The following is a 142,354-nucleotide window of genomic DNA, read 5'->3' as shown; positions in this document are numbered from 1 at the left end:
TGAAGCTCATGTGGTTCCTGTATGAAGCGGGAAACCATGCCAAATGCAAATGAAATATCAGGGCATGTATGAGTCAAGTAGACGAGACTTCCCACAAGTTGACGATACAATGTGGCATCAAATGGTGGAGAAGAACATTGAGCCTCAAGCTTGACTCCTGAAAGAAAGGGAGTTGGGGCAGGCTTACAATTGGCCATATGAAAGCGTGCAAGTAGATCAAGAGTATACTTGGGCTGCGATAGTGTAATCCTGAAAGGTGACTATGAAATCTCTATCCTGAGAAAGTACTGCAAAAGACCCAAGTTAGTCATAAAAAATCTGTCATGCAAAGTAGATTTGACCCTGCTAATGATGGATGCGGTGCTCTTTGTAATGATCAAATCATCAACATAGAGCACAAGTATCAAGTGTGAGTCATCCTGTCGCAAAATGTAGACATTCAGATCAGAATGACACCTGGTGAACCCTGTTGAGAGAAGAAAGGAATCCATCTTGGCGTACCAAGACCTGGGGGCCTGCTTGAGACCATAGAGAGATTTTCTTAGTCTGCAAACCAAGGAAGTATCCTGGATGAAACCCTGTGGCTGCTCCATATAAATATCCTCATCAAGATCACCATGAAGAAAAACACTCTTCACATCCATCTGATGTACAACCCAACCATGAGCTGCAACAATAGCAAGTGTCAAGCGAATGGAGTTCATCTTGGCTATGGGTGCAAAGGTTTCAGTATAGTCAACACTTGGAACCTGAGAGAAACCTTTCGCAATAAGTCGAGACTTATACTTATGTACACTACCATCCACTGCAAACTTGGTCCGATAGATCCACTTACATCGAACCATCTTTCTCCCCTTAGGGAGATGGACTAAATCCCATGTGTTGTTCCTCATCAAGGAACTATACTCTTCCTCCATAGCTTGGTCCCACTCAGGAACCCCTGATGCTTCTCGAAATGTTTGTAGATTGGAAGTGGTAGCAATGAATGAATGTGGAAGGTCCTGATGCTATGATCGAGTCCTCCGTGTATCTGAAGGATCCCCAACAAGAGAACCCACAAAATCAAGTGTCTGTCGAGCCCATCGAGGTCTAGGTGGAGGTGGAGAACGAGGCTCCTCAGCTGCATGTGGACCCTACGGAGGTGTAATCTTGCGAGTCAGAGTTGAAGGAGTCTCATCATCTGAATCACTAACATCACTATCCACAATGGAGGAAGGTGGAGGAGGTAGAGAGGCTAAGCTAGGAGAGATTTCCTCAAAGTGAACACTCCTCTCAATGAACACCTCATGTGTCTTAGGATCCATCAATCTATATGCCTTAACACCCTCAGGATATCCAACAAATATGCAAGGCCAACTCTGAGGTTCCAATGCCTTGTGTTTCTGCGGAGGTATGCGAGCCCATGCTGGACACCCAAAGACTCTGGAATATCTCACAATCAGTTTCCTACCAGCCCAAGCTTCAAAGGGAGTAATACCTTGCAAATCTTTGTGAGGAACCCAACTCTGGATGTGTGTGGCACAACTGATAGCCTCTGCCCAAAAGGCGAGATCAAGAGAATGCGCATGCATCATACAACTAGCCATTTCTTTGAGAGTTCTATTCTGGTGCTCTGCAACACTGTTCAGCTATGGAGTGTATGCAACATAATGCTGAAGATCAATCCCCTCAAATGTACAAAAATCCTCATGTCTTTTGTTCACATATTCGCTTCCATTATCTGTACGAAGAATCTTGACCACTTTCTCGGATTGCTTCTCCACACGAGTCTTCAAGTCCTGAAATATGTCAAATACTTCACTCTTATGAATGAGAAAGTAGACCCAAGTGAAGCAGGAGTAGTCATCAATGAAGGTGAGGACATAGCGGGCCTTGCTAAATGAAGGTGTTGGAAATGGACCTGCTACATCGCTGTGAACAAGTTGAAGAACTTCCAAAGATCTCCAAGCTTCCCCCTTATCAAACTTCTCCTCAAGATGCTTGCCCATGGAACAACCTGAATATACACCCTCTAAAAAACTGATTCGAGGTAGACCCATGACCATGTCTTTAGTGCTGAGCTACTGAAGATAGCGGTAGTTGAGGTGACCAAACCACTCATGCCATAGATTACTTTCTGAATTTGAATGAGTAAGCAAGGCCCTAAAAGGAGAACTTGGTACAAAGTGGGAGAATGAATAAAGCCTTGAGTTGTCATTGACTTGTCCCATTGCTACCAAGGCATCATCATCAAGTTCCTTTACCACAACTGAATCAGGTGTAGACTCAACCTTTTTCCCATTCCCATAGTGAGTGATTTGGTAGATAGAGAGAAGGTTGGTATACAAGTTAGGAACATAAAGAACATTCTCAAATGTTCCATCACCATGTCAAATGATCCTTTCCCTTCAACCTCAACTTGTGTAGCATCACCTATGTAAATGTGAGGTACCTTAGATGGCTCCAATGAAGAAAACTACTCCTTTATAGAACCCATGTGATAAGAGGCACCCGAGTCAAGTATCCACTGTTGTGAAGAACCTGTTGTAGCCACAAATGCTTGCCCTTTTCCCTTAGACTGTGAGGAAGAGGAAGGAGATGAATCCTTCTTTGTTTAGGCGGATGGCAAGTTGATGTTGTCTTTCTTAAGAAGATTTGTCAACTCATCAACTTGCTTGGTGTGGCATCGATGCTCATCATGACCATACTTCTTGCAATATGCACAAGTTGGTATATCCTTCTTAGGTGGAGTCCCGTTCTTGGAAGAGGATGAAAAATCGCCTTGTGATGGAGAGGATGATTTCCCTTTTTCCTGTTGTGGCTTTGACTTAGATTGCTTCTTCTTCTTGTTGGAATATTTGCCTTGACCTCCTTGATTCCCTTGATTAGCCACCAAAGCCTTGGACTTTGAAGACTTGAGAATCCCCATGTTCAACAACTTAGATTGTTCCAATATCAACATTTCTGTGAAAGCATCAAATGAAGGCATAATGTAGGAACTCTCCATTGTCAAACGATGAGTTTGGAAGCTAGACACTAATGTTGCATATTCTGGTGCAAGCTTGTCCAACAAGTTGAATATCAACTGAGCATCCTTTTTGTCAATTCCACAATCCTTAAGCTTTGCTCTTAGCTCATTTGCTTTAGTGACATAATCTTGGACTGTATCAAAACTCTCGAGATGCAAGTTGGTGAGCTCATTGTCAATCTTGTAACCTCTAATTTCATCAACTTGACCATACAATTTCTGATACATATCCCAAGCCTCTTTGATTGTTGTACACTTCTCAATGTGAAAAATGAGGTCATTTGATACATACTTACACAAAGTTCCAAGAGCCATGCAATTCTTAGTGAGCCAATCTAATTGAGCATTTGGATCAACCTTAGGATTAGGTGGTGCTGCTATTGTTCCATCTATGTAATGCGTGAGACCTTTTTCCATTAATTTGCTACATACTTTAATTTTCCATGATGCATAATTATGTGGAGTTAAAGGTGGAAATTTATGAGGACTCATTGCAACAAAAATGAAAGAGCACAAGGAAACAGAGGCACAATCACACAAGACACCCTCCCAAATTCACTCAATCAAAGAACCCCCCCAAAAAAGATGATTTGACACTTTATACTTAGTGCATGTACAATGGGCCACTTGCAAAAAATGGCAAAGTGGACTTTTGATTTCAACTTTACAATTGCCTCAACAAGGCAAAAGGAGACTTAAACTAAAAATGCAAGAGATCTAAACTAAGATCCAAGCAATTTACAAGTACCAAATAGGCCAAATAAGACCAATATTTGAAAGTACAATTTCCACTCAAAATATTTGAAATCTAATCATAGATTATGAAAGTAGACAAAAAATTTGCAATTTAAAAAAAAAGGCCCCTGAAAAGGAGGTCGTATGAGCTCAAACAAAGCCTTTGAAGTTGCAAAATTGAGGATTGGACAGGTACAGCTGAGAGAATCCAAAAATTATGAAAAATTGTGCACCAAAATCAAAAAATAACCACACCACTACGAAGAGCACGAAAAATTAGCCCAAATGAAAAAAATTTGCACCCAAAAAGGAGAAAAATTGAACAAGTTATGGGCCTCCAAAGTTGACCCAAAAATCCAAATTGCTCAATGGAGAGGGGTCTATTTTTTTCCAAAAAAATGCTGACTGGGCGCTGATTGAGCGGCTCACTGTGCACTGCTGACTGGGTGCTGACTGTGCGCTGCTGACTGGGCAAAAGGTACGGACCTGCAATTTTTTTTTTTTTTTTTCAAAAAAAAATTAATATTTTTTTGAGATCTGAAAATTCCGTACCGTCCGCCCGAATTGAGGAAAAAATTCCTCCAACACCCAAAATTTGATTTTCGCCAAAATAGGTCGAGTTTATACTCGATTTTTATGGAAACGGCCTCCCGGACGCAATGGTGAGGTCGAAAATACTCTAAGATGCCTCCAAAAAATGCCGTCCCCTTAGATCCGAAAATAGAAGCCTTCCAAGATGTCTCCAAAAACCAATCAATGAAGCCCCAATATCTCTGATACCATGTGATATTTTGCCAAGATGAAGGACACAATGAAAAGTATAAAAGAGAGACAAAAAAATGACAATAACAAACTGTATTCTCATCAATATGCAAAATGATCAAATGGATTAACCAATACAATGAATATGAGCCTGCTTATATAGGCAAGTCCATATGGATGTATGAGCACACAATCATGACATGTGGCTCAATGAGAAACAAGGGTAGGTAAGAAATACTAGGGAGAGGTAGGAGAAATAATATAATATTCCACAAGAGGTGGATGACCCACTGAATGTGGAGTGTAACAACAAAATAAGACCACAAAAGGTGAAATTTCTCCTACAAGCTATATCCCTATGTGCACACTTCCCTAAGTGTCTCAAATCCAAACTACGAAGAGATGCATTATCCTAAGTTAACTTAAGTAAAGTGTAATAATATCCATAATGCATATTTATTTACACCAATAGGGGGTAATAAATGGGAAGCTTTTGTCTTTCATATTTCATACACAAAGGTAAGCATCTAAGATTTTAGTTCACTAATAATTTTATAATTTGTTTTAATTCTTTCATGATATCATGATTAATGTTCACATTTACTTTCCATTCTTATGTTATCTTTCTATGCACACTTTCATGTTATCATGCTTTATTTTTATCCAATCTTTTGTCCTCTCCTTTCTCAGTGTGTACACCTTAAGGGGCACACATCTAATTAATTGGGGTTGGGTGGATTGCTACAAATCAATTTACAAGTGCATGTGTAGTTCATATATAATTTTTTTTTATATTATTTTAGCTATTTGAGTTTCTATTGTGTCTATATTTATGCTTTGGTATGCTTGATGTACATTCACATGGAGATAAAAGTTAGGGAGAAATATAATGGATAAAATACATACCATATGACTTTTATCATTACTTTTATGCCATTTTGTGTAGATATCTTGATTTAGAGCATGATTTTGACCAATTTAGACCCCATTTATGCAAACTCTAGATAACCATTAGAGTCAAAATCAAATCATCTCTTTCATAATTTTTAGCTCTTAGATTACATGTTCCTCTTCTTGGTTCTTTTGCATGCTATCGAATTTCATGTGTAGGGTAGTTAGATAATTCACACATTTGATTTGGATGTTTTAAAATTCAAAATTAATTTTGGGCCCAATTGACTTGTTCCTAAATAGTTATCTTATAGATCAACTCACGCCAAGTTCCTAAATAGTTATCTAATAGATCAACTCACACCAAAACTCACAAATTATGTCTAGGTAAAACTTAAAAATATATCTCCTAATTGACCTTTTGTATCCATCCCTCATATTATCAACATTTGTTTCTTTCTATCTCACATCTATCAATTTTTATTTTATTTTAGTAACATTCTAGCATTTTAACTGTCATGACAATCTTATAAAGGGATTCACATCTAAATTTAGTATCTTTCTAAATCATTCTCAATTTCACCACCTCTACATGCTTCAAAACCCTAGTTACATGTTAGGTCTTTTACATGGCCTTTTACATCAAATTCTAAACTCTAAGTATCACATTCCAAATTCGTAGTTTTTAGACCACCTCTCATTTATTATAGTCCTTCCATTCGTTGCATGTTGTTGACCATTGCTTCTATCAAGTAGTTAACTCAATATCCTTGAGGATTTTTACAAGGAGAAGATCTTCAATTAGCAAGCTCTTCAAAGGTGTTCATAACCATTGTGAGGTTGTTAATGTAGGTGTAGACATCTAGACACATTTTTATTTTTAGGTATAGAAAGTGTGATAAATTGACATAAGATCTATAGTTTACTTAAGTCACTTTCGTAATCATGAAGTGTCTTAGAACAACAAATAACTAATTTTCTGGACTAAAAAAACAACATATAATTAGTCTTGATTTTTCTACATCTCAAAAATTCACCTTTAGATCTCTATGATAAATATCTATAATGAATTCCCAACTAAATATTAGTTATTTGTTCTCTTTATGTTTTCTAATACATTACTCTAAATAATTTTCATCTCACAACTCATTTATCTTTATTGATTATTTTATTTATGTGATTAACCTAAATATTTTAAAATTCCACTCTTGATATAAATGCCATTTAGCTTGCTCAATTTGTAACTTACAAAAAATTTAAAATAAATCAATAGTTCTAAAATAATCTTTTAAAAAGGCCAAGAAAGTAGGTGTCTCACCATTGTGCCTCAAAGCAATGGTGAAATAGACCACAAGATGTCACATTGACATGCATACGTTACTTCCTTGCGCTATCACTTATGAATTGGTACTCCTAAGGTTTGGATAGCCACTTCTCTATCCAATTACTTCCATACACTATCACTTATGAAATCATAGTACTCTTAGGATTTGGATAGATGCTTCTTATAAAAATCATCACTTATGAATTGGTTTTCCTAGGGTTTGGATAGCAAAATCATCACTTATGAATTGGTTTTCCTAGGGTTTGGATAACTGCTTCTTATTAAATGGCTACCCATGGTTTGGATAGCTGCTTCCTATTAAATGGGTTTGGATAGCCACTTCTTATTAAAACCATCATTTATGAATTGGTTTTCCTAGGGTTTGGATATCGACTTCTTATTAAATGGCTACCCATGGTTATGATAGTTGTTTCCTATTAAATGGGTTTGGATAGCCGCTTCTTATTAAAACCATCACTTATGAATTGGTTTTCCTAAGGTTTGGATAGCTGCTTCCTATTAAATGGGTTTGGATAGCCACTTCTTATTAAAACCATCATTTATGAATTGGATAGCGGCTTCTTATTAAATGGCTACCCATGGTTATGATAGCTGTTTCCTATTAAATTTGGGTAGCCGCTTCTTATTAAAACCATTACTTATGAATTGGTTTTCCTAGGGTTTGGATAGCGGCTTCTTATTTAATGCATTGATCCACGTAAAGTTTGGATAGCCGCTTCAAATAAATGACTATACAAAATATACCAATGTATAAATTACTTTCATACACTATCACTTATACATCGGTACATCCTAAAGTATGGATAACCACTTTCCTTTATTAATATCAACCAAAATGCATGTGGTCACTCAAATTTTCCCGACTTGAGATGTGTGTGCAAAGATAATTGGAATCAACCTCCTTACTCAATCCCCTGCAGTGCATTCCTATATATAGATTTACCCATCAACAAAGCGACCATTCATTTCCTTTTCCATACCTTGGGACATCAAGAGATTGCTTGCAGATATTGCTTACTTTGCTAAAGAAGTGAAAAAACAGTTTGAAGGTTTGGAAGGCAGGCTCACAACCATATTTCAGTCTACTTGTTGGTTTTGTAAGGAAGCAGTTCATACGGCTTCACGCAGAACTGATGGCTCATTCCAACTCTATCGAGCTCAGAGTACAGGTAAGAGATATTAACTCCATACATGTTACACTTCTCTTAGCTTTAGCTTTTTATATTGCTCAGAATATGGGTAGTGTTACAGTTCTCTCAGCTTTATCTATTGCTCATAATATAGTTTTCTTCTTTTGAGTATTGTTACGATTCTCTTAGCTTTTTCTTTTGCTCAGGATATGGAGTTAGTATATATAGTTTTATAATTTAAGGATCAGACGATACAGTGTCAAAAATAATTTGGTTTGATCGTCATACCAAGTAGAGATTTAAACTTACTATACTGGGGTGGCAGAGCAAACTGCAAAGCAATTTGCACCACCAAACAATAGACAATGAAATGAATAGCCGGGGAAAAGCTTTTTTTGTGATTTGGTTAGGTTGTACATAATTTTCTTTCATCCATGGCCTGCGTCTGCGTTTCTTAGGGCCCATGCGATAATTTTCTTTGTTACAGAGGGCTGTTTTATAGGGAAGGCTATCCAGCCCATTAAAATGCAATTCATACAAAGGAGAATACTTAATTTTTTAAAAACTTTCTTTTGTAAGAATTGTGTTTTAGTTAGCTGAATAGTCGCTTAAATTTTACAGTAAGATGTTATAAATATGTTAGTTGAGAATGATCTTATGCAATTTTATTTATTATTGTTTTTATGATGGTAGAGTACATGCACCAATGATTTTATTTGTCAGTTTCATGTTTGCAAAATTATGTTAGGGTAGTGAATAGGAGATCTAAAGATTGTGGTTCATTTTTGGAAATGTGTCATGATGAAGATGAGCTGAAATCAAGATTAGGGTAGTGAATATGCAATCTAAAGATAGTAATTTATTTTTGGAAATATGCGATGATATGCCCATGTGAACTTTGGGGTATAAGCTAGTTTTGGGAATGCGCAATGATGAAGATACGTTGGAATAAGGTATTGTCCATATGAACTTTGGGGTGTGGCCTTGTGTCCACCCCTCCTTTTTTTATGTGTATATTTTATATATAATGAAATAATATGCACTTATTCATTAAAAAAACTTAGGTATTAAATATGATATGAAGATTGCAATTAATTTTTGGAAATGTGTTATGATGAAGATAGCCTGGAATAAAGATTCAGATAGTAAACACGAGATCTCAAGATTATAATCCACTTTTGGAAATGTGTCACAATAAAGAAGAAGAAAAAAAAGAAGAAGCACCACACTCCAAAATTGTCATATATGCTCCTGATGTCTCCATAAGCATCACACACCAAAATGAAGTGTCTTTAGATTCAACTACCCCGGAAGTGCAAAAGATACAAACCCTTTCTTCTAGGCTGAAATAAAAATTAGGGTAGGAAAATGAAACAAAAATTGCAATTCATTTTTGGGAATGTGTGATCACGAAGATAGGCTAGAATAAAATTAAGGTAATTAATACAAGTACGAGGAAGATAGGTTGGAATTTCCATGTGTGAACTCTGGGTGTGACCTCGTGCCCACCCACCCCTTTTTTGTGAATGTGTATGATTTATGTATAATGGAACCAATGCACTTATTCATTAAAAAAAACTTCACTTTTGGAAATGTGTCACAATTAAGATAGGTTGGAATAAAACTTAGGGCAGCAAAAAATGAAACAAAGATTGCAATTTATTTTTGAGAATAAAATTTGAGATTGGAATATTATTGTGATTCATTATGTCATGATGAAGATAGGCTGAAATAAAATATAGGATAATAAATATGAGAAATAAATATTGCAATTAATTTTTGGAAATGTGCAATGATGAAGATAGGAGGGAGTAAAGGTTAGTGAATGTAAGACATAAAGATAGCAATTGATTTTTGGAAATGTGTGATGATGAAGATAGACTGGAATGAAAATTAGGGCAGTAAGTATGAGATCTAAAGATTGTAGTTGAATTTTGAAAATGTTAAATTAGGGTAGGGAAAATGAAACAAAGATTGGAATACATTTTTGGGAATGAGGAAGATGAAGATAGGTTGGAATAAAAATTAAGATAATTAATTCAAGCACGATGAAGATAGGTTGGAATTTATGGTGTGTGAACTCAAGGGTGTCACCTCCTTCCCACCCACCTCTTTTTTTGTGCATGTGTATATTTTATATATAATGGGACAAGATGCACCTATTCATTAAAAAAATTAGGTATTAAATATGATACATAAATATTGCAATTAATTTTTGGAATAAGTATTCAGATAACAAATATAAGATCTCAATATTGACTTCACTTTTGGAAATGTGTCATGATAAAGATAGGCTGGAATAAAACTTAGGGCAGCAAAAATGAAACAAATATTGTGATTTATTTATTGAAATAATACTGAATAATAAATCTAAATAAATAGATATTTTCTTTTTATTAATAAATATATTTATATGAAAAATATTATTTTAAATAATTTTTATTTTATTAGGTTTAATATTATATTTATATATTTGTTTTAGTTATTGGATACAAGAAAATAAGTTTAAGGCATACATATATGTCCATAAAAGGCATACATATATGTCAATAATGTCATCTGCAATGAACTTAATCTAACTTTATTATTATATTATTATAAAAAATAAAGAAGAAAGGTTACAAAATTTACATGTAAATAAAGTGAGAAAAATACTTTGTTTGATTGTGGCAATTTGATATGATGTATTTGATATTGCCATGCCACTCAATTTGATTGTGAAAAATGCAAGAAATTTTATTATAGGAATGCTTTAAAATTAAATTTCATTTGATAATGGGTTCAAAATACAATCAATTTTTTTGTTAGAAGGAGTTGAAAAATTTCTATTTACCATATGTCACTATCTAATACCTCAATCATAGGAACAATAATGATATTAAATGGCCCTTCTATTGATTTTATAGATAATATGTCAGGAATTAGAGGGCCAAAAAAATTGATTGGACATGAAAAATAAATGTAATAAAATACATTGTAAACGTAGAAGCACATAGATCATGAAATGAATGTCATAGTTGAGCATTGTGTGACAAGCATGTAGAAAAATATTGAATGATGGTAATGTCAAACACATAAGCTAGAGATAATCATTAAGTAAGGTTCACCCTACTATGGGAAAATCATAATGGAAAAAATAACTGTCAAGGGTAGATAATGATCATGCAAGTGTATAAAATGTACATTAAAAAAATGTGAACATAAATCAATAAATCAAACCTAATAATATAAAGAATAATTTGACGAGTAGAAACAATCTAGGACCTATAAGAAAGGTTTAACATGAAATTACAGTAGTAATATCTTTATCTTCACCTTTTTTATACTCAAACTTTTCACCTTCTTTCCCCTCAATTTTTTCAAACCTTTTTTATACTCAAACTTTTCACCTTCTTTCCCCTCAATTTTTTCAAAATTGTGCTCATGACAACCTTAGTTACAATAATAAATCTTTACCTTCACTTTCTCTATACTCTTTTCAAGGCGTGTCTAATAACAACCTTCGAGGAGATTGAGTATGATGACACATTTTTTATTTACAATTTTGAAGTTAATCTTGATGCACATTTGAATTGACAAAGGATGAAAAAAGGTGTTGGTTTTGAGGCATTGGGCATGAATGTGAATATAAGCAAACAAATTCAATGCCTAAATTATAAACATATAAGATTTCAAATAAATAAAGATAAGAGAAAATTGAATGTAAATATATAAGATTTCAAATAAACAGAGATGAGATAAAACTGAATGCATAAAAACAGAGGTAAATGCATGTAAACTAGTTTGAAAAAATATTATACTAAATATTAATTGAAAACAAAACGTTAATTAATATTAATTCAAAACAAAATATTTATTAATATGAATAGTGGAAAAGCACTGGTTATAAAGCTATCAAAATTCGATGTACCATTTAAAAACCCTGAATTCACAAAATTAGCTATAAAACTTATTTATACACTTTCCTAATATAAAATAAATAAATAAAAAAAAAAATTCTCAAAATTCTATCAAGAAGACACATGTCATACTCGTAATGCTCTTTAATAATCTATGCAGAACGTGAATCTAAATATACTTATCATTTACACTTAGATTTAAACATATTTCAGCTAAATAGAATAGTTTTTTTAATTTATTTATTTTTTATTTTTATTTTAAATCTAGATCCAATGGCTTAACGGTTCATTCATTCTCAGAGAAATCTTGTAAAAATATTTAAAAAATATTTAGGGTTTACTATTATATGATAGGGTTTACTATTATATCATCCAAAGGAATTAATTTTTTTTCTTCTTATATATTGTTTGGACTTCTTGATAAATATTGAATATTAATTGCAGGAGGAAATCCTCGTCCATCAATGGATATACTTCAGCAACAGCAACAGCAACGCCCTAGATTCCATCGAGTAAGTAGTAAAATTATCTTTTTACCTCACTCAGAAATATGAGTTCAAAACATAAAAACTTCCAAATACAGTCTACTGTATTAAATTTATTGCGTGTTTAATTATTAGATATTGTTCATATGTAGATGTGTCCATATGTTCACTTTGCTGTCTTTGGTCTGTTGAACAGTTCTAGTTAGCTGTCAATATCTTCCATTAATTTCCAGTTTGTTGTCAATTATATGTAATGTGTTGTCAAATAAATTAGCTGTTTTATAGGAAGATCTTTGAGTCTCCAGCAGCTATAAATATGTAATATTGTCTGAAGATTAAATCAGCAACTCAATCCTTTTGTTCTTATATTTTCAGATGTTTTTTTATTCTACAATCTAGTTTTCTATTTATTTATTCCTTTTTATTATTTACTATTCTAATTTTTAATTTTTTAATAGTTTAGAAAATAAATAATAATATTAAGCAATTCTATTTTTGCTTGATAAGAAAAATCCTTTTTCAATTCTCTTTAATCAAATTTATATGATATTTCTATGCAACTTATGCTATAGAATCCTTAATCCTTATTAAATAATATCAAATATCTATATTATTCTTGCATGCAAATGAAATTCTTTGTTATTTTACAGAGGCCTCTAAATCCGTAATTTTTTATGAAATGATGTCAAATTTCTGTATTATTTGTCTACTAGCTACATATCTGGCCATTAACAGAGCGATCATACAACAGATAGCTTATATATATCAGATTTACAGTTTTATATATATACATATATATATTTATTAATTAATTAATTAATTAATTATTCTATGTGGGTATTCTAGTTTACTGCTTAGTTTTCAAAAATTATTCAAATAATTGCGTGTGGTCTGTTTGGCCTGAGATTGTATAGGATCAACACTTTTATTTTACTGCTTTTATAATAAAAAAACAAATTATCACAAATTTTTTTAAACAGCAACAATTATCATTCAAATAAAAAACAATTCAGAAAATTGAAAACAAACACACCACTTCGAAAAAAATAAAAAAAAACCATAAAATGGATACACCAAAATATAAAAAACAAACAAACAAACCAAACAAAAAAAAAAAAAACTATTAAAAATACAACAGTCAAACATCATTCTTTGTCATATGTATATATTATAAGGTGCTATTACTTGTACTATTTTCCAAATTACTAAACAAACTTGAATGTTTGTTGTAGATTGAAAGACCAGCACAAGGAATTCCCTTGCCAGGGACTATGTATGCCATGCAGAGCCAAGCAATTCCATCTATGGCACCACTCAATACTTATGCCAGAGTAGCTTATCTTCCTACTTTACAAATACCTCATTTATTCCCTCCTTTTAATACTGCTCTTCCAATCTACACTCAGGTACTTTATCAATCTTTTCATATCATTTATTTATTTAACATTGAAAACATAAGAAGGTGTACAATCTGTTGACCAATTTAGATATGTGGTGAACAGGTGATTCCTAATCCTATTTGTAACAATACAGTGAGAGAGACAGTGAATAACACAGTGGGGTCATATGACCGGTTCAATCACAATTTGCAGCCCAAATCTGCAGTTGGTGAGAAGAGTGAAAGGAGAGAGGAAGGCGTTGAAGCAGATTCTTATCATTTTGGATTAATGGGTTTGAGAGATGTTATGAATGGAACTGATTCTAATGTCACAACTTTATCTGTGGGAAGAGACATGGATACTTTAAATTCATATGACAACTTATACTTTACGCATAATTTCCCTTGGTCTGCAAGAATTCCAAATCCTCAACCGCAATATAAGCTGCCAAACTGTTATCTTCGCCAAGTTCCAAGATTACATGTAAGTTTAAACTCATTCCCTAAATCAACTATCATACTGCTCAATGCAATTTATTCTTTTTAAAAAACCAGTCTTCATTTCTGTGTTCTACTTTTATATCAAATGATTTAATGATCAAATAGTTAATAATAATTTTGTAGATTTGCATATGTAAAAATGGTAAAGTATTATATTAGATATTATATTTCTGTAGTCTATTTTAGTAATTTGAAGTTTCTTCATTTAACTATGTTTTTGCATCTACTTTTTGGATCATCTCCTTACATGATATGCTGTATTAACACTAGTGGTTCAAACCATAAGTATATTGGTTTAGAGGGTGCTTTAATCTCTTGTGCACAATGATCCAACTAGAACCTGCAGGAATGCAAGATCTATTGGAAAAGATAGGATGATTTTAGATGAGCCACCTAAAAAAGTCAAAGGTTAGAGTGTGTTGTTTAAGTCAAAATGGGAAGACTTTAGCCCAAACAAAAATTTGAACTTTAATGACAATATCTACAATACCGCAATCTAACCATTATATTATATCATAAATAACTTTGAACCCTTCAATATTATTAATGAAAGTTTACAATCTAACCTGTGTAGCTTTTAATTTGATCAAATTTCCACAATCCATAACTAAATCAGTAAGCTGTTTCTGGATTTGATTGTGTACATGCTTAATTTGATGCAAAAAAATGTACACAATCAAATCCAGAAACAACTTACTGATTCTGTGTAGCTTTATCAAACCCATTAGATTGAAAGAAATGCAAAATTGTAAAATAGATAAACTATTTCATTGATTGAGAGATGATATAAGTTTCTTGATCAAAAGATCAAAGAACAGACTAACTGATAATGACTAAATTATAATTACCTCATTGTATAAAAATCTTAGATACATCCAAAGACATCTAGTAAAAAAATTACATATTATTGATTTGTTACTAACTGAATGGTTGCATTTTATTGCTGGCAGCGAAGCTATATTGCTGATCTTAATCAGGACACACTTTTCTTCATATTTTACAGTACACCAAATGATGAGGCTCAACTTCTTGCCGCTAATGAATTGTAAATATCTTCATCCAGTTTCAAGTTTTTATTTAAAATCTTAGTTGAGCATAATTTGACTCTATATTTCTGCTAACAAGAAACTTATTATTAAATGGTGATTTCAGGCATAACAGAGATTGGCTTTATCATAAACAACTTCGTGTATGGTTAAAGTGCAATGGAAGTGAGCAGCCTGAAATCAAGACAAATACGTATGAGAAGGGGTCATATGTTTATTTTGATCCGCATAAATGGAGTTATATTGAGAAGGTTGTTAAAAAAATTCCGTTGTCTTGCCATTTCATCATGTAGTTCTAGCTATTTAGAAGTTTCTTATCTTTCCAAATCATTTGGATTTTTTTTTCTTCAGGAGGAGCTTACAGTGTTTTATGACGAATTGGAGAGAAAGCCTTCTTTGCCACCACACAAAGTGAATCAGCTATAAAATTTGAACAGTTGAAATATTCCATGTCTAAAAGGTTTTGGACAGCTGAAATGTGCCATGTCTATATGATATTGTTGATTATAAAAGAATCCATTTTAAAAAAAATTATATAAAACTGTTATATATATAAAAAATCTTATATGATTAGATTGAACAAATAATATTGCTATACTGCTTCACCATTGATATAGTGAATTATAAAAGAATGTGTTTTTATTACTATTGTCTATTTTTATAAACATATACTTGTTGAATTAAAAAACGTTCTACAAGATTGTTACATGCAAGAAAAACACCTTATATAGTTAGACTCAACAATTGTTTGTTACCCACATTTGCCATTCTTCATCTTCTGGTATTGGTTGGTCTCTTAAAAATTAGAGCTGAAAAAGGTACAATACATGAGTTCTATCAACAAAACTTAAAGTTATTTGATACGAAATTGATTGGACATTTTAAATAGTTTTTAAAAGATTGGTATATCTAACATAGAAATTGAGATAATAATGAAAAAATAGAATGTATAAACAAAATCTACATTAAGATGTTCATATACTTTACATACTTAATTGTGAAATTTCAAAGTGAGTATCATTGAAGTTAAGTTTTGTTTTTGAAATTATCATTTTAATTATATTTGGATAAAATATATTATTATATTAACTGTTATAAACTCCTCTAAGAGTTGAGATCATTCTTTAATGTGTTTGATCACTTAAGAAGCATGATGAGGACATAAAGATAAAAGATCTTCTTAGAAGCTCTATCCCCAAATTTCAGGTAGTAGATTATCTATAGTCTTCTTGTCTTGTTCGAATTTGAAAATGTGAAGTTGTAGAGAATGAGAAAATGGTTGCTCTTTTAGCTCTTGATGATGGTGCGACAAAGCTCTATGGTGGTGGATTCATAAACTTGGTAGATGAAATTCATGAGTTGGTGTCTATAAATATAAATAATCTAGGAGAAATGCTCAAGTGAATCATTCTACCACTCAATCCATTGAATTTGATGACATGGATGTAGTTTTAAATTCTTGAAACATTGAATATGAAAAAGGGTCTGGTTGATGATTCAACAAAGAGGTAGTTAAAAAAATTACATTTTTTTTGGTTTTAGCATTTACAACTATTGAACGAATTTTTTTATTTGGAAGTGATTTGAAAGGACAATAACTAATAAATGCTTAATTGGCAAGGTAAAATAATTGGAGAAAGAGAGAAAAAATTGGGTTGACATCATGATTGTATCTAGCCTTTTTAAGAACATTCTTTAAAATTGAAACAAAGGTATGCATACTTTTTGAATAGCTTGGTTATGATGGTGGCTGATTTTGGGATAAAAATGACCCAATTTATTGTTCATGTAAAACTAAGTTTCTCTTTTGTCAAGTATCTAATGCATACATTTGTAACTATATGATCTTGAATCATATTAAAATCCCTACACATGACCTATGTAGTTGGAGGTATTAAATTGACAATCTAATGTCAAAGATTGGATCATTGAATTACATCATTGGGAGCATAATTCTATGGACAAGATCATATAACTAGTCCACTAAATACGCCTGTCATGTTGGAGATAGGAAAAAAACCATAACATTCTATTGGTGGGTTCATATTAAGTATTCAGTTGATTGTCCAAGCTACTTAGGCTTTCTTTTTTTGTTTTTGAAAAAGAGGGTAAAAATTTATTAGACAAAAACAAAGAATACACAACAGGACATAAAACCCGCAAAAAGGATAACCAAACACCAAGAGAAGGTCACAAGGACCCTTCTAAAAAACAAACTAAATCTCCTGATCATCTTCAATTAGTTTGGCAAGAGTGCCAAAATACTTAGGGGTAAAAGCCCCCAATCCTCAACATTCCACCCCCCAAAATTCTCAGTGGCCCATTTGGTCAAACAGTCAGCAACTCTGTTCCATTCATGAGGGATGTGTGTAAGAGAAATATACTCCAAAGGGAACATAAATTTAGAATCTATCTAGCCACCATTGCTAACTGCCAATTAATATCCTTTTCTCCAGCCAAGAGCATACCCCTTTTCAATTGCATAGAGAATTGCCAGTGCCTCCATCAGGTTATTAGAGTGAACCCCTTTAAACACTGAGAAAAGAAAAACCACCTTACTGTCGCTGCTCCTACCTACACCACCAATTCTTGCAGGTCCTGGATTTCCCCTTGAGGACCCGTTTGTGTTAACTTTCATAACACCATCTGGAGGAGGAAGCCATTTCCCACCCTTATGAACTTTCTACTTATTGTTCCTCGATCTCTTACTTGTAAAAGAGTTCAAACCCTTGTCCACTAGATCTAGCTTATGAGCAATATCCCTATCAACACCATCCACCGTCACCGAAAGATCACCCTTGGCTATAATAGTTTCTGAAAGTTTACCAACAATCTTATGCCACAGGCCGACACCATCCAAAGTCACATCTTGAAATATTCTTCGGTTCCTTTCTAACCAGAGATTCCAAATGATGAAAGAGGGGCCAATCACCCAAGCAATTTGAAGAAAAGGCGTTTGAGTTGGGGGTCTGCCAAGGCTATCCCAAAAATCCACCAGAGAAGTAGCATGGACACGAGCATGCTTCCAAATCCTCCACCAAACATGCCAAATCTCCCTAGAGAAGGGTCATTGGAAGAATAAGTGAGACACATTCTCAGCATTGTTCCTACACAGAAAACAGATAGAAGGCCCTGGAAACCAAGTTTACTCAAATTATCCCAGATTAAGCACTTATTTTGCGCCACCAACCAAAGAAAAAAATTGCACTTAGGCCAAGAGAATCTATTCCAAACATGCTTCCACCAGTCAATACCTATTCTACCATATAAGTTTCTATCCAACTCCAGGTAACCCGAGGTAACCGAAAATTTACCCTTTGGATCAGGCCCCCAAGCCAATGTATCTCTCTCCAAAAAGGAGCTGCAAAATCTGCCAGTCAGGAGCTCCTGATGATCCTCTTCAGACCTAGCAAAAAGTTTCCAGTTGACCTTGATGTTTAACCACCTTAAAATCCTGCACCTTGCACCAACCAGCCTTAACAAAGGAATTGCAAAGGGATTGAAGATGCCGGAATTGAGTCACAATCAAAGGATGACCATCCCATGATTCAAACTAGAATAAGGCATCTGATCCCCTATTACATAACCAAAAGAGGTAGTCCTTGATAAGCTTAGCCCCTCTCTTAAGAGTGTCCCAAATCATGGATCCTTTCCCCTCTAGAGTAAATCGAGACACTTCACTACCATAGACTCCCCTCAAATACTTATGCGATAAAATTCTTGCCCAATTCTGATCTTGACAAGTACAACACCTCCACTATAATTTAGCTGCTAAAACTTGATTATTTATCGCAGCAGGAGGAAGTCCTAGTCCCCCCTCACACTTTGGTCTACACACTAAGGAGAGCCACTGGTGAGTCCAGTGACAAACCTTCTTGCGAAACTTATCCAAAATTTCTTGCCACATGTCCTTCCATCAAGGACCCAAACCAAGAGGAATCTCTAAATAAACCAAGGGAAGGAACCCATATGAAATCTCAGGATGCGAGCAATCCCGTTTTGAATAAGCTTGAGAGTATTAAAAAAGTATATAGAAGACTTGCGTTCATTAATTCTTTGTCCTGAGGCCGCCAGGTAGATGTCCAGAGTTGTTCTGATATTAACTGCCTCAGCAATCCTAGCCACCCCAATCAGAGCGGTGTTGTCAACAAACTGGAGATGCGAAGAAGGAGACACATAATCATCCCATCCCCAGCACTGAATCAAACCTTGCTGGACCTGAGATCAAATTTATTATGTGTTTAATTATTAGATATTAATTTGTGTTCATATGTAGATGTGTCCATATGTTCACTTCGCTGTCTTTGGTCTGTTGAACAGTTCGAGTTAGCTGTCAATATCTTCCATTAATTTCCAGTTTGCTGTCAATTATATGTAGTGTGTTGTCAAATTTGCTGTCAATTATATGTAGTGTGTTGTCAAATAAATTAGCTGTTTTATAAGAAAATCTTTGAGTCTCAGGCAGCTATAAATATGTAATGTTGTCTCAAGAATAAATCAGCAACTCAATTCTTTTGCTCTTATATTTTCAGATTTTTTTTAATTTCTACAATCTAGTTTTCTATTTATTTATTCCTCTTTATTATTTACTATTTTAATTTTCAAAATTTTAATAGTTTAGAAAATAAATGATAATACTAATATATTAAGTGATTCTTTCCTTGCATGCATGATAAGGAAAATTCTTTTTCAATTCTCTGTAATCAAATTTATATGATATTTGTATGCAACTTATGCTATAGAATCCCTAATCCTTATTAAATAATATCAAATATCTATATTATTCTTGCATGTAAATGAAATTCTTTGTTATTTTACAGAAGCCTCTAAATCCTTATTTTTCATGAAATGATGTCAAATTTCTATATTATTTGTTCTTCCATGAAAAATTAAATTCTTTACTATTTATCCCTATTCTCTATTATAAAAAAAGAAATATTTTATTTACTTAAAAAATAAATCATAGAGAAAGAGTGTCATATATCAGCCAAATACTATAGATGCTGCTGCCAAAAATACCACCCTACCAAACAGAAACCCCAAATAACATGGGAATATCTGCTCTACTAGTTACATATCCGGCCATGAACAGAGCGATTAAGTGGTCTGTTAATGACCACTTAACAGACCTTAGATTCTGCCATATCCGGCCATGAATATCTGCTCTGCTCTGCTCTAATATTTACAGTTTTTTATATATATATTCTATAAGAGTTTGTTCATGGCCTTAGATTAAGTGGTCTGTTAATGACCTTTGGAACAATATGAGTGGTATGTGTTTGGCCTACATTGCTTTGTCTTTGGAGCTTGTTGTTTTAAAGGGTTGGCACTCTAGTTTACTGTTTAGTTTTCAAAAATAATTCAAATAATTGGGTGTGGTCTGTTTGGCCTGAGATTGTATAGGATCAACACTTTTATTTTACTGCTTTTATAATAAAAAATAAATTACCTCAAAAATTTTTAAACAGAAACAATTATCATTCAAATAAAAAAGAAAAATTCAGAAAATTGAAAACAAACATACCACTTCAAAAAAAAAACAAAACCATAAAATGGATACACCAAAATATATATAAACAAAAAACAAACCAAACAAAAAAAAACTATTAAAAATGCAACAGTCAAACATCATTCTCTGTCATATGTATGTATTATAAGGTGCTACTACTTGTAATATTGTCCAAATTATTAAACAAACTTGAGTGTTTGTTGTAGTCTGAAAGACCAGCACAAAGAATTTATTTAACATTGAAAACATAAGAAGGTGTACAATCTGTTGACCAATTTAGATATGTGGTGAACAGGTGATTCCTAATCCTATTTGTAACAATACAGTGAGAGAGACAGTGAATAACACAGTGGGGTCATATGACCGGTTCAATCACAATTTGCAGCCCAAATCTGCAGTTGGTGAGAAGAGTGAAAGGAGAGAGGAAGGCGTTGAAGCAGATTCTTATCATTTTGGATTAATGGGTTTGAGAGATGTTATGAATGGAACTGATTCTAATGTCACAACTTTATCTGTGGGAAGAGACATGGATACTTTAAATTCATATGACAACTTATACTATACGCATAATTTCCCTTGGTCTGCAAGAATTCCAAATCCTCAACCGCAATATAAGCTGCCAAACTGTTATCTTCGCCAAGTTCCAAGATTACATGTAAGTTAAACTCATTCCCTAAATCAACTATCATACTGCTCAATGCAATTTATTCTTTTTAAAAAACCAGTCTTCATTTCTGTGTTCTACTTTTATATCAAATGATTTAATGATCAAATAGTTAATAATAATTTTGTAGATTTGCATATGTAAAAATGGTAAAGTATTATATTAGATATTATATTTCTGTAGTCTATTTTAGTAATTTGAAGTTTCTTCATTTAACTATGTTTTGCATCTACTTTTTGGATCATCTCCTTACATGATATGCTGTATTAACACTAGTGGTTCAAACCATAAGTATATTGGTTTAGAGGGTGCTTTAATCTCTTGTGCACAATGATCCAACTAGAACCTGCAGGAATGCAAGATCTATTGGAAAAGATAGGATGATTTTAGACGAGCCACCTAAAAAAGTCAAAGGTTAGAGTGTGTTGTTTAAGTCAAAATGGGAAGACTTTAGCCCAAACAAAAATTTGAACTTTAATGACAATATCTACAATATGACAATTTAACCATTATATTATATCATAAATAACTTTGAACCCTTCAATATTATTAATGAAAGTTTACAATCTAACCTGTGTAGCTTTTAATTTGATCAAATTTCCACAATCCATAACTAAATCAGTAAGCTGTTTTTGGATTTGATTGTGTACATGCTTAATTTGATGCAAAAAAATGTACACAATCAAATCCAGAAACAACTTACTGATTCTGTGTAGCTTTATCTAACCCATTAGATTGAAAGAAATGCAAAATTGTAAAATAGATAAATTATTTTATTGATTCAGAGATGATATAAGTGTCTTGATCAAAAGATTAGAGAACAGACTAACTGATATTGACTAAATTATAATTACCTCATTGTATAGAAATCTTAGATACATCCAAAAACTTCTAGTAAAAAAATTACATTATTAAAACAACTTTAAGATACTAACTGAATGGCCGCATTTTATTGCTTGCAGCCAAGCTATATTGCTGATCTTAATCAGGACACACTTTTCTTCATATTTTACAGTACACCAAATGATGAGGCTCAACTTCTTCCTGCTACTGAATTGTAAATATCTTCATCCAGTTTCAAGTTTTTATTTAAAATCTTAGTTGAGCATAGTTTGACTCTATATTTCTGCTACTAACAAGAAACTTATTATTAAATGGTGATTTCAGGCATAACAGAGATTGGCTTTATCATAAACAACTTCGTGTATGGTTAAAGTGCAATGGAAGTGAGCAGCCTGAAATCTCATACAAATACGTATGAGAAGGGGTCATATGTTTATTTTGATCCGCATAAATGGAGTTATATTGAAAAAGTTGTTAAAAAAATTCTGTTGCCTTGCCATTTCATCATGTAGTTCTAGCTATTTAGAAGTTTCTTATCTTTCCAAATCATTTGGATATTTTTTTTCTTCAGGAGGAGCTTACAGTGTTTTATGACGAATTGGAGAGAAGGCCTTCTTTGCCACCACACAAAGTGAATCAGCTATAAAATTTGAACAGTTGAAATATTCCATGTCTAAAAGGTTTTGGACAGCTGAAATGTGCCATGTCTATATGATATTGTAGATTATAAAAGAATCCATTTTCAAAAAAATTGTATAAAACTGTTATATATATAAAAAATCTTATATGATTAGATTGAACAAATAATATTCCTATACTGCTTCACCATTGATATAGTGAATTATAAAAGAACGTGTTTTTATTACTATTGTCTATTTTTATAAACATATACTTGTTGAATTAAAAAACGTTCTACAAGACTGTTACATGCAAGAAAAACATCTTATATAGTTAGATTCAACAATTGTTCGTTACCCACATTTGCCATTCTTCATCTTCTGGTATTGGTTGGTCTCTTAAAAATTAGAGCTGAAAAAGGTGCAATACATGAGTTCTATCAATATAAATTAAAGTTATTTGATACGAAATTGATTGGGCATTTTAAATTGTTTTTAAAGGATTGGTATATCTAGCCTAGAAATTGAGAAAAAAAATAGAATGTATAAATAAAATCTACATTAAGATGTTCATATACTTTACATACTTTATTGTAAAATTTCAAAGTGAGTATCATTGAAGTTAAGTTTTGTTTTTGAAATTATCATTTTAATTATATTTGGATAAAATATATTATTATATTAACTGTATATTGTTTTTAAAAATACAATATATTATCAAAAACGAAAAAGTATACTTCATATTTAATGTGAGGTGAGATCTTCAACAATATATTTATAGAGAAAAATAGAAAGTTGAATTAAAATTATTTGTCTTTCACATATCAAGATTGTTTTGCCCATTTGGTATGGGCTCTTAGCCTATCAGAGTACCATCATAAGCTTGTTTATCCTACACTTCATTGAGAGGTTGGTCATTAACTCTAGAGGAAAAATAGCCAAGAAAAGATGAAGAAACTTGCCACTATTAGGCTAACTAGTAGCAGCTTGTTATGGGTTTGCAAAGAAGTTGAAGGATGATGAAAGTTGGGACTATCTAGGAATATTATGTTAATAAGATCTTTGTTGAGAAGCTTGATTATCATGAGTTGTGCCTATGAACATTATGATTCTCAACACATTGACACTCTTGAGGAGGGCATCATTGGCCTCTATTGGAAGGAGAGTTAGTAGAATTGTAGCAACCATAAAAGGTGCTACTCCAATTGTCAAGAGGCATTAAGAAAAATAATTAATTTTTAATTGTAAATATCCTTTAAATCTCAAGACATAAGTACAAACTTGACATTTCCTTCTTTAATGCTATTTATTAGGATTTTGAATTATTTAAGCTTCTAAATAAACTCTATAGAGATTATAATATACCATGGTCTAAAGTTCTTTGTAACACTCACAAGGAAATATATTGTATCTTGGTGCTTTATTGTTAGCCATAGAGAAAAAACCTCATGAAGGTCTTTTTGAGTTAAAAGTTTCTCATACAAAGATCTATTGGTGGGGGAAACTCTATAGGGCATTGCTTGAATGCATTTTTGAAGAGCATTTGATCACTCTAGAGATGTGTATTGGGATTTGAAATTGTTCATAATAGGAAAAAAGGGCTTGAGTAATATTATAAACTCCTCTAAGAGTTGAGATCGTTCTTTAATGTGTTTGATCACTTAAGAAGCATGATGAGGACTTAAAGATAAAAGATCTTCTTAGAAGCTCTATCCCCAAATTTCAGCTAGTAGAGTGATTATCTATAGTCTTCTTGTGTTGTTCGAATTTGAAAATGTGTGTTATGGGACTTTTTCCTATGGAATGGAGTTATAATAAATAGTATTAAATAAATATAATTATGGACATTATAATTGTTATGAAGGGTTATGACTTTTGTTACCACCCTTGAGACATTATTTAAAACCTATGAATCAATAAAGAAGGACACAAAAAAAAGGGAGAAAATGATAGAAGAAAAAGAAATTGAAAGAAGCAAAAGCAAGAGGATAGTTAAGGTCTGGTGGTTGGGCATTGGGCATTGGGGAAGGGGCATACAATGTGTGTCCAACTCATGGTACAACGTACACCCGGGAGTGTCCTGGCTAGGGCTGTGTTTATTTCATGTCGTGAAGGCATGTGGGGTTCTGTGTAAGAACCATGTTTATTTCATGTCGTGCAAGAAAGCAGCCTCTCCGTGATTTACAAATATGTATTAATCAATCTCATATAGTCATTGCCTTAATGTTTCACCATTGCAAATCATTATCTCAATGTTTTATATATTCTGAGTAATTAGTTTATCATTACTTGAATAAATTACTTTGATACTTTATTAAAATACTCTGTAAATACTTAATACTAAATAGTGAATTTAACACCTCTGTATTAAATTATTTATCAATTAGATTTAGATTAATATTTTATTTATTTAATTTGCTGCTAATGACAAAATTAACCATAGAGAAAAGTACTATCACATTTGGTATCAAAGCCAAATCGATCTTGAGAGCCTATAGAGAGAGATCCACATCACCTTTGCCTTTTGCAACTCTCTGAGGGCATTAAATCAGATGATGCATTTCTATCCCTTGTTCTAAAATTATTTTCACTAGTTCCTTGCTGGATTCCCAATTTGATATTTGTTGCTCTTGGCATAAAAATAAAAATAAAATATTGCATCTAGATTTACTTAAGTCTGACCTAGGTTACATTGTGGGCCCATAACCCATAGGTTCTAAGATCATTTTTAAAATTGGTAAAATACTTTAGCTACTAGAATATGCTAGTTAAATAATACAATGGCTTAAAAGTTTCAAAACTAAAATGTTCTTATTACCTTTAGACATGGAGACATGTACAATTTTTAGAGGGGGAGAAAGGTTCCACCTCTAAAATAATATATGTGGGATAGATTTATCAAATATATTTAGAACTTCATTTAATGATATTCATTTTGAAGATTTTATGGTAGCAACAATATAGAAATATGCAATGAAGCCCTTGACTTATCTTCAAAACCCAACAAATAAACATTATATGATCCTTTAGGATCATAGAAATTACTAGGGATCACTAGTTTTCTTGTTCTTCTATAATTTTTATTATGATTTTCCTATAAAATAATATTCTATAGCCATCATTAGATCTCAATGATCTTGTTAAGACTCATCTTCTATCATTGTTTTAGACAAACTATCAACTTAAACCAGCCTTCACCCTTGGATTTTAATAAATTAATGGTTACACCTAATGTTTCCCTATGAAGTGCTCAATACATGTTAATAATTTGATATTCTTTAGTTATTGTTAAAATGCTCGACAAGATTACCATGGTTTATTTTACTATGTACTTTGTTATTGGACTTGATCAACCCAATAATATAAAAGTTATTGTATATAAAAGACATTTGTGTATTTGTTTTGCAAAGAAGATATTCATGTAGTCTGGAATGCATGAATACCATCTTAGAATGTATTTTGAGTATATAATTATAATTTTATAATTTACGAGTGACTATATAGGAGTAATTATTGTAAGATAATACTTTTATAAAGAGCAAAGCAGTTAAAAGATTAAATAAAGTGATAAACTTAAAAAGATAGGAGATTAAAACATATATTTATGATACGTTTTATCATTGGAAAAATGATTATGGAACTGGGGAAATTTATCAAATTAAAAGATGACAAGAATATAGATGAATTAAAATAAAAATAGAAATACAATTAAGTATGCACATATTCAATGTCAGTATTTGATTTATTGATCATAATTTTTGAGTTGTGATGCAGACACATCTCTTGCTACTGAGGACATCAGCTAAATTACAGGGGGAGAAATGTTATGGGACTTTCCCCCGTGGAATGGAGTTATAATAAATAGTATTAAATAAATATAATTATGGACATTATAATTGTTATGAAGGGTTATGACTTTTGTTACCACCCTTGAGACATTATTTAAAACCTATGAATCAATAAAGAAGGACACAAAAAAAGGGAGAAAATGATAGAAGAAAAAGAAATTGAAAGAAGCAAAAGCGAGAGGATAGTTAAGGTCTGGTGGCTGGGCATTGGGCATTGGAGAAGGGGCATACAATGTGTGTCCAACTCGGGGTACATCGTACACCCGGGAATGTCCTGGCCAAGGCTGTGTTTATTTCATGTCGTGAAGGCATGTGGGGTTCTGTGTAAGAACCGTGTTTATTTCATGTCGTGAAGGCATGTAGGGTTCTGTGTAAGAACCATGTTTATTTCATGCCGTGAAGGCATGTGGGGTTCTGTGTAAGAAGTGTCCTCCTGGAGTGCTCCCTTGCCTGAAAACCCTATACCTATAACTAATCCTCTGCGTATAGGAAAGCAGCCTCTCCGTGATTTACAGATATGTATTAATCAATCTCATGTAGTCATTGCCCTAATGTTTCACCATTGCAAATCATTATCGCAATGTTTTATATATTCTAAGTAATTAGTTTATCATTACTTGAATAAATTACTTTGATACTTTATTAAAATACTATGTAAATACTTAATACTAAATAGTGAATTTAAGACCTCTGTATTAAATTTTTTATCATAGGTAAAAGGTTGATTACATTAGATTTAGATTAATATTTTATTTATTTAATCTACTGCTAACGACAAAATTAAGCATAGAGAAAAGTACTATCACAATGTGAAGTTGTAGAGAATGAGAAAATGGTTGCTCTTTTAGCTCTTGATGATGGTGTGTCAAAGCTCTATGGTGGTGGATTCATAAACTTGGTAGAAGAAATGCATGAGTTGATGTCTATAAATATAAATAATCTAGGAGAAATGCTCAAGTGAATCACTCTACCACTCAATCTATTGAATTTGATGACATGGATGTAGTTTTAAATGCTTGAAACATTGAATATGAAAAAAGGGTCTGGTTGATGATTCAACAAAGAGGTAGTTAAAAAAATTACACTATTTTGGTTTTAGCATTTACAACTATTGAACGAATTTTTTTATTTGGAAGTGATTTGAAAGGACAATAACTAATAAATGCTTAATTGGCAAGGTAAAATAATTGGAGAAAGAGAGAAAAATTTGGGTTGACATCATGATTGTATCTAGCCTTTTCAAGAACATTCTTTAGAATTGAAACAAAGGTATGCATACTTTTTGAATAGCTTGGTTATGATGGTGGCTGATTTTGGGATAAAAAAGGCCCAATTTATTGTTCATGTAAAACTAAGTTTATGTTTTGTCAAGTATCTAATGCATATATTTGTAACTATATGATCTTGAATCATATTTCAATCCCTACACATGACCTATGTAGTTGGAGGTATTAAATTGACAATCTAATGTCAAAGACTGGATCATTGAATTACATCATTGGGAGCATAATTCTATTGGCAGGTTCATATAACTAGTCCACTAAATATCCCTGCCATGTTGGAGATAGGAAAAAAACCATAACATTATATTGGTGGGTTCATATTAAGTTTTTAGTTGATTGTCTAAGCTACTTAGGCTTTCTTTTTTTGTTTTTGAAAAAGAGGGTAAAAATTTATTCAGACAAAAACAAAGAATACACAACAGGGTATAAAGCCCGCAAAAAGGATAACCAAACACCAAGAGAAGGTCACAAGGACCCTTCTCAAAAACAAACTAAATCTCTTGATCATCTTCAATTAGTTTGGCAAGAGTGCCAGAATACTCAGGGGGTAAAAGCTCCCGATCCTCAATATTCAACCCCCCCAAAATTCTCCGTGGCCCATTTGGCCAAACAGTCAGCAACTCTGTTCCATTCATGAGGGATGCAAGTAAGAGAAATATACTCCAAAGGGAACATAAATTCAAAATCTATCTAGCCACCATTGCTAACTGCCAATTAATATCCCATCAACGTCGAGAATTCAACATATCAATCACTACCTGTGAGTCAGATTCATAGGCAATCCTTCTCCAGCCAAGAGCATACCCCTTTTCAATTGCATAGAGAATTGCCAAAGCCTCCATCAAGTTATTAGAGTGAACCCCTTTAAACATTGAGAAAATAAAAAACCACCTTATTGTCGCTGCTCCTACCTACACCACCAATTCTTGCAGGTCCTGGATTTCCCCTTGAGGGCCCGTCTGTGTTAACTTTTAGAACACCATCCGGAGGAGGAAGCCATTTCCCACCCCTATGAACTTTCTACCTATTGTTCCTCGGTCTCTTACTTGAAAAAGAGTTCAAACCCTTGTCCACTAGATCTAGCTTATGAGCAATATCCCTATCAACACCATCCACCATCATCGAAAGATCACCCTTGGCTATAATAGTTTCTAAATCTACCAACAATCTTATGCCACAGGCAGACACCATCCAAAGTCACATCTTGAAATATTCTTTGGTTCCTTTCTAACCAAAGATTTCAAATGATGAAAGAGGGGCCAATCACCCAAGCAATCTGAAGAAAAGGCGTTTGAGTTGGGGGTCTACCAAGGCTATCCCAAAAATCCACTAGAGAAGTAGCATGGACATGAGCATGCTTCCAAACCCCCCACCAAAAATGCCAAATCTCCCTAGAAAAGGATCATTGGAAGAATAAGTGAGAAATATTATTAGCGTTGTTCCTCCACAGAAAACAGATAGAAGGCCCTTGGAAACCACGTTTACTCAAATTATCCCAGCTTAAGCACTTATTTTGCGCCACCAACCAAAGAAAAAAATTGCACTTAGGCCAAGAGAATCTATTCCAAACATGCTTCCACCAGTCAATACCTATTCTACCATATAAGTTTCTATCCAACTCCTGGTAACCCGAGGCAACCTAAAATTTACCCTTTGGATCAGGCCCCCAAGCCAAAGTATCTCTCTCCAAAAGGGAGATGCAAAATCTGCCCATCAGGAGCTCCTGATAATCCTCTTCAGACCCACCCACCAGCCATTCCTAGGGATATTTCCAGCAAAATTTTTCCAATTGGCCTTGATGTTTAACCTTCTTAAAATCTCGCACCTTGCACCAACCAGCCTCATCAAAGGAATTGTAAAAGGATTGAAGATGTGGGAATTGAGTCACAATCAGAGGATGACCATCCCATGAATCAAACTAGAATAAGGCATCTGATCCCCTATTGCATAACCAAAAGAGGTAGTCCTTGATAAGCTTAGCCCCTCTCTTAAGAGTGTCCCAAATCATGGATCCCTTCCCCTCTAGAGGAAATCAAGACACTTCACTACCATAGACTCCCCTCAAATACTTATGTGATAAAATTATTGCCCAATTCTGATCTTGACAAGTACAACACCTCCAATATAATTTAGCTGCTAAAACTTGATTATTTATTGCAGCAGGATGAAGTCCTAGGCCCCCCTCACACTTTGGTCTACACACTAAGTCCCATCTGACCAAGCTCCACTTAGCTAAGAGTAAATTATCGGACCATAAAAATTGACGTGAGAGGGAGTCAAATTCCTTAATGAATCCAGAAGGGGCCACTTTCACAAAAATCTGTAAAGAGGGAGAGCCTGCACCACAACTTTCAAAAGTGTCACCTTGCTAGCAGAAGAGAGCCACTGGTGATTCCAGGGGGAAACCTTCTTGCAAAACTTATCCAAAATTTCTTGCCACATCTCCTTCCGTCGAGGACCCAAACCATGAGGAATCCCTAAATAAACCAAGGGAAGGGAACCAATATGAAATCTCAGGATGTGAGCAATCCTGTTTTGAATAAGCCTAGGAGTATGAAAAAAGTATATAGAAGACTTGCTTTCATTAATTCTTTGTCCTGAGGCCTCCAGGTAGATGTCCAGAGTTCTTCTGATATTAATTGCCTCAACAGTCCTCGCCACCCCCATCAGAGCGGTGTCGTCCACAAATTGGAGATGCGAAGAAGGAGACACATAATCATCCCATCCCCAGCACTGAATCAAACCTTGCTGGACCTGAGATCTAATAAATCTCCTGATCCCTTCAGCCAAAATGATAAACAAATACAGAGACAAAGGTACTCTTTGGCGAAGACCCCTAGAAGCCCTGAATAGCTTTGAAGGAACTCCATTAATGAGGATAAAAAATGAGGGGGAAGAAACACAACTCATGACCCAGTCAATCCATTCCCTGACAAATCCAAAAGATAATAAGACCCTTTGTAAGAAGGACCACTTCACCCTATCATAGGCTTTTTCCATATCCAAATTAATAAACATGGCCTTTTGCTTAGAAGTTTCCATAGAATGAATAACTTCCACAACAATCACAACTCCATCCATAATCTGCCTCTCAGCAACAAATCCCCCTTGTTCCTCAGAAATAATGTCTTTGAGGCAACATTTGAGACATTCTGCAATAAGTTTGGTGAGGATTTTATAAACAACATTACATAGAGCAATATGCTTAAATTTCTCTATCTTATTAGTGCCATCTTTCTCAGGGATAAGGACAAGAAAGGTAGCATTGAAAGCTCACAACATCCGTTTATTCTTGTGAGATTATTGAACAACCTCTAGAAGGTCAATCTTGATTATTTCCCAAAATTCTTGAAAAACCTCATTGGGGAAACCATTAGGACCAGGGGCTTTCCCTTTCTTCATATGAAAAACCACATCTTCTAACTCTTTCAGGGAAATAGGATGAGTAAGGATCTCATTCATCTTGTGGGAGACTAATGATAGGATGCAATCTAAAATTTTGGCTTCCTCTCTCCCTACCAGGGGAGTATCCTCTGTATACAAGGTAGTGAAAAACTACAAAGCCTCCTAAGCAATATTTTCTTTTGATGATAAGTGGGCACCTTCAGATGACACAAGCGAAGAAATAAAATTAGAATTCCTACAAGCTTTCACACAGTTATAGAAGAAGGCCGTATTCCCATCCCCCTCTTGAAGCCAGTCAATCCGAGCCTTTTGTTTCCAGAAGATCTCTTCACGAAGCTCCCATTCCTCAACTTCCCTAATGGCTAAGGACTCCATTCTCCTCAGCTCCATAGTCATTCCTTGGTCATGAATCAAGCGGGTAATATCATCAAGACGGGCTTGAGCTGCCTGCCTATTAGCCTGAAGGTTACCAAACCCTTGCTTATTCCATCTCTTAAGCTTGTATTTTACAAACCACAATCTTTTGGCAAAAGAGTACATGGCTTTACCATGTGCTGGTCTGCCCTGGTACCACCAGATAGCCATAAGATCACGAAGAGAAGGATCCCTTAGCCACATCAATTGAAACTTGAACGAAGGGTTTCAAGAAGAAGTAAAGGAGACCATAGAAAGCATGATTGGCCAATGATTTGAGGCCCTCCAGTCTAAGATTTCCGTGCTAGTAGCCCATCTCTCACCAATCCAGAAACAGGACACCAAGAATCTATCTAGCCGCTTTGAGATTGCATCTTCACCTCATCTCCTATTATTCCAGGTAAACATACCATTGCATGGCTTTACATCAATCATGTTCAGAAACTCAATATTCTGACAAAGAAAATGGGTAGAAGGATCCAACCTAGGTACATCCCCAATTTTTCCCTCCAATCCACAAACCACATTGAAGTCTCCTACCATAATCCAAGGAAGAAAAGATGCTAACAATCAAACATATCTAATGTGCTCCCAGAGAGTATACTTTCCAAGAATTTCAGGAGGTGCATATACATTAGTGAAGAGACAAACCTCGCCCATCTCCAAACTAGAAGTAGCTAGAGAAATAGAAGATCTACTGGACACCCACCAAGGTGGGTTAAGCTTCCTCGGGTCCCACAAGCAAGCCAGACCACCAGAATTACCTAGAGCTCCAACACACTGACAAATCCCACACAAGGCCAAATACTAGAAGTCCTGTCAAGCATACCATCTACAAACAACTTTGTTTCCTCGATAAAGACCAAATCAGGACAATTAGTACTAATCAAACCCCAAACAACCTTTTGTCTAGGGATGCTGCTCATACCCCTAACATTCCAAGATAGAGCAATCATTTCAAAGGCTAGGAGAAGTGAGAGTCAATGGTTTTCACTGACCCAGACTCTACTAGAGTATCTCCAATTAGCTTAACCTTCTCCTGATATGTCTTACGACCAATCTTGAGGGGTTTCTCCGAGGGCCCTTTTTTAAAAGATTTTTGTTGTAGTCCTAAGGCTTGAGAAGCCTTGCCATTTTTCCCGAAATCTGACTTTCCCATACTTGAAGAAGATCCCTGATTACCCAAGGCATCCCCATCCTTCCTTCTTAACCTCTCTCCAACATCAGGAGCAACTAGAATTTGAATATGCACATCAGTTTCCATAATCCCATCCTGCTGAATACTTAATGATAAACCCTGGATATCTCTCCCCCCAACCTCATATTTATCATGTTGTTGAGCCACATGACACCTAATTGGTTCATCAAGCATCTTAGTGCCTACCGCATCAATATCCTCCACTTGAGCACCCTGAGTTAAGTCCATAGGCAATCCTTCCTCTTGAAGCAAATTATCCAAAAGATGGAAACGATTAAAATTCTCATCACTTTGTCTATCTTGTAAAGTCCTCTTTTGGCCTCTACTTCTATTACGAGCCTTAACAGACACAAAGCCATCTTTGTCTCCAGGATCCTTTGCAAATGTCCATACTCATGACAAACCCTGCACCTAAATGGTAGAGTTTCATAATCTAACTGTTGGATCCAAGAAGAAGATCCAATAGATATTTCAGTTGAATCAGGCAATGGATTATTTAGATCTATTTCAACACAAATGCGTGCATAAGAAAATACCTTACGATTTTGAGTCTGAGAAGCAGAACCAATTGGTTTACCCAAAAGAAGCGCAATAGACTGTAGAATTCCACTTTTCCAAAACTCGAGTGGAAGCCGAGAAAGCCGAACCTAAACAGGGATACTAGAGGGGATAGCGTCAGCCAATTTAAAATCCTCATGCTAGGGTTTAATAAAAAGCCCGACCTGATTAAAGAAATACGAATCCCCCTCGAAAACCTTATTCCGGTCAGCCATGCATGAAAAGAGGACAATAAAATAATTATTGGCAGCAACCAAGATCTCCATATCACCTTCTGGGTTCCCAACCCCTTGTGCCCAAGATTCCAAAAATGATAGGGAAAGGCGAAGCCCCATAAATTTGCAGATGAGAGCATGCTTGCGCCAGTACTCCACCTCCTCAAAAATTGATTTAGGTTGAATCACCAAAACCAGACGATCCACACTCCTCTCCAAACACCCATTCACTTTCTTATGTTTAATCACACTCTTAGATGAATCGACCAACAAAGGGTTGCATTGATTCTCAGCTCCACTAACATGCACACCATCTCCACATGCATGCACTCGGGGAGAAGAATCCGACACAACCTTAGATGCAATAGTACCCAAAGTATGAGGATCGCATGAAGCTGCCATGCCACGAAAACAAGAGGAAGAAAACCACCAGCGGGCAAAGAGCACAAAAAATACTAAAAAGGTAAGGCAACCACCTCAAGCCAGCCATAGACAACACCCCAAAGAGAAGATCCGAACCCAAGATAAAAACAAGAAAAAAACCAATAAATAGTAAGGAGAAGCCGTCCCAAGCTAGGAAGAAAGAGGCACTAGAGGCACCCACTGCTCCGCACACCCCCAAAATCCCCTGTGTAGAAACACCCCAACTCCGAATGCAGAAGATGCAGAGAGGATCGCTGCTAGGGTTTCCCCTAGCAGGCGATCAAATGCCTTTGGAGGCCCTCCTTACACACAACCATCCTTAAAATGAATGTTTGAAATCCATTTGAAACATCTACTTAGGCTTTTTTATTTTTGTATGCATGTTCTTGTTTTTGTAACTAATTGGGAGTATCTTGTGGTTGCCTCTCTCTATTTTGGATAGCAAGATAACACACACAACTATCATTGTAAAAATGATGTAATTTTGTTTTTCTAATCAAAACAAACTTCCCCACTTAGGCGGTTTATTGAGCAAAATAAAAATAAAAATAGCTAAAAGGGTAAGTGCACAAAGATGGGGGACCAAAAAGGGGTCTTAAGATGCCACTTTTATTCTAAAATCAACAAAGTTTGAAATTTGATGAGAAATTGAGGATAGGTACACTCAAAATTTAAAGATGCAACAAGAACAAGAGTTGAAGTGCTCCGAATCTACTTTCTAAATACTATTTTGTTTTGAAAATGGTGGAGATTAAGGGTTACAAAAAGGGGCACCACATTTATTGATAATGATTTTATAAAAAAATATAACATAGCACCAAATGTGGTGCCGCTAAAATGTTCTCTTTTAAAAAAAATTTCAAATCACTCCAGTGAGAAAATAGCTAACACCATGAAGTTTATGCTAATTTTTTTGGCTAATTTTTTGATGAATATATGATTTTTTACAAATTTCCAAATTGGACATATCCTAAAAAATATAAATTTGAGTGTGCTCTCCCTAAAAATTTGTGAAAACTAATAATATATATATATTTAAAAATTGTCCTCTCTCTCTCTCTCTCACACACACACACACACACACACATTCTCCCTCCCTTCCCTTCTTCCTCTCCATCTCTATCTCCCCATCCCTCCTTAACCCCATCTCTTTCTCTCTCTCTCTCTCTCTCACACACACACACACACACACACACACATCTTCTCCCTCCCTCCCCTCTTTCTTCTCTCTCTCTCTCTCTCACACACACACACACACACATATTCTCCCTCCCTTCCTTTCTTCCTTTCCAAACCCTTCTTCCTCTCCCTCTCTATCTCCCCATCCCTCCTTACCCCTCTCTCTCTCTCTCCCTCTCTCTCTCTCTCACACACACACACATCTTCTCCCTTCCTCCCCTTATTCTTATCCATCTATATCTCCCCATTATTCCTCTCCCTTGCTTTCTCTATATCTCTCTCTCTCTCTCACACACACACACACACACACACACACACACACACACACACTCTTCTCCCTCTCTCTCACACACACTCACATCTTTTCCCTCTCTATTTCCCATTCTTACTCTCTCCCTCTCTCTCGCTCTCTCACACACACACACATCTTCTCCCTTCTTCCCCTTGTTCCTCTCCCTCTCTATCTTTCCATCCCTCCTTACCCCAGTCTCTCTCTCTCTCTCTCACACACACACACACACACACACACACACACATCTTCTCCCTCCCTCCCCTCTGTAGGTCTCCACCTCCCCTTCTTCCTCTCCCACTTCATCCCTCCTTACATCCATCTCTCTCTCTCACACAAACACACACACACATTTTCTCCCTCCACCCTCCTTCTCCCTCTATATCTCCCCATTCTTCCTCTCTCTCTCTCTCTCTCTCTCTCACACACACACACACACACACACACACACACACACACACACACACACACACACACACACACACACACACCTTTTCCCTCCCTCCCCTTCTTCCTCTCCCTCTCTTCCTCCCCCTCCCTTCCTCTCCCTCTTTATCTCCCCATTCCTTATTACCCCTCTTTCTCTCTCTCTCTCTCTCTCTCACACACACACACACATCTTCTCCCTCCCTCACACACACACACACACACACACACACACACACACACACACACACACACACACACACACACACACACACACACACACACACACACACACACACACACACACACTCACACTCACACATATTCTCCCTCCCTCCCCTTCTTCTCCATCTCTATCTCCCCATCTTCCTCTCCCTTTCTATCTCTCCATCCCTCATGATCCCCATCTCTCTCTCCCCCCCCCTCTCTCTATTTTTCTACTATCCTTCTCTTTTATTTCATAATTTGTTGAATGTTAAAATTTTTAATAGAGAGCATTTGGCTTGCCCCAAATTTGGTGCTTGCGAAATTGAATGCATGTGAAAAATGGTAAAAAGGGGCATTGAACCTGTGATTCAAGTCCACATTCCCTGGTTCTATTTTCTATTTTCTCTGATCACGACAAAGAAACACCTTTTCATGTTGTTGACATATCAGAGAAGCATATTTAACATATTCCATCACCATCTGGCCACCTTTTTGTTGGTTGGACAATGTATAAGACAATTTTTTTAAGGTTTTGGAGTGATTTTTATTATATGAGATAATTTTCTCATGTTTTTATAACTGAAATATTCACTACGAGTCACAAGATACAATAACTAAATGAATAAGAAAATAATCTAATGAGTTCATATGTCAATAAGACCACCTTCATCACATCTTTCTAGTTATTTCATAACTTCAACAATCTTAGAAGTCATAACTTAATTTCATATGTTGTTATTGTTTTGTCACTTGTCTATAAGCTTGTTTGCATTGACATGATGATAAATCCAATTTTTGACTTGCATAAGAAAAAACAACAACCAAAACTTGGTTTGCAATATAATATGAAATTCAAAACAAAAAAAATATCTTAGCATAAAGAAATATATGCACCAACCATCAAATTTCATGTACACATTTCAACATGCATGCATATTAAGATACCAAAGAAACATTCACCTAGATATAGTTTCTATAATCATCCTTACTTAAATTGTCTATATGATAAATGCATGGTAATAAGTAATCAAAATTGGAACTAATATTATTTTCAACATCCTTTTCTATTCAATATTATCTTCCTTTTTAATCATTAGATTTTAGTATCTTTATTGTTAGGACTTTCCCAATGAAGTTATGAGTGTCCTAAATTCATTATGAGTGTCTTGCATTCATCACAAATACCCTAACACATGTCACATGTAGTATAAAACATTTTGACCTTGGATTTTTTATCAGAATTATTGTACTAATTTAGTTATTCTAACACTTCAAAAAAAATTTAATAAATAAAATAAAATGAGCTTGCAAAAATTTATGTAGGTATCAATGTCAAATGTCTCATTCAGTAGAGACTCTATCATGACCACATTCTCTATAGTAGATGACTTCTCGATAGGTACATGCTAACTACTATCAGGGTCAAAAGTGCAAAGTGACCCGCATGACTAATGTAAGGAAGTTAAGTAGCGAAACAACTTCCTACACTAATATTGAGAGGAGGGTAATACAAAAAACTTTTACAGATCGTTACAGTAGTTACACAAACTTAATAGAAATAAACAAAATAGCATGCATACCACAACACAACAACATAATGATTTACGTGGGGAAAACCCTTTTGGGAGAAAAACCCCACACTCCAAAAGCAACTCAGTATATTATTCAACAATCAATAAAAAAATACAATATACTTGTAGAGAAATCTCTTCACAAGAGTATCACCAATCAGAGACTTAGAGGTAACTCAATAGCCATAAGACCCTTACACACAACCTCTATCTCATGCACCTCATATATAGGAGATACAATACAAGAAACCGCCAAACAATATTTCAAAACCATGGGCTAAAACCACCCAATAATTAGAGCCGACCTTATCTCCATTATAGATGCCCTATGATGTGTCCAAGAAACATCAACATGTGTTCCTCCCTTTTACAACTTATTTATGTGTCGGATGCAATTTATCATTCTTATTTTAGAAGTCCAAACTTCCAGAGGTCATAACCTGTGAACTGTGTGTCCGATTGACAAACCATTTGAAGCACCAAAAAAATAGCGAAGTGCTATATCACCTCATAAACAACTACACCATTTAAACCCATTGTTAGGGTATTTTAGAGCCTCTAAAGTCCTCAAAATTAATTTTAAACCTTTCATCACACCTTCCAAAAATGAAAAGTTTAATATCTTCAAAACTAGCTATGATCTTACAACGAAAAAATTATTGGCATGCTCATCTAGCCAATTAGAAGCTTCAGGGAGAATTTTGCACCATTTCGTTCTCAAACGAAAAACATACTATAAATAGTAGCCTCATATAAATGCAAGGTTGAGACACCATTTTACCAACAACTAATAGTAGTGAGTTGGATCTCGAGGCCTACAAGATTCATCCCCATCAACATGTAATAGAGGCTCTACATGTTGTATGAGGGTCTTAGTTAGCAAGGTAATGGACTATAAGGTATCCACCTTGACACTCTCCTTCACAATGGAAAGAACGGTCACATGCTCCTACACCATAGGTCTACCCAAGGGTCTCGATGCCACCTTTGGGTCATGTTGTGCCCCTGATCTATCATGTGAGGATCCCCCACCCCTACCTTGGAAATTTAGATAGTCAAAATAGTTAGGGATCTCATTGAGGACAAAAGTTAACAATAGAGTTTCCTTAAAAGTATTGAGCCATCTCATGATTATTGGATGGAGGCTGGTTGAAAACCATCCACCACCTACCCCAAAAGTTATTCCTTATCCCTTCATGATGACGCCAACGGATATGGAACCTCTTGCATCCAATCTGTAAGGGTTTATTGGTTCAAGGGTCCGTGAAAAGTGCACACACTTGTCAACTTTGTTTAAATTTCTTTTTCTTTACTTCAGCATATGATAACTTGTTTACATAAAATTGTTTTTGTTCTTCTCTATTGTTGGACCACATATTAATTTGATCACTCGCTAAGCTTACATGGGCTATGATAGATTGTAGTGAGTCCACAAGGATTGTCCTATTAGAGGTTGTTGAATTGGGTTTTTTAAGCCTATTGATCAACTCCTCAAGTTATTTTTTGTTGTTTTCAATTTTCCCTAATAAGTTTTCTTGTGTGCCTAGGGAATCTCTAAGAATTGAAGGATGGGTTGGTTGTGCCTCTTTTTTAGAAGGCTCTTGACAAGGAGGTGATGGTGGGTTTTCAATATTCTCTGACAGATTCTCAATTCCTAAAATTTAAAATAAATTTTAATTTTAAAACTTAATTTAATCCACAATTTAAACAAATTTTGAGAGTAAAAAATAAAAAATATATACTTCTTTGACCCCCTTGACATCGTGGTTCCATTTTGATGATGATCTCACACCTTCAAGAGTAAAAATGTGATCTTCCTTTGGCATGTGTAGTTTGGAGGTCGAAGAAATCAGTCAAAACCCGTGGCTTGTGCAAAAAACATGAACAAACAAAAATGTTTTTGTTTTTGTTTTTATTACTTATTTCAAATTTGGCACATACCAAAGTGCTTGATGGGGGCCAAATCAGGCATAAATTATGTGGTGTTAGATAATTTTTTAATAAAGCATTTTTTGAAATACGAAAAAAATACTAGATGCTATTTTTTGTCTTTTTGATAAAAATAGGATCACTTTTTGTGGCCCCCTTTAGAACCCCTTGATCTCCACCATTTAAAAAATAAATAGTAGCTTAGAAAGTATATTTTGAGCACTACAATCTCTTGTTCTTGTTGTATCTTCAAATTTTGAGCATAAAAATCTTCAATTTCTCATCCAAGATCAAACTTTCCTAATTTTAGAAAAAGTGGCCACATAAGACCCCCTTTTGGTCACCCATATTTGTGCACTTATCCCTAGTAGGTTTAACAAAAATGTATACATAAAATATATATTTAACAAAAATTACCAATGTTAAATAAAAAACATAAATTCATAAACTCAAACAAAGTTACCCATGTTTCATTTTTGATTCACCAAATTGTATATTTTCTCTCCAATAATCAAGATGTGGTTACTTGTTTATGTATCGTAATGGTATGGAGATGAATATTACATTATAAAAAATGACTCAAGGGTTAAATATTTGTAAATTTTTTAAGGAAGAGATCAACAATGAAGATCGAAGGAAGAAGGGTTGACTAGGATCAAGTTAGTTGGGAGGCTATAAGATGAAAGGTGGTGGATAAGTGAAATTTATTAATTTGAAGATTAAATTTTGGGAGGGCTAGGTAATTATTGATGGAAGATTTAAAAAATTTAATTGATTAAATTACATAGGGATGAGATTTAGGAAATAGGAAATTAATTTAGGACTTAGGAAAGGTTTTGAGTGTCTACAATCATATAGCTCCATACAATTATCATGTCATTCAAAATTAGAGACAATATCAACATGATAACACATACTTTGTTAACACTAAATTTAGCACGAGAATTGCAATCTAACATAAGAAATGAATTAAAGAAGGTTTACAAGGTTGATAGATTCTCCACATTGTATTTTGAAGCAAATATTTGAACCTTACTTTTTCTATGGTCAAGAAAATGTTGGCATAATGGTTAAAGTTTGAATTACATTGTTAGAGGTGGTGTATTTACACGATGATGTAGTTACAATTGTTATATAGTTATGTGAATTGTACATCTCTTTTGTGTATATATTCTCCTCGCATCTCAAATAATATATCAAAATATTTGCATTGCTCTCCTTCATTTGGTATCAAAGCTACTTGAAATTGGTCCTTACACTCTATTCTATGTTTTTGATTAAGGGTAAACAGGTTTTGAGGGGACCAGAAACCCTGTACAACAGGTTTTGAGGGGACCCAAAACCCCATAGGTTTTGAAGGGACTCAAAACCCTCAGATTTTACCAAGATCTAGAACCCACAGTACAACGTTGCTAAAAGAAAATAACATCAACATACCTACAACCAATCCACAAACTGGAGTACAAAAAATCATCCCTAACACATAAGAAAGGGTTTTACAAGGCTCCCTTGACCTACAATTTTTTCCATGGGTGTATCTAGGAACCCATCACCTTCAACAACACCAGATTACAATAGATCAACATATGCTCACAATCTAGACTAATGGGGTTTTGAAAGGCTCTCCTGACCTTCATCATGGGTTTTAAAATGGCTCCCAAAACCAACAAACAAGGGTTTTCCCAAGCTCCCTTAACCTGTAACAAAGAATTCAGCCTGCTAATAGAAAAACTAACCCTTAACCAAAAACCACAACTGGATAGATTGGGCCCTTTAAAATTGCTAGCATCCATGTTTCCTGTGAGAAGAACAAGGCTCCCACTACGAGCACACACAAAAAAGAAAAGAAAAACCTGAAAGCACATGTGGGGGTTTTGAAAGGCTCCCCTAACCTTCAAGACAAACACAAGGAGGATTTTGGAAGGCTCCCTCGAACCCCATTGAAATATAGGCATGCACTAGACAACTTCCAAGTAGCGAAGAATCCCCAACATATCCACCTCAATAAGAGAAGAAGGAAAGAGACTCAACTACAAGGTAACATAAAAATTATCTACCTCAAGAAACAAAGAAACCAAAACAAAACAGATAGCGTACAGATCTGAGAACAAAAATCCCCTAGCATCACCACTTCAAAAGGGACCAAGGGGGGAATAAAAACATTAAGCACAAACTTAGATGTATGCGATCCACAAAAAAGAAGAAACACCACCTCCCCCTAGCTCCTGCCACTTTCTCCACCTCAATAGGAGACCGATCATCTCCAATACCCACCATCTCAACATCAATAAAAGACAAGGCCACCTCAAAAGGAATGACTAGAAATAACCCAGGTAGCTGAGATAAAGTGACAGAAATAGGGAGAGGAAGGCATATAGGGAACAACCAAAAATAGGGCATAAGGCCTCCTACAACCTCACAACCCAACCTCGAGAAGTCGGGAGACCCCTCACAACAACAACCAAAGGATGAGAAAAGCCGTTGAAAGCAACAACCATCCCACCAGGATCCCAAACACATCTCCCACATCCAAACACAAGCACCATCTCTCCATCCTCTAACACAATCATGAGCACCATCACAGGAACAACTTCAACCTTGCCGCAGACCCAAACCCCAACGGTGGTGAAAGAAACCGAATGACAAAGGAAAGAACCAGTGAACGTTCTTTCAAAACCAAAAACAACATCCACCAGGAAGAAAACATGGGAAAACCAAAAAAGTTGTTGCCGCACACCATCCGCATCCCCCGTCCATATTATCCACCCCGAGCCATGATCCATGAGAAGCAACATACAAGAAGTGGCATTAGAGCCAAAGGGATTGAGAAACACACCCAAGACAACAACAATACTGTCGTTGGAAAAAATGGAGGCCAACGTGCCAGAACACTGGGAGGGGAAAAGAACGGAGCCATGTGACTCGCATCCCCCAACAAGAAGGCATGTGAAGAAAATATGTCCTCCCATGGCCGAAAAACCTCCATCTCCACCCTCACCAGCATCCCTTGTGCTTGCATCTTCCACCCCTTCTTCAGAAACCCTAGCTCCTAAAACACTCCTGCCTCTCCCGCCTCTCTGCCCATCTCTCCTTGTGTTTTGCATTCTCTTCTATGTTATGCTTAGCCGTTTTCTCCATTTTGTGTACGATGAAGTAGATTTTGTGGCATGTTGAATGTTGGAGTGATGATATCGATGCTTATGTGGAATTGTAGAGTTTAAGTGGACTAATAATATTGGTGTTCATTTCTTTCACCCATGCCTTAACCTATGCCTTCTTGTGGAAGTTGTTTTTCACTTTCTCCATCACAACTCCAACATTTTGTAAGCATCTAAAGAAACAAAAATATGTCTTGGGGTTTTAAATCAAAAGTAGGTTCAAGATAAATGAAGTATAAAATGAAATGACATTGATGATTGGCCTTTGAAGAGTGGCAAGTGAATGTATTTAAATTTGGCATGAAGATGCAGTGATCTCTAGCTCATTGTATGATATATGTAGAAGTCTTTGTTCTCCCTTGATGTGAGGGGTATGGTGTAGACCTGTAGATGGTAGCGTTATGATCCCTGTGTGCTAAATGGTAGAGATATGATATCTATATTCTTGTAATGGTGCGAGATGACCAAAATAGACTATTTTATTTGTGTGTTGCAAGAATAGAACAATAAAAGGTATTATTTGTGAAATGTATGAAATTATAAAATCTATGATAAATATTTGAATATATACCAAGTGCATTATGTTGTAACATAAGGAAGGTGGAAGTGAAGAAAAAGACACGATTCAAGTCCAAGGGTTGAACTCGAGTCTTGAAATCTTGTTTCATCATCACTGGTAAGTAATCTAGCATTGATCAAGTTGAAAAGCTAAAAAAATCGGTAAGATTTCAGCCAGCCAATCACCACACAAGAAGATTCATATATATATTTGACTCTTACAAGATTCAACAAATATGTAAATCAGCTGTTTTCTTAATACCCCATGCTTGAAACAAGTATTTCTACTTCTGGTACCATCTTAGAATAAAGAACGATTTTATCTTGTTATTTATAAAGTCATGTGACAATATTGATGTAAAAAGAAAAGGTTGATATTAATTTGTTAAAATGGAAATTCCATTAGACAAATATTCTAGATTTAATTTTCACACTTGGAGAATGAAAATTCAAATGCAATTGACGAATAAGAATTTATGGGGTATAGTAAGTGAAAAGGAGAAACCACATACAAATGCAACCAAGCTATCACACTGGAATAATAGAGATGATAAAGCAAAGGCTATTATTGGTCTTGCTCTTCTGACACTGAATTGTATCACATAGATTTAGAAAAATAATCAAACAAAATATGGGATAATTTGAATAAATTATTTGGAGCCAAACCAATCAATGCAAAATTATCTCTAAAACTTTAGTTGTTTAAGTTCAAGATAGAAGATGGGATCATAATGTGAAAATATAAGTAATTTGAGATCTCTCAATTAGACAACGTGCAGAGGTTAAGGCTCCTATTGATGATGATAATGCTAAGGTCATGTTGTTAAATAGCTTGCCTTCAAAATACAACAATATTGTTTTTATGCATATTCAAATACCTTCACAAACACTAGAAGTTTGATTTCAACTCTTCTAGCAGAAGATAAGACAACAAAAGAAGAATCAAAAGATGATCCTTAAGAGAATGCACTATATTCAAGAAGCAACTACAAAAGATCACATTCTCAAGAAAAAGCACTTTATTCAAGAAGTCATTATAGAAGATCAGAGAGAATCAATTGCTTTTATTGTAAGAAAAAGAGTCACACAACTTGGGATTGTATAACTCGGGCTAGTGATGTGCTTAAGGCAAAAGTAAAAGAACAATTTGATTAAGGCGATGTTGCTTGCATCGAAGATTATGATTCTACAAATGATGAATGCATTATTAATGATTCTTCTCTTGGTGTCAATGGTGCATTAGAACTATAAAATTTCAAAACTTGGAGGTTGGTGGCATCGAAGGATGGAAGATTTTCATCATCTCAAGTTAGATTCTCACTTTGAGATGGTGTTCTACATGAGAATCAATTTTGACATTTTTGGTTTATGCTTTCTTTTTTGCTTTCGTTGTTAATGCTGACATATTTGAAGAACACATGTATATTGTGAAGATTATATTTCAGAGACAAGTTTGAGATTTGGTCTTGAGCTCAATATGGATTGTTGTCGAGCGAGTTTTAGAGTATATGATCAAGAATTATACCCTTTCATAGTCATTAGACAATGATAGAGATTGGTCGTATCTCTTAGGGATCATTGTTGAATAATTCAAGATTGTGATTTGAGAGTTTGAGAATAAGAGCTTAAGAACATAGCTTGAAGATACACCTTTCCCATGGTCAAGAGATGATTTGATGAAGCCCTGCTTAGTTTAGGATTTGCTTCTTCAAGAGAAGATCTTCTCAAAAAATATGTATTCATATAATGTACAATCAACAAGTTTAGTTGTGTAAGCCTTAAGGGGGGGTCCCTAGGGCAAGTTTTAGGAACAATGTAATAAGAGAGGGAAAGTTGGCGTAATGGTTAAAGTTTGTATTACATTTTTATTGGTGGTGTAGTTACACGATGGTGTAGTTGCAACTATTATACAGTTATGTGAACTGTACATCTCCTTTGTGTATATATCCTCCTCACATATTCAAATAATATATCAAAACATTTGCATTGCTCTCCTTTAGAAAATAGATATGTCTAAGAGTACATGATGTATGGTTAATAATTTTTGTGATTATCATCACATATATGTACATTCTATAGAATGATGCATTAAATTGCAACACAACTTAAATACATCACTGACAAGAAGAAAGTACACATTGAGAACATCAATAATAGTTCACACATATTTTTACAACCTCTTTCTAATCCTTCCAAGCATAATGATAAGAAATCTATATCAAGCACATAATGTGGTGCATGTATTATGAAAAGGACTAAATATACACCAAAGTTTCCATCAATAGAATAATATATGATGACATGCTTACCAAACTATCTCATAAGCATCCAATTCTCCATCTCAAGACAAATAAGAGGAACTCTTCCGAAGATCCCATCATTTGTATGCTATTTTTATTTATAAACAAATATTAGTCAATTATATAATTATTTATATACATTTTGATGGTAAAAAGGACTCCACTAGGGGAAACAAGATTCCAATGAATACATGTTTCACTATCATTTGCCTTACACAATAGGAAGGAACCAACCAAAATTATTAGAGGGATCAATCATTCAAGTGAGAAGGATACATGGCTAGGTAGTAAAGAAGAGTATCAACATTCTCTTTCATGTTCTTCTATAATTGATTTGTTTGTATAAGGAGAAAGGTTCTTATTTGTTTTTTATAGGGTCCATGCATTCATGTTTTATTATATTGGGGTAACAAGGGGAACCTTTTGTTTCATACAAAAATGTAAGTATTATGATTTTAGTTTACGAATAATTTTGTAATTTGTTTTAATTATTTCATGCTATCATGGTTAATATTCATGTTCAATTTTGATTCTTATGCTATCTTTCTATACAAATTTTCATGTTATCATGCTTTATTTTGTCCAATATTTTGTCCTCTCCTTTCTTTGTGTGTATGCCTTAAGGGACACACATACAATTAATGGGGGTTGGGGGATCACTACAAATCGATTTCCAAGTGCATATGTAGTTCATAGATAAAATATTTTTCATTATTTTAGGTACTTGAGTTCCTATTGTGTCTATATTAACATTTATAAACTTTGTTATGCTTGAAGTAGCTTCACATGAATATAAAAGTGAGGGAAATATATAATGGATAAAATGCATAGCATACAAATTTTGTCATTATTTATATGCCACTTTGTGTAGATATCTTGATATCTTGATTTAGAGTATGATTTTGACCAATTTAGCTCCCATTTACCTAAATTCCTAGATAACCATTAGAATCAAAATCAAATCCACTCTTTGATAATTTTAAGCTCTTAGATTACATGTTCCTCTTCTTGGTTCTTTTGCATGCCATCAAATTTCATGGGCAGGGTAGTTCCATAATTCACACATTTTACTTGGATACTTTAACATTCAAATTTAATTTTGCGCCCAAGTTGACTTTGTTCTAAGTAGTTGTCATATAGATCAACTCACACCAAGCTCACAAATTATTGTCTATGTATAACTAAAAATTATAAAGCTTTTAATTGACCTTTTGTATCCATTCCTCATCTAATTAATATTTGTTGCTTTCCATTGACATCTATCCATTTTCTAAATTTAGTAGCATTCTAGCATCTTAGCTGTCTCTACAATCTTATAAAGGGTTTCACATCCAAATTGACATATTTAAAGGTGTTTATAGCCTTTGTTAGGTTGTTAATGCAGGTGTAGACATCTACACACATCTCATTTGTAGGTATATAAAGTTTGACAAACTGACATATTAGATCTATAGTTTATGTAGATTGTTTTTGCAATCATGGAAGTGACGTAGAACAACAAATAACTAATTTTATAGACTGAAAACACATACATATAATAATTTTAGATTTTATCTTTAGATCTCTATGATAACATAACTATAATGAATTCCCAACTAAATATCATTTATTTATTCTTCTTATGTTTGTTAATACTTTACTTTAAATAATTTTCACCATAACTCATAACTCACATATCTTTATTGATTATTTTATTTATGTGATGAACCTAAATATTTTAAAACTCCACTTTTAATATAAAAGCCATTTAGCTTGCTCAATTTGCAACTTATAAAACAATTTACAATAAATCAATAGTTCCAAAATAATCATTAAAAAGGCCAAGAACCCAAGTGTCTCACCATTGTGCCTCAAAGTAATGGTGAAAAAAATCACAAGATGTCATATTGAAATGCTTCAGTTACTTTCATACACTATCACTTATGAATTGGTATTCCTAGGGTTTGGATAGCTATTTCCTATTAAATGGTTATCCAGAGTTTGAATAGGGGCTTTTTATTAAATGGCTATGGTTTGGATAGAGGCTTCCTATCAAATGGCTATGGTTTGGATAGAGGCTTCCTATCAAATGGCTATGGTTTGGATAGTGGCTTCCTATTAAATGGCTATCCGAGTTTTAAAAACCTTTTGGATAGCCGCTTTCTATTAAATGACTATAGAGCCCTTAACATACACGGATGCATAAATTACTTTTATGTAATATCATTTATGTATTGGTACAACCTAAGGTCTAGATAACCGCTTCAAATAAATGACTATACAAAATACACCAATATATAAATTACTTTCATGCACTATCACTTATGCATAGATATATGCTAAAATAAGCTGCCCCCACTCAAATTTTCCCTACTTGGGATCTGTGAGCAGAGATAATTGGAATCAATCTCCTTAGTCAAATCCCCTTGTTTGGAGTGCATTCCTGTATATATAGGTTTACCCATCAACAAAGAGACCATTCATTTCCTTTTCCATACCTTGGGACATCAAGAGATTGTTTGCAGATATTGCTTGCTTTGCTAAAGAAGTAGTGAAAAAACAGTTTGAAGGTTTGGAAGGCAGGCTCACAACCATATTTCAGTCTACTTGTTGGTTTAGTAAGGAAGCAATTCATACATTACATGGCTTCACGCAGAACTAATGGCTCATTCCAACTCTATCGAGGTCATAGTACAGGTATGAGGTTACAGTTCTCTTAGCTTTAGTTTTTTATATTGTTTAGAATATGGGGATCAATCTTAAATCATACAATTAAGCAGCATATTAAGTCTAGAGAATGTTAGTCAATTCTGAGTGCAACATTTTTAAGTCTAGAAGGGTATTCTTAGTGTGACCACACACCTTAAGCAACATTTTAAGCCTAGAAAAAGTCAGTCAACTCTGAGTGTTTAACACTTTTAAACCTAAAAATGTAAGCCTAATGTATATAATTTAATCCGTTCCCAATATGCATAGTGTTACAGTTCTCTCAACTTTATTAATTGCTTAGAATATAATTTTTTTCTTTTGAATATTGCTACAGTTCTCCTAGCTTTCTTTATTCATTTTTCAAGACTATAGTTTTCTTCTTTTGAGTATTGTTACAGTTCTCTTAACTCAGAATATGGAGTTATTACATATGGTTTTATGATTTAAGGATCAGACGATACAGTGTCAAAAATAAATTGGTTCGATCGTCATACCAAGTAGAGATTTAAACTTACTGTACCGGGGTGGCAAAGCAAACCAATTTGCATCACCAAACAATAGACAATGAAATGAACAGCCTGGGAAAAGCTTTTTCTGTGATTTGGTTAGGTTGTACATAATTTTCTTGCAATTCTTAGGGTTCCATGTGATAATTTGTAAAGGGCTGTTTTATAGGGAAGGCTATTAAACCAATTAAAATGTAATTCATACAAACGAGAATACTTATTTTTAAAATTTTCTTTTTGTTGCGTTTTAGTTAGTTGGATAGTCACTTGTTTTTTACAATAAGATGTTATAAATATGTATCTTGTTTATTACTGTCTTTCTTTTTTATGATGGTACATGCACCAATGATTTTATTGGCCAGTTTCATGTTTGCAGCATATTTAAGTTAGGGTAGTGAATAAGAGATCTATTTTTGAAAATGTGCATCATGAAGATAGACTGGAATCAAGATTAAGGCAGTGAATATGAGATCTAAAGATAGCAATGTATTTTTGAAAATATATGATAATGAAGATAAATTGGTTTTGGTAATGTACAATGACGAAGATAGGCTGGAATCAAGATTAGGGTAGTGAATATGAGATCCAAAGATAGTAATTCATTTTTGGAAATTTGTGACTAAGAAGATAAGGTTGTTTTGGGAATGTTTAATGATGAAGATATCTGAAATAAAATAGGCACTCCCCATGTGAATTTTGGGGTGTGGCCTTGTGTCCACCCACCCTTTTTTTGAATATGTGTATATTTTATATCTAATGAAATAATATGCACTTACTCATTAAAAAAACTTAGGTATTAAATATGATACATGAAAATTGTAATTAATTTTTTGAAATGTGCAATGATGAGGTAAGATGGAACAAAAATTAGGGCAGTGAATGTGTGACATAAAGATTGCAACTAATTTTTGGAAATGTGTGATGATGAAGATAGGATAGAATAAGGATTATGGTAAACACGAGATCTCAAGATTATAATTCACTTTTGGAGTAATAGGCTGAAATAAAAGTTAGGGCAGGGAAAATGAAACAAAGATTGCGATTCATTTTTGGGTATGTACAACCATGGAATAAAAATTAAGGTAATTAATACAGGCACAATAAAAATAGGTTGGAATTGCCCATGTGGATTTGAAGATTGTAATTTACTTTTAGAAATGTGTCTTGATAAAGATATGCTCAATAAAACTTAGGGCAACAAAAATGAAACAAAGATTGCAATGAAGATAGGATGGAATAAAACATAGGATAGTAAATATGAGACATACATACTGGAATAAAACATAGGATAGTAAATATGAGACATAAAGATTGCAATTAATTTTTGGAAATTTGCAATGATGAAGATATGATGGAGTAAAAATTAGGTTAGTGAAAAGAGACATAAAGATCACGATTGAGTTTTGGAAATGTGATGATAAAGATAGGCTGGAATAAAAGTTAGGGTAGTAAGTATTAGATCTAAAGATTGTAATCAATTTTGAAAATGTCTCACGATGAAGATAGGCTTGAGTAAAAATTATGGTAGTGAATATGAGACATAGAGATTGTGATTCATTTTTGGGAATGGTGATGAAGATAGGCTAAAATAAAAATTAGGGAATATGCAATGATTAAGACACGTTGGAATAAAACAAATGATAGTGAATATGAGATCTAATATTGCAATTCATTTTTTGGAATGTGCCATGATGAGAAGATAGGCTAGAATAAAAATGGAGGTAGTGATTATGCCATTTCAAGATTGTAATTCATTTCTAGGAATGTATGGTGAACATAATTAGGAATAGAAAGCAGACTAGTGAATATGAAATTTAAATATTGCATTCATTTTTAAAAAATACAATGATAAAGATAGGTTGAATTAAATTCTAAGTAAAATATATTTAAGAATATTTTCTATACAATGGTCATTAGATAAATGAAACTTTAACCAATGTGGATTCAAAATATAAAGAAAGAAGATATAAATATTTATTTTTATCATTATAAATATATTTTTATTATAACTTAAAATAAAAATCAGATTGTAATTAAATTAAATATATAAAAAACTAATTAAAAATAAAATAAAAATAGAACCCCAAAATAATAAATTATTATAGCTAGTGTATGTTAATTGCCTTCCAAAATCATGGACATCCTCTTTTATGATATTAAGAAAATGGGTTTGTGGTTAAAAAATCATATGATTCAAAAATTGAATCAAGAGAAAGATAAAAGGAGATAATAAATCTAAATAAATAGATTTCTTATTTTTATTAATAAATATATAAATATATTTATATTACAAATATATATTTTTAATTTTTTTAAATTTTATTAAGTTATATATTAATTTTATATACTTTTTAAAATTATTGGATATAAGAAAACAAGTTTTAGATTTAAATTTTGATAAATGAAATAATAAAAGATATCATCATCTTTATCTATTAAACAAGTTGAAATATTTAATGTCCAAAAGATTTCTTAAATGATACAAACTGATGAATTTTACTGTATACAATTGATACATATGACTTAGAGAAAAACACTACTGCACATAATGTTTAAGGCACACATATATGTCAATAATGAACTTAATCTACTTTAATGAACTTAATCTACTTTAATCTTATTCTAATATTTGAAAAAATTTTATTTAAAGTAAATTGATAACTTAACATGTGACCAAGGAATGAGAAAATTAGTATCCTTTAGCTTTTATGTAAATAAAAAATAAAGATGAAGGGTTAGAGAATTTACATGTAAATAAAGTGAAAAAAATACTTTGTTTGACTATGACAATTTGATATGATGCATTTGATATTACCATGTCATTCAGTTTGATTTTGTAAAACGTAAGAAATTTGATTATAGGATTTAAAAAAAAAAAAACTTCATTCAATTTTGGGTTAATAATACAACCAAATTTGTTATTAAAACACGGTGAACATTTTCTATTTAGCATGTGTCACTATCTAATGCCTCAATCATAGGAACAACAATCATAATAAATAGCCCTTCAATTGATTGTATACATAATATGCAAGGAATTAGAAAAGAGAAAAAATTGATTCATGAAAAGTAAAGGAATTAGAGAAGAGGAAAAATTGATTCATGAAAAGTAAATATAATAGAATACATTGTAAACCTAGAAACACATAGATATGGAATGGATGTCATAGTTAAGCATTGTGTGACAAGCATGTAGCAAAATTTTGAATGACGGTAATGTCAAACACAAGCTAAAGATAGTCATTAGGTAAGGTTCACCCTACTATGGGAAAATTATAAAGGGAAAAATAGCCTTCAAGGGTAGATAAGATCAAGTTAGTGTATAAAGCATACATTCAAAAAAAATCTAAGCATGTGAACATAAATCAATAGATCAAACCTAATCATAAAAAGAATAATTTGATGAATAGCGACAAATTATGACCCACAAGAATGGATTAATATAAAATTACAACAGTAATATTTTTACCTTCACCTTCTTTATACTCATTTTCACTTTCTCTATACTTGATTTTAACAACCTTATTTACAATAGTAAATCTTTACCTTCACTTTCTGTATATTTGATTTTTTCAAGGTGGGGTTCATAACAACCTTAATTATAAGAGTAAATCTTTACCTTCTTTTCTCTATAGAGAATTTTTTCAAGGTTTTGCTTATAACAATCTTAGAGGAGATTGAGTATGATGACACATTTTTAAATTCGAAAGTTAATCTTGAAGCACATAGAATCAATCATGTGAATCGACAAAGGATGCAGAGGCAATGGATATGAGTGTCAATACAGACAAACAAATTCAATGGTTAAATTGTAAATAAATAAGATTTCAAATAAATAAAGATGAGATAAAACTGAATTCATAAAAATAGAGGCAAATGCATGCAAAAATAATAATAAATATTATACTAAATATTAACTGAAAACAAAATATTAATTAATATTAGTTCAAAACAAAATGTTAATTTATATAAATAGAGAAAGAATACCAGTTACAAAGTTATAAAAATTCTATGCACCATTTAAAATCTATGAATTGACCAAATTAACTATAAAGACTACTGGTAGACTTTTCCTAATACAAAATAAAATAAAAATAAAAATCTCAAAATTCCATGGAGAAGACACATGTCATGCTCCTAATGCTCTTTTTATATAAATATATTTATCATTTAAACATAATTAATCATTTTTTTTTTCAATTTTTTTTTTCACCTCGATCCAATAGCTTAAGGGTTCATTCATACTCAGAGAAATCTTGTTAAAATCTTTAGGGTTTACTATTATCATCCAAAGGAATTATTATTTTTCATTCTTAAAGTTTTGTTTAGAGTAGATGAATATTAAATATTAATTATTAATTGCAGGAGGAGGAAATCAACGTCCATCAATGGATATACTTCAGCAACAGCAACAACAACGTCATAGATTCCATCAAGTAAGTAGTTAAATTATCCCTTTCTTTTTTTTCTACAATAAATCTAGTGAAAAGAATTAGTGACAAAAAATTTCATAAATAGCCTCACTCAGAAATAAATGTTGAACATAATTTTTTTTCAATATAGCTTAATGTAATAATAGACAATTAAATTTATTATATGTATTGAATTACTGGATATTAATTTATGTTGAAATTAATGCTTTAAAATAAACATGCAGATGTGTCCACATGTCCAGTTTGCTGTCTGTGGTCTGTTGAACAGTTCAAATTAGCTGTCAATATCTTTCATTAATTTTTAGTTTGTTGTCAATTATATCTAATGTGTTGTCAAATAAACTAGCTATTTTGAGGAGTCTTCAACAGCTATAAATATGTAATACTATTTGATGAATAAATCAGCAACTCAGTACTTCTACTGTTATATTTTTCTATTTATTTATTCCTCTCTTTAATATTTACTTTTCTAATTTAAAATTTTTTTTTTTAATAATTTAGAAAATAAATTGATAGTAGTCATATGTTGAGTGATTCTATCCTTGCATGAAAAGGAAATTCTTTTTCAAATTTTTATAATTAAATTTGTATGGTTTTCTATGCAACTTATGCTATGAAATCTCTAATTCTTGTTAAATAATATCAAATATCTACATTCTTTATTCTTACATGCAAATACATTCCATTAGCTGTTCAATAATTTTTTTAAATACAAAGAGTTAGTTTTTTTGGGCATATAATTTAATAAATTTAAAATTATAAAATATTATTTTTTATAATTAAGAATATATCTAAATAATAAATTTAATTATTTTTAATTTAAAATTAAATATATATGTTTTATTAAAAAGATAAATATATTATCTATATTGTAAAAGATCTGTTCATGGTTTGGGACTTGCTGTAAGTGGTTTGTTAATGACCTTTGGAATGCTGTGAGTGGCCTGTGTTTGTCCTGCATTTCTTTGTCTTTGGTGCTTGTTTTTGTAAAGAGTTGGCATCTTAGTTTGCTACTTAATTTTTCAAAAACAACTCAAGTAATTAGTGTCACCTGTTTGATCTATGATTGTATAAGATCAGCACCTCTGTTTTGCTGTTTTTATAATTAAAAACAAATTACCACAAAAAATTCTAAGCACCAAAAATTATCATTCAAATTCAAAACTAAATAAAAATTTCAGAAAATTGATAACAAACCCATGGCTTCCAAAAATCAAAAAAGACCATAAAATGAATAGAACAAAATATGCTAGAAAAAACAAACAAGACCAAAAAAAACTATTAAAAATACTAACAGTCCAAACATTTTTCTCTAACATATGTATGTTTTATAAGATGCTATTACTTGTAATATTTTTCAAATTATTAAACAAACTTGGATTTTTGTTGTAGATTGAAAGACCAACACAAGGAATTCCCTTGCCAGGGATTGTGTATACCGTGCAGAGCCAAGCATTTCCTTTTATGGTACCATTCAATACTTGTGTTCCAGTAGCTTATCTTCCTACTTTACAAACATCTTATTTATTTCCTCCTTTTTATACGGCTCTTCCAATGCATACTCAGGTATTTTATCAATCTTTTCATATCATTGATTTATTTATATTTTTTTATTAACACACTCACATCATTAACTTCATTTCATACTATCATCATAAATTACGATCAACATGATCACACTGAAACAAAAAAGAGACAGTATACAATCTGTTACCAATCTAGATATGTGGTGAGCAGGTCATTCCTAATCCTATCTCTAACAATAGAGTAAGGCAGACAGTGAGTACTACAGTGGGGTCACATAACTCCTCACTGACTAACACAGTGGGGTCACATAACCAGTTCAATCACAATTTGCAGCCCAAATCAGTAGTTGGTGAGATGAGTGAAAGGAAAGAAGAAGATGTTGAAGCAGCTTCTTATGGCTTTGGATTGATGGGTTTGAGAGATGTTATCAATGGAACTGACTCTAATGTCACAACTTTAGCTATGGGCAGAGACAAGGATACTCTCAATTCATATGACAATTTGTACTGTTCACATAATTTCCCTTGGTCAGCAAGAATTCCAAATCCTCAACCACAGTATAAGCTGCCAAGCTGTTATCTTCGCCAAGTTCCAAAATTACATGTAAGTTTAACTCATTTCTTTGATCAACTATCATGCTGCTCAATGTTTTTCCTTCTTTTTAATTGTGCAGATTGGTTTTAGCAGTCTTAGTTGTAATAATTCTTTTTTTTTGGTAGGCAAAGCCATAATTATATTGATTATACAGAATTTACAGAGTTAAGATAGCTAATAGATTTTCAACAGAATTCAAAATGGAAGCATCTGTATGCCTTCTTATAAGTGAAGAAGAAATGCAACCAGGCAGTCCATGGAAGGCATAAGATGTCCTTCCGAATTTAACATATAAGTATAAAGATTTCTTTAAAAAACTTAAAGTCTAATGGCAGAGGCTTTGCTGCCCTATTAATAGAAATTATACTGATTAAAGCAAAATACTCGATCAAGAGTCTAAACAGTAAGCTTTAACAGAACTAAAGGGGAACCTAGCTTACAATTTCCTTATGGGCTTCAGATTGTGGGTGCTCATTCTTCGCTCTCCCACAGCTTCTGCTCGGAGGGCGACCCCTGCCACGGCCTAGTCTAGACCTGAGACGAATTAGTTGTAATAATTGTTGTGTTCTACTTTTATATCTGATTAAATAGCTACTCTTTTCTTTTTCTTTTTTAAAAACTTATATTTGTATTGCAGAAAGAAAATCTAGTTACAACTGTATACAATATGTTCGTGAGTATTAGAATGTGATATAGACAAAGATATATAGTCTGTAGAAGATTATATGCAAAACTAATTATAGGCATATAAACTAACAAATAGATTTAAACCCAATACAAAGAGTCTGATAAAGTCCCTTAAGCCGAGCTATCATGAACCCAAGGCAAAACTGAAGTGTTAATACTGAACTCTTGAGGCTTCTTCCTCCATTTCCATGAACACATTTGTACAAAACGCATCTCCATTTCCATGAACACATTTGCTCAAAAAGTGTTCTTTTCAAGGCAATATAAACGGCTTGGAAACCCAATTTCTTCATTAAATCAGGATGTTTAAAGAAATCTGATCAAATAGTTAATAGCAAGTTTGCAGATTTGCATATGTAAAAATACTAAAGTAGATATAAAATTTTAGTCTATTTTAGTAGATTGAAGGTTTTTGATTTAATTTATTTTTTCATCTATTTTTTTGAATCATATTTTTCTTTGATTTTTTTAATTGTGACGATGGATCATGGAGTATTATCTGAAATGTTGATAGAAAAATATTTCAACATCAAATTCAAAATTTTTAAGCAAAATATTATATGATTTTATTTTATTGATAAAAAATATAATGAACTAATTTTGATATTTATGAATAGTCATTTATATAAAAAGAGAATATTATTGATTATTCATATTAAGATCCATGTCTGTCTTTAGGTAAAGTACAAGCAAGTTATATCTTAAACACTTTAATAATTTTCTTTTTGGTAATTCAATACTTTTTTTATTCAGAGTTATGAACTAGTAGGGTCATGATATGAGGGCTTCATCTCCTTGCATGAATAATCTGTATTAATACTGGTGGTTCAAATCATCAACCATATTAATTTAGAGGGGGATTTAATCCCTTGAACACAATGGTCCAACAGGAGCTTGCAGTTGACTAATAGGTGGGTCGTATTGAAGAAGCTAGGGTGATTTCAGATGAGCTATCTAAAAAAGTCAAAACTTAGAATGTGTTGTATGAGTCAAAACATCAAGAAATTAGCTCATCTGAAAGAATGAAAGACTCCTTAACACATTGACCAAACAAAAATTTAAACTTTAATTTTAATATCTACATGAATACCACAATTTAACCATTATATTATATCATAAATAACCTTGACCCCTTCAATATTATTAATGAAATTTACAATCTAATGTGTGCAGCTCTATCAAACCCATTAGACTGAAAGAAATACAAAATTATAAAACAGATAAATTGTTTTATTGGTTCAGAAATTATATAAGCTTCCTTGATCAAAAGATCAAAGATCAGACTGACTAATAATGAATGAATTATAGTTGCCTCATTGTATAGAGATCTTAGATACGTCCAAAGATTTCTAGAACAGTTCTAATATATCATATTGTTGATTTTTTTACTAACTGGATGTCTGCATTTTATTGCTTGCAGCCAAGCTATATTGCTGATCTTAATCAGGACACACTTTTCTTCATATTTTACAGTACACCAAATGATGAGGCTCAGCTTCTTGCTGCTAATGAATTGTAAATATCTTCATCCAGTTTCAAGATTTTATTTAAAATCTTAGTTGAGCATAATTTGACTCTATATTTCTGCTACTAACAAGAAACTTATTATTAAATGGTGATTTCAGGCATAACAGAGATTGGCTTTATCATAAACAACTTCGTGTATGGTTAAAGCACAATGGAAGTGAGCAGCCCAAAATCAAGACAAATACTTATGAGAAGGGGTCATATGTTTATTTTGATCCACATAAATGGAGTTATATTGAAAAGGTTGTTTAAAAAGTCTGTTGCCTTTCCATTTCATCATGTAGCTGTAGCTATTTTGAAGATTCTCATTTTTTCAAATCACTTGGATTTTTTTGGCAGGAGGAGCTTACAGTGTTTTATGACAAGTTGGAGAAAAGGCCTTCTTTGCCACCACACGAAGAGAACCAGTTATAAAATTTGAACAGTTGAAATATTACATGTACAAAAGTTTTCAATTTTTTTTTTTGGACAGCTGAAATGTGCCATGAGATGCGTCATGTTTATATGATATTGTAGATTATAAAAAAAATTATTTTTATAAATATATATTTCTGAATAGAAAATATTATATAAGATTTTTTTATACAAGAAAAATGTCTTACATAATAAGATCGAACAAATGATATTCTCATACTACTTAACTATTGACATCTTGGGTTATAAAAGAATCTATTTTTATAAACATATACTTGTTAAAAGAATTTATTTTTATTACGACTATTATAATTAGTACAAGACTATTTTTATTACAAGACTATTAATTGTGTTTATAAATATATATTTCTGAAAAGATAATATAATATAAGATTCTTATATACAAGAAAAATGTCTTACATAATAAGATTGAACAAATGATATTCTCATACTACTTAACCATTGATATTTTGAGTTATTAAAGAATCTATTTTTATTACCATTATCTATTTTTATAAACATATACTTGTTAAATCAAGAACATATCCTCATTCTTCTTGAAATTTTTTCATTATATTTAATTAATTTTATCCCTTAGCCATATAATTTTTTTCGTGCACGAAGCATAACTTGCACTAAAAAAATCGAAAAAATATATATTTTTTTAAATTGTAAAGAATCAAGTGTATTACAATAATATATAAAGTTTTTAAAATTTGGATAAGTAGATCAAAAGTTATTAAAAAAATGGTACATGTATGTCTGTAATAACTATGGAGACACTGGTAAAAGAAATTCAATAATAATATATTATTGTTGTTCAAATTTTAAAAAAATTATATGGTTAGAAAGCTCGAAAGATGGGTGAAAATATGGTGGAAATTTTAGAAATACCCACTTGATGAAGAGTAAACCTGATGATGACAAAGTCGAGAAACCAAGCTGATAAAATAAAGCACTTCAAAAAGGAGGGAAATCAAACTTCCAACCCGTAGCTTTGTCATCCAGGCCTATTTCCAAGCCTAAATAGTCAAAAACGCATACGGGGTACCTATGGTATAAGAAGGGCCTACAGGGTACCTATGGTGTAAGAAGCGTGTACGCTCTATCTTTATTATAAACGCTACTTTTGTTTAAAATTTAGGAGTGTGTATAATATGATATTGTATATATAATATGTGTATATACATATAATATATAATATATTAAGTATATATATACACACATATGTGTGTATGTATGTGTATTGTTTCCCTCTCTCCCCCTCTCAAGTGTGACGTATAGGGTGCCCCCCCCCCTCTCTCTCTCTCCCCTTCTCCCTTCCTCCATACCTCATCTCTCTCTCTCTCTCTCTCTCTCTCTCTCTCTCTCTCTCCCTCTTCCTCCATACCCCATCCCTCTCTTTGTTCCTCTCTTTGTTCCTCTCTCTCTCTCTCTCTCTCTCTCTCTCCCCCTTCTCCCTTCCTCCATACCCCATCCCTCTCTCTCTTCTTCTCTCATCTCTCACTCCCCCCCTCTCTCCCCCCTCTCTCTCCCTCTCTCTCTCTCTCTCTCTCCCTCTCTCTCTCTCTCTCTCTCTCTCTCTCTCTCTCTCTCTCTCTCTCTCTCTCTCTCTCTCTCTCTTTCTCCTTCTCCATTCCTCCATACCCCATCCCTCTCTCTCTTCTTCTCTCCCTTCCTCCCTCTCCGCCCCCCTCTCTATCTCTCTCTCTCTCTCCCTCCCTCTACCTCTCTCTCCCTCTCTCCCCTTCTCCCTTCCTCCATACCCCATACCTCTCTCTCTTCTTCTCTCCCTCCCTCCCTCTCTCTCTCCCTCTCTCTCCCTCTCCCTCTCTCCCTCCCTTTTCCTTCACATTTTCTTTACTACAAATAGCGCGTATGGGGTACTGAGCCTATTAGTTCGCTGCCTTGCCATAACATTTTTAAGGCATAGGAGCGCGTATGCATTAATTATGAGTTCTAAGTGCGTACAGGGTGAAAAAAATACCATTGGGCTTGCCAACATTTTAGGGACTAACAACACGCACACGGTTATTAATATACTGCATACACGATACGTAGACAGAGTTTTATTTACCCAAGAGCCTCAATGACCTCAAAAGAGAGGTCATTCAAGGCCCCACCGCAACCGTGTCTGCACTTCTATCACTGTTTTATACATAGAAGTAAGTGAATTTTTAATTTTTGCATGAGTTTAAATGATTGAGTTATTGTTCTTATTAGTTTTGTCAATATTATTGTGATTGTTTAATAATTTTGATTCAAAAAAATAAAGATAAGATGCATATTTATGATTATTTGTTTGTTTATGAACTTTTGTTTACATATATATGTAGTATGATTCTATTTAGGACAACCGATATCAACCATGGGAAAGAACAAGCAAGGAATGATAGAACAATGAGAGGCTGAAAAGGAAAGACAAAGGTTACGTGACATAAGAACAATGGGAGAAGAATGTATGTCATCATCAACATCTCAATTCGATTTACCAAACGAACATAATGCACCTAATGCAATTGAATAAGATACCACATTGAATAATCAATTAAATGATGAACATACACCTGCTCTATTTGATGAATTGAATGTACACAATGCACCGATGTTAACACCTCCTAGAATCATTTGTAGGAAACCAAAGTATCTAATTGACATTGATGAGAATATATTGAAGCCAATGCCTGATAAAATGAATGAACAAACTTGTAGGAGAATGATTAAGAGAATATGCAAAACTATTTTAAAAACTTAAATCAAGCCGCAAGATATCAATTGATTGTTCAAATGATTAAAAATTTAAATTTTAGAGAGAATGAAAATTCTAGGCCTAAGATCATTTGAAAGTAATAGCGAAAGAACTATTGTGAGAAATCTATTTGATGCATATCAAGCTATTGGTTCAAAATCACATACTAAAGATTCTAATGCTACTCGACGTGTCATTATATCAACCATAATGAGCAGGAAAATAAAAAAAGATTGTTTGATAAGAAAAATAAGTAAATCATTAAACAATAGTAGAACACCATTAAGTAAAGCATTACAAAGGTGAGAAAAAATAGAGGAACCTAACAGTAATTCTCTTTGGGCATTCTCAGGTAGACTACCACGCAAAGACAAGGTTGTTGTTGATGCACTAAGAATATTAATTAAATTTTTTTGGCATGACAACACAAGAGTTTCGCCCAACCAAATAGATGTTGTTAGAAGGCGAATCGGGTCTACAAATCGTGAGCCACATGCCAAACACTATTTGGATATGACTCAAACAAAATTTTATGAAAGATTCCTTGAAAAGTTTCCTCAAATAAGAATTTCTCAAAGATTTTTATAATGGAAAAACCTTTTTATATTAAGATTAATCATGTACATACCACATGTTGTTGTAGGGTGTATATTGAATTTTCCATGCACTATGATATTTTTCTTCATATTTGTTCTACTTTGCACACTAACGATGTTTTGCAAGAATCCAATATACAAGCACCTCCTAAGTCGGAAAGAGAATTTATTTCAAGTGTGCAATGTAATAGACATGATGGTTGCATTTATTATAAGATGCCTTGTTTGGAAGGTTCTTGTGCTATATGTGATGGTTTGCAATATTTACCAAGATGTGTACATTTGGAAAGCACACATGAAATTGGTAGGAAACTAGTTTCTTTTGGAAAATACAAGACAATCACATATGGAGTTAAAGATGGAAAAGAATTGAAGAGATGTGAGCTAGTGAAAAATGATATATGTGTAGATGAATTTATGAAAATGTTTTAAGAGAAACTAGTTTATGAGTACATAATGCATACACATAGAGCTCGATGGTTAGATGAGCAATTCAAGTTATGTAAGGACACATTTTCTCTTGGCACCATTGTCTCTATCATTGATTTTGCTGAAAATTATACACTACAACCTCAAAATGAAGTGCAATCTATGTATTATCATTCTACACAAGTTTCTATTTTTGTACACATAACATTCATGCATGTAGATGATGGCTTAGAGGAGGATAGAAAGGTTGTAAGAGAGTATCACTTCTATATAAGTGATGATCGTACTCATTCCTCAGAGTTTGTACAAGGATTCTTTAAAGTTTTGTATGATAATTTAAAGGAAAGAAACATACAATACAATCGACACTTAATATGGTCATATAATTGCACCACACAATTCAAGAATGCAAGGATGCATATGACAAGTGGTGTACAACATTTTTGGAATTTCACTGAGACTAGACATGGTAAGGGAGAGCACGATGGTGCAGGAGCATGTGTAAAAAGAGCCCTAGCTAGAGAAGAATTGAAGTACGAAGGTGGTGCTGAGTTATAGATGCAGAAACAATTGTGCGATGGCGTAACTCTACGATGGGTCCAGGTAATCCAGGTACGTCAATGTTTCGTAAATATTTTTGGTTGATCACTGAATCTAACATTGAAAACTATCTAGATTGTTGTACAGTTGCATGATCGAGTGACATGCACTCCTTTATGAGTTCAAATGCAATTTCACTACTAATTTATACGAGACAAATGGTATGTTTTTTCTCTTCATGCATGCATTGTTTGCGGGAAGAATGTGAATCACAAGAGTGGGTTGACAAATGGTCTTCTAGACCGTTGGTTCCCATTGATACATATCGAATTCCTAAAGCACTACACTTGAGCCAGATTGAGATATTAGTGGATTTTGACCATGTATACGACCTAGTGGATTCAGGTGATTTTTTGAGTTAATTTTTTTGCAAGTATTCTTTTTGGTTCATTTTGTTGTACATCACACTTTATTTTTGGTATTAATTATCACTTTATAAAATGCAGGTCATGTGTATGCAGTTGTTGTAGAAGAGAACAATGAAGAAGGAACAAATTACTATTTGTGTCGTTGTGTTGAGCCTAAAAGAAAATTGACAACCACAATCATTGACAGAGAGGGTATTGAGTACCCAATAGGGTCTGTTGTCGTGACAGGAACATGGCTTAGGAGATACCCTATCAAGAATTATGATGTTTGGTTGATTGAGGACTTTGAAACACACATACATATTTTTATTTCTCTAACCTTGTTGTTGCAATAAATATTCATTTGATGAAGTATCATGGTAGACCTCATAACAAGATTTTATAGAAAGTTCATTAATCTGACCACGAGACAATACTTGACACAATACGGGTTAGAGACAATCCTGAAGGCTCACTTGATTAATTCTATGGTTCAAAGTAGAATGGTTTTGAGAATTTTGTATATATCGTCGATGAATTATTCTATATTCATTTTTTGTATATATAAATGCCCATGAGCTGATTTGTACATGTTTAGGGGCATAATTTTGTATATTTAAATGACAATGAGCTGAATTTTACATATTTAGATGCCAAATGTTGTATATTAAAATAGCGATGAGCTGAATCGCACATATTGTAAATCCCAATTTTGTATAAAATCCCATGAGATGATTTGTAAGAATTTTTTTTGTATATTCAAATAGCCAAGAGCTGATTTGACCATATTTAAAGACAAATTTTTGAATAATATGTGACAATGTTTTGTGACTATTTTTTGTGTCTATGTTTTGTGACTATGTTTTGAGTTTATGTGATGTTATAAGGTAAATCATGAGCATTCTTGATTCTTGTATAATCATGGATAATTATTTGACTCATTATCGGGTCATAGGAGTCATAAATTGAGTCTAGATACAATTTGAGCAAAAATTGTCATTATTGTCAAAAAAGTTGTCAAGCAACTTGTACATTGCGCCGGTAGGGTATGACTCTTGACATTCTGGCATGCCTAGTCTAAAACTTCCCACCTGGATGCGTTCGTGACGTCAGTTTGTGCACAAGATGAACTGAATCAATTCTAGCCTATCTTGCAATTTTGCATTGCATGCAACTGATGGTTTTTGTAGCAGGTGAAAAAATGCTACCAATTGAAAATGGCTCCAAGTCGTCAAAAAATGAGATAGTCCATTATAGAAGAGCCTCATGTAACCCCATAGGTTCAAATGGATCGATCATATATGTCATGGATTGGAAGAAACAAGCCATCAAAGTTTGACAATTTTTTGGACTCAGGGCACTTGAGAGATCGCGTCGGTAAGGTATGACTCTTGAGGTTCCAATGCTTTGGGATGCATGAGAGGAGAATGCCTAGCGTAAACCTACCCATTCAGACATGTTTGTGATGTTGGTTTGTGAAAACAACAAATTGAATCAATTCTCACGTATCTTGCAACTTTGCATTGCATGCAAGTGGCGATTTTTACAGCAGGCAAACAAATGCTACCAATTGAAAATGGCTCCGATTCGTCAAAAAATGAGATAGGCCATTGTAGAGGAGCCTCACACAACCCCACAAGTTCAAATAGATCAATCACATGTGTCTTGGATTGGAAGAAACAATCCATCAAAGTTTGACAATTTTTTGGACTTAGGGCACTTGAGAGATCGTGCCGATAGGGTATGACTCTCGATGTTCCGATGCTTTGAGATGCACGAGAGGAGAATTCCTAGCATACAAATTCCCACCCAGATGCACTCATGACATCATTTTGTGCACATGACGAACCAAATCAATTCTAGCCTATCTTGCAACTGACGATTTTTACAGCAAGTGAAAAAATGCTACCAATTGAAAATGGCTCTGATTCGTCAAAAACCAAGATAGGCCATTGTAGAGGAGCTTCACATGACTCCATAGGTTCAAACAAATTGATCATATGTGTCCTAGATTGGAAGAAACAGTCCGTCATAGTTTGACAATTTTTTGGACTCAAGGCACTTGAGAGATCGCGCTGGTAGGGTATGATTATCGATGTTTTGACGCTTTGGGATGCACAAGAGGAGCATGCCTAGCGTAAAATTTCCCACCTAGATGCACTCTTGACATTGGTTTGTTCACACAAGAACCAAAATTTGACCATTGCGAGCATGAGGGTGCCCTTACAACACACACATATTGTTGTTTATATTCATATTATCATTTTTTGTTGTTTATATTCATATTGTTGATTACATAGGAAAATATTCATTTAAATTTATAAAAAGGCATCCACCAAATACAATGAATACAATATAATGAATTGAATACAAGGAGTTTTGTAGGGTTACTTTGACATTTTAGAAATTTTATCAAATCATATTCCACGATTGCAATGTTTTATATCATAGATTTTTGTTGTTTATATTCATATTGTTGATTACATAGGCAAATGATCAATCAACTTTATAAAAGGACAACCACGAAATACAAAAAATACACAATAATGAACTCAGTACACGTTTATTGGATCGAATATCAACATTTATATATATATCAAAAAAAGGCATGTTTGCCAAGTCAAAACAAGTATTACAAAAATGTGGCATATGCCATGTCCAAATCGATATACAATAAAAATGTAGAATATATCTACATGTATTGGTCATTCTATGATCACAACTAACATTATATGATCCTAAAATTGTGGTGGGTCATCAAAATCGATCCTCTTTGATGTAGTACGTGACTCTATAGATGGCTGCAAAACAACAATTCAAAGGCCAAGTTAGAATTCTTTTGTAGAAAATAGTTCACAATTAACAACATAACTATGCATTTAACTATAATTCCTTTGCGATTGAAATGTTGATTACCTCATCGGCTGATCTCGGAGCTTATGTCTTCACTCTCCTCTCCTTGTCACTCTTAGGAGTTTTCTTGAAGACAAACTTAAAAGGATCCACATTATGGCCAAACTGCTAAGGGGGATATTGTAGACTAAATGTATAATTAATACAATGTACTAACATAAATACATCAAAAACACTTAAAAGCTATAATATAGAGAACAATGATGTACCAGTTCTTGAGATGCTTCTCCAATGGACTGAGGATGGCTCACCATCGATGGAGAAATTGTCGCTATTACCTATACAAAAAATGATCAAAGATTAAATACAATTAATATAATGATCCATCTGAAATGAAGATACAAAAGACTATCATAAGCAATATCCCAAAATATTAGCACTAGATCTGATCACACCAGAGTATACCGGAGGATATATCTTGATCTCTGCAAAACAGTGATCAACAAACCAACACTACAAACCGGATCAAAAAATCTTCCCAATCGGCAATCACCAGAACAATATGCATTTTCTAGATTTCCTGATGGCGTTCTTTATGTTGAGGATGCCAGAGCTTACATTCACTACACTCTGGAGGAATTGAACACATAAGAGATGAAAACCATGTATATGACAACATTGTTGGACAAGAATGGTGTAATCAAACCAGAATTCAGACATTTGAAGGATCAAGGGTTTATCGACATTTTGGAGATGCCTTAGTTTCATGATGAAATCATCCGGTATGTGTTGAGCCATGTTCATGGTGAGTTTATGTGGCTAGACCGACCTCATAAAATCACTAAGGATGCCATTTGGGTGATTTCCAGTTTGCCCCAAGTTGGTCAAAGACTGGATAAGAAGAAAATCTCTAACAATGAAGTCACCAAGCTAACTGGTGCTATATTATACAATCAGTCTATGAGGATTAGTACAATCAGAGACAAGGACATGCAATTTCCAGCATAGTTATTGGGTATAAGGTAACTTAATCTAATCGGTTGAAATTTGTTTCTAGTTCTTGTATCTACTGTGCACATAAGATGATCAAGGAAAATGAAAAATATGATCTTTCCAGTGGACATGTGATGAGTTGATTTTGAATCTTGGGAAAATCAAGGGTGAAAAGCAAGGTGTATTCTGGTATGGAAATCTTGTTGTTTGTCTAATGCTATTCTTTCTCAATGAGACCCTGGGATCCAGTAAAAGGCAATAGGCCTTTGAAATTTTGGGAGGGAAACAAATCAAAGATGCCTTAAGAAGCAAATGTCAAGACAAAGAATCTATCTTATGGGGATATTTCAAGGCTTTTCAAAAGGCAATGAAACAAAGGGAAAGAGTGCCTAAGCACGTTGTTGATAAATACTCTACTAAGATCTACTTTATGGTTAAAAAAGATGAAACTATAATGGAAGCAGTACAACCAATAAAGGTATGAATAACTGAGATGGGCTATGAAGTTGATGTAGAGATCTTGGATCTATATGTCAAGACACTTATAGATGCCTCAATAGATGAGTCAGAGAAGACTTTTGGGACAACTAAATAGAAGGAATTGGAGGTGAAAATAGGGTTCAGTAAGAAGAAGAGGGAAGGTCAGATAAAGAAGGTAGGATAGGCTGTTCAGAAGATGTCCACTGAGATCAAACAAATAATTGGACTAGCAGAGTCATCTTCTCCGGTAGCAGTTTAGGCCTCACCGGTAGCAACAATCAACAAAGGTGTGATGAAAAGGAAGAAATTGAAAACCTTTATTTCCCCTATTTCTTCTGGATCTGAGGCTGAAGATGAACCTCCTAAGATACCCAAAATTTACATGAGAATTCAGAGGAAGAATCTTGAGGAAGGAAAGCAGCAGAAAACCAAGGTCACCCCTCCGATATCCCATAAGCAACTTGTGAAGGAAAGGAAGCCTACAGAGAAGAGGAAACCAATAAAAGAGACAACTCCCACTCCTGATAAGAAGAAGAAATCTGATTTAGATATGGCTCTTGAATCCGGTAAAAGTGTTAAAGTTATCCCTCCTTTATCTATAGATGAATTAGTAGAACAAATTACTAAGGTTGGAATTTTGAGTAATATACAATATTACTATTAAAATATGGATGATATTGAGCAAAAGGAAACTGAGGAAGCATTTTTGTTATACTTAGATATATATAAGAAGGCCTTACTTAAGATAGAAAAGAAGATTCCGATAGAGCTGTATAACAAATTAGATGCTAGGAGGTTATCAACTATTGAGGAAGATAGGCACATAAAGATTCAGAAATTGTTGACTGTATGTGGTGCTATAACTAAAGAGGAGATGAAACGGTGTCTTGAATTCGCTAATAAAACAATTTTCTAGAGTAAGCACAAGCATATTAGCTTAATGGTGGGAAGAGTGAATGAAATAGTTAAGGAGACTCATGAGGCATGGGTAAAATTCTTTGTTGATAATCCAAGATTCTTTACATGACCAGAAGTTCCTCCTAAGTTTGACATTCCAGACATCTCGGTTGATGCTAGAGGGAAAGGCATATTAGGTGAAGACCCACCGGTTTTGGATAATAAATTAACTGGGGACATAGAGGAAATTAAACTGGAAGATATTGAGGACAATTCTCATCCGGTTATTGATGTAGTGGCAGAAGAAATAATTGCACCAAGTTGCAAAGCCACCAGTGCCCAAGAGAAGGAACAAGAAGATACATAACAAAAGATAGAGGAGAAAGAACAAGAAAATATTGAAGTCAATGTATCGACACCATCACCGGTTGTTGGTCCCTCATTGTTGGCACTTGACACATCTGGTCAAGTAGTTTTTAGTGATTTTGAGAAGAAGAATATTGAGCAACTGAGAAGTTCTGAGTTAATGTTTGTTGCAGCACAAAAGCTTATGAAGGAAGGATCAAAGGAAAAGCATGTTATAGAACAAGCCATTCCAATCCTACAACATCTTTCCCCAGAATATAAGATTAGTCAAGTAGCTAGCCCTTTTGACAAGCTTAAGGGTTTGACTGAGCACATTGCCAAGCAGTTTCAAACTCTTCAACAAGTATCAAACTGGAAATTGGTGGAGAGGTACAATGCAGCTAAGAAGGTCACTTGTGACAACATGATCACATCAGACAAGGCCAAGCTAACATAAGAATTGACAAGGATTGATGAAGCCCTTCATTAATGCAACAATATATACTGGTCTTGCATTAACACAACCAAATTAACAACAAACCTGGATGTTAAAATAAAAGCAGCTAAGGTCCGGTTGGAGAATCTTGCAAATAATTTTGATGGTACTCAGTCATTGACCAACTCTATTGATGGTCAAATTTTTCTTTTTGAATTGGAGATTTTTGCTTTGGAGAAGGGTATGGACAGGTTAATCCGATGGGCTAGAGAATTGAGAGGTTTGGTCAGTCCCCGATTAAACACCTTATTGCTTCACAAAAGGGAATGTATAGAACAAATGAGTAAGCCCACACCGATAACATTAACAAAAGAAGAATTACATGCATACATTATTAATGGGTTTGTATTAATTTTGAGAACATTGAAAACCAACTGGGACACTTGGAATTTTTTAAGAGTGCTTACCCTGATATATATTCAAGTACAACTAGATCCGGTAAACACAATTTTGATTTCATTCTTTCATTTATTTGCCTCGGCCTTGGCATTGCTGTCAAAGGGGGAGAGGTTGGTTGTGAACAATATTAAGGGACATAAGAAGTAATGTATAGCTCAAGGGGAGCAACTTTCTAAGATCAGTTTTCAGGAAGTTTTTGGATGAGAACCGAAACAAAACTTTAATGATCCATTTTTCACATGGGTGTTGCCATCAATGCCAAAGGGGGATATTGTTGGCAATTGACACTCATCCGAGATCATGGTGTTGTCATTGATGGAAACAAACATCATTTTGGGCTAGATACTTATCCGGTATCCTCCGATATTCAAGGTTTAACATTTGGCATTCAAGGAAACCAAAAAGCAAGAAAAACCGATAAACTAGGAATCGGTATTTGGAGGCCGACATAGAAGATTGATCCGGCAAAGGTTTTAGCAGAAACGGTCATGAAGATTAATGTTTATATTTTTTTCTAGGCCGACATATATTTATCTTTTGTAATATAATTGTAACCCGACATAAGGAATTCATGTTTATGTATGTAAAGGGTATATAAGTCAGCTCGACTAGGTCATTTTTGGGATATAGATGTGATAGGTTATGTGATATTATGCGAGCGAGATATTGATCGACAAAATACGAATGTAATGATCTATTGTTGGTCTTGGTTATTTGTCAAGAGGATTGGGAAGGGAACAAGGTTACCGGTAAGAAAGGAGAAAGTGATAACCGGTACAAACAATGCTTAAACCAGAACTCATCAAGCATATCAGATGCACACTCAGAGTTCAAAATTTTGTTTGTAATTTAGTATTTTATCTGTAGTCAGTGAGTCTCCTTTGTGATGAGAAGTGCGCTCTAGGCAGTGTGCCTTCTTGCATGTGCAAGCCCCCTTTTTATGTAATATTTATTCAACTATCCAGTGGATATATATTGTGGGTCACAAATCCCACCATTGTTTTTCCTCTTTGAGGTTTTCCACGTATAAATATGTGGTGTTATTGTGTTGATATTTGAGGTTGCTTTGTTCGTTATTATGTCTTTTTTATATGCTTACCAGTTGTTAATTGGAAAAGTATCTAAAGGAATTAAATTCTTAATTATCGATAGAACACTGATTCAACCCCCCCTCCCAGTGTTCTTGGATTCCAACACTTTGTGTAGATATCTTGATATCTTGATTTGGAGCATTATTTTGACTAATTTAGCTCTTGTTTACCCAAATTCCTAGATAACCATTAGAATCAAAATCAAATACACTCTGAGATAATTTTAGCTCATAGATTACATGTTCCTCTTCTTGGTTCTTTTGCATGCCATCAAAATTCATGGGCAGGTTAGTTCGATAGTTTTCACACATTTAACTTGGATATTTTAACATTCAAATTTAATTTTGGGCCCAAGTTGACTTTGTTCTAAGTAGTTGTCATATAGATCATCTCACATCAAAACTCATAAATTATGTGTCTATGTAGAACTAAAAAATATAAAGCTCCTAATTGACCTTTTGTATCAATCCCTCATCTAATTCATATTTGTTACTTTCCATTTGACATCTACCCATTTTCTAAATTTAGTAGCATTCTAGAATCTTAGTTGTCTCCAGAATGTTATAAAGGGATTCACATCCAAATTGAGTAGTCCTTGCATTCATTGTATACATAGCTTCTATCAAGTAGTTAACTCAATATCCTATAGGCATTTCGTAGGAGATCTTCAAATAGTAAGCTATTTAAAGGTGTTTATAACATTTGCTAGGTTATTAAAGCAAGTGTAGAGATCTAGACACATCTTATTTGTAGGTATAGAAAGTGTGACAAATTGACATATTAGATCTATAGTTTATTTAGATTGTTTTTCAAATCATGGAAGTGACCTAGAACAACAAATATCTAATTTTATAGACTGAAAATATATACATATAATTAGTCTTGGATTTTCTACATCTCAAGAATTCATCTTTAGATCTCTATGATAACATAACTATAATGAAATCCCAACTAAATATCATTTATTTATTCTCCTTATGTTTTTTAATACTTTACTCTAAATAATTTTCACCATAACTCATAACTCACATATCTTTATTGATTATTTTATTTATGCGATTCACCTAAAAATTTTAAAAATCCACTTTTAATATAAAGGCCATTTAGGTTGCTCAATTTTCAACTCATAAAATAATTTACAATAAATCAATAGTTCTAAAATAATTATTAAAAAAGGCCAAGAACCCAAGTGTCTCACCATTGTCACAAGATGTCACATTGACATGCTTAGTTACTTTCATACACTATCACTTATGCATTGGTAATCCTAGGGTTTGGATAGCCACTTCCTATTATCTAGGGTTTGGATAGGGGCTTTATATTAAATGACTATGGTTTGGATAGTGGCTTCCTATTAAATGGCTATGGTTTGGATAGGTTCTTCCTTTAAGAAATGGCCATCGAGGGTTTCAAAATCCGCTTCCTATTAAATGGCTATTCAGGTTTAGATAGCAACTTCCTATTAAATGACTATGGTTTGGATAACCACTTCCTATTAAATGGCTATTCAGGGTTTGGATAGCCACTTCCTATTAAATGGCTATTCAGGGTTTGGATAGCCGCTTCCTATTAAATGGCTATTCAGGGTTTGGATAGCCACTTCCTATTAAATGACAATAGTTTGGATAGGCACTTCCTATTAAATGGCTATCCAACCCTTAACATACACTGATGCATAAATTACATTTTTATAATATCATTTTTACATCTATACAACCTAAAGTTTGGATAACCGCTTCAAATGACTATACAAAATACACCAATATATAACTTTCTTTTATTAATATCAACCAAAATGCATGTGGGTGGTTTATTTAAGCTGTCCCCCACTCAAATTCTCCCTACTTGGGATGTGCAAGCAAAGATAATTGGAATCAATCTCCTTACTTAAATCCCCTTGTTTGGAGTGCATTCTTATATATATATATATATATATATATATAGGTTTACCCATCAACAAAGTGACCATTCATTTCCTTTTCCATACCTTGGGACATCAAGAGATTGTTTGCAGATATTGCTTGCTTTGCTAAAGAAGTAGTGAAAAAATAGTTTGAAGGTTTGGAAGGCAGGCTCACAACCATATTTCAGTCTACTTGTTGGTTTAGTAAGGAAGTAGTTCATACATTACATGGCTTCACGCAGAACTGATGGCTCATTCCAACTCTATCGAGGTCACAGTACAGGTATGAGATATCAACTCCATACATGTTACAGTTCTCTTAGCTTTAGCTTTTTATATTGCTCAGAATATGGGTAGTTTTACAGTTCTCTCAGCTTTATCTATTGCTTAGAATATAGTTTTCTTCTTTTTAGTATTGTTACAGTTCTCTTAGCTTTTTCTTTTGCTCAGAATATGGAGTTAGTATATATAGTTTTATTGCTTAGAATATGAAGTTATTACATATGGTTTTATGATTTAAGGATCAGACGATACAATAATGGATGAATTTCAGAGTACTATAATATTATACTTTGATTATCTTCATATCTTGAGTGGATGACTTTCAAATTTTGCCTCCAAGTTCAAGTTCACCCAATTTAAAAAAAAAAGTGTCCCCTTATACCCCCCTTTTTGACCACCATCTTTGTGCACTTACCTCGCTAGGATGATAGAAAAAGAGCTAAGGTTTCCCTAGGGACTTCTGCATACTAACTTTTCTATGGCACAAACCCTATTTTCCCAGTCAATTTGCAAATCCCTATCCTCCAACTGATGAAAGAACTTGAAATTGAGGACCAGGTAGAAGTTTGCCTCCTGTATTTGTTGAAACTTGATGAGCATAGGATCAATACCTTACAATATTTTGCTAAGAATTAAGTTGTCGTTAAGCAATGTTTTGATAAAAGAGCCAAGGTGAAAGCCAAAGAAAAGAAGAGTGATCATCATAAATTTGAAAAACTATGGTTAGGACCCTACCAAATTGCTGAAATCTTAGGAGAGAGCACCTTCTGATTGAGCTCCTTAATTGGAGAACCTGTACCATTTCCTGTCAATGGTCAGTTTCTCAAGCATTATTTTGATTAATCTAAATTTAGCTTGATCCTTTGTATCATAGTAGTTTAGTAGTTTAGTTTTCTTTGTTTTCTTTTGATCCATTTTTTTGTTTTGCTTGTTTGTGTAGTGTTTTGTTTCGTTTGGGGAAAGTATTTATTCTCAAAGTTTTGATATGGTAGATATTCCTTGCATAACATGGTTACATTTTTGAGAGACTTCGACTCTTAGCTCTTTATAGCTTCATTATCCCTGGATAGTTTTGAAATCCTTGCCTACATTCGTCCAAGGTGGAGTATAAAAGGTTAATCATGATTTGATTTTTTGATGTTCAATTGATTAAGACTAACTTGATTGCCCAACACCATCATCACATTAATATACATCATGAAATCCTTGAAGATGCAACTAGAGCTTGTTTCCAAGTGAAAAATACGAAGTCAGGTTGTTTATTGTTGTGCACCGTGGTCCCCAACCCGGTTTCATAGCTTCGTCGCTTTAAAAGTTGCTTTAAGATCCAAGCAGTCAAGGATTTATATTCAATAAAGTGAAAGTATGCTCTAAAAAAAAGAGAGAAAATAATATGAGTGAAAATATTAATCTGATACAACTTATAGGGTGTCTAAAGTAATCTCCATTGGGGCTATAGATGCTTGGCTGATAGTGGAGCACTGCTTGATGGGGACTAGAGGTATCTCTGTAGGGGCTATAGATGCATGTATGGCAGCAGAGCTATGCCTAGGATAACATTGCACAAAACACATGGTTGATTTCACTCACATAGCTTGGACCCATGCTCTATTATTGATCTTCATGATTAGAAAGATGGGGTAATTAATCAAAAGCACACACTTGAGGCTGATCTTGTTTTGTCCTAATTCAATTGTCTGGTCATTGGTTCATTCATACTTTTCTTCCTATGTATTACCTTTGTTGGTGTAATTAATTATTCATGTTGGATATTATTATACCTTACTTAAGTTTACTTAGGATAATGCATTTCATAGTAGTTTGGGTATGAGACACTTGGGTGTTTGTGCTACATTGGGATACTGTGTGTAGGAGAATTTCCACCTTTTGTGGTCTCGTTGTTACATTCCACCTTCAGTGGGTGATCCACCTCATGTGGAATAATATATTATTTTTCCTGCCTACCCCTACTTACCCTTACTTATCCCTACCTACCCTTGTTTAGTATTGAGCCACATGTCATGTTTGTGTGCTCACATATCCATATAGCCTTGCCTATATAAGAAGGCTCATATTCATTGTATTTAACAATTGATTATTCATGTACTGATGAGAATACAATTTATTCTTGTCCTATATTTTGTCTCTCTATTTTGTACTTTTCATTGAGCTCTTGATCTTGACAAAATCTCACATGGTATCAGAGCTATTAGAGCATCATTGATTTGTCTTGGAGAGATTTTATTGCGACATCAAGAGGTAGATTTGAGGAGAAGCATCTTTTGGAGGCATCCTAGACCAGATCCGAGCTCACCATCGCGTCTGGGTGGTCGTTTCCATGAATTTTGACTATAAATTCTCCTATATTGGGTGAAAGTCAATTTTGGAGCTTGGAGGAAAAAATTTGTCGAATTTGGGTGTGATACGGTATGATTTTGAAAAAAATTAAAAAAAATAAATTATTTTCTTTGAATTTTTAAAAAATATCATTATATATATTTTCACAGTTTTTAAAAATTGTAAAAGTATTTAAAAAAAAAATCAAAATATTTTTATGGGGGGATATCGTTGATCCCCACCCCATCGTACCATTTGCAGTTTTTTTGGCAAGGGTCGTACCCTATGCAGTACGTAGGGTCGTACCACCTTCCTACCTATTGTCCACGCCGATGACTCGTAGACTCCCTGATGCCATGCACGATCCTCCCGGTCTCTGGCATCTGCACCTCCAGGTGGTCCTGACTCCCTGTCGGCTTCTACCTGCTTTGACTGCTTACCTCCCTATATTGACGACCTTTAGCCGTCCTTCCGCTCCGATCGACCCTTGCAGTCCTCCAACATCCGTTCCACGCTGCCAACAACCTTGTCCTTGTGGACAAATTCCCGTGGCAGTCGTGCTTCCTTCCCCGACGATTGCTCTTCTTCCGCCGTGTGGCGTCTTTTGCCAACTCAGCCATAACACGTGACAAATTTTGAATAGTTCGCAGGCGCACGGTCAGCGCCACCTCGGTCGAGTCAGCGTCCATGCAGATTGCCTAATTAGCTTGCCAACATAGTAGAACCATAGGGCCACACAGACCTGCATAGTCACCAGCCATACTTGCCATGCAGACTTTTCATACCGACACCTCATCATACAAACAACATGTGTCATCACCCAGTTTGCCACACCAGCTGTCCATACTGTACAGATGCACAGTTAGCAGGGGAGTGAAGTTTTATGCGATGGACATATGACCATCAAATTTAAACCTGTGATTTTCTGACATCATCATTTTTTTCAAAATTTGGTAGGCCCCTCTCGTTGAGCTTTTTGATTTTGCAGCTCAACTTCAAATGGCGATATCTTGCTCTTTTTTGCTCCTTTTTTGGTGCAATTTTTTTTGAAATGGGATAATTTGTCGTGTGATTTATCATGGTGGAATTATATTTAGATTTTAATGCATAGTTTATTTTCAGAAATCTCAGTTTTTGGTGACTATACCTATCCAATCCTCGTTTCTGCAACTTTCGGGACTCTGTTTGGGCTCATACAAACTCCTTTTCAGGTGCCATTTTTTTTAAAGTGCATAATTTTCTGTCTACTTTCATAATATTCTATTATTTTGCAGTGATTTTGAGTAGAAATTTTACTTTAAACATATGGTCGTTTTTGGCCAATTTGGCACTTGTATTGCATAGATCTATCTTTCTGGTCTTTTGCACTGTAGTTCTTAGCATATTGGGGCAGTTGTTAAACAAAATCAGAAGTCCACCTTGCCATTTTTTGCAAGTGGCCTATTGTACACGCACTGCATAGAAAGTGCCAAAATCATCATTTTGGGGGGGTACTTTGATTGAGTGAATTTGGGGGGGTGTATCTTGTGCTTTTGTGCTCTTGTGTTCCTTCCTTTTTCTGCTATGCATTCTCCTAAGTTTCCTCTCTTAACTCCTCATAATTATGCTACTTGGAAAATTGATGCATGGAGTAAACTTATGGAAAAAGGACTAACTCATTACATTGATGGAACTATTGTTGCTCTCGCTGATCCTAAGGCTGATCTTGTTGCTCACTTGGATTGGCTCACTAAAAATATCATGACAATTCGTACCTTAAGATAGTATGTATCAAAAGATCTCATCTTTTATATTGAAAAATGTACCTTAATTAAGGATGCTTGGAAAATTTTTCAAGACTTGTATATGGTCAAGTTGATGAGATTAGGGGATATCAGATTGATAGTGATCTCACCATGTTAGATCGCAAGAACTTTGATACTATACTAGATTATGTCACTAAGGAAAAAGAGTTGAGGGCACAACTCAAAGACTGTGGCATTGATAAGAAGCATACTCAATTGATCTTCAATTTCATGGGAAAAATTCCACAGGAATATGCAACATTTGTTTCTAGTTTCCAAGCCCATAGGATGACAATGGGTTCAAGCTACACAATGCCTACATTTGATACTTTTACCCAAATGTTGATGATGGAACAAACATAGTTGATAAGCATGGGCATTCTCAAGACTTCTAAGTCTCAAGCATTAGTGGAAATCAAGGGAACAAAGGAAATCAAGGAAAGGACAACTCAAACAAGAAGAAAGGGCAATCAAAGCCTAAGAACAAATAAATCACCACCTTCTCCACAACAAGGAGATTCATCCTCTTCCAAGAAGGACAATTCACCAAAGAGGGAGAGACCTACTTGTTCCTATTGTAAAAAGGTTGGTCATGAGGAGCATCGTTGTCATTCTAAGAAGATTGATGAGCTCACACACATCCTCAAAAAGCACAACATTGATTTGCCTAAAGCCTACAAGAAGGAGGATTCATCAACTTACACTTCCTCACATTAAAAAGGGAAAGGGAAAGCATTCATGACTTCAACAAGTGGGAAGCCTCACTCTTTTGGGACAAGAAAAGGAAAATCTCTTTGTGCCACTACATGTCATGATTCAAGGAGATGGCTTCTAGATTCAAGGGATTCTCATCATATGGCATCTTTGCAGTCTATGTTTTCTACACTTGAGCCTTGCACCATACCATAGATTTTGATGTGCAATCATACATACATGAATTTGATTGGGAAATGAACTATTTCCATTGGGGATAACTCCTTCAATGATGTGTTGTGTGTACCCCATTTGACAAACAATCTCCTTTCCATCTATCAAATCACACATAGGGAACTAAGAGAATTGTGGAGTTCACACTTGAGTCAATTTTCATTAGAGACTTGGAGACTAGAGCTATCATTGCGATTGGGGTGGTTGATCATGTATCTCGGTTATATTCCTTTTCAGATTTTGTTGATGAGGATGATTTCACATATGATGATTCTACACATGATGATCACACTTCTTGTGATGACTCAAATTTCGAGGAGAACTTTGGGTACTTGAACTTGGGGATTCTTTCATGTGACCCCATTCTTGAGCCTTGCATTACATCTCCTCCTCTTGATATCACATCACCTATTGAACCTGATGATGTAGATAGTGTAACAGTTTTTTCTTCTTGTGATTCAGTGCAGTAGGATATTTCATGTCTTCTAGCTTCAGTCAATTGGGATGATTATTTGACCGACATTGCAGGTTTGTTTGTGGAATCCTACATGGTAGATTTGGGAGACATCATTGATGATATTCATCTTCTCTTTGATGAAGATGATCCTTCTTCGATTGTTGTGAGGGAACACTCTGACCCTCTTGTTCATTTTCTACATGATCATTCTTTCAAGGTTGACATGATTGTGGATACTTTTGTACAGTAGTTGGAGGTCTCTTTATCCTTTGAGGAGACATGTGAGTCTTTGGATCATTTTCTACATTCATCTCCACTAGATCTTGGAGTACCTTTTTCAGCAGTGTGGAGCAGTTCACAACCTTTGGAGGGGGTATCTTTTATCATCGACATGGGGACACTTGAGCAGTTCTCAGATATTTCATTCATCATGGGTTTTTTTCGTACATCTTCCCTTCATGATTGGGGAGAATTCATGGATACACCTTTGGTTTTGTTTCTTCCTAAGGGGAGGAATGTTGTTTGACATTCATGGAGAAATTTATTCATTCATTCTCAAGCTTCTACCATTGGTGTAGATTCTACATTGAGGGGGGGCTACCTAGCTTCTCTTCCTTTCTCATATTGGGGGAACTTTTTCCTCACATGGGGTTTTGTCCTTCACACACTTCTATGAGAGTTCTCTTGTATTGTTTTCATCTCTCTTTTGGGGGAGGGTTTTTTCCCATTGGGTTTTTCTCTCTTTCACCACTTTGTGAGAGATTTCATTGCATTGGTTTTCATGCATTTACATTTGTACATGGGTACCTAACATGGCCTCGTAGCCAGGATCCATCTTGCATTGCTTAGATGTATTGTAGACTTAAGTGCATTCCCCCAAGTTGCACTTAAGGGGGGGTGTTGGTGTAATTAATTATTCATGTTGGATATTATTACACCTTACTTAAGTTTACTTAGGATAATTCATTTCATAGTAGTTTGGGTATGAGGCACTTGGGTGTTTGTGCCACATTCTGATAGTGTGTGTAGGAGAATTTCCACCTTTTGTGGTCTTGTTGTTACATTCCGCCTTTAGTGGGTGATCCACCTCATGTGAAATATTATATTGTTTCTCCTACCTACCCTTGTTTCTTATTGAGCCACATGTCATGTTTGTGTGCTCACATATCCATATAGCCTTGCCTATATAAGCAGACTCATATTCATTGTATGTAACAATTGATTATTCATCTATTGATGAGAATACAATTTATTCTCGTCCTATATTTTGTCTCTCTATTTTGTACTTTTCATTGAGCTCTTGATCTTGTCAAAATCTCACAACATTGAATGACAATAGTCTTGGAAGTCTCTGACACCATAAATTATGACGTTCTAAAATTCCTAGAGTCATTTTTCCCAAAAAGTCACCATTTCTTATGCCTTGCATATCTAGCCCATCATTTTCTTTGGAAATAAATTTTGGGTCCCCCTTTACCTGTCTCTTTTTTCTTTTTTTCCTTCTCTCATTTTTTTATTTGGGAAACTCCGAACCCCAGAACTCCGAAGTTCCGAGGTGTCCTTTTTGTTTGTTTTGTCTTTTCTTTGGAACCCTAAAGTTTTGAAGCATTCTTTGTGCCTTTGTTTTTCTATGAAGATCTTAGAACTCTGAAACCCCAAAGTCTCGAAGTCTTGTTTGCATTATTTTGTTGAAGGCCCCGGAACCCTGAAGTTCTGAAGCCTTCTTTTCTTTGTTGTGTGGAAGCCTCAGAATTATAGAATTCTGGAATCTTGAGTTTTTTCATTTTTTGTCATGTCTTTGTTCAATTTTTGGAATTTCGGAACCCTAAACTCCTAGAATCATCTTGTGTTTCACCTCGGAACTCCAGAACCCCGAAGTCTCGAAGTGTCTTTTGAGTGGGCCTCGAACCACAAAACCCCAAAGTTCTGAGCTTCTGTTTGTTGTAAGTCCCGAAGTCGTGTTTAGTGAGGCTATATGAACGTTGAATGGGGGGGTATAAATAAGGCCGAATGGGTAAATTTCATTCATTTGTGCACTCCTTCACTGTGAAATTCGATCTCTCCCTCCGCGCATTCCACTTCCTTTCTCATTCGTGTCTTCCAAATTGCCACCTTTCTAGGTTGGTTGGTTCATTTTGTTTTCTTGTCTTTTCGTGTCCTTTTGGTTAGGTTAGATTAAATTTTGCATGCTTTTCAATAAATTGGCCGATCTGATCTTCTTTTTTTGAAACCCTACGTTTTAGCATTTTGGGATTTTGGAACCTCGGAATTATGAAATGCCTAAGTTCTACCCCATTCAGTACCCTAGAACCCTGGAGTTCTGAAGTGCTCTTTCGATAGTTTTACCCACCTCAAGATTTTGGAAATTCAGAATCTTGAAACTGTTGCACCTTGTGACAATTTTCTTTACCCAACCTAAAACACCGAAGTTCTAGACTGCTCTTATGAGAATAGGTTTACCTATTTCAGGATCCTAGAACCCCGAAATCCCAAAGTTTGTTTTGAGACTGTTCTACCCTACCTCAGAACCCCGGATTTTTGAAACTGATTTTTGGAGAGCTTTACCTACCTTGGAACCTCGGAGTTCCGAAATTGGTTTTTTTACCCTTTCCTCAACTTGGGATCCCAAAACATTCAAATTATCTTTTTTTTAAGAGTTTTATACCTCTTATCCCTAGAACCTCGAAGTTATGAAGTATGTAATGATTTGATAATATGAAGTAATAGCTAATTATTGATCTTTTCTTGCAGGACAAAGAAGATGAAGTTCAGTGGGTGACCGATACTGAGATCGACCATATAGAGATTGAAGACATAAAAACCCAACTGAAACATGCACCTCATACACTAGAAGCTCCATATAGAAGGATCAAGAGATCAGGCTTGGTAGAGGCAACTATCTTTCCTCAAGCCATGCAGTCACCTGAACTTATAATGACTATTGCTAAATACTACCAGCTTGACACAAGGTAGTGTGTCAATGCAGACGTGAATGCAATTGTAGACTTATCCGTTGACATGATGGGGATGAATTTTGGGATACCAGTAAGGGAAGAGGTTCTAGTGACAATTGAAGAGCAATATACCTCTATATTTGTGAAGAATGCTTCTAATTTGAAAAGACACATTAATGAAGCATGGCTAGAAGAGCCAAAGAAAACCGGTCTAAAGGCTATAGATATTCTAAGAGCCAATTTCTAGGATCTTCAGAGAGACCTCATCATCATGCTGAGTAGAGCCTTTGGAAAGCCAGATTGCATACATTTTCATACATGGATGTTCCATTACATGACCACAATTTTGATAGGAAAAGAATGCTTTGATTGGCCAGAGATTATTTAAGATAACATCCACAGTCAGATAGTCACAGTCCTTCAAATGAAGAAGTTCTTCATGACTTCTTACGTTATATGGGTGGTTGTTCATGCTGGTAAGTTCTCAGGACTAAAGACTAAAGGGAAATTAGGAGAAGAACCTAGATAGAAAAGAGTGTGGGAATATTACACTAAACTACCTATCTCCCAAGCTAAGTTACATTTTAAAAGATTAAATGATGCATTTATTTATGTTCTAATAATAAAACTGACACGAGATATAGGATATAGACTAACCCCATAAGCAATGCAAATGGTAAAGGAATGGGGGCGTTGGTTCTTACAAAACCAATGATCAACATATCTATGGGTTAGTGGATTCATAGAAAAACCTTTTCATTGACCAATATTTTGCATTAATAGAATAATCATTTTGGAAAATGCTAGGCAATTGGTGGGCCTACAGGCGTTGTTGACTTTAGGGCATAAGACGGGGATTTATCTACGAGTATCTCTAGAATATTATACATGTCCTAATATATAGGCAGCTAAGGTGGTATAATAAGAACTCCAAGGTTTGAGCTTAAAAGAATTTAATTACTCAAGGGACCTATATGACCCATATGGTAAGCTAAAATAAATGATGCCTATTTCTTACAAGGGTCACAAGATAGATTTAGAGGATTTTTGGGCCAATTTGCAGGATAGCTTTGAGGAAAGAAAGAAGGGATATTATAGGCTATCAGTGCCACACATCAGAAATTTTAAGATTGAAACAAATATCCCAAAGGAGCAAAGGGACGATGGTGAGATTCTTGACCCTACATTCAAAGAAAAGAGAATCGATCAAATACCCCTTACTTCTATTAGATGGTCAACCCAAGAGGATTTGGATATTGAAGCTGTTACACCAAAAGGTTTTGGAAAGAATTAGACAATGGCTAAGCTTGAGGATCCGACCGAGTGCCACCAAGGAGAAGACAATGTGGAAAGCAGCTGATAACCCTCAGACCAAAGTCCATAAAGAATATGTAAGAAGAACAAGGTCTGACTTAAATAAAAATACTTCCACTGATCTGCAGGAGGCAACGATACCAATTGACAACCGAGAGCTCAAAAGGCAATTGGATACTAAAATGAAAGAGTCCCAATTCTTGAAGACTACTGCAAAACAAGGGACCACCACAGGGTTACAAGCTATCCCATAGGCCTCTATAACTCCCATGTTCCTACCATAGGTGTTGTTCTAGGAGAGGGTGCCTCTCAAGAAGAAGCTACTGAAACACAACCTCCTCCTGCTTCTTCAACACAAAAGGCTACACCTCCTCCCATGCCATCCATAACATTGGACAAATTCCGATGAAGATGATGAACCCATTCCAGCCATAGCAAAGAGGAGAAAAATTGATCAAAAACTCACACAACAATCAATGCGGATTGCCAAAACAAATAGGACACGACTTAGGAAACACAAGAAAGCATGTTAGGATCATCAGGAACAGCTGCACCAACACCACTTTTCAAATATTCATCGGTCAACGTCTGAAAGCTCAAGAACACAACCAATCAACAACTGTCACGAAGAAAGATAACTTGTGGAGTACCAAATCATGATCCATCTGAAATGAAGATACACAAGACTATCATAAGCAATATCCCAAATTATCAGCACTAGATCTGATCACTTCGGAGTATACCAGAGGATATACCGAACTCTGCAAAACAGTGATCAACAAACCAATAATACAAACCTGATAAAACAATCTTCCAAATCGGCAATCACCGGAACAATACCAGGAATATTTTGACATCAATGACAACAACATATCCTAGTAGGAACAATTCATGACAATATCCAACAAATTTGTGTAGATATCATGATATCTTCATTTAGAGCATGATTTTGACTAATTTAGCTCCCGTTTACCCAAATTCCTAGATAACCATTAGAATCAAAATCAAATCCACTCTTTGATAATTTTTAGCTCATAGATTACATGTTCCTCTTCTTGGTTCTTTTGCATGCCATCAAAATTCATGGGCAGGTTAGTTTCATAGTTTTCACACATTTGACTTGGATATTTTAACATTTAAATTTAATTTTGTGCCCAAGTTGACTTTGTTCTAAGTAGCTGTCATATAGATCAACTCACACCTAAACTCACAAATTGTGTCTATCTAGAACTAAAAAATATTAAACTCTTAATTGACCTTTTGTATCAATCCCTCCTCTAATTAATATTTGTTGCTTTCCATCTGACATCTATCCATTTTCTAAATTTAGTAGCATTCTAGCATCTTAGCTATCTCTAGAATGTTATAAAGGGATTCACATCCAAATTGAGTAGTCCTTGCATTCATTGTATACATAGCTTCTATCAAGTAGTTAACTCAATATCCTAGAGGCTTTTCATAGGAGATCTTCAAATAGTAAGCTATTTAAAGGTGTTTATAACCTTTGTTAGGTTATTAAAGAAAGTGTAGAGATCTAGACACATCTCATTTGTAGGTATAGAAAGTGTGACAAATTGACATATTAGATCTATTGTTTATTTAGATTGTTTTTCAAATCATGGAAGTGACCTAGAACAATAAATAACTAATTTTATAGACTGAAAACACATACATATAATTAGTCTTGGATTTTCTACATCTCAAAAATTCATCTTTAGATCTCTATGATAACATAACTATAATGAAATCCCAGCTAAATATCATTTATTTATTCTCCTTATGTTTTTTAATACTTTACTCTAAATAATTTTCACCATAACTCATAACTCACATATCTTTATTGATTATTTTATTTATGTGATTCACTTAAATATTTTAAAACTCCACTTTTAATATAAAGGCCATTTAGGTTGCTCAATTTGCAACTCATAAAATAATTTACAATAAATCAATAGTTCTAAAATAATCATTAAAAAAGGCCAAGAACCCAGGTGTCTCACCATTGCCACAAGATGTCACATTAACATGCTTAGTTATTTTCATACACTATCACTTATGCATTGGTAATCCTAGGGTTTGGATAGCCACTTCCTATTATCTAGGGTTTGGATAGGGGCTTTCTATTAAATGACTATGGTTTGGATAGTGGCTTTCTATTAAATGGCCATGGCTTGGATAGGTTCTTCCTAAGAAATGGCCATCCAGGGTTTCAAAAGCGGCTTCCTATTAAATGTCTATTCAGGTTTATATTGTAGCTTCCTATTAAATGACTATGGTTTGGATAGAAGCTTCCTATTAAATGACTATGGTTTGGATAGCCGTATTCAGGTTTGGATAGCAGCTTCCTATTAAATGACTATGGTTTGGATAGCTGCTTCCTATTAAATGACTATTCAGGGTTTGGATAGCGTCTTCCTATTAAATGACTATGGTGCCCTTAACATACAATGATGCATAAATTACTTTTATATAATATAATTTTTACAATGATATAACCTAAAGTTTGGATAACCGCTTCAAATGACTATACAAAATACACCAATATATAACTTTCCTTTATTAATATCAACAAAAATGCATGTGGGTGGTTTATTTAAGCTGTCCCCTACTCAAATTTTCCCTACTTGGGAGTGGATGTGTGAGCAAAGATAATTGGAATCAATCTCCTTACTCAAATCCCCTTGTTTGTAGTGCATTCTTATATATATATAGGTTTACCCATCAACAAAGCGACCATTCATTTCCTTTTCCATACCTTGGGACATCAAGAGATTGTTTGCAGATATTGCTTGCTTTGCTAAAGAAGTAGTGAAAAAACAGTTTGAAGGTTTGGAAGGCAGGCTCACAACCATATTTCAGTCTAGTTGTTGGTTTAGTAAGGAAGCAATTCATACATTACATGGCTTCACGCAGAACTAATGGCTCATTCCAACTCTATCGAGGTCACAGTACAGGTATGAGGTTACACTTCTCTTAGCTTTAGTTTTTTATATTGCTTAGAATTGGGGATCAGTCTTGAACCATACACATTAAGCAGCATATTAATTTTAGAGAACGTTAGTCAATTTTGATCATACACCTTAAGCAATATATTAAGTCTAGAAAATGTTAGTCAATTTTGACCATACACTTTAAGCAGCAATTAAGTCTAGAAAATGTCACTCAACTCTGAATGTTTAACACTTTTAAGCCTAAAAATATAAATTTAATGTGTGTGATTTAATAGTGTTACAGTTCTCTCAGCGTTATTTATTGCTCAGAATATAGTTTTCTTCTTTTGAATATTGCTACAGTTCTCCTAGCTTTATTCATTTTTCAAGACTATTTCTTTTGAGTATTGTTCCAGTTCTCTTAGCTTTTTTTATTGCTCAGAATATGGAGTTATTACATATGGTTTTATGATTTAAGGATCAACGATACAGTGCCAAAAATAATTTGGTTTGATCGTCATACCTAGTAGAGATTTAAACTTACTATACTGGGGTGGCAAAGCAATTTGCATTTTGCACCACCAAACACTAGACAATGAAATAATTTGGTTAAGTTGTAAAGCTTTTTCTTGCAATTCTTAGGGTCCATGTGATAATTTGTAAAGGGCTGTTTTATAGGGAAGGCTATTCAGCCAATTAAAATTAATTCATCATTTGCCTTTTATAGTAAGATGTTATAAATATGTTAGTTGAGAATAATCTTATGTAATCTTATTTATTACTGTTTTTATGATGATAGAGTACATGCACCGATGATTTAAGTTAGGGTAGTGAATAGGAGATCTAAAGATTATGATTTATTTTTGAAAATGTGTCATCATGAAGATAGGCTGGAATCAAGATGAATATGAGATCTAAAGATAATAATTTATTTTTGAAAATATATGATGATGAAGATAAGTTGTATTTGGTAATGTGCAATGATGAAGATAGTAATTCATTTTTGGAAATGTGTGACTATGAAGATAAGCTGGTTTTGGAAATGTTTAATGATGAAGATAGACTGGAATAAAACAGGCACTCCCCATGTGAACTTTGGGGTGTGATCTGTGTCCACCCACCCTTTTTTTAATATGTGTATATTTAATATGAAATGAAATAATATGCATTTACTCATTAAAAAAAACAAAAAAAACTTAGGTATTAAATATGATACATGAAGATTGCAATATATTTTTGGAAATGTGCAATGATGAGGATAAGATGGAACCAAAATTAGGGTAATGAATGTGAGACATAAAGATTGCAATTAATTTTTGGAAATGCCTGATGAAGATAGACTAGATTAAAGATTAAAGTAAACATGATATCTCAAGATTATAATTCACTTTTGGAAATGTGTCATGATAAAAATAGGCTGAAATAAAAATTAGGGCAGGGAAAATGAAACAAATTTTTGGGAGTGTACTACCACCAAGATAGGCTGGAATAAAAATTAAGGGCAGGGAAAATGAAACAAATTTTTGGGAGTGTACTACCACCAAGATAGGCTGGAATAAAAATTAAGGTAATTAATACAAGCACAATGAAGATAGGTTGGAATTCCCTATGTGGATCTCAAGATTGTAATTTACTTTTGAAAATGTGTTATGATAAAGCTAGGCTGGAATATTAGGCTGGAATATAACTTAGGATAGCAAACATTTCATTCATCCAATGGCTTAATGGAATCTTGTAAAAACATTAAATATTAAATCTTTAAGGTTTACTTTTTATATATTGTTTTGTTAGAGTTGATGAATGATAAATATTAAATATTAATTGCAGAAAGAAATCCTCGTCCATCAATGGACATACTTCAGCAACAACAACGCCATGGATTCCATCGAGTAAGAATTACTCCTTTCTTTTTTCTTTCAGCTCTATTTTATAAATTAAAAAGTAATCGTAACTTTTTGTTATAATAGATAAAATCTAGTGAAAAGAATTAGTAATAAGAATTTCTCTTTGATAAAAAATTTCATAAATAGCCTCACTCAGAAATAAAAGTTTAGAACATAAAAACTTTCAAATACAGTCTAATGTAACGATAGATTATTAAATTTATTATATGTATTTAATTACTGGATATTGATTTATGTTGGAATTAGCTGTCAAATATATATAGTGTGTTGTCAAATATATATAATGTGTTGTCAAATAAATTAGCTATTTTAAGGAGTCTTCAACAACTATAAATATGTAATACTATTTGATGAATAAATCAGCAACTCAGTACTTCTACTGTTATATTTTCACATGTTTTTAAATTTCTACAGTCTAGTTTTCTATTTATTTATTCCTCTCTTTAATATTTACTTTTCTAATTTGATTTTTTTTTTTTAATAATTTAGAAAATAAATTGACAGTACTCATATGTTAAGTGATTCTATCCTTGCATGAAAATGAAATTCTTTTTCAAATTTTTATAATCAAATTTCTATGGTTTTCTATGCAACTCATGCTATGGAATCTCTAATTCTTATTAAACAATATCAAATATCTACATTCGTTATTCTTGCATGCAAATACATCCCATTCCCTATTCAATAGATTTTTTTAATACAAAGAGTTAGTTTTTTCCTACATATAATTTTAAAAATTTTAAATTATAAAATATTATTTTTTATAATTAAAAATATATCTGAATAATAAATTTAATTATTTTTAATATAAAATTAAATATATATTTTTTATTAAGAGATAAATATATTACCTATATTGTAAAAGATCTGTTCATGGTCCGGGACTTGCTGTAAGTGGTTTGTTAATGACCTTTGGAATGCTGTGAGTGGCCTGTGTTTGTTCTGTGTTTTTTTGTCTTTGGTGTTTGTTTTTGTAAAGAGTTGGCATCTTAGTTTGCAACTTAATTTCTCAAAAACAACTCAAGTAATTAGTGTCATCTGTTTGATCAACACCTCTGTTTTGTTGTTTTAATAATTAAAAACAAATTACCACAAAAAATTCTAAACATAAAAAATTATCATTCAAATTCAAAAAATAATAAAAATTTCAGAAAATTGATAACAAACCCATGGCTTTCAAAAATCAAAAGAGATCATAAAATGAATAGAACAAAATATGTTACAAAAAACAAACAAGACCAAAAAAAACTAACAAAATATGTTACAAAAAACAAACAAGACCAAAAAAAACTATTAAAAATACAACAGTCCAAAAATTATTCTCTGCAATATGTATGTTTTATAAGGTGCTATTACTTGTAATATTTTCCAAATTATTAAACAAACTTGGATTTTTGTTGTAGATTGAAAGGCCAGCACAAGGAATTCCCTTGCCAGGGACTGTGTATACAGCATTTCCATCTATGGCACCATTCAATATTTGTGCCCCAGTTGCTTATCTTCCCACTTTACAAACATCTTATTTATTTCCTCCTTTTTATACGGTTCTTCCAATGTATACTCAGGTACTCTAACAATCTTTTCATATCATTGATTTATTTAACATTTATTTATTAACACACATCATTCCATTCCATCTCATACTATCATTTTAAATTAAGTTCAACATGATCACATTGAAACAAAAAGTAGACAATGTACAGTCTATTGACCAATTTAGATATGTGGTGAGCAGGTCAATGAGGTCATTCCTAATCCTATCTCTAACAATGCAGTAAGACAGACAGTGAGTACTACAGTGGGGTCACATAACTCCTCACTGACTAACACAGTGGGGTCACATAACCAGTTCAATCACAATTTGCAGCCCAAATCAGTAGTTGGTGAGATGAGTGAAAGGAAAGAAGAAGATGTTGAAGCAGCTTCTTATCGCTTTGGATTGATGGGTTTGAGAGATGTTATCAATGGAACTGACTCTAATGTCACAACTTTAGCTATGGGCAGAGACGAGGATACTCTCAATTCATATGACAATTTGTACTGTTCACATAATTTCCCTTGGTCAGCAAGAATTCCAAATCCTCAACCACATTATAAGCTGCCAAGCTGTTATCTTCGCCAAGTTCCAAGATTACATGTAAGTTTAACTCATTTCTTTGATCAACTATCATGTTTTTTCTTCTCTTTAATTGTGCAGATTGGTTTTAGCAGTCTTAATTGTAATAGTTATTATGTTCTACTTTTATATCTGATGAGATAGTTGCTCTTTTCTTTTCTTTTTTAAAAGACAAAAGACTATATTTGTATTGCAGAAAGAAAATCTAGTTACAACTGTATACAATATGTTCGTGAGTATTAGAATGTGATATAGACAAAGATATATAGTCTGTAGAAGATTATATGCAAAACTAATTATAGGCATATAAACTAACAAATAGATTTAAACCCAATACAAAAAGTCTGATAAAGTCCCTTAAGCCGAGCTATCATGAACCCAAGGCAAAACTGAAGTGTTAATATTGAACTCGTGAGGCTTCTTCCTCCATTTCCATGAACACATTTGCTCAAAAAGTGTTCTTTTCAAGGTAATATAAACGGCTTGGAAACCTGACCAAATAGTTAATAGCAAGTTTGCAGATTTGCATATGTAAAAATAGTAAAGTATTCTATTAGATATAAAATTTTAGTCTATTAATTGGAGGTTTTTGATTTAACTGTATTTTTTTAATTTACTTTTTTGAATTTTTTAATTGTGACGATGGATCATGGAGTATTATCTGAAATGTTGATAGAAAAATATTTCAACATCAAATTCAAAAATTCTAAACCAAGGTATTATATGATTTTATTGATAAAAAATATAATGAACTAATTTTGATATTTATGAATAGTCATTTATATAGAAAGAGAATATTATTGATTATTCATATTAAGACCCATGTCTGTCTTTAGGTAAAGTACAAGCAAGTTATATCTTAAACACTTGAATAATTTTCTTTTTGGTAATTCAATGCTTTTTTTATTCAGAGTTATGAACTAGTAGGGTCATGATATGAGGGCTTCACCTCCTTGCATGAATAATCTGTATTAATACTGGTGGTTCAAACCATCAAGCATATTAATTTAGAGGGGGCTTTAATCCCTTGAGCACAATGGTCCCACTGGAGCTTGCAGGAATACAAAACTTGTACACATTCTAAATTTTGACTGATATGTGGGTCATATTGAAGAAGCTAGGGTGATTTCAGATGAGCCATCTAAACAAGTCAAAACTTAAAATGTGCTGTTTGAGTCAAAACATCAAGAAGTTAGCTCAACAAAATCTGAAAGAATGAAAGATTCCTTAACACATTGACCAAACAAAAATTTAAACTTTAATTTTAATATCTACAATACCACAATTTAACCATTATATTACATCATAAATAACCTTGAACCCTTCAATATTATTAATGAAATTTACAATCTAATCCATACACCTCTATCAAACCCATTAGACTAAAAGAAATACAAAATTGTAAAACAGATAAATTGTTTTATTGATTCAGAAATTATATAAGCTTCTTGATCAAAAGATCAAAGATCAGACTAACTAATAATGAATGAATTATAATTGCCTCATTGTATAGAGATCTTAGATAAATCCAAAGATTTCTAGAACAATTCTAATATATCGTATTGTTGATTTTTTAACTAACTGGATGTCTGCATTTTATTGCTTGCAGCCAAGTTATATTGCTGATCTTAATCAGGATACACTTTTCTTCATATTTTACAGTACACCAAATGATGAGGCTCAGCTTCTTGCTGCTAATGAATTGTAAATATCTTCCTGCACTTTCAAGATTTTATTTGAAATCTTAGTTGAGCATAATTTGACTCTCTATGTTTCTGCTACTAACAAGAAACTTATTATTAAATGGTGATTTCAGGCATAACAGAGATTGGCTTTATCATAAACAACTTTGTGTATGGTTAAAGCACAATGGAAGTGAGCAACCCAGAATCAAGACAAATACGTATGAGAAGGGGTCATATGTTTATTTTGATCCACATAAATGGAGTTATATTGAAAAGGTTGTTTAAAAGTCTGTTGTCTTGCCATTTCATCATGTAGCTCTAGCTATTCTGAAGATTCTCATTTTTTCAAATCATTTGGATATTTTTTGCAGGAGGAGCTTACAGTGTTTTATGATGAGTTGGAGAGAAGGCCTTCTTTGCCACCACAGGAAGAGAACCAGTTATAAAATTTGAACAGTTGAAATATTCCATGTACAAAAGTTTTCAAGTTTTTTTTTTCGGACAACTGAAATGTGTCATGAGATGCGTATGTTTATATGATATTGTAGATTATAAAAGAATTTATTTTTATTACTATTAATTATTTTTATAAATATACATTTCTGAATAGAAAATATTATATAAGACTCTTATATACAAGAGAAATGCTTTACATAATAAGATTGAACAAATGATATTCTCATACTACTTAACCATTAATATCTTGGGTTATAAAAGAATCTATTTTAATAAAAATATACTTCTTAAATCAATAACAATTGTACAAAGACTGTTATAATTAGATTCGTTACCCATATTAACCATTCTTGATCTTATGGCATTGGTTGGTATGCAATCCATGAGTTCTTTGTGGAGAAATTAAAGCACTTTGGTGCAAAATTGATTGGGCGATGTTTTTTTATGTATAGTTTAACTTTATAAGATAGAAATTATTATAATGTCGTTTTTTTCTTTACATATTTTATTTTGAAATTTTAAAGATAGAATATTGAAGTTAGGTTTGTTTGAAATTGTCATTTTAAATATTCTTAGATATAATGTATTATTCATATTAACTCTATATTGTTAAAAATATATTATCACTTAGAAAAGGTAGGTGGAAAAGGTACATTTTATATTTTATACAAGGTGAGATCTTAAACTCTATATTTAAAAAAAATTAAAACAGTGAGTTATAATTTTTTGACTTCCACATATCAAGATTATTTTGACCATTTCATATGGGCTTTTAGCTTATAAAAACATAATCATAATCTTGTTCATTCTACAAATCCTTAGAAAGTTGGTCAATAACCAGGTAGGAAGACAAATAGCCAAGGAAAGATGCAGAAACTTGCCACTATTAGGCTAACGCGAGGCAACTTGTTATAAGGTTGCAAAGAAGTTTAAGGGTGATCGAAGTTGGAGGCCATCTATGAGTATTATGTTCATAAGCTCTTTGTTGAGAAGCAAGATTATCATGATAGTTGTGTCTATGTGCATTATGATTTTTACAACAATGACCCCCTTGAGGAGGGCATTGGCCTCTATTGGAAGGAGAGGTTAGTACAATTGTAGCAACCATACAAGTTGCTAATCCAATTGTCAAGAGTCATTAAGAAAAAAAATTAATTACGAATTGCAAATATCTTTTGGATCTATAGCATTAGGCACTTGTTACCTAAAATTTCATTACCCATGTAATTTTGGCCAAAGGATGCATTTTTATCAAATGATTGTATTTACAGAAGGTACATTGCAGTGTTTTAAAAAGTATTTTCATTTGTATTCAACAATGATAGATTACAAATTGAGTTCATGCATTTGAAGCATATTTATACATGCACTGAATTCCTTAAAACCTCACACAAACCGTGAGCTTAGCATTTCTATCTTTCCTACATATCCAAAACAGAAAAGGATAGAATCAAATAGTGAGTGTAAGGATAACCAGTCATTGCCTTGGGTTGCTTTGACTGGTTATTGGCTGTCCCGTTGCCCTTATGACTGTTTTCTCGGTCTTCAAATTCTGAACAAACCCTGCTTTCCTGCACAAAAGAGAAGAGGTGTCAGATCCAACAAATCTAAGCAATGAAAGATTATCCTACAATGTACCATTTATCATATCCTATCTTATTTCTGTTTCGAAAGAGCAGGAAAGATAAAGATACAAATCACTGCTTCAGGAGAAAGAAATGTTTATGCTAATGTGTTTGTTTCATGTGCAGATAATTAGTTACTCTAATTGGCATGTGCCTCTGACCGAGGCTCCCTTCGGGTATGAGCCTGACATACCCTTTAGAGTAACTAATCTTAGAATATCAAAATGGAATGATGAAGAAACCAACTGAAGTATCAAAGGGACATATTTGATTTAAATATGAAACCTTTTACTTTACTATTCATGATATGTATAAAAAGAAAGTATTAATGGATAAACTGTTTTAAGGGACATATTATTCTAATGTGAAACCTTACAGTATTGAAAAATCAATGCTACATAGTGAAGATAAATGATTCAATGCAACAGGTTGGTATAGAAACAGAGCATCTGAAATATTTTATGAATAGGAACAAACAGCAAACTTCAATGAAATCAGAATCAACTGGTAATGAAATGAGTGTCACGAGCCCGTGCTCGAACTTCATTTCTACATAAGATCAAAATGCACAGTCAGGAGACATAAGGAACGCATGTTCAAACATAAGTTTTGTCCACCAAAAATTGCGGCTAGTTGTTTCTTTTGTCAATATCATTAAAACAAAACTATATCGAAAGGAAACATCAGGTTTGGGAAAATTTTGAAGTTTCCAACATAAAATCTAACACAGATTTGAAATGTCAAGGAATATTTGCAGATGTATCGCAGTAAAAAACCCTCTTCGTACTTCTAGCAATGGCATATTAATAGAAAGTAAAGCAAGAAGAAGCCGTTTCACTCAAGAGAGCAAGTGTTTATTAAAATTTCACAAAGGCTTCATACCTGTAGAAAATGGGATTTGTATTTAAGAGAAGATTCAGAAAACTTCAGCATGCCTTCGGGAAAAAGTCTAACTCTTAATGCACAGTGGCGACCTGGATTGTTCAAAGACTGCAATCAAATCTATCTTGGGCGGCAACACCAATAGCGAACGCATATTCTTCATTCGAAAACCTTCATAATGGCGGCTACAGAAATAACTCATAATGGTGGTAGCAGCACAAAAGAACTTCATCAAAAGACTTCACAAAGCGACAGAAATCCAGACAGCAATGGCGGCATCTTGGGATCTCAAACCCTCGAAAAGCTTCTCCAGTTGTTTTCTTCATTTTGCAAAATGAAAGGCTAAGTTAATGCGAAAGAGTATAAGCTTTTATGGTTATGACAAAGCCCTTTGTAATATTTATTTATTTTCTTCAAGTCCGTTGGGCTTTGTGGACAAAAGAAACAATAATAAAATATATTTGATAATATCAATGTTTAAATGTTTCATTAAGCATTGATATTATCAAGTATGTTTTAATTTTATATTTTGTTTTCTTTCTTTGTCTAAGCTTGTATCATTTTGTAAAAAGTATTTAATTACAATATCACTATAAATTGTAATTAAGTATTATTATTATTAAAAGTGAAAAAGGTGTATCCATGCGCTAAAAGGAGACTAAGTCTTTTGACTTAATTTTTGAAGGATGAGTTAATTTTGGAGAGATAAGGCTACCATTGAAGAAGCCTTTTCGGTTTGGAGACATAAGGAGAGCATATAGGAGTATTCATGACTACTTGGGAAATGTTCAAAAGGAGTTGAGGTAATTTTGGAGATAAGAACATTTTAATAGGAACATGAGGTTGTTTGAAATCAAATGGAGTGAATTTAGGGAGGTTGGAGCACTTTTAGGCAAAGGGTCGAGTTTGGACTTTTTCATCATTTTAGGGAGTTTTTATTACTTGGTTGAGCTTTTTGAGGCCGTTTCTAGTGATCTGTTGGGTTGGTTATTGATTGAAGAAGACTTTTCCATGTTTGTAACCCTTTTTGGTGTCTTCTAGACTCCTCTTTTTGAGGCCCTTTTCTTGCATCCGACCCAATCAGTTGGACAGGTTTTGTACTTAGTGTCTTGGGACACTTGATTTCAGGGGAGTTCGGATTTATGCAAGAGCAGTGTTTTCGGAGACAGCTTCTTGTCCTTAGCATTTCTTTTGCATGGATTCTGTAACTCAGATTTAGAGATATTTTATATGTGACAGCATCTTTTGGAGTAGTATTCTATGGAATCAAGCCTTGTTTTCTTTCTATATTTTGTGTACAAGCATGATTGATGAAATTAAATTTGTGAGTTATATTGCTCCTTGTTTACTTGTCTCAGATAGTACCTTGATATAGGAACGTGTGTATGTTTGCAGGTCATAGTATGTGTTTAAGAATTCAGAACTTTTGAGTGAAAAATTATTCTTCATCATTGGTTCATCTCAAGACCTTATTATGAAACACTTATGCAAACTTATACAGGAAAGAAGTGTTTATCAATTAAAGTAGAATATTGTAGACTGAGATCGGTTTTTATCATTTATCTCTCACATTTTGGTGTATCACCAGGTTCTAGTTAAGTTTAGTTCAGTTTTAAGTTCCTTTTCTTTAGTTCTTATCCTTTACTCTGCAAAGTTAGTTCAGTATTAGAGAGTATTAGGTGATTATCCAATAGGAACCGGCCTAGGAACGGGAGGTTTCATTTCAGGTTATGCATTGCCCACATGCAGAAGTGAATCCCATGTTAGGTCAGATTGATAAACTTATAGTTTAGTAGGGCGCAAATTTGTGACTTAACAATTTTGGCACGCCCGGTGGGACCTTAAAAGAAGTCCATTTGAATATTTTATGCTGATTTTGATATGCTGTTAGCATAATATAGACCCGTAAGAGGTTATTTTCAAGTGTATCTGGTGACTCCCTGGTAAAAAGATCAAGTGTGAGTATAACTATTTTGCCTTATGAGAAGAATTGAAACTAGAAGTTCCACAAACTTTGAATATTTGCAGCTTTCTTCGCCAAAAAGACAAGGAAGATCAACGAAAAGAACTGCATATACAAAAAGAGGCAAGTCATCACCTCCTACAAGAGTTTATCAAAGAAAAGGTAAAGCTACAAACAGAAATCAAAGAGATAGGCATTCAGCCTCACCCACTTGTAGAGTTGCTGCTCCTCTTCCTTTTAATTTTTCATTTTTTATAGGAGGAAGCTCAGCTGCAGCAAGTACATCAGTTCAACTTGGTGCTATGGCCTTACCAAGAGCCTTTGCTTTCATGCCTTTGAATCAAGGAAGCCCATTAAATTTTGCCCAACATCATGACGTGCCTTTGGCGGCACTAAAAGGCTTACCAGATTTCACTGGAGAAGGCCAAACACTGGCAATAGACCACATCCGTGATGTGGCAATTTTATGTAATGTGCACCATGTTACAGAAGAAGATGTTGCTGTAAAACTGTTAGCAACATCCTTGAAGGGAAAAGCTTTAGAATGGTTCAGAACTCTGGCTGTGGGGTCAGTTAACTCATGGGATGAGCTTGGGGATTTGTTAACCAAGTATTTCGAGGACAAGTCTGATCACTTATCCCTGGTGGAGCAGCTCACAACTATCAAGCATGCTCCTCAGGAGCAGATGACAGATTTCAACTCTCGTTTTCAAAAGACATGGAAACGAATACCAGCAGTGGTAAGACCAAGTGCAGAACATGCATTTTTGTATTTTCTGAAAAGTTTGAATAGTGATATCTTAGTAATGATTCAATCGATGGGTGGTACTTCGCTGCCCCAAGCTTTTGGCATTGCTGTTAGAGCAGAGAATAGCCTTATACAGGCTGGCAAGATAGCACCTAGGCCTCCAATGCCTTATTTTCCGGCCATTCAACCTAACATGCCAATTAATATACCACCTCTTGCCTCTTTGCCTGTTATACCAGCAATGCCTATTGATGTTCCTCAAGAGACAACGATAGCAGGCACGTCAAATGAAATACATGAGATAAGGAGTAGCCAGCAGAAGATAGAAAATATTTTGCAGACTTTGGGAAATGAGTTGACAAGTATTAAGAAGCATTACCAAGCTCCAAGGCCAACTTTTTAGCAACCAAATCAAGGTTATAGTCAGCAGACTCAAAGTCAAGGCTACAATTAGCAGTACCAACAAAATAGATAGCCTTATCAGAATAATTACCAAGGTGCGAGGCAAAATATTAATCAGAGGTCTTATCAGCCTTACAATCCAGCACCTTTGAATGCCGCAAATGCAGTCAGAGACATTGTACCTGCTCAAAACAATTTAATATCAGAGGTAGATTGGTGTTATCCCTGCAACCAAGCTCATAATTAGTCTACATGCTCTAATGGCATGATAAATCAAGCTCTCATGGTACAAAATGCTGCAAGCTCACAACCGGATATACCTCCTACTGCGCCTGAACAATAGCAGGATATGCATACTATGGAAACTAATTTTCTTAACTGGCAAGGTGAAGAATTCAATGGCATGAATGGCGACTCACCGATTGCAGCCAATACTCGAGCTAAGAAAAGAGCTCTTGATATGGGCCAAACATCAGAGAGAGGTAAAGGACCTGCAACTGAAGAATCGTCATCCAAATCCACGCAAATACCAAGTATTCTGAAGAAAGTACCTATTGCGGTAGCTAAGGAGCAGTTTCAAAAGGATGCAGATACATTTGTTGTCAAGACACAACAGAAAGTACATTCAGCTGTACCTTACAGCATTGTGGACATCATGAAAAAGATGAATGTTACCATGAGCATGTGGGATTCTTTGGCTATTCCTGGACAAGTTAATAGTTTGAAGAAGGCGTTGAATGAAGAAATTCCTCCTAAGGTGACATTTGCTGATGCTGGTAAGGAGGCTGTGTTGACTAATGCTACTATCCAGAACGATGAAAAGGGGAACAACAATAAAGAAGCAACTTCAATCCAAGGTAAGAACGTGAAATCACCTCCGTTTTACGTTTCTCTTATTATTGGTGATAATTTGGTACACAACTGCATGGTGGATAGTGGAGCTACATGCTCTGTTATGCCTAAGAAGATAGCTGACCAACTTGGTCTGAAATATGATTTATTAGAGAAAGGCGTAGTACAGCTTGATGGTTCGGCTGTTAGGACTATAGGTTTTATCAAAGATGCTAGTTTAACCTTACATGCTTGTCCTAATTTCTCTATATCTCAAGATATTTATGTCATAGATTTGCCCCCATATTTTGCCCTATGTTTATCAAGAGAGTTTACTGCCAAAATAGGAGGATATTTATCATCTAACTGGTCACACATGCTGTTCCGAACTAGATATAGAACCAAAGTTACTATCCAATCCGAATTGTTGTCAAAGAACCATATAGAGCCTTATACGCCTAACATCATTAATGCTAATTGTATGGTTTTTGAGCATGATGAGTATACAACTGTTCATGAGCCTGTAACTCAGGTCAGTGAAATACCGGATGTCCAGTTAGATGAATGGGCAACAAAGAATGTTTTGGAGAATGAAACTAGTCTCCTTGTGGATGCTGGTTTGGGAAACTATATGTTTCAAGAAGCTGGTTTAATTATGCCTAATCTGGTTAAAGGACAGGAAGCTGATATTGAATCTCGGAATGATGTTTAGGAGATGTTCTTTGACGGGTCATGAAGCAGGAATTGTTCAGGAGGTGGGGTTATGCTTGTTTCACCTAAGGGTGAGAAATATTATGCAGCTTTCAAGTTGGGTTTTGCCTGTACCAATAATACAACAGAGTATGAGGGGCTGATTCAAGGTTTAGAGTGGGCGAGAAAGCGTGGAATAAAAAACCTGAAGGTGCATGGTGATAGTGAGCTAATTGTTAATCAAGTTAGAGGTTTGAATGCAGTAAAAAATGATAATTTAAAAGCATACAAGCTCAGGGTTTGGGATTCCATTGAAGATTTTGATGCATTTAACATTGTAGCTGTTCCAAGAAGTAGAAATCAGCATGCTGATTGGTTAGCTGCAGTTGGAGCCCAATATGATATACCAAATAGTATAAAAAGGGTCTGTGATCAGCAGCATATCAAGATTATTATCCGGCCCTCAATTCCAGATAATAATGTTAATTGGCAAGTGTTTGAATCAGATGAACAAATTTTACAATTCCTATTGGAGGAAGATGTGTTCGCTGCCTCAAATTAGAATAGAATTCAACAACAATATCAAGATCAAGTCATTCAACTGAAGTCAAATAAATTGCCCAAGGGTCTTGTTACCTTGGAGTCAATTTTTAATTCAGATGATCAAGCTAAAAAGAATAAGACCAGTTTGCTGGTCCCGCAAGAACATTATGAAGAGTTGGAGGTTGCACCCAGGAAAAGCTTAAAGGTAGGTAAAGTGAATACCCCTGCTGAAAAGGAGTCATATGTTCGGCTTTTTCAAGAGTTTGCAGACATTTTTGCATGGGAATATGTTGATTTGAAAGTTTCAATCCTGAGTTAGCACAACATACCATCGAGTTAGAACCAAATGCTAAGCCAGTGAGACAAAGGCAGTGTCCTATCAACCCAAAGATAGAACCATTAATGCAAAAGGAAGTTTTTAGGTTGATTGAAAGTGGCATTATCTTTCCCATCAAACACACCAGCTGGGTGTCCAATCTTATACCTGTTAGGAAAAAGAATGGAGAGCTTAGATTATGTGTTGATTTCAGAGATCTGAATAGAGCATCCTTGAAGGATAGGCACCCCCTTCCTTCAATGGAACAAATATTGCAGTATGTGGCTGGTTCGGAAAGATTCTCACTGCTAGATGGTTATTCAGGATATAACCAAATACTGGTCAGAAATGAAGACTTTTATAAAACAACTTTTATCACTAAATGGGGTACCATGGCCTACAAAAGAATGCCCTTTGGTTTATCCAATGCAGGGGCACATTCTAGAAAGCCATGGATATGGCATTTAGTAATCTGATGTACCAGTTTGTTTTGGTTTATCTTGATGATATCACAGTTTATTCTAAGAAGGCAGCAGATCATCTTGGGCACTTAAGGCAGATTTTTGAGCGCTGCAAGGAGTTTGGTGTTTCACTTAACCCTAAGAAATGCATGTTTGTTGTTCATGAAGGAAAGTTGTCGGGTTATGTTGTTTCTAAGCAAGGTGTCACAGTGGATCCGGAAAGAATAGCAGCAATCTTGGAGATACCCCTGCCACATCACAAGAAGGGATTGCAATCTTTCATTGGGAGGATTAATTTCGTTAGGCGTTTCTTGCCTAATATTGCAGATTTATTGAAACCACTTACAACCATGCTGAAGAAGAATGTTGTTTTCCACTGGACAAAAGAAGCAAAGCTTAATTTTCAAACTATCAAGGAGTCACTCGCGACAGCTCCTGCTCTAATAAATCCAGACTTTAGCAAAGATTTCATTTTGTATGCGTATGGTGGTTATGAGGCTATTTCTGCAATGCTGGTCCAGAAAAACACAGAAGGATTGGAACAGCCTATTGCATTTTTTAGCAAAGGATTGGAAGATTATGAGCAGAGGTATAGCTTTGTTGAAAAGCATGTCCTTGCTGTTGTAAAGAGCCTTAAAAAGTTTCGGCACTTGCTGTCTCATAGCAAGATACACCTGAAGGTTTCTCATCCAAGTGTAAAAGAGTTTCTCCTCAGTAAGGATCTCAGTGAGAAAAGAGCTGGTTGGATAACACGGGTCATGGAATACAACATAGACATTCAGGTCACCAAATTGGTTAGAGGTAGAGGCCTGTGTGAACAGATTACTACAAATGAAATTTCAAGAAAGGAAGAAGGAGTAGAAATAGCTCTGGTGATTGATTTAATAGCTGATGATGATAGTACATCAAGCTGGTTGCAGGATATGATTCACTTTCTAAAAACTAGTGAGTGTCTAGCAAACCTAGATAAGGCAAAAAGAAGGTACTATCGGTTACAATCAGTTCCTTTTGTCTTGATTAATGATATATTGTACAGGAAAGATCACAATGGTGTCCTCCTTTGATGTATTGATTCAAATCAGATTACAAAAATCTTGCATGAATTCCATGATGGCCATTCAGGAGGTCATTTCTCTCCAAGGACTACTGCATATAAAATTCTAAGGGCTGGTTACTATTGGCCAAATGTTTTCAAGGACTGTCATGCATATGTAAGGAAGTGTGTTAAATGTGTTATGTTTGCAGGGAAAGAATGGTTGCTAGCATTACCTTTACATCCCATAAAAGAAGAACAACCTTTTGACAGATGGGGTGTTGATTTCATTGGTCCTATTAACCCACCATCAAGTACAGGCCACTGGTGGATAATCACTGCAACCGATTATTTTACTAGATGGACTGAGGCTGCAGCACTGAAGGATGCTAATGAGATGACTGTTTTGAATTTTTATGATGATATTCTGAACAGGTTTGGAGTTCCTAACTCCATAGTGTTAGACAATGCACTCGCTTTTGTAGGCTTAAGGGTGACTGATTGGGCTATCAAACACAACATATATCTCAATACTAGCTCAAATTATTATCCTCAAGACAACGGATTGGTAGAGTCCATGAATAAGAACTTAATCAGAATCATCAAGCGGACTTTGCAAGAAAATCAGCATGATTGGCATTCAAAGCTGAAGGCAGCCTTGTGGGTGGACAGAATCACACCAAAGCAAATTATTGGCAATTCACCTTATCGGTTGGTATATGGGAAGGAAGCAAGGTTATCAATAGAAACAGAATTGCTAGCACTAGATATGGCCACTCAAATGGTGCTATTTGATGAAGAAGATCCTATGCAAGTGCGTTATGCACAGTTAATAGAATTGGAGGAAAGTAGGAGAAAGGCGGGACAAACAATGGAGTTTCAACAATTGCAGGTGAAGAAGAGCTTTGATAGGAAAGCTAGAGCCAGGGAATTCAATGTGGGAGATATTGTACTCAAGTGGGATGAACTCAAGAGCAGACCAGGCAAACACACCAAGTTTGATTCATTTTGGGGAGGTCCGTTTGTCATCACAGAATGCAAGGAACACAATGCTTTTCAGCTGGCCACGCTGGAAGGGGAAAATCTGCAATTACCAGTAAATGGTATTCACCTCAAACCTTGTTTTGAGGTCTATCCTATTTTATGAGTAATAGATTAGTGGTTGAATAAAGTGCTACTGCACTATTTACTTTCAGTTTTTGGTACTCCTAAGTGTTGTTGCACAGTTAGCAGTTAACTAGGCAGTAGGGATACTAATAGTAGTACATTCATACAAACTAAGAGGGTTGTGTAATCAAATTCTGCATTATATATGCTGGAGTGTACTCAACATACATACATAATGAAAAACCTCATTACCCAGCCCTCTTACTTCATACTACTTTGCCTATTATTAGTATCTCTAATGTCTAGCTAACTATTTAGTTTCCCTATTTTCAATAAGTGTTTTGAACACGAGTTGCTATTGTAAATATCCAAATCTGATAGATAGCTCAAACAAAACAATCCACTACAACATTCTGAGTATACACCTATCCCCCAGGATAGGGGAGCCAAGCTATCCAGAGCCATAAATCTACACTCAGAATTCTATCTTACGCTATTTTATCTCAGCTATTTACCTTAGTCCAGAGTTGTTCCTAAAAGACTCACTACCCAATGGATTTCTAAGGCTACTGGTTCCTGTATAGAAGGCATACATACACTAGAGGTCACCAAAATGTTACCTAAAATTTCATTACCCATGTAATTTTGGCCAAAGGATGCATTTTTATCAAATGATTGCATTTACAGAAGGTACATTGCAGTGTTTTAAAAAGTATTTTCATTTGTATTGAACAATGATAGATTACAAATTGAGTTCATGCATTTGAAGCATATTTATACATGCACTGAATTCCTTAAAACCTCACACAAGTCGTGAGCTTAGCATTTCTATCTTTCCTACATATCCAAAACAGAAAAGGATAGAATCAAATAGTGAGTGTAAGGATAACCAGTCATTGCCTTGGGTTGCTTTGACTGGTTATTGGCTGTCCCGTTGACCTTATGACTGTTTTCTCGATCTTCAAATTCTGAACAAACCCTGCTTTCCTGCACAAAAGAGAAGAGGTGTCAGATCCAACAGATCTAAGCAATGAAAGATTATCCTACAATGTACCATTTATCATATCCTATCTTATTTCTGTTTCGAAAGAGCAGGAAGGATAAAGATACAAATCACTGCTTCAGGAGAAAGAAATGTTTATGCTAATGTGTTTGTTTCATGTGCAGATAATTAGTTACTCTAATTGGCATGTGCCTCTGACCGAGGCTCCCTTCGGGTATGAGCCTGACATACCCTTTAGAGTAACTAATCTTAGAATATCAAAATGGAATGATGAAGAAACCAACTGAAGTATCAAAGGGACATATTTGTTTTAAATATGAAACCTTTTACTTTACTATTCATGATATGTATAAAAAGAAAGCATTAATGGATAAACTATTTTAAGGGACATATTATTCTAATGTGAAACCTTACAGTATTGAAAAATCAATGCTACATAGTGAAGATAAATGATTCAATGCAATAGGTTGGTATAGAAACAGAGCATCTGAAATATTTTATGAACAGGAACAAACAACAAACTTCAATGAAATCAGAATCAACTGGTAATGAAATGAGTGTCATGAGCCCGTGCTCGAACTTGATTTCTACATAAGATCAAAATGCACAGTCAGGAGACATAAGAAACACATGTTCAAACATAAGTTTTGTCCACCAAAAATTGCGGCTAGTTGTTTCTTTTGTCAATATCATTAAAACAAAACTATATCAAAAGGAAACATCAGGTTTGGGAAAATTTTGAAGTTTCCAACATAAAATCTAACACAGATTTGAAATGTCAAGGAATATTTGCAGATGTATCGCAGTAAAAAACCCTCTTCGTACTTCCAACAATGGCATATTAACAGAAAATAAAGCAAGAAGAAGCCGTTTCACTCAAGAGAGCAAGTGTTTATTAAAATTTCACAAAGGCTTCATACCTGTAGAAAATGGGATTTGTATTTAAGAGAAGATTCAGAAAACTTCAGCATGCCTTCGGGAAAAAGTCTAACTCTTAATGCATAGTGGTGACTTGGATTGTTCGAAGACTGCAATCAAATCTATCTTGGGTGGCAGCACCAGTAGCGAACGCATATTCTTCATTCGAAAACCTTCATAATGGTGGCTACAGAAATAACTCATAATGGCGGTAGCAGCACAAAAGAACTTCATCAAAAGACTTCACAAAGTGACAGAAATCCAAACAGCAATGGCAGCATCTTGAGGTCTCAAACCCTCGAAAAGCTTCTCCAGTTGTTTTCTTCATTTTGCAAAATGAAAGGCTAAGTTAATGCGAAAGAGTATAAGCTTTTATGGTTATGACAAAGCCCTTTGTAATATTTATTTATTTTCTTCAAGTCCATTGGGCTTTGTGGACAAAAGAAACAATAATAAAATATATTTGATAATATCAATGTTTAAATATTTCATTAAGCATTGATATTATCAAGTATGTTTTAATTTTATATTTTGTTTTCTTTCTTTGTCTAAGCTTGTATCATTTTGTAAAAAGTATTTAATTACAATATCACTATAAATTGTAATTAAGTATTATTATTATTAAAAGTGAAAAAGGTGTATCCATGTGCTAAAAGGAGACTAAGTCTTTTGACTTAATTTTTGAAGGATGAGTTAATTTTGGAGAGATAAGGCTACCATTGAAGAAGCCTTTTCGGTTTGGAGACATAAGGAGAGCATATAGGAGTATTCATGACTACTTGGGAAATGTTCAAAAGGAGTTGAGGTAATTTTGGAGATAAGAACATTTTAATAGGAACATGAGGTTGTTTGAAATCAAATGGAGTGAATTTAGGGAGGTTGGAGCACTTTTAGGCAAAGGGTCGAGTTTGGACTTTTTCATCATTTTAGGGAGTTTTTATTACTTGGTTGAGCTTTTTGAGGCCCTTTTTAGTGATCTGTTGGGTTGGTTATTGATTGAAGAATACTTTTCCATGTTTGTAGCCCTTTTTGGTGTCTTCTAGACTCCTCTTTTTGAGGCCCTTTTCTTGCATCCGACTCAATCAGTTGGACAGGTTTTGTACTTAGTGTCTTGGGACACTTGATTTCAGGGGAGTTCAGATTTATGCAAGAGCAGTGTTTTCGGAGACAGCTTCTTGTCCTTAGCATTTCTTTTGCATGGATTCTGTAACTCAGATTTAGAGATATTTTATATGTGACAACATCTTTTGGAGCAGTATTCTATGGAATCAAGCCTTGTTTTCTTTCCATATTTTGTGTACAAGCATGATTGATGAAATTAAATTTGTGAGTTATATTGCTCCTTGTTTACTTGTCTCAGATAGTACCTTGATATAGGAACGTGTGTATGTTTGCAGGTCATAGTATGTGTTTAAGAATTCAGAACTTTTGAGTGAAAAATTACTCTTCATCATTGGTTCATCTCAGGACCTTATTATGAAACACTTATGCAAACTTATACAGGAAAGAAGTGTTTATCAATTAAAGTAGAATATTGTAGATTGAGATTGGTTTTTATCATTTATCTCTCACTTTTTGGTGTATCACCAGGTTCTAGTTAAGTTTAGTTCAATTTTAAGTTCCTTTTCTTCAGTTCTTATCCTTTACTCTGTAAAGTTAGTTCAGTATTAGAGAGTATCAGGTGATTATCCAATAGGAACCAGCCTAGGAACGGGAGGTTTCATTTCAGGTTATGCATTGCCCACATGCAGAAGTGAATCCCATGTTAGGTCAGATTGATAAACTTATAGTTTAGTAGGGCGCAAATTTGTGACTTAACAGTACTAACTTAAATATTTCCTTATTTAATGTTAGTTTCTAAATATTTTAATTATAAGCCTCTAGATAAAATTTATAGAGATGATTATAGATGTTCCAAAGGTCTTTGTAACATTCACAAGAAAATATATTGTATCTTGGTATTTGAGAAAACAACCTTATGAAGGTCCCCTTGAGTTAAAAGTTGCTCATACAAAGATCTATTGGTGGGGAAAACAAGGATTTCTTAAATGCATTGTTGAAGATGATTTGATCACTCTAGAGATGTGTCTTGGGCTTTGAAAACTTGTGGCTTGAGTAATATTAAAAACTTTTCTAAGAGTTGAGATCCTTCTTTAATGTGCTTGATCACTTAAGAGGTATGATAAGGACTTATAGATAATAAATCTCCCTAGAAGCTCCATCCCTAACTTTGAGCTAGTGAAGGTAAGATTTTATTTGGGATTCTCTTGTAGAGTGATTATCTATGATTTTCTTGTGTTGGTCAAGTTTGAAAACATGCATTTGTAGAGAAGGAGAAAAGGGTTTCTCTTTTAGCTTGATGACAATGCAACAATGTTCTATAATAGTGGATTCATAAGCTTGGTAGAAGAAATGTATGATTTGGTGCCCATAAATGTAAAGAAGCTAGGAGTTATGCTTAAGAGAATCATTCCCCACTTAATCCATTCAATTTGATAATGGAGACATAGTTATGAAGAAGGGTAGGTTGATGACTCAACAAAGAGGTATTTAGAAAAAAACATTTTTTTGAATTTTAGTATTTTTTTTTTTGATCGATAAAAGGCCAAGGCCAAAGAATTTTATTAATTTAAAAAATAGATAGATTTACATTTACACCTCCATTCGGTGTGGGCACCGGTAGGAAAGAATGGAGGGAAGAAAACCTCCAGTCAAGCCCAGATCCCTCAAGGATTAGAAAAAATTAAGGTTGCGATACAAAATGGAGATACAAGATCACAAAGTGAACTTGTCCAAAATAATGAAGATTGTATGTAGAAATCCTCTGTGTAAAGTTGAGTAGCAGATTGCCCATCTCTTGGGGTGATGCTGCCATTTATGGGCGACAGTTCTTGCTATTCCTGAAACACAAGGTTAAGCATGCTCTGCTCCTCATGCTGCACAAAATCTTGAGAAAATCTCTCACCAGAATGTTAGGAAAAGGAAAACCGAATAGGTCAACTTATAAAATATATCATACCTGCTTGGATGGTCACCCTGTTAGGATACACAACTCAAAATATTAGTCTCAAAAAATCTCCCGAACATAATGCGAGAGTGATTATCCATCGAAGAGCATAAAATCAATAAATATTAACAAGGCAAATTCCATAAATATTCCTACAAAGAGATCGCGGGGAGCTACCATCTTAAAGAATATGGTTCGAGAGCCTTCCAGGCCCTAATTGAGTGTCATGGGAAAGCTTTAAGTGAGATAATTTGAAATATTTGAAATGTATTATATTATTATTTTAAATTATGTTTAGTTATAATATTATTTTTGTAGTTTTATTAGTAATATAATATTAATAGAGTGCCATATGATAAGTATAATACTATTATATTCTTATTTTGAAACTATAATATTATTTTATAATTATTAAGTGTATAATATCAGGGTCGGGGTTTAAATATTGGTTAGAGTTAGGGTTAGGATTATGGTTAGGGGTGGTGTTGAGCATCGAATTTAAATCAATAGAATTCCATGGTTTTAATTAAAGCTACGAAAGTTTTCTAAAAAATGAAATCAAGCATGCCCTTAAGAATTTTGATAGAACCCTTGAAACTTCCACCGACATCAGAATCCTAAAAGTTATCGCCCAAACCAAAGCCATTACATATACACACTAACCTCTCACCGAAATGTCTAGTTTGACCGAAATGGTACACATGTTGTATCAAAGAAACCTATCGATGTTTCATTGATAAGATTATTTATCGAACAGACTTGGGCCTCGATGAACTTCGAAAGGGACTTATCGAAAGCATTATTTTTCATCAATAAAAAGTATATCGAAGAAACCAAAGGAGATTTCATCGATGAAGCAAGGCTGCTGAAGAAACTACGGTATCAGTAAGACATGTAAATAATTCACCGAAGAAGATAGTTCTTCTGAAATGATGAGATCGAATAAACTGGGGAAGGTTTCATCGATAGGAATTTTTGAGAAAAGAAGGCTGTCGAAGAGATACTAAAGTTATTGGCCAACAATGGCAGTTTCATCGAAAGACAAAAGGTTGATAAAACATAAGAGATTTTCATCGATAACATGCCATCGGTAAAAACAAAATGAGGAACCATTATCGGTAAAATAGTACAGTGGTAAGCCTGAGGCTATAATCTACTTTTTTTTCTTATTATCCTCCATATTACAAAATCTCTCTCCTTTATATGAGAGTATACATTATCACCAAGCGTTGTGGCTTTTCAACATATAAACGTTAACTAACACATTTGTTTCGAATATCACTTCGATCAAGTATTTCCTTTATTCATCGAAATACTGTATACGATCACTATGGTTGTCTCCTCACCACTACCTATCTGATATCCATTGGGTTTTTATGTCGAAGAAACCTTGGGCTTCTGTGACCTTTATTTTTCCACCGAAATACTTCTTCCATCGATATCACTATGCCTCGTCGATGAATGGATCTATTGTCTCACCAAAGCCTTTCTTTATCCTCCCTTGTCGTCTTCCACCAATAAAGTTGTATCGATAAAACCACGCATATCGGAGACATGCCTCTTAGCCTCCTCGAAACCTATTTTCTCATCGATATATATCTGATGTCCATCGGGTTTCATGTCGAAGAAACCTTGGGCTTCGTTTACTTCCTTTATCCTTCCATCGAAACACATTTTCTATCGACATCACTACACTCCTTCGTTGAATGGATCTATTGTTTCATTGAGGCCATCTTTCTTTTGATGATTAGTTTCTACTATCATCTTTCATCGATGAGCTCATTAGTAATCTTCCTCGATAAAGTTGCATCGGTAAAACCACACATATCGGTAACATGCCTTTTAGCCTCCTCGAAACTCATATCCTTATCGATGTATCTTTCTTCTGTCTGATCAACCTTATTCTTTCAATGAGAATGTTTCTTTCAGTGAGTCCCTTTGCACCAATGGTATTATCTCCTCGAAGACCTTTTCCCGTCAATGAAACCCATCTCTACTTTCGTCGATATCTTTTGTCGATGGAATTACTGTCTTCGATGAGTCCTTTCTGAAGTTCATCAGCGTTTCCTTTCTTCGATGGCCCTTCTTTATCGATGAGACATCATTGGGTCTCACGGATACTATTTGAATCCGGATATCTTTATAGGATGCTATTATACCGGCTTGATGAATTGTGGGCTATCATGGTATTAATGAAAATGATGATTTCTTCTAACAATAGGGGGCTTTAATGATTAAATTTCTCAAATCAAGATATTTTACTTAATTCAGATTTGATGCTCAACAGTGGCTCTGACTGGGGATGGGGGTATGCTATGGATACCTTCAAGAATCTAGACTCTTTGGTTTATGTATAAGGAAAGAATATTTAAAGGAAATGTGGTTTTTACAATGGTAGTGAAACCTAAACTATTGTACATGAAGAAGGCCCCTTTTAAGAAAAGAAGTTTTTCAAGAACTGTCCATGTACTGGCAATTCTTGAATTTCTCTTTTAGTATTTTGGAGAAAATAAGAATCTTCTCCTTCTTTATTCGTAATCACATACGGTCCAAGCCATAAAGCTTCAAAATTTCCATGTTTACCCTTATCTTGACTCTTGGCATTCCACATCAAAACCAAATCACCAATTTTAAATTTTCTATCCGTTGTTCTTTTGTCACTCCACATCCATAATGCTAAATTCAGCTTTGAGTCCCATACCTTTTAATTCTATCCCAGCATCCTTTTGATGATTTTTAGGATGTTTTTGTTTCTTGACTTAGCCTGCCCATTACCTTGAGGGTTGTAAGGGGATGAATGAGATATTGTGATGCCATACTCTTCACAAAAGGTATTAAATTCTTCAGACCTGGAAGCCATGCTGTTATCATAGATGATTTTTGTAGGAACACCGAATCTAGTAATGATATTTTCCAGTATGAATTTCACCACCACTTTACTAGTAGCCTGTTTAGTAGGTATTGCTTCCACCCATTTGGTAAAGTAGTCTGTGGCAACCAAAATCCACCTGTGTCCTCCACTTGACTATTCTGATATTTCTCCTATAAAGTCTATTCCCCACTGTTGAAATAGTTCTTCAACTTGCATTGGTCTTAGTGGGAGTGATCCTTGATATTTCATTTTGCCTAAAAATTTCATTGATGCCAATGCAAAAGATGAATAATGAGGAACCATTATCGATAAACTTAAAGATCGATAAGCCGGTTGTGAAATGCAGCAACAAAAGGATTCCTATCAAAAACAGGGTTTCGATAAATCGATGGAGCATTACATCGACACGAACACGTAAGGTAAAGATTTTGATGAAAATGAGGAGATCGATGAAACCACAAGGCTCATTGATGATAATGATGGTTTCATCAAAACAAAGGTAACATCGATGAAACATGACATTTTAAAGGAAGATAAAGTGATGCCACCAAAGTGTATGACTCTAAGAAATTATGAAAATGAGAAAAGGCATATATACCTTCAGATAAATGAAGAGATGGATAAAAAAGGATTTAAGCTAATATTCAAGGATGAAAGATCAGTAAACTTCAAGAGACTAATAAGAATATATATATATATATATATATATATATGTATATATATATATATATATGTATATATATATATATATATATGTATATATATATATATATACATATATATATATACATATATATATATATATACATATATATATATATACATATATATATATACATATATATATACATATATACATATATACATATATATGTATATATTCTTAAGTATATATATAAATGTATATATATAAATATGAATATATATATATATATATAGATATATATATATATTCATATATATATATCTTAACACCTATATATATATAGGTGTTAAGATATATGAATATATATATCTATATATATATATATATATATATATATATATATATATATATATATATCTTAACACCTATATATATATAGGTGTTAAGATAGATATATATATATATGTGTGTGTGTGTGTGTGTGTGTGTGTGTAAATATATATGAAATGCCTATATATCTGTAAAGAGAAAATTGTTACATGCGTTGAGAGTGCTTGTCTGTCCCAGATAATTCATGAAAGGGTCCTGGGCTGCAAGAATGTGAGATAAAACCTACATATATATATATATATATATATATATATATATGTCAATGAGAGGCTGACTATGAGGATGGATGATTGAATCAAGGTGAGGGTCTGATAATGAAAGTGCCCAGATAAGTATATACAAAAATATTAGACGAGGGGCCTCTCCTTGGGCTAAAGGATGGAAGACTAAATGGGTATGAAGGAGAGGAATAATTTTTTTTATTTATTGAGATTTGTGTTTTAATGATTATATCTGACCGTGGATTGAGCCTAATTACCCGAGTTAAAGTCTGGAAGAACAGATATATGGGCATATTTAAACTAAATGTTTGTTTGAGTATCTATACGTAAATATAGGGGGCAGGAAGAGGAATAAATAAGGGGGTTAAAATAGAGTCTGGGCAAGAGAAACGTAAGGGGATGAAAGGAGAAACATGCTAACGACCACTTAGGACATGAAAAAAAAAGGGGGGGTTGCCTTAAGGTGGCACATACAAGAATATATATATATATATATATATATATATATATATATATATATATATATATATATATATATATATATATATATGCCGATGAGAGGCTAACTATGAGGATGGATGACTGAATCAAGGTGAGGGTCTGATAATGAAAGTGCCCAGATAAGTATATACAAAAATATTAGACGAGGGGCCTCTCCTTGGGCTAAAGGATGGAAGACTAAATGGGTATGAAGGAGAGGAATAATTTTTTATTTATTTATTGAGATTTGTGTTTTAATGATTATATTTGACTATGGATTGAGCCTAATTACTCGAGTTAAAGTCTGGAAGAATAGATATATGGGCATATTTAAACTGAATGTTTGTCCGAGTATCTATACGTAAATATAGGGGGTAGGAAGAGGAATAAATAAGGGGGTTAAAACAGAGTCTGGGCAACAGAAACATAAGGGGATGAAAGGAGAAACATGCTAACGACCACTTAGGACACGAAAAAAAAAGAGGGGGTTGCCTTAAGGTGGCACATATAGGAGATTGATGCCATCGGCTCCCAAGTTGGCCAACTCATCTGCTCTTTTATTGCCCTCCCTATAAATATGATTAATTGTGAACCTATCAAAATCTCTGTATAAGTCAAGAGATTTTGATAGAAAAGTATTTAGTCTCCAATTAGGCATACTACCTATCCTTAGAGCATTGACAATTATAGCTAAATCTCCTTCGATTTCCAAGTTCTTAACTCCTAGTTTCCTACATAAATGCAGACCCTCCACCAGGGCCATAAGTTCTGCCCAATTGTTGGTGTTGATGCCAACCAGAGAGGCAAGGGTTGCTAGTTCCTTGCCTTCCCAATTATGAACAACACATCCTATCCCTGCTTGCCCTGGGTTGCCACGGGATTCCCCATCAAAGTTTAGCTTGACCCAACGTATGCCTGGGGGCTGCCATTTGCATCCATCCCTTGATCGAAGACTTGCAATAGGACCATCTCCTACAAAGGGAGGAAAGGATAAGCCTTCCCAACATTTTTTCATCTTTTCATCCCAATAAGTGAAAGAGGCATTCTTCAATGTGCCTGATGACAGTCGGTTGTTCATGAGCTCAGTGATAGCTGACTTTATCCTGTTAATGATTCTGGGAATTTCTAGTTTTTCATTCTTAAAGAGAAGTCTATTTCTCTCCTTCCATAGTTCCCACATAATAGAAGAAGGAAGAGTTGTCCATAATCCTTCAAAGAGATAGCGATGCCTGAGGAGAGGCCATGCCTTGAGCATTCCAAAGATGGTGTGAGGGAAGGTCGCAGACCATTCAAGTTTGTTGGTGAGCTAGATCCAACATTTGTGAGCAAAGGGGCAGTTAAGGAGGATATGATTGGTGTCTTCCTCATCTGCCTCACAAAGAGGACATCTACTAGGGCCCTCATACCCCATTCTTCTAAATTTGTCCACAGTTAGGAGCTTGTTCTGAACCGCAAGCTAGGGGAAGATACCTGCCTTAGGCAGACATTATTTATCCCAGCAAAGTTTCAAGGGAAGCTCAGTCATAGGTCTTATAAACGACTTGGAGATGAGAGAGTACCCATCTTTGGAGTTGTATTCTCCTCTTAGGGAGCCATCCCAGACTAGCTTGTCCTTATTCTGACCTAAGGCAATGTTCCTTGATTTAATAATTGCCATAAGTTTTTATTTATCCCTTATCGAGATATCCTCATCTTCCTTCTCGATCCACTACCAACGAGCCCCATCCTCTGAAGGGGAGATATAGTTGTTTAACATGGGTCATCTATGAGATTCAAGAAGGATATGAGTAGCACCAAAGTCATGGATATTATCAATAGCCTTATATCCACCCCATGAATCCGACCAGAAAAGAGCTTTATCCCCGGACCCCGGGTTCCAAGTAAGTCCATCAGAGATAATCCTCCTGCAGTCTAACATAAAATTCCATAGGCAGGATCCTCTGGGAGGGTTGGTTTCTTTGAAGATTTGGATAGGATTTCCTCCATTAAGGTATTTGTGGTGCAGCAAGTGAGCCCATTTGAGGTGGAGGGTTCTGAACATCCTCCAAACCAACTTGGCACCCAAGGCTTTGCCCTGATCACGAAGGTTTTTAATGCCAACTCCTCCTTCTTCTTTAGGTTTGCATATCTTGTCCCAAGATATGAGTGATATTTTACGGTTGTCATTAGCACCTTGCCAAAAGAAAGTCCTGAGATGCTTGTTGAGCTCTGCAAGTTTAGAAGAAGATAAATGTTGACAAGAGAGCTGATAAATGGGCATAGCTGACAAGACCGATCTAACCAAGGTTGCTCTACCTGCAGATGAGAGCCATTTTCATTTCCAAGTGTTAATCCTAGACTTGATTTTATCCACCAAGTTGTCCCATAATTTTGAGGGTCTTCTACCCTTGTCAAGGGGAACACCTAGGTATTTGCAAGGAAGAGTTCCTTCACCAATCTCTAGGACATTGCTGATCACTTTTCCTAAGGAGGGGTCTATGTTGAAAATAAAAACTGTAGACTTGGCAAGATTCACCTCTTGACCCGAGGCTAGCATATAGGAATTAAGGATGCCTTTGAATTCGCTCGCTTCCCTTACACTTCCCTGCCCAAAAAGAATCGTGTCGTCGACAAATTGTTGGTGGGTAAAGGGAGGGAGGCCGTTGGTAATGGGGATTCCTTGGATCCCACCTTCCTCTTTGGCCTTAGAGATGGATCTACCTAGGGCTTCAGCCATGATGATGAAGAGGAAGGAGGACAAAGGATCTCCTTGCCTGAGCCCTCTTGAGCTGCTGAAGAAATCTTCCGAGGAACCATTAACCAAGACCGAGAATTTGGGGGTGGATATACATTCAAATATTAGGTTGATCTAGGATTTGGAAAATCCAAAGGCCTCCAAACATTTACATAGGAAGCGCCAATCAACTTTGTCGTAAGCTTTACTTATGTCTAATTTGTCGTAATATTAACAACCATTGAATGAAATAAAATATTGAGAAGTGTTTTAAAAGGAAAAAATTAAATAAATTCTTAATAGGCAAGGAAACATAGTTGGCAAAAGAGAGAAAACATTGAGTTGACATCATGAATCTATCTAGCCTTTTAAGAAAATATTCAAGATTGAAATGACGGTGCCAAAGATTGGATCATTGAACAATTTATTGTTGAGACCATAAAAATTAAATATGTCAAAAGAATGACTATCAATATTAAGAGAGTCCATAACACTATTGGTAGGGTCATATCCCTAGTCCACTAAATGTGCTTGTCATGTTGGAGATCTAAGAAAACAACCATTGAATGGCTACATATTGCCTCATGGTTTCTTCACAAAAATTGACTAGCTGGATAAAGTAAATAATAGAAAGATTCTATTTTTTTGAACCTCTTTCAAACAAAGAATATCTAGGTTTGCAAATCTTTGTTGAACATGTATACACCTAAAATTAATCAAATTAATATTTAATTAATTTATCCCTTCCCACATAATTAATTGTATTAATTATGTTAGTCCTCATTCTTCTTAAAATTAATTAAATTATATTTAATTATCCCTTAGCCATATAATTAATTTATCAATTAATTATATAAATCCCTAATTCTTTTAAAATTCAAATTAATCCCCAACCTTAGCCAACTCCTTCAATATTTCTTCTAATTCCAATTAGTTAATTAATGCACAATTATTTAACTAATATCTTGATTCCTACAAATCCTCCATTTAACCCCCTTCATTAAGCCTAATTATCATTAGTATTTTCCCAAATTTTAAATTCATCTAGTCACTTTAGTCACTTTCTCCTCCACCTCATCTTTGACCCAAGGGTGCTCACACATGTGTGAGAATGCTCTTCCCCATAAGAGCCACCCTAAACTTTCCCTTTTTAGCCACATGTCATCCTCCTCAAACACAAGACTCTTACACTTTGCCAAAAATGCTTCCACTTGTCATCTCCATGTTCTTCCCAATATGTGCTCACACATGTGTGAGCACTGTTGAAAATTGTAGCTAGCTCAGATACCTGACTATTGAATTTTAATGTTATCAATGACAATAAAAAATTCCTATGTATTATCTCTCATGCAATCCAAACCACTTAGGGTTGGGTCCAAACACATATAACGTGAAGACAAATGATGTAACTTAGGGCTGGGATCAAATACATGTAACTTGTAATTATATCTTGATATGAATAGGACAATACCTATGTATAATGTAACTTGTAGATAGGACAAGACCTATGTATAATATAACTTGTGGATAGGACAAGACCTATATATAAATGTAACTTGTAAATGATTATTGGTCTGATCCTATATTGGGCGCCAACCTTAGATTATTATGAAATCATTTAGCAAGGCTGACCTAAGGCTTATAGGTTAGTTGGTCACATATATATACAAAGTCATTTACAAGCATTAGATATACATTTTGGAAAATACATTCCTATCTGTCATAAGTGAATTACTTCAGCGATCAACATATTATGATCAGAGATAAACAAATATCATCTAAAGGCAACGATCATCATTGAGAGCTCAACGGACACAATCAAGGGACAACGAACACTATTATAAGACAACAAATATTATTGGAAGCTCAACGAACCTTATCTAAAGCACTGCTATCACCTTGGGAGGTCAGCGAATTCCATTTAAAGGGCAACGAACTTCATCTCTGGGACAACAACATCCGAATTGTAGATAAGTTCACTCCCTAGGTTGAAGCTATTATTGTCCATTATGTGCTGACAGCTTCAAGTACTGAAACATATTATAAAATCACTTGTGATTATTGCCTATTAAACATTTGAGACTTGTTGCTGGGTTTTTCACCTCTAAGAGGGAGGTTTTCCTAGGCTACTACTATGTTATGTGTGTTTTCTTTGTTATTTTCTGCTTACTATTATCTGTCTGGTCTTAAAATTAACATGGTATTAGAGTAGGTTCCTTCTATAAATCCTAACAACTTGAAGGTAGATCTTGCATTACTTGTTTTGCAGGACTAGGGCTAGCATGAATTAGCAACAAATCTGGACAATATACCTGTTGGAAAATTGAGGGCATCGATGGGATGATAGAAAGAATAATATTTCAGGTGTTCTCATTCCTCTATTCTCAATTGTAGGGTCCACTTGGTTTGGGGATTTGCATCTGATTGCCTTATTGTTATTGGTTTCTTATCTAGTGCACAAAGTTCTCTTGCTTGTTAACTACTTCATCTGAGGGTGCTTTCATATGTTGGTTTGTGCACTTGTTTTTAGATCTTAGTATTCCTTTAAGGGTTGCATAACTATCTTCCTAGGGTTTGTAACAATCACCTGGTTAGTGCAGGATCAAGGAGGGCCAAAAAGTGGCGATGTGAAAAAAATAGCCTTCTTCATTCACCTAAAAATGTGAAAATCCGTGTTTACTTTTTTCTTGGCCTGGTAATTACCTATGCAAATCGGATATCCGATTTTTATTTGTAATTTTAATTTAAAAAATATATTATATATTACATATTATATTATATATAATATATTATTATATTATATAATATATATAATGTAATAATATATTATATAATATAATAATATATTATATTATATATATATATTATATTATATATATATATTATAATATGATAATATATTATATAATATAATAATATATTATATAATATAATAATATATTATATTATATATATATTATAATATAATAATATATTATATAATACATATTATATAATATATTATTATATTATATTATATATATTATAATATATAATATTTTATATTATATAATACGTATTATATAATATATAATATATAATTATATTTTATAATATAATACAATACGTATTATATAATACAATACGTATTATATAATATAATAATATATTATATAATATAATAATATATTATATAATATAATAATATATTATATAATATATTATTATATTATATATGTTATTTTAAAATAATTTAAGTATAAAAATCGGATATCCGATTTTCTGAGACAAATATATTTCGACAGTGACAACCCGCAAGTCATTTTTAACTCACGGGTTGCGCGATTTTATCAAAATCTGATATCCGGTGCACCCGATATCCGGTTTTTTGGCAAAAATTGCTAAAAAATAGATTGAAAGGTAAGAATTTTATCATTTTCAATCATTTTCATTCATTTTTTGTATTTTTTATTAATGTTTATTTGATTTTTCATTGAAAATATGGTTTTTTTCATGAAAACTAGGTTTTTAAAAATCAAATACCTAATTATTTAAATTTGTTAACTAAATTTAATTGTTTACATTCAATTAGGTTAAAAATGGGGGATAACAATGAAAACACTGACCAACCACAACTGCAACAACCAAACACTCATTTGCCAAACCCCCGCTCAATTCAGGATTTGATTGCACAAAATTTGAATGTTTAGAGGGGGATTGCAGAAGTATATCGTAGGATCCCTCGTCTAAACCCAATGTTTGATCCTCTCACGTCAATCATAAAGGGTATGGAAACCATGACTGGGGAGCACAATGCCGCCCTTTTGTGGTGAGATTCTATGAGGAAAAAATATGCAGATGGCTTGTTGTATTAGGATATCAAGGATCTCGAGATATCCAAAGTCCAAATCGCATCATTGTTTGTCAATCCCCGCACTGGTCAACCCGTAGATCCCAAAAAAACAAAACTTTCTATTAAATGGTGCATAAATGATGGGATTGTGAAAAACTTTTGGGATTGTTGGTGGATGGTTTTCGACAAACCACCCAATAGCAATCTTGATATCCCCTTCTATTTCATAAAATTTTTTTATGCTGAGTTTGTTTTACGCAAACATGTGAACTACTTTGACAACCAACCTTTCTAGGGTGTAGGTTTAGGTATGCCCCAAAATAGACCTGGGGAAATCAGAGTAGTCCAGGGCCCATATGTCCCCCCTCCTCCTGTTGATCCCCCACCTGTAGTGCAACATCCTGATATCATTTGTGAGGCAGCTTCATGGACCATATCAACTATTCACTCTTTGAGTAGCCTTTTGGTTTCTCAGGCTGCGTCAGTAGCTCAGCCTATTCTTGATGGTAGCGGTGCATCCGGTGGCATTGACACGTCATCCTTGACTCCACATATATGCGTGCCCCATAGTTGTGTCATGTGTGGGCACATATGCTTGGGTCCAGTTGGATAGCCCGTTGATCCTTCTGTGGATAGTGTAGATTATGAGGTGCACGAGATGCATGATGCACCAGATATTATTACATAGACTGGAGGATACCCTGGGGAGTCCTCACATGCTAGAGGCGAGGAGGCACTATCATCTACATTGATGATGTCATGGTAAGATTTGTATTTTCACAGTTCATGTTATATTTTAATAATATATTTATAATCTAGATAATATTAAGTACTAATTTTTATTTACATGGTCTATTTAATAGCTGATGACCGAGGATGAGTTGAGACAAATTCAGGAGGGCACCTTGTCGGCCATTTCATTTGGCCTTGATAGCTTGACGGTACATATATTATTGCACCTAGTCATTTGTATTTTATTGTACATACATGCTCATCATTTATATTGATATTTATTAGATTATGTAGTAACTTGCATGTATATCTTATTTTACTCTTGTAGGGCACAAGTAGCACGAGTGCGGGGCAGTGTGATTTAGGATTTGGTAGTGTAGTTGGAGACAAGGGAAAGGTAATTGAATGCAAATATGATTGAATGAATAGTTTAAATAACTTATAGTGATTATACATGTCTAGACATAGATTGATAGTTTCATATACTTGTTGTGTATATATAAAGAGAATTCTTGGCTTCACATCCTTGATGACTACACCCAATATACTTGAAGAAGAAGAAGAGATGCCTCGAGTAGATGTGTGTTTATTTTATTTTTTGATTAGTAGATATAATTTGTTATTATCAGTGACAATTATATGCTAACTTGTATCAATGTCATGTTTCTGAACATATGTAGGTTGTGTATGAAAATATTCAAAACATACCTCCTCTACCGAAGACATACATCAAGAGTCCTACAAATATGAAGAGAAAATGTGGAGATGAGGTAAACATGAATAGTTCAATTATAATTCATTTTTATGTTAACTTTTCGAATGTGAATTATATAATATAACTAATATTAATTGTGGTTTGTTTTTCTTGTGCATGATCCTTCAGAGCCGAGCAGTGGGGCGAAGAGGATCGATTTTGATGATCCATCTGTAGCTTAGGATGTTATAGATAGTTTTGGGATGCTTACATGTCTAGTGGGCATGTATATTTTGTATATGGACATACATTCACGTATTTAGACATACATTTTGTTTCAGTTGGCGTTTATGCCATATTTGTGTATGGACATACATTTGTAATCATTTGACATTTTTATATATACAGAAGTTGATATTCGATCATATAAATTGTTGCTCATTTGTGCATGGTGTTATCATGGAAATCTTTAATCTTCATTCCAATAATTAATAATAGTTATTTACTGAACAATACAATTCATTTCATTTCATCGTAAGTGTTTATAATGAACAATATAATTCATTTAATGAACAATACAATTCATTTAATCAACAATACAATACAATACAATTCATTCAGTGAACAATACAATTCATGAACAATAAAATTCATTTAATGAACAATACAATATAATTCATTTAATGAACAATACAATATAATTCATTTAATGAACAATACTTGATACAATTCATTATTACCCTATGCATGGTCCTATTTTTCCCCCCACCTCGGTCGAACGCTTGGGGTTTTATTAGGGCAACAATTTTTCGGTTGGCAAAAAAATCATCAGTCTCACTCAATCGAATGTTGTCGCATGGCCAATTTCTCGTTTATCTCATCATGATGACGAACCGTCAGCTCTGACATGTCTAGTTAGGTATTATTACCCTATGCATGCTCCTATTTTTCCCCCCCACTCGATCGAACGCTCGAGGTCATACCCTACCAACGTCGTCCCTTGAGCGCGTGCTCAAAATTGTCAAACTTTGATGGGCCCTAACTCAAAATTTGTAGCACTTGCGAACAATCCATTTGAACCTATGGGGCCACAAGAGGGGTCCCTACAAAAGCCTATCTCAGTTTTTCAAGTTGCCCTACGGTTTTATTAGGGCATCAATTTTTCGGTTGGAAAAAAATTTGTCAGTCTCACTCAATTGAATGTTATCGCGTGGCCAATTTATCGTTCAGCTCATCACGATGAAGAACCGTCGGCTCCAACATGTCCATTTAGGAATTATTACCCTATGCATGCTCCTATTTTGCTCCCCCACTCGGTCGAACGCTCGCGGTCATACCCTACCAATGTCGTCCCTTGAGCACCCTAAGTGCTCAAAATTGTCAAAATTTGACGGGCTCTAACTTAGAATCCGTGGCACCTACGAATAATCCATTTGAACCTACAGGGCCACGAGAGGGGTCCCTACAAAATCCTATCTCGGTTTTTCAAGTTGCCCTACGGTTTTATTAGGGCAGCAATTTTTTGGTTGGCAAAAAAATCGTCAGTCTCACTCAATCGAATGTTGTCACGTGGCCAATTTCTCATTTAGCTCATCGCGATGATGAGCCATCAGCTCTGACATGTCCAGCTAGGCATTATTACCCTATGCATGCTCCTATTTTTCCCCCCCACTTGATTGAACGCTTGGGGTCATACCTTACCAACATCGTCCCTTGAGCGCCCTAAGTGCTCAAAATTGTCAAACTTTCATGGGCGCTAACTCAGAATCCATGGCACCTGCTCCATCATGCTCTCCCTTCCCATGCCTTGCCTAAAAAAAATACCAAATATGAGGTATACGCCTCTCTACATGCATTCTACTCAACCAATAAAACATATGGGCATTCTTGAATTGACCCATACAGTTATCTGACCATATTATATGTCGGTCAATTGCAATACCTTTCTCATGCAAGAACTCAAAAAAATTCTCGAAAGAATGTTGCACATACTCAGAGGAGTGTGATTTATCATCACTCATATAAAAATGATACTCCCTGATTATCTGCCTGTCCTCTTCTGTATTATCAGGAGCATGTCTATATGTAATGTGAACAAAAATAGCAATCTGGACTGAATTGTAGTACTGAGACTGTACCTCATTTTGTGGTTGCAATGTATAGTTCTCTACAAAATCAACCACTGATACAATAGTGCCAATCAGGAAAGAGTTCTTCCACATCCTGTACTGTTGATCCAACCACTGAGACCTATGGGTGTGCCTTGCATACTTGTAGAAAAGATTTTCCTTAAAATCCAAAATAAAATCAGCAATACTCACTTCTCTCGAGGCTAATTCACATCTAGAACCTTCACCTCCACTCTTCAAAGTATATTTCACTATCGCATATCTTTTTTTCTCAACATAATTCTTTCCAAACTTGTGTTTGCTGCCCTCATGAAAAAATGAAACAAACTTTGACAACCCACCACATTCTGAGCACTTCTCATTCAAACAATCATTTCTATAGAAATAGAAGCCATCATCTCTAGGGCATAAAAATAGATCATGCAAGTCTCTTGATGATCTTGGAAATAGCATTGCACCACACTCCTGCAACATCTCATTGGTATGCATCATAGAACGAATATGACATAAAAGTTCATGGTACATTGAAATCTCCACATGGTACTTGCAACGACAAGTATTGTGAATCTTAAGAGGAACACAATAAAATGGTTTCAAAGATTCAAAGGACCTTTGTGATATTTGCAAAGTTGGATGTAATTCACAAAAAATTTTGTACAACATTGTATGGCTTGATTCCAAGAAATTTTGTGATGCGGTGTGTGGTCTCGGTTGTCGATTCTTAATTTCAAAATGTCCTTTACATTGGGTGACACTCTAGAATTAGAGTGCCAAAATTGTTGAATCTCCTCCTTCACATTGTCAGTCAACTTTCTATCAACACGTGGAAGCCTCCCACCAAATGCCCATGTATCTTGTTGAAGTGGATCGTCAAGTTTTTGTCTTCGTGCAAGTGCTCTATCCAAAGTTTAACGGTTTATGTTAAAATCAACACAAGTTTGTCTCATTTGACGAGCCTTCCTCAATTGATGGCTTATTAAGGAGGTTGTAATCACTCTTTGAGCAGCTCTCTTATCTCTTTCTTTGGTATTCTTTCCAATAGAATTGAGAGCGTCAAATAGATTTTTTGCAATAATAGAATTTCTCTCCATCTTCTTGTTCATACGAATCTTCAATTTGTTTAGAAATGGTCTCATCTTTATCATCTTTAGCAATTGAACAAAGAGTTGGCATTGCTCGGTCAATATCTTATTGCTAAAATTTTGGTTGAAAAGTTGTGTAGCCCACAACCGAACGGTTCCTGTTGACCTCTTGCCTTCAAGATACACAATAATGTTCTCATCGATTTCAAATAACCATTTTGGAGTTCTTGAAGGTCTTGGATTTGGAATTTGTCTTTCATCCATGAGAGGGTCTTCATTTCTAAAGTAATTAGGTGTTACATATGGTTCACTTGGTTGAGCAATTCCACCTTCAATGTTAAAGTTTTCCACATTTTCACCTCCTATGTCAAAATTTTCATTAACTTGTAGCACATTTTCAAATTCAATTTCCTCTTCACTTGAAGTAACATTAGCAATATTCAACATACCTTGTCTTCTCCTCCTATGACATTCTCTATCTCTTTCTCTATACACTTCAATTTGGTCATTTGAAAGTTTTCTTTTTCGTTTAGACTTCCGACGACTACTACTCCCCCTTTCCCTCCACACATATGTTCCTATGTGATTGACAATGTAAGTTTTCACTTTAAGAATCTCCCAAAAGCACAAATTTGTCTCTACCTGTCTGAAAACCCATGATCCTCGACAAAAAATAGAATATGCAGACTGTGGGCCGTTGGAATCCACAAAATGGCCCACAAGGATTTTTTTTCCTACTAAAATCGGATATCCAATTTTAATGTATAAATTTGTGGTCCCCAAAAACTTTCTCGTTGTCGCCTTTTATTTACTGAACTGCCACATTAATGGCGATAGCAGAAATCCGATATCAGATATCGGATTTTATTAGTCATATTTTAGAGAGAGAGAGAGAGATTAGGGGAGAGGAAGAGAGGGAGAGAGAGAGAGGGAGAGAGAGAGAGAGGGAGAGAGAGAGAGAGAGAGAGAGAGAGAGAGAGAGAGAGAGAGAGAGAGAGAGAGAGAGAGAGAGAGAGAGAGAGAGAGAGAAGGAGAGGGAGGGAGAAAGAGAGAGAGATTAGAGGAGAGGAGAGAGAGAGAGAGAGAGAGAGAGAGAGAGAGAGAGAGAGAGAGAGAGAGAGAGAGAGAGAGAGAGAGAGAGAGAAGGAGAGGGAGGGAGAGAGAGAGAGATTAGAGGAGAGGAAGAGAGAGAGAGAGAGAGAGAGAGGAGAGGGAGAGAGAGAGAGATTAGGGGAGAGAGAGAGAGAGAGAGAGAGAGAGAGAGAGAGAGAGAGCGAGAGAGAGAGAGTCATATGGTGTCCCATGAATGCTATGACCTCTTAGGACACCATATGACCTCTTAGGACACCATATGACCCCTAAGGACAATATATGACCCCTTATGACACCATATGGTGTCATTAATAGTCATATGGTGTCCATAGGCGTCATATGGTGTCGTAGGACACCATATGACCCCTTAAGACACCAAATTGTGTCGTTATGGGTCATATGTTGTCCTAAGGGGTCGTAAGACACCATATGACCCCTAACAAAACTATAGGACCCCTTAAGACACCAAATTGTGTTGTTAGGGGTCATATGGTGTCCCCTAGTGACACCATATGACCCCTTACGACACCATAGGACCCCTTAGGACACCATATGGCCCCTAATGATACGATTTGGTGTCTTAAGGGGTCCTATGGTGTTGTTAGGGGTCATATGGTGTCCATAGGGGTCATATGGTGTCTTGGGACACCATATGACCCAAAGCGACCCAATATGGTGTCATTAGGGGTCATATGGTGTCCCAAGACACCATATGACCCCTATAGACACCATATGACCCCTAACGACACCATAGGACCCCTTAAGACACCAAATCATGTTGTTAGGGGTCATACGGTGTCCTAAGGGGTCGTAGGACACAATATGACCTAAAGCAACCCAATATGGTGTCATTAGGGATCATATGGTGTCGCAAGACACCATATGACCCCTATGGACACCATATGACCCCTTAAGACACCAAATCGTGTTGTTAGGGGTCATATGGTGTCCATAGGGGTCATATGGTGCCTTGGGACACAATATGACCCAAAGCAACCCAATATGGTGTCATTAGGGGTCATATGGTGTCTTGGGACACCATATGACCCCTATGGACACCATATGACCCCTAGTGACACCATAGGACCCCTTAAGATACCAAATCATGTTTTTAGGGGTCATATGGTGTCCTAAGTGGTCGTAGGACACAATATGGACCCTTAAGACACAATATGACCCAAAGCGACCCAATATGGTGTCATTAGGGGTCATATGGTGTCCTATGAGGTCATAAGGGTTCATGGGACACCATATGACCCCTTAGGACACCATATGGCCCCTAACGACATGATTTGGTGACTTAAGGGGTCCTATGGTGTTGTTAGGGGTCATATGGCATCCATAGGGGTCATATGGTGTCTTGGGACACCATATGACCCCTAATGACACCATGTTGGGTCGATTTGGGTCATATTGTGTCCTACGACCCCTTAGGACACCATATGACCCCTAACAACACAATTTGGTGTCTTAAGGGGTCCTATGGTGTCGTTAGGGGTCATATGGTGTCAATAGGGGTCATATGGTGTCTTGGGACACCATAAGACCCCTTAAGACATAAAATCATGTCGTTAGGGGTCATATGGTGTCTTAAGGGGTTATATGGCGTCCCATGAACCCTTATGACCTCTTAGAACACCATATGACCCTTAATGACACCATATTAGGTTACTTTGGGTCATATTGTGTCCTAAGGGGTCATATTGTGTCTTACGACCCCTTATGACACAATATGACCCAAAGCGACCCAATATGGTGTCATTAGGGGTCATATGGTGTCCCAAAAAACCATATGACCCCTATAGACACCATATGACCCCTAACGACACCACAGGACCCCTTAAGACACCAAATCATGTTGTTAGGGGTCATATGGTGTCCTAAGGGGTCATAGGACACAATATGACCCAAAGCAACCCAATATGGTGTCATTAGGGGTCATATGGTGTCCTAAGAGGTCATAAGGGTTCTTGGGACACTATATGACCCCTTAGGACACCATATGACCCCTAACGACATAATTTGGTGTCTTAAGGGGTCATATGGTGTCATTAGGGGTCATATGGTGTCTTGGGACACCATATGACCCCTAATGACACCATATTGGGTAGCTTTGGGTCATATTGTGTCCTACGACCCCTTAGGACACCATATGACCCCTAACGACACAATTTGGTGTCTTAAGGGGTCCTATGGTGTTGTTAGTGGTCATATGGTGTCCATAAGGGTCGTATGGTGTCCTATGGTGTTGTTAGTGGTCATATGGTGTCCATAGGGGTCGTATGGTGTCCTATGGTGTCCATAGGGGTCATATGGTGTCTTGGGACACCATACGACCCATTATGACATGATATTGGGTTGCTTTGGGTCATATGGTGTCTTGGGACACCATACGACCCGTTATGACACCATATTGGGTCGCTTTGGGTCATATTATGTCCTAAGGGGTCATATGGTGTCCTATGACCCCTTAGGACACCATATGACCCCTTACGACAACATATGACCCCTTACGACACCGTATGGTGTCATAAGGGGTCCTATGGTATCCATAGGGGTCATATGGTGTCCTACGACTCCTTAGGACACCATATGACCCCTTAAGACACCATATTTGGTCGTTATGGGTCATATTGTGTCCTAGTGGGTCATATTGTGTCATATGACCCCTTTAAGACATCATATGACCCCTTAGGACACCATATGGCCCCTAATGACACCATATTGGGCCGCTTTGGGACATATGGTGTCTTACGACCCCTTAGGACAACATATGACCCATAGCACACAATTTGGTGTCTTAAGGGGTCATATGGTGTCCATATGACCCCTAATGACACCATATGGTGTCATAAGGGGTCATATGTTGTCCTTAGGGGTCATATGGTGTCCCATGAACCCTTATGACCCCTTAGGATGCCATACGACCCGTTATGACAGCATATTGGGTTGCTTTGGGTCCTATGGTGTCTTAATCTCTCTCTCTCTCCCTCTCCACTAATCTCTCTCTCTCTCTCCCCTAATCTCTCTCTCTCTCTCCCCTAATCTCTCTCTCCCTCTCCTTCTCTCTCTCCCCTATTCTCTCTCTATCCCTCTCCCCTAATCTCTCCATCTATCTCTCTCCCCTAATCTCTCCATCTATCTCTCTCCCCTAATCTCTCTCTATCTCTCTCTCTCTCTCCCTTCCCCCTCCCCATCTCTCTCTCTGTCTCTCTGTCTTTTTCTCTCTATCTCTCTCTCATCTAATCTCTCTCTCTCTCTCTCTCTCTAATTGAATTCAACGGAAAAAATGTGTTTTTCAGTATTCCTTGATTTTCTAGACTTTACACTAGTGGCTGACGACTTTTTTTGTAGCCAAAATTGATAAAACAAAAAGGGTTTTTTAAGGATGTTCCTAGCTTTCCAACAATATAAGGCTTGTCTTATCTCGACTTTAATAAATAATTATTATTTATTTTCTAATTGAATTCTGACAATAGTTCTGATTGATATACTGATTGAAAAACACTCATAACTTTCAAACGGTATAACATTTTTTGAATTCGAAACATGCATCACATCCTATGCTTTGTCTACTATAGGGAAAAATTTAAAAAAATTAAATTTCATAATGTTTTGACCAACTTAAGGTGGTCAGACGTAGGAGTTTCTGAATTTATGAAAAGCTGTAGTAAAAAATTCATAAATAATTATTTACTTTATAAAAAATTAAAAAAAATATGTGTCACATCCGGACATGAGTTTGATACTTATATTATAAATATTATAAAAAAATATTATGATTTGATTGTGATTAGGGTGGTCAGACATACATGTACTTATTGTTTTCCTAAAATTTTAGTACCACTGCCTTAAAATTTGAAATTTTCATCAAATAGGAGTTTTTTTTTTCCAAAAAACAACTAGTAGCTTAGAAACTACATTCAATTTTCTATATATTCTCATCTAACTTATTTTAAAAATAATGTTCACAACTTATTCAAATTTTCATGTCAAGTTGCATAACTCCGATTTTATGAAATTTCATTATAACTTAAGGGCTTGTTTTGGCACACCATGATCCTGCACATACCCCACCCTAGTTCGAGCTTTGTTCTTGTGTTAAGAATTTGTTCTAATCTAAATTAAATTATTGAAGTTGTTTTTGCCCTACTCTCTATTTTGAGTATGTTTATCTCTCAACCTATTTGATATGGTTTGTAATGATCCGAATTGATGCTTTGATCTAAATACATCCTTGGCACTTAAGACTTGAACATGTGTATTCAGATATAAATCTAGGAGTATTATGATGGATATAACAACAAGCACAAATAGGAAGATGAATAAATATATAGGAGATTTAAAATCATGGAACCTTAGTCATTGGTGTGGTAGGCATGTAAAGGTAAGATGTCTTAGTCATCCTATTTAGTATCTGTAGCATCGGAATTAGGAATCATCAAAGCAAGATAAGTAGATCAATCAAAACACAAGACATGATAACTCAATCATGAGAGCACTCATTGAACTGAACCTAATTCTAAGCACACTCAATAGAGATATGAAAACAAAGCATTCAAAATGAAAATTATGCAAACCAGATGTAGAATTGAATACTCCTTCCATGCGGCTCCATTGTTGTTCTTTCCTCTTCAAATGGATTTGTGGATCTCACCTACAAGTGCTCACACAATTGAAAGCAAGATTGATGAAAAGCTCAAGAGTACTAGAAGCGTAAGTTCGGTAGTTTGATTAATTCGGATTCAAGGTTATTAAGGGATTTGATTGAAGAAAATCATCCAATTTATAGAGAAATTGGAGAAATGAACAAATTAGCATGAAATTGATATTTTGGCAATTGATTTCAAAATGGAAAAATTTAGTGAAAAGAAGAAGGTTATGACACCTTCTATGTCATAAATTATGACATATTGCCAATGCAAAGCTTAGAGGACTAGAACCTTATGACATCTTGCTATGTCAAGAGTATGACGCATGAAGCACGAAAATATGAAGCACTAAAGACAATTTAATTAGGTGGAAATTAAATTTGACAAATTAGAAAATAGGTGGAAATTAAGAATTAGAAATTAGAAATTAGGAAATTGATGAAAATTAGAAATTAAGTAAATTAATTAATAATTTGTCATTTATTAATTAATTCACAAAAGAGGAATAATTAGCCAATTAAATGAATATTTAATTGTGACAAGAAGACTTAGGATAAATAAATAAATTATTTAATCCTAAAGGAGGAAATGACAAACAAGGTTAGATGATTAAATCACGAAACCCTAGAAGATGAATTAGAAATGCGAGAATGACAATTAGGTCTTGATTGAAGATAATTAATGTCGATCATGATTTTGATTTTGGACTGATAAATGACTAATGTGATAAATGATTTGATTGATAAAATGCGCCAATTGACAAGGAACAATGACTAATTGATCCAAATTGACATGATTGAAGAGGACAAGGATCAATAGCAAAATTGATCACAAAATGACAAGATTGACAAGGACAAAGATCGACCCAAAATCATGATTGAAGATTGTTGTCGACAAGACCAAATTCGAAGGCGAGATGAATGAAGAATATAGAAGAATGACTCGATGCTCACAAATGATAAAGATCAAGTGCCTGACATAGGAGAAATGTTAATGCGACGCAAAAACCTAAAATGAGGCAATGCGCAATTGTTAAAGTATGATTCCGCAAGCGTTGACCATTTTTAGGTGTCTACAGTATCTATACCCAATGATGACCCTACTATCTTCATATTATGATCTGATCCTTTATGATACTTGCTACATAGTTTTCATGCATTGTATTCTATCTAAGTCTTGAAATTCTCAATAGTCTTGCTGCTCTGTAATTATATAGTCTTTTGGTGTGTCTCTTGATTTGCATAAAATCTTTTATGGCCTGTATCTTTTGTTCTATGAGTGTTTTATGTTTGGATAAGGTTGTCATGTAGGGTTGTGACTGTGCAACTCTTGGTTCTCTTTATCTCTTTGTAAAACTCTCATGACCCTTGTTATACTTATATTATAACCTTGCTCTACTCCTCTTGTGTAGAGGATTGCCTTTAGCTCTAATGCATTTTTCTGTCATGGGTTTCACCATCCTCACATAATATTCATTGTGCTATTATCTCTTCAATTTGATCATACTTCCTATTACATTGTTTTTAAGTATTCTCTTGATGATGAAACCTAAGATAAATGAGGTATCTAGCTTATTGAAGTTGGCTTTTTTATCATACACTTGTGCTCATCTACAATGTGTATCCTTTTGAGTTTTTGATACTCATATCCGATTTTACGCATTGGTTGGAAAGATAATTTGTCTTATATACCTTGCTTATGGATTTTGTAAAATGTTTTCTGAAGTCATACACTTGCCTTAGTTTTTTGACATAGCTAACTCTCTATTATTCAACTATGGAAAGAAATTTTAGAATGTTGTGTAGCTTTACACTATGGTTGAAGTTGATCATAGTCTGGCAATATCCTTTTGAGCAATCTTGGCATATGTTGTCAATGGTGGAAGTCTAGTCAATAAAGAGATAAGTTACTTTACATGTTAATTCATTCTATTGGGATATTTAATCATGTTTATGCTTCTCTTCAAGAGATTCTTGAATTACCATGCCTTCAAGCTTAAGAGGGAGCTTGCTTTCTTCACTTGAAGGTATGCCTTGATCATAATGATTGTTCTATGGGTCCATTTCGTAAAAGTGAAGTAAGGAAAAGATTGACATTTCTCATCTTTGATGTATGGATGCCTTCCTTGATTGATTCTTATATTATACAATCTTCATGAGACTTGATTACCACAATTTTATATTAAGAATCAAGAGGGAGTTCCATATGGAAGTTTTTGAAAATATGAAGCTAGATGTGTAGCTCATAGTTAGAAGGAAACATTTGCTCTTTCTTCTAGATAAACTAATATTAGAACCATTATAGCTAATGTTACGGGCTGGAAGTTAGATATAAAGACTGTTTTCTTAATGTTGTCTATATTAAATAACTAGAAGGTTATGAGAATCAAGATAGAGAATCTCATGTGTACAGATTAAAGAAAATATCTTTACGGCCTCAAGAAAACTTCTTGAGCTTGGTATGAGAAGATTGACAAGTATTTGATTAGTTTAGGATCTTGCAAGAATGATGCTGATTCTAATCTTCACTTTAAAACTATTCAATAGTGAACTGCTAATTCTATTTCTTATATATATGTGAATGGTTTATTTTTAACTGGTGGAGATAGTCTCATCATTAGATATAAGAAAGAATTAGCCACTGAATTTGGAATGAAGGATATAGGCCTAATACATTACTGTCTAGGACTAGAAGTATGGAAAAGATTTTATCTTTAGTCAAGAAAATATGCCATTGATATGATGGATTGTAAATCTATGTCTACTACTATGGAAACTAACTTAAAGAAGTTGAGTATTTTTGCACCTAATTCTGATTTTGCAGATCCTTCAGAGTACAGGCATCTGATTGGATCCTTGATGTATCTAGTTAACACTAGACCAAATATTTGCTATGCAGTGAGTGCACTTAGCCAATTGATGAACTAGGCAAAGCATGTTCACTTGGTGGCAACCAAGCACATCTTGAGATAGTTGCGTGGAATAGTTGGGTATGGGCTGAAGTATCCAATCAACAGAGTGATCAATTTGGAAGGCTACTCTGATTCTGATTGGGCTGGAAGTGTTATTGATAGGAAAAGCACTTCAAGAATTTGTTTCAGCTTGGGTTCCTCTATGATCTCTTGGGCCAGTAGGAAATAATCCTCAGTTGCATTTAGTATTGTAGAAGATGAATACATTACTTCAAGTGTGGAAATGAGAGAAGCAGTTTGTCTTCACAAACTTCTTGCTGGGCTGTTTGGACAACCTTGGGAATCCACTGTTATCTATTGTGATAATCAGAGTTGTATTAAAATGTCTAATAATCCTGTGTTTCATGACAAGTCAAAACACATGGAAACTCATTATCACTATGTTCGTGATATGGTATAAAGAGGTGCCATCCAGTTGAAATGTATCAACATTGATGAACATGTTTCAAATGTTCTCACCAAGCCTCTAGCTCAAGTGAAGTTTGATTACTTTAGAGAGAAGCTTGGAATTGTAGAGAACACAACATTGATTGAGAGGGAGTCTCAATCTTAGTGATGCAATTTAGTTTGCATCTTCCACCCTTTGTGGGCAATGCAAGGTGACATTGTATCCTTCTCTGGGAGAAGGTTGAGGAGTAAGACCTCTTCCACCCTATGCGGGCAATGAAAGGTGGATCCATCCTCTGTGTGCAATGCAAGATGGACATCATGAAATGAGTTCATGATATTTATATGTTTTATTGCAGGTATACTCTATGGAGCTTATACATTCATCCTTGCAGGCAATGCAAGATGAAGGTCATGAATGGATCATGACAAGTGGTAGCTATCCTCCCTAGCTGAGAGGGAGTGTTGAAAATTGTAGCTAGCTCGGATACCTAACTATTCCATTTAAAGGGTAGAGAACTTCATCTTTGGGGCAACAACATCTGAATTGCAGATAAGTTCACTCCCTAGGTTGAAGCTATTATTATCCATTATGTGCTGACAACTTCAAGTACTGAAGCATATTGTAAAATTACTTCTGATTATTGCCTAATAAACATCTTAGACTTGTTGCTAGGTTTTTCACCTCCAAGAGGGAGGTTTTCCCAGGGTACTGTTGTGTTATGTGTGTTTTCTTTGTTATTTTCTGCTTACTATTATCTGTCTGGTCTTAAAATTAACAAGCACACCTTTCCCTCTTCCCCATGCCATGTAAACTTCCCAAGACACTTCACCTTGTGACAATTATCACAAGGCTAAGAGCCCAATCCACCTCACCTCTTCACATTCAATCTCAACCCTCCATTATCCTTGAATATCAACCATCCATTTCAAATTATCAAGTCTATAAATTGGAGTCTCCTCCTTTCCCAAATCATCCACTTCATTAGCAATTGTATGCTATTAGTTTGCCTCCATAACAATTTCCTTCTTGCATCATCATTAGGCTCAATTCATCACTCAATCCATCCTCTTACCATCATAATGCCCAATTGTCATCTACATCCCTCATTATGATCCATTCATCCTTTCATCAATGCATCCCTTTTTAACATATTGTTGTGTAGTATTTGAGAGCATTCCTCATCAAAACCATCAAAACAACAAATAAAGTGGATCTTGGGTGCATCCACTTCTAGCTTAATCTGAGGAGTTTGGAAGGTAAAAGTTTAGTTGATTTTAAATGTTTTGTATTATTTTATGAATTTAACATGTTAACTTACATTTCACATTTTCATTCTTTCATTTTGGCACACCTAGTGGGAACCCATTCTCCGTCCTGACAGCTTAATTTTTAATTGCCAATTTCATTATTTTCTGTAGGACCTATCATTTGACATCTCCAAATGTGAAACACAATCTCTGCCTCAAAAAAGATGTCTCTGAACCTGGAGAATGACATCTGCACTCTGATATGTTTTCTCTCTTTGCAAGTTTTTAAATAAAAAATATAATTATTTTTCCGATCTATTTGTTTGTCTACATGTTTTTGAAATTTTTTGATTTTTAGACTAATTGTTTTGTGTAGTACTCTCAAATGACGTCTTCTCTTTTAGAGTGTCATCTTCACTTTATTAGTATTCTATTATTTTGTAGGCTTTTAGTGATTTTTTGTTTTCTGGGCTAAGTATACTTTATAGGTAACCGAATCAACATCTGTACTTCTACATTGACGTTTACGCTTTGATGGTTGTGTAGGTAGATTGTTGGGAAAATGGTGTCTCAACCTTGCATTTACATGAGGTTACTATTTATAGTAAGTTTTCATTTGAGCATGAAATGGTTCACAATTCTCCCCAAAGCTTCTGGCTGGCTAGGTAAGCATTCTGGTATAATTTCGTTGCAAGATCACAACTAGTTTTTAAGATATGAAAGTTTCCATTTTGGAGGGGTGCAATGAAAGGTTTAAATTTAATTTTGAGGAATTTATAGGATCCAAAATGCCTTGAAAAGTGGTATTAAATGGAATAGAATTTTACGAGATAATAGAACACTTCACAAGCTTTCCGACGCTTCAAATAGTTTGTCAATAGGACACATGGCTCACAAGTTATGGCATTTGGAAATTTGTACTCCTGAAATAGGAAATATAAAATGTATCACACACATAAATGAGCTGTAAAAGGGAGGAAAATGTGTTGATGTGTGTTTTGACACGCCATAGGGCATCTATAATGGAGATAAGGTCGGTTCTACTTTATTGGGTGGTTTTAGGCCATGGTTTTGTAATATCGTTTGATGATTTCTTGTATTGTATCTCCTATATATGAAGTGTGTGAGATAGAGGTTGCGTGTAAGAGTGTAATACCCACCATAGCGGCCTTTCTTGGCATGGACATTACTTGTTATATTTGGTGATATTGGACTCTATATTTCCTTGTTAGAGTAGATGATGAGACATATTTAGTTATATTTGCACCTTTATGGTTTAGTATGTTATCTGATGCATTAGTGAGTTAGGGGTTTCATTGGTTTATGTACATTATTTTATTATGATAATCTTTTCATATGGCTGCTATATTATATGTTTATTATCTCGAGCTAACAATGCTAACCCAATCATGCTTGGAATAGATTACTAAATGAGATATTTGTAGGATGATGGGAGGTAGTCGTAGTTACTCTACGGAGACCCACACGATGCCGTACTCCCCCTCCCTGTTTGTCATTTGTATATGGATATATATTTCTATCATTTCGGAGATGCAGGATTGCAGGTACTAGGCATTGACTCCACCTGGCTACACAGGTTTGAGCGTGCCTCTAAATCCTCAAATATTGTTGTTGCGGAGATAACACTAAGGTTCCCACAAGTAAACCTATTGGACGTAGGTCTCTGGTTTAGGAAGATCACCCTATCTTGAGGGTTGGGCAATGTCATGTTTATGATGGGTATTGGGTTGAGTATTTTGATTGGTTCTGATTTATGTTGTTCGTAATGATTTTTTATATAATGTTTGATTATTTCTTTGATAGGATACCTACACATTAAATGATTTAAGTGGCTTATTTTATGTTGCATTAAAAAGATGAAAGAAAAGTAATATATATATATATATATATATATATATATATATATATATATATATATATATATATATATATATATATATATATATATATATATATATATATATATATATATATATATATATATATTGTGTGTGTGTGTGTGTGTACGTGTAATACAAGATTTGTTTTTATTAATTCTATATATATGTATAAAGGATAAAATAAAAAGATCGAGGTTTAAAATAATGTTATCTTAGTCAATGAGTTTTGAACCTGTGACTTCTCTTGTACGAGTCTTGATAGTTACCATTGAGCTATATGTGTTATTTGAGATTTTTATTTAGCTATCTAGTATTTAGTATACTTATTTCTGTGGGGTATCTATTAAATTTTAAATAAACTATTATAGTTAGTGTTAATAAATAATACCAACAGTAGAGGTTGGAATGGTTGCTTCTCGTAAAACAACCTCTCCAACTATACAAGTTGGTATTATTTATTGAATTTTGTATTTTGGAGGAGGGGGTTGGTATTTTCCTAGGAAGATAAATTAGAAGGAATTTGAAGGCTTAGGAGCAGGAAGAGAGATTTGCACAGGAAGAGGTTGGAGTTTTGCTTGTTCTTTCTCAAAATATTTTCTCCGCAGGACCCAAGATACTATTTTTCAAATCGCTTCGGTGAACACATAGAAATATAGGCATACTAAAACATATCCAAAATTTAAGAAAATCCAACAGTTCATTTGAAAGTTAAGTTCCCCGTACCGAGACTAATTTTCTGTCAATAAAAACTCAAAAAAATTCATTGTTTGTGTCACTAGGGCATCAAATATCTTTCTCAAACTAAAACAAAATGATTATAAAATAAATGGATATGAAAGATAACTCCAAATATTATAATAATTCAAAATATTTCATCTTTTAATGGTTTAAAATTAATTTATGAACATACTATTTTACACAACTCTATCAAAGAGGGTATTAAATAGTTTAAAGAAAATTTATTTAAACTTTTATTATAATCTTTGGTTGAGGCTAAAATGAAATATAAATCATTATACTATTTTCTCAAATATATTTCAGTCTTCACTCAAACCATTTATCAAGATAAATATCTATCAAACAACAATGAAACATGGTTCAATTTTTATAGGTTTTTGAGTTGTTCTTTGGGTTGTTTTTCCTTCTTAGGGGTTTGGGTGCTTTCTATAGTGGGCAACTCTATTTTAAAGACATCTAATTCATGTATGTGAGGTGTTTATGATAAAAATAAAATATAAAATGTTTTATATATGTTATGCATTGGCCACCTCCTTCTCATGCTTGATTGTGGCTTAGAGATAAGGGTCAAACTCATCCTTATGGTTTGGAAGACATGGGAGTGTACTTGAACTCATATGCTTATTGTGTGAGATGAATTATTATTATTTTTATTTGAAGAATGTTTGAGTAGGGTAACTAGATACCCTAGGTGGGTGGCTCACTATAGGTTGCCAGGACCCAAAGTGGTTGCTAGGAGATCCTATGAGTGGGTTTAATTCAAGTGATAACCTTTTTAAAAATGAACTTGGGTTAGGTTGGGCTATAACACACTAATACAAGATAAATGATTATTTTAGTCCATATAGGCCTGTTGGAGTACCGCGACCATTGTTATAGGCTGGGTGGATCCTTTTGAGAGGGGACTGCGGTACATTGTAGGCAAGGTGGATCCCGACATTAAGGCTATATGATGACACCCACCTAGAAGGTGTTCTAGTTCTCTCTCTCTTGTGATGTTATTTGATGTTGTTATGTGATATTTGGTTCGTGTTTATTTTTTTGGGGAAACATGTCTCATGGCCTTAGTATTGCTCTAGTACTTGTGTGGACTTTGGTTTTATCTCCTAGCATAGGGGAGTGGACCTTTGTAGTTCCACATGGTTGGGTGGTAAATATTTTTCGAGGTGTGTTCGTGATCTCTTTTGATGATGCTTCTTGATCCTTGATTGAAGATGTTGAAGACCTTTCTTTTGAACTAGTACATTCAAATATTGTAAATATTATTTGTAAGCCATGAATGGCCTTATAAACATGTAATTTTATGAAAATCATTGTAAAAGGGAGGGTAGTTTATAGGAACTATGATAAGGGATGATTACTTTGTATTTGAAACAATGTCTTTAAAAGTTATGATACCCTCCCTATCGTATTTCTTTATGATCTTATTGTGTTGTTATGAAAATTGAGTAGAAGGAATTACTAGAAACTACAATTGCATTATTATATATGTTGTTATCAAATGAAAAGTATTAATTGCATGGATGTTGTAAATAATAATCAAGGAGAAAATGATGCAAAGGATAGTTATTCATTCTATAATGGGAATGGGATTATGTGAAATAGGATTGTTATGTACTTTTACTTTGGTCTCGAATGAAATGATAAAAGCTTTGTAGCGTATCAAATAGATAGTAAAGTTAATATGTTATGAAATATTATATCATGCTCAAAATTAAGAAGATCATTGTATGTTTATTTTATGCACATTATGTTATGTGTTAAGCTGTTATATCTTTCAATTATGTTGATGAACATTAAAAGGAACCTCTAAGGGCATTAAGTATGTTTACTTTCTAGAAGTGGTAGATGTATGTTATATTAAAAAAAAATTGTAGCATATTTTGGAACTTTTGTTCTTGTCCTACTGGGTTCCCTGGCGGGGCATGACAAAGAGTCTTATGGCTATAGAGTTGCCTTTGAATCTGATTAGTGGTACTCCTGTGAAGATATTTATCTGTAAGTATATTGTAATTTGTTGTTGATTACTGAATAATATATTGGGCTACTTTTGGAGTGTGGGGTTTTTCCCCACGTAAATCACTATGTTGTGGTATGCAAGTTGTTGTGTCCATTTCTGCTAAGTTTCTGTAACAGTTGTAACGATCTGTAAAATTTTTGCATTACCCTCCTCTGAAGATTAGTGTAGGAAATTGTTTCGCTACTTAGCTTCCTTACATGGAACACCATCTCCCCATGCTAAATGGTGTCTCCACTTGGGTTTAGTTTGGATTAAATTTTTGCTAACAGTCTTGCTTGTGCAACCTACTCTCGACAATCCAAGACCACTCTATAAAATACTAATGTATTTTCTTGTAAATTCATTTGTTGAAGGCTTGTTTTTTCTACTAAGTTCATGAGTAGGGTTTTATTTCATGTGAATAGTTTGTAGGATCTTGTTTGTCATGTCTTCTTGGGGTAGTAGGTATATGCTCTGGCCTTGTGAAAGCTTGGGTGATAAAAAAAAAACCTACCACTTTTTGTTATAGATAGAACCTGAAATATCGTTATGTATTCTCTCCTCTTTGGTGGGTGAGGATAAAACCTGATATTTCCTTAGATGGCGTACCTCCTGAAGCGTTATGCAAGTGAGAGGGAATGACCTAAGCGACACTTTAATCTAGTCCACTATATAAAAAAGGGTGAGATGAAAGTCATAGCCTGTTGGTATTAGCTTCTGCCATTCTTGTCAATCCAAAATGAGCTTCATACTCAAAGTACAGTTGGCTTGGTGCCCGCACAGTGCTAGCATTCGCTGGATTTTAACTAGACACCATTTGTTGTAGTGGCCAAAAACCCATACTTTCTAATTTAGGGAATGTAGATTGTATCCCGAAGTTAACCCTTCATGTACCCTTCATCATGAGAAAAAATCCCTCCGTCAAAAGGTTTCCGAACCTTCAGAGTAAGAGATTTGGTGTGCCTATGCCATGGTGGGGGATCTAGTGTCACCATGTCTCTACATATCCACTTTGTCTAAGCAATTGCTATTTATAGCGAAGGGCCTTAGCGAGTAGTATCCACTTTCTAGCCTAGGTCGTGCATGCTTACAATTGTCTTCAAATGTTGAAACTAGTTGTGCTCAATTAAAGCTAATCTAGGCCCTCCGTTATCTCATACTTGTTTCAAGCATTAACTTGGCCAATTTATATTCTTGTTTAACATCTCTTGCCAAGAAGACAAATTCTCGATTTCCAAATTTGACCAAAATTTGCCCACATCCTAGTCAAAATTGTATTTCACCATCTCCACTTTTGTTTTGCTGTCTTCATTCCTGAAATCTCGTCTCCACTTATCACATTGCTAATTGTCAAAACCCATCTCTGTTTGTCCATCAACGTCTCTGCCTTGGATTCACTATTTCTACCTGAGTCAAATTGCCAATTAGTTCCTATCAAACATCAATGCGTCATATTCAAAAGTCCAAACACTCGAAGAAGCCCATTTACCATCAAGTCAAGAAGAAGAAGCCTAGTCAAAAGGAGATTCTAAAAAGGAGGAGATTTTTATACAAAAACTAAGAGCTTTTGCTAAAATATTGGGTCTTCCTACATTGTTTCCATGACTTCCTTAACGGCTTTTCTAGAAAATTTGAGAAAGAACCCTTGAGATCACTAGGCTTTGAACAAAGAGTGGTCTTGTCACATCTCATTGTCTAGTATTCTTCAACTGGAGATATCTTACAAGCATCTTTTGTCATCTTGGGCAACCTTTGTCCTCTTCCATCATCCTGTTATCAATCCATTCTTATATAATAAACCTTTCTTTTTCCTTATGGACCTAGTACATTAACCAAAATCTATCTGGAAATTCCATCCAAGAATCCTTGATCCCTAAACCAAGCTTAAAACTTTGCAAAAGTCTAATTTAGATCTTTTATTCTTTGCTAATGCCTAATTGGTATAGTGCTTGAGAAAGTATCTATCTCAAGTATTTTGCCTAGTTAGCTTTAATCATTTGGGTTGATCCAAACCCTCATCCTCGTCTAATCCTGCTTTGGAACTTAATCTATCCTAAGTTGGAAAATACTCGATCCTAATCCAATCCTAATCAAAAGATCTAGATTTAACCTATCTTGGTTGTTACCCTAGTTTTGGACCACCTCATTGATCCCTACACCTAATATAATTCTAATCCAAGGACTAAGGTGTTATCAAAATTCAACTTAACCTAATTCTAATCCAAGGACATAGGTTTAATCCAATCCTATCCAATTCAAATCTAAGGATCAAATTTTTTGATCATCAAACCAAAGTACAAAATCCAAATCCCCATCTTCACCTCATATTCCTTCATATCTCTTTGACATTTCCGTATCCATGAGTATTCCAATCGTCTTACATCCTTGCCACTTTGAGGTTACCCTTTCATGGTCTATATATGCACACAAAATCAAAAGATGGTTGCCGAAAGAGATGATCTACCTGATCCCTATATTTATGTTGATTATGACAATCAAGCAAAGGAAAAATTTGTAGAGAAACTTGAACACTTGTCTTGCTTGCAAACTTTCCTAAGGGATCCACATAACCATGAGATGATATAAAAGATGATCAAATCCAATCTTAGTGGTTTCCTAAAAGGTCTCATTCAACATGGAGTGAGATTTCCACTTGATTTCAATAGGTCTATCTTTAATACTCCCATGGAAAATTATTTTGCTGATCAACCTATCCTCGACTCTCTCCTTAATCCATAACCAAGAACTACTATGCCTGATAGCATTTCCAATCCTACCATTCAAACATCTATAGAACCCACACTTTTGTGAACAATTCTACTAAGTACGTCAATACTATCTTTTCGCTCGCTATGGTGTAGTGTTCGCCTCGTGTACTTTGTCCACTTCCCAAATGACTACATAGTCCTACCAATATATTGATGGTGGTATTCCAAGTGTGTCTACCTATATCCCAACATACATTTTGTCAAGGGTTCCTTATTGTCCAAATCAACCACCTAACCTTGTGAAAGAAATCGAGTACATGAAAATGTGATTAAAAACCTAAAGGAAGGGACATAAGAAGTCATATACATTCAAAGAAATATGTCCTTATCCTTTTGATTCCTCAATATCAGTGGCCCCCTATCCACCTAGTTTTGAGATCCCTAAGTATTATGCCTTGCATATCTGCCCCATCATTTTCTTTGGAATGAAATTTTGGGTCCCCCTTTGCCTGTTTTTTGTTTTCTTTCTTTTTGCCTTCTCTCGTGTTTTGCTTTGGGAACCTCGAAACCCCAGAACTCCGAAGTTCAGAGGTGCCCTTTTTGTTTGTTTTGTCTTTGCTTCGAAACCTCGAAGTTACGAAGCGTTCTTTGTGTTGAGACTCATTAAATTTGAGTAATTTGAGAGGCCCATTTCAAAATTTTGCTATTTCATTTTCAGAAAGGCACCTAAGCTCATTCAGGTGGCCTAGTTAGAGAGAGGGTAAAATGGAGCCAGTTGATTTTCAAAGGGTAAGGCTTGGGAAATGTGTCCTATACCTTTCATTTGGCCTATGAAGTATTCTGAAACTTTAGTTTTCAGTTTGGATTAGTTTATCAAGTACCCATTTCAAGGGGTGAGCTGAAAGTGCATCATAGGTGCAAATACAAATTTTATTAAGTAGCCTACTTTGAGCGCCTATAACTTTTGACTGGTTGATTGTCATGGTGAAATTCAAGGTGTATTGAATTGTATGCATAAATGTGAGTCAACATGCAAAATTTAAAGTCCTTGTGAATCCATTTGCTCAGTTTGGTAAGCTCAATCCGTTTGCAATTTATGGTTTGCACAAGTCCCTGTTTCGACAGCTAGTCAGAGCATCGCTTTGCACATGTGTAAAATTTTCCCCGGTGAGTGTCATATTAGAATGTTTATTCCGGGCTATTGTTGATATAAAAGACAAGCTATGTTTCAAATTTGAAGCTCCTGCCAATTTGTTTGATCAGTTTTCGAAAGGGTTTCTTGAGCCACCTTATTCAATTTTCTGCACTTTCATTGTTGCACTTGTTAAAGTGGCTATTTTCATGAGCTCACTATTCACACCTAGTTAGCTTCCTGGTCGAACTGGGCATTCCAAGGTCTTCTTTGTACTTCAAGGTAATTATGCCCCGGATTTGGGCGTCTACAAAGATCATTTGATATTTTTAAGAAAGGCATTTTGAGGTCCTTGTGCATTGATTTTATCAGGTTCGCAATGTTGACAAAGCCAGTTGGTCATCTTTGACCGTTAATATTTATTCACTTGAGATTCGTCTTGAGAAACGGCTTGGTAGAGTTAATGTTTTTATATCAGAGTACATGCCTGTCAGTTTGTGAAGTCCAGAAAGGTGTTTTGTCTAGTTTGAAAAATACGTCTTTGGGATTAAATGCAAAAATGTGGCGCAGGCACCTTAAAGTTGTAAAATAAATGATGCCTATTTCTTACAAGGGTCACAAGATAGATTTTGAGGATTTCTGGGCCAATTTGAAGGATAGCTTTGAGGAAAGAAAGAAGGGATATTATAGGCTATCAGTGCCACACATCAGAAATTTTAAGATTGAAACA

At 34.6% G+C, this 142,354-nt stretch overlaps 3 protein-coding genes across 3 annotated transcripts; all 3 read left to right on the top strand.

Annotated features, from left to right (window-relative positions):
- Positions 1–48,394: 48,394 nt before the first annotated feature.
- LOC131876638 (probable NOT transcription complex subunit VIP2) lies at positions 48,395–58,149 on the top strand. Its single transcript, XM_059222082.1, has 8 exons — positions 48,395–48,449; positions 53,333–53,403; positions 54,793–54,966; positions 55,138–55,530; positions 56,159–56,194; positions 57,629–57,723; positions 57,834–57,978; positions 58,075–58,149. The coding sequence occupies exons 1-8, from the start codon at positions 48,395–48,397 to the stop codon at positions 58,147–58,149; spliced, it is 1,044 nt and encodes a 347-aa protein (XP_059078065.1).
- A 9,339-nt stretch (positions 58,150–67,488) lies between these two features.
- LOC131037574 (uncharacterized) lies at positions 67,489–91,463 on the top strand. The gene is made up of 8 exons (XM_059222081.1): positions 67,489–67,762; positions 68,228–68,413; positions 68,633–68,847; positions 88,620–88,781; positions 88,952–89,353; positions 90,942–91,036; positions 91,149–91,293; positions 91,389–91,463. Exons 1-8 carry the CDS (start codon positions 67,489–67,491, stop codon positions 91,461–91,463), a joined length of 1,554 nt encoding a protein of 517 aa, XP_059078064.1.
- A 7,224-nt stretch (positions 91,464–98,687) lies between these two features.
- On the top strand, positions 98,688–99,176 carry LOC131037573 (uncharacterized). The gene has a single exon (XM_057969768.2). It carries the CDS (start codon positions 98,688–98,690, stop codon positions 99,174–99,176), a length of 489 nt encoding a protein of 162 aa, XP_057825751.1.
- The last annotated feature ends 43,178 nt before the right edge of the window (positions 99,177–142,354 follow it).

This window comes from Cryptomeria japonica, chromosome 6 (assembly GCF_030272615.1).
Source record: "Cryptomeria japonica chromosome 6, Sugi_1.0, whole genome shotgun sequence".
In the NCBI taxonomy this organism is placed as follows: Eukaryota; Viridiplantae; Streptophyta; class Pinopsida; order Cupressales; family Cupressaceae; genus Cryptomeria; species Cryptomeria japonica.
Note: the sequence above shows the minus strand (reverse complement) of the source record. Positions and strands in the feature narration are given on the sequence as shown.

What these genes read in the sequence shown, in the direction of transcription:
- LOC131876638 (XM_059222082.1), top strand. Translation starts at nt 48,395, where the DNA reads ATGGCTTCACGCAGAACTAATGGCTCATTCCAACTCTATCGAGGTCAT. An exon ending in CTATCGAGGTCATAGTACAG is followed by an intron (nt 48,450 to 53,332) that starts GTATGAGGTTAC and finishes TATTAATTGCAG; the next exon opens with GAGGAGGAAATCAACGTCCA. An exon ending in CTTCTTGCTGCTAATGAATT is followed by an intron (nt 57,724 to 57,833) that starts GTAAATATCTTC and finishes TGGTGATTTCAG; the next exon opens with GCATAACAGAGATTGGCTTT.
- LOC131037574 (XM_059222081.1), top strand. Translation starts at nt 67,489, where the DNA reads ATGAAAAGGAAGAAATTGAAAACCTTTATTTCCCCTATTTCTTCTGGA. An exon ending in GGTACAATGCAGCTAAGAAG is followed by an intron (nt 68,848 to 88,619) that starts GTCACTTGTGAC and finishes TTTTTGTTGTAG; the next exon opens with ATTGAAAGGCCAGCACAAGG. An exon ending in TTCTTCCAATGTATACTCAG is followed by an intron (nt 88,782 to 88,951) that starts GTACTCTAACAA and finishes TGTGGTGAGCAG; the next exon opens with GTCAATGAGGTCATTCCTAA.
- LOC131037573 (XM_057969768.2), top strand. Translation starts at nt 98,688, where the DNA reads ATGCTTGTTTCACCTAAGGGTGAGAAATATTATGCAGCTTTCAAGTTG.